General features: G+C 38.3%; 1 protein-coding gene across 1 annotated transcript; it reads left to right on the forward strand.

Annotated features, from left to right (window-relative positions):
- The first annotated feature begins 29905 nt into the window (after positions 1-29905).
- Positions 29906-76539, forward strand: LOC147625201 (uncharacterized). Its single transcript, XM_086817956.1, has 3 exons — positions 29906-30121; positions 30229-30531; positions 76450-76539. The coding sequence occupies exons 1-3, from the start codon at positions 29906-29908 to the stop codon at positions 76537-76539; spliced, it is 609 nt and encodes a 202-aa protein (XP_086674082.1).
- Positions 76540-144179: the final 67640 nt, after the last annotated feature.

The raw sequence follows: 144179 nt of genomic DNA on the forward strand, positions 1-144179 counted from the left end.
CCCCACAAACGTCTGCCAATGCAACCACAATGCCAGGCTGTGTAATTGACCATTACTATAAGGATTTCCCTTTGCAAACAATCAGTTTCTCATTCCATAGCCGAAGGCATGCCATCCCTCAACGTGTTGAGTGTTCAACATGGGAAGATATCCACTATCCCATTAAATGTCATGACACAGTTGTATGCCAAGCTAACATTAGGGAAAATTTGGACTCAAAAAGGGGCTTGTAATAATAGATCCCTTGGGATGGTGATGTGGACAAAGCAAGCCAATAAACCCACATATAATATTGGAGGGTAGGTGCGTCATTTTTGAGTTCTTTATTCCATTAACTGACATGTGGGGTGTTTTTTAATTCAAAACAATGCCTCTTAAGTATAGTTTTTTGTTCCCACTATGGTGCCTTATTTTATTGAAAAAAGTCACCACTCTCTTTCTTCATTACACTTTTGAATGGAACCACGCCAACTTTTCTTACTAAACTTGAACCAAACTTCATCCCTGATGCAACCCATCATCTTGCATTGTCTTCCTGACTCCACAACCACAACCACAACCACTCCAAATCCGAATTGTTTTGAGCGGGAAGTTTTTGATTTTCTCTTCTTCTCATTCACATTCCTTCTATTTTGGAAGCTCATAGCCTCCCACGTCTTTCTCACACCACAATCTTCCTCTCCATCTCATGAGTGACTACCTACCTCCAAGTTCGCACATTCAATGGAACATTGATTCATCATACATCAAGGTTTGAGGAGAGACTGAGGCAGCAAGTTTTGAAAAAGGATGGAAAAGAATTTGTTCTTCATGCGCCATACCTGCTTGTGCATGAATAACAATCCCATTTCTTACCTTTTTCAAGTGAGGGTTGTGCTTACAAGTATTGTGTACATTTTGGTGCATCGAGGATACCAACAAGTTTGTTTGATGGACAAGGAGGTATTATTTAGTGATGTTGTCTTTTGGTTTTAATGAAGCAATCTTCTTCACGAGAGATAAGTGTAATATCTTTGGTTTCTTTTGGTTAAAGTGTGAGTTCATGATGCTTTTTGGTATTGTTAAAGCACATAACAATGCAATGGAACTTGTGAAACAAAAGAAGAAAAAGGTGGACATCCACTTCCAAGTAGAAGCCGATTATGCTCCCTACTGTAAGAGAAATTGGTCTAGGCCAGCATGCAAAGCCCATATTATTGAGCTTCGAAATGAAGGAAATAAAAATATGGACCTATGGTTGGATGGTAGTATTTACCCACCAGATCCAACCTCCTCTCAATCTCCATCATTCTTTGGGTTGACAAGTTTCTTCAAGTTTTTGTGTGAGGGTGAGATGCAGGGCTGAACGGAGACGATCAATATATGTCTCCTAACATGGGAGGCAGAATCATGCTGAGTGGCTAAGACAAAGACAAAGACAGGGCAGAGTGTGGAAGAAAATTGATCATTGAAATACAGATTATAAAACAATGATGTAACTTCAAAAGATTTTAAAAGAACAAGAGCTTTCATCTATGTCCCATACAAATGTTTTCAATATATATACATTCCATAGTTTTTAATGGTAAGCAAGAAGAGAATCGAGAAATTTGAAGAAACTTCTTAACAACTGGAATAATCTAAATCTATTGTTATGGAGCAGAGACATCCCCCAGCCGAGCCCTTTTTGATGAGGTTTCTACAACATCTTCTTCTTCCTCTATGAATGGCACAACACGGACCATTGGCCTTGCTGTTCTAAGAAGATGCTTCTTCCCACAATCGCTCAACAGATTAGGATCTGTGATTCCACATGCCAAGCCATAAGCAGCATATGTTAAATAATATTTACATCTCAATGAATATACTTCTGGTCCCTCCCCAAAAAATCGAACAGCTGCTTTGCCGCTTCCAGAAGTATTGCCTTGTTTGCATTCAACCTTAAGTGATAGCCACCCAGATACCTAGATAGAGTCTTTATCGCCATCAGAGGAAAACTTGCATTGTCCTTGGAGAAGCTAGCATGAAATATTATAATTTGAGGAAATCTAGGCGATGTATATATGTTCCTAGTGTCGAATCATGGCCCAATCCCACCATACGCTTGCCTGAAGCACATTTGAGGAATGTGTCTTCATATATTTCCAACTGAAAAAATAAAGGAGCATTAGCCCAGAAATATCACCAAGCAATCTAGGACAAAGTTGATAAAGCCAAATCCGCAACAAAAGTACGAAAACACAACAAAAGAAAATAACCTCTTGGTTTTCATCTGCTTCAAGCAAGGCGTCTTGCCATAAATTAGTGCTCAAACTAGGAACGGTTTCCGCTGTCTTACTTGGCACATCCCTAAACTCTCCCATGCTGGTAATATTCAGTCTTTCCCTTGCTTCTTGTAGCTGTTCCTCTGTGGCATCTTTTCCTTCATATTTAAGGGCATCAGCATAGATCATCTTTAGTGTTGCTGCAGCAGATAGGAACTCGGTGTCTTTCACATGGCTATCCACTATAGTAAGTACTTATCTATCCCATCATCATCTACAAAATTGTCATCAAACTCCAGATTTTGGGCTATGAAGGCTATGCAATGGTCCTCCCTTAAGTTAAATACATGTTGTATACTCTGAATCTCCTACTTGTTGGTAGGATGGGAGCAATGGCATTGGAATGGGGGAGAACTCATCTGATTCAATCACAGGCTGGCCTACGTCAGTGTTTTGTTCTCTCAGTGCCTCAATATCAATCTGCACTGATCTTCCTCTCTTCTTCAACATTGAACTCCTCAATCACATGAGGAGTGTCCTCCTCTTCAGCAACATCCTCAACGGTGGGACTAGCCTGACGAGAAACCGTGTCTTCACTTTCATTTGTTGCATGCAGCTCTGTACATTCTTCATCTGTTGATTGCACGTTCATGTGCTAGAAGCATAAGAAGGCATAAGAGTATTCCATCAAGCGGCATTTTCTTTTGTGAAAAGGGCATGGCAAAGCTCTCTTCTTATCACATGGTACCTTGTGCCAATCCCTATTTAACCTCTGCTTCTTCTTCTGTGACACCTTGAGATTAAAATGAATGTAGTTTTTCCCATAAATCATCACTGTATCTTCATTTGTGAGCTCATCAAACTCTTGCTTTGCCTCTTCAAAGTATTCGGGATGGCTAGAAAGTGTATCCTCCAGAGAAAAATCGCAATTGAACATCAACGAAATCGAAGGGTGCAAATCATGACGTCCACATTTGTAGAGGAAGTCATACAACAGAGTTGCAGGTGTTTCTTTAATCTCTTCATCCACATCAAACTCGACTTGAACTTGCGCCAAGGCTAAATTCAAGGGTGTAGATAAGACATGGAAATTATTAGTTCAAGCAATGAATCAAGAGACAATCGGTCTTAACCACCAAATCTCTGTGTGGTGAATGGATTCAACATAACGCGAGAGGAGATGCCAGAGGAAGCCAGGTATTCCTCCTCGCGTTGTAGTGAATCTATTTTCCCTAGCGCAAATAAAATTGCAACTTTGTCAAGGACCTCTTCTCGCGTTATGGTGAATCGATTCACCATTATGCGAGGAGGCATATTGTGCTTCCTATGGGACATTCGCTCACATTATGGTGAATCGATTCACCGCTACATGAGGACTTTTGCATCCTTTGGCGCCTCCTCTCATGTTATGGTGAATTACAAATAAAGATACTTCTCATGTACCCATACTAAGAGAGGAGGTGCCAAACGAATTAAAATAGTCTTCCTCGCATTGTGGTGAGTCAATTCACCATAATGCGAGGAGTCATAGGTTTTCAATTCACCATAACGTTTCTATCATGACGAGCTTGAAGCAAAATTGATCTGGAGGATTCTGAATAGCTACTTCTAATTCCTTCCTAACATATTCGAGAGTCCAATTCTCTTCCACTTCCAATGTCAATGATGGGTGACCCTGTCGAATCATAACTATATCTATCAAGCAAGAGTGGCTGCCATTTCTTGTATCTTGGTCCTTTTTTTCCTTGTTATTTTTGATCCATCGCCACCTTCTATAAGTAAATGACATGCACAGATGTTGCCTGGCAATATAGTATCTGATTCCAAAATATCATTAGGATAATTTACCGAGTATAATCAAATAAGCTTTGTAACTGTTTCACAAAAAGACATTTGAATGTTATAACACTCACTGAAATGCAATGTCGGAGGTGTTCAATCGACATTCGATCAAATCCTCTCCCTTTGATGATTTCACTCTCCAACCTTTGTCAAACAAATGATTAAGCCAAGATTCATCTATATCTTTGCACATAAAAGTTGTTCTAGTTTTTCTCAATTGTTTACAATCAGAAAATAAATCAACAAAGCATGCAATTGGAACAAACAAACTTAAGTGGACATTTCTTGCACCAATGCTGCTAGGCTTCATAGCACATTTAATATCACTAAATTGGTCGTGTGTATGACTCTCTATCACTTCTGTATCAAGCAATGGCCACTCACAGGACTATCAAGTGCAGGCAAAGGAATACGTTCCAACTTTCCATGTCGACTCGATTGAGTGGGCAAGGTATAAAATGAGTCATAGAAATATGTTCTACTTCTTGCGAGATCACTTGGTGCTTTATATTGAAGTTCCCCCACCTCACCATGTACGACATTCAAGAATCCCGTCAAGCATTGTGTAGGCTCCCACTCCTGGAGATTGGATGGGTACAAATCTGTGCAAGGAAGAAAAATGCATATTAATCACCTTATTTGCAACATTGGAATACAAAACACAAGCTCTTACAATGTGGTCTGTGTCTTGGAAGTCCTTCCAATGGTGTGTGTCTTGGAAGTCCTTCCAATGGTCCCACGTTGATTTCTTTTTGCATGAATACATGGTGGATCAACACTTCTTTGACAGTTTTCCCTCCTAGTGCCATCTTGAAGTCAAGGATCCTTCCTTTCCAATGTTTGGCCAAGTCTTCAGATGCCTTTCCCTTCACTCGGTAGTGGCCACATTTTCCTGGCTGCATAGTGACCCAAGAGTACTTCCTGTATACTTGGGGAATCCATTCTTCGTTCTCATCTTTTATGTTATACAACACAACAGACAGATGAGATATTGCTCCTTGCTCGTTTTAGTCCACTTTCTTTGCCATGAGAGATTAATAGACGTATGAGAAAGAAGAAGTAGCAGAAAGTGGATGACTGAGCTAACCACTTTTGTGGATCAAGGAGGGAAGAAGAAATGAGGGACGGTGTGTCCTTTTGGGCGCCAAAGATGTTTCGAGTTTCAAAAGTGGAACCAAGTTGAGGGAATAACCAGGAGATTGGGTATCTATCTATTCCAAGCATTCAAAATCATTAGTTCTAGGGGTGGTGGAAAGAATTTTTTAGTGCTCCACATCTAACACAGGAATGTGGAAAACATTCTTTTATTATGTTAGGTGCTGACAAAAAAATGGTTTAAAATATTTTAAGACAAGGTGATGGTTTTTTTAATATTTCATGAAGATAAGAGTTTCTCCACATTTTAGGTGGGTTTGTACAGAGGTCCCACCACCGCTGAATATCATTGCTAGATTTCATGTCACTCAATCTATGTGTCTATTATTATATTATTATTGAAATAGCCCTCTTTTGAGTCCAAAATTTTCCTAATGAGAAGGCCACATACCAAAAGAAACAACGCTCTAAGAATGTTAGCCACAGAGATGATTGGGTTAGCATCCACATGGGATTAACAAAGACCACATCATCCTCCCCTACAGAGAGTAGTGATCGTATCGAGCTGCCACTCCACCTTGCAGCCCAGCAAAAACTCACCAAACAAGACAAATAGCTAGCCAAATATCCCAATGCCATCCTTGAGAAACAACACCTTCAAGAGGCCCAAGCACTGGTAGAGCAATACCCGACTCAACTTGAACCGCCACCTATTTTCATAACCTTTAATCCCATGCGTAAGTGCGCGCCATCCCCCATTGAACCTGAAATTCCACACCGGGTCAGGCAAGAGTCCCCGCAACCGCTCCAGCTAAGGAAGATCCATTCGCCAACATGATGTTTGACGAATGACAATTTTGCCCCTCATGCGCCTCCTCATCCTCCTATGGTTATTCCACAAATAGCCAAGCCCAAATCCCATGTTCACATCAAACAACTCCATGCAAACAATGACACAAAGTCTGACAGAGATTCACGAGGTCTGCACACCAAATTTGTTGAGGAATTTTATCCTCGTACTGCAACTACTTCTCGACCTCCACACCTATCAAATAAGGACCGAATTGAACTTCCATATACTATTGTTGGTCCACCCTATGGGTGATCAATGCCCCATCCCTCAAGAAGTCTCTACTCATCAATGCGACCTGGTCTTAAAGATCCCTGTCCCCTCCGCGTAACGAATTCTGGGGTGTTAGCAGCAGAAGTAGAACTTCTTGGGCAGGGTAGGGTCCCTTACTCGAGGCCTCGCCCACGGATATCCGAACAAGAGACTAATCCCTTGCTTCCTCCAAAACCGAATCCGAAAAAACTTTCCTCGCCCGGAAAGCACGGGCGATTCCTCTAGGATAAATTTACTCTAACGTAGTCATGAGCCTTAACTAACTGAACTGATCTGATCAAACCCGTAAGTCCCAAGTCAGATCAAGGAAAAGACTTGCACTTGGATCATAGAGACCAACACTTTTTTCCTCATTGAGAGGCACATCCATTGATTCTTTTCCATAGAACAATTTTTATCCAGGATTTACTTCATCTATCGTACAATAATAGAATTGAGTCTCATTTTAGGGACCCATCAGTCCAGCCTACTAACCCCATCCAGTCCCATGGGTTAGCCAACCGCCCAACCACTGTAGTGATGGGATTCATTTAAGAATTTGGTTAGGTTTTGTCCCGGGCACCAGGGAAAAGAGTTTCCAGGCCCCCTAGCTAGATATTCATGCAAACTTAAAACTAGTCACACCACTTACACACCCAACATGAAATTGCCTTTTTCACAGATTCAGCTGTCTTTAAAACAATCTTTTAATGAAACTATAGTATCATTGATCATAATTCTCAAAAATATTTGGTGGAATCCTAATTTCCAATTTTTCCTTCATCGTGTACCTATGGCATCATTGGCAACCAGAACGCTCACGACCTGTCCACTCAGGGGCCTTTTCGATAGTTCCTAGCTCATAGTACCTGGCAATATATTCACTTATAAAAATCAAAATGGAATCTCCGTTGAAGATCAGCAAGATCACCCAACAAATCCATATAAAAGAGCCATGGACTCATCCGTTGAGGACTAGCAAGGTCAACCAACCAGATCCATGCCCGAATTCAGAAAACACCTCTTACTCCTTGTTTCAATATCTTCCCCGACGCAAGTGTGGGTATCTTCGGTGACCCAAAGCCCGAGCACCGTATGGTCAGCACCCTCTAAGATCCTTCGTCGCAGGTCACCTAGCACTTCACTCATAGGCCGCTTCCTTGGTCCCTCATCCACCGTACCAAAAGCTCACCATTTAAATTGACCTCGACCGACCTTGCTACGTGAGATGTCCTCCGTTGACTCTCCATCAGCTGTTGCAACATTATTAGTTAGGTCTCCACGACCTCATTCACAAGATGGTCCTCAAAATGCTTCTCGGGCATTTTTGACATAAAACAATCATTTAAAAATAGGTCATAAATACAGATTCTATAACGAACTCTCGTCTTTCCACATTGCTCCACATCAATTCATATCCATTTCATATGTATTCCTATTCTCATCCAATCACATCATTTTTCATATGTATTCCTATTCTCATCTAATCACATCATTTTTCATCTCATCACATCTTTCCTCATTTATCCTCATCAGATCTCATCCACTCGTATCTACCCATATCCACTCACATCTACCCATATCCACATCTCATCACATCACATTCATTCACATCTCATCCATTCATATCTACCCCGAACCACATCACATCACATCACATCCATTCACATCTATCCCAATTTACATCACATCACATTCATCCATTTCACATCACATCTCATTCATTCACATCCCAATTCACATCACATCAAATCTCATCCATTCACATCCCATATCATTCATTCACATCCCGATTCACATGACATCACATCTCATTCATTCACATCCCAATTCACATCACATCTCATTCACTCACATCTATCCATTTCACATTCACATCACCTCCATCCATTCACATCCATCACATCACATTCATTCATATCCATCACATTCATTCTCATCACCATCCCATCACATACATTCTATCCACATTACATCACATCACATTTATCCACATCATATCTCATTCATACACATCTCATCTCATTCATCCACATCCACCCAATCGTTTACATGTACGACTACCCACATCTATCCATACATTCATATCTATCACTTCACATCCACATATATTCATGTCACATCACATCTCTTTATATCATATCACATTCTTTCACATACACATCCACATCCATTCCTTCACATACATCCACATCCATTCTTTCACATACACATTCACATCCATTCTTCACATACATCCACATCCATTCTTTCACATACACATCCACATCCATTTTTCACATACACATACACATTCACATCCATTCTTCATATACACATCCACATCCATTCTTTCACATACACATCCACATCCATTTTTCACATACACATACACATTCACATCCATTCTTCATATACACATCCACATCCATTCTCCCTCCAACATATACACATCCACATCCATTCTCACATATACACATCCACATCCATTCTCCCAACATTCTGGCATAAGACACTCCTTTAAGAAAACAAGGTTTCTATGCAAGTTTTTAGTTTGATTTTCTTTTGAATACAAGAGTATTTCTTGAATCAGTATCCCCAAAACTCCTTGATCGAAATTCTGAATTTCATACCTAAATTCCTCGAATTCTATAACCTTGATCCACATATCAATTCGAAGGGTCTCAAACTTAGTTTCAGATTTGGCGGGAGTTTTGAGTGTATTTTTCTAAACTGGTCACATCTTCTTTCCTCGAAACTGACAAAAGAGTTTGGTCTTGGTCATAGTCTGATTCAAGGTTCGAGTTGGATAAGATTTTTCGTGAACTATCTTTCTCAAAAAGGTTTGATAATTCAACTACTATTTTACTGAATTTCTTTCTTTAAATAATCACTTAAGTGATTTCTAAATTGGTTACGAATTCCAATGAGGAATAAATTAATCATTTATGTGAATATTTTGATCTCGATAGATTTCGTGAATTCTCTTTTTACAATCTGTGTGAATATAAAACGATAGAAATTTCTCTCTTGGAGTATTTAATTATTCGTTTATCAAATACTCATAGAATTTAAACATAGAATTTAAGAGAATTCTAATTTTGATATAAAAATTCTTTATGCATCTATTTATGCATAAAAATCAACTTCAATGGGGATAATACTTTTATTAAAAAATCCTTTTATGCATCTATTTATGCATAAAATCAAACTTAATAGGAATAACACTTTTAAAATAAAAAGAATTTCTTTATGTATCTATTTATGCATACAAATTAATTTTTATAAGAATAACACTTTTATAATTAAAAAAATTCCTTTATGCATCTTTCTATGCATAAAAATCAAATTTAATAAGAATAACACTTTTGTAATAAAAACATTTTCTTTATGCATCTTTCTATGCATAAAATCAATTTTAATAGTTAATATCAGTGATATCCATGCATATTCATAGGTGAATATGTACATGGAGTAATTAGAATATTTCTTTTAGATGCAAAAATGGTGGGAGTTACTCTTTTGGAATCACAAAAAAATAAACTTTCTTTTCCATAAAAATTCTAGAAAATTTTGCCATAACCTCCTTTGTATGGCTGACCATTTCTCATTTTTATCATTCTTTATTTAACTTAAATTAACCTAATCTAGTTTTATAGAACTCTAATCTATACAATTTTCTAAATTCAAGAGAGTAAACAATAAGAAGAGTTTGATTAATCCCTTAGTTATTCTTTCTAGGATTAAGAAAGGTTGGAATGTAAAGAAGAGAAGGTGGTGGCCTTTTCATCAAAGGCATAGCATTTGAATTTAATTCAATCAACTACAAAACATAAAAATCAAGAAAACCATAGATTTTTCATTAAAATTTACAAAACAAAGTAAGAAAAATTAGCTTATATGGAGCTTGTAAGCTCTCCTTTGGCTTGAGGGATTGAGGGTTCTACTCTTGTTTGAAGCAAGAGTGGCCACCAATTCACTTTGGAGAGAATTAGGCCAAAAACAATTGAATTACTAAAAAATTCAAATGTAGATGGCTCAGAGAGGAGTAGAGTAACAATGCATAAAAACAATTAAGCTTTTACAAATGGGGAGGCTTCTATTTATAGGAAAACGTGAGCCTCTAACCAAGCAAACTGATTCTAGAATTTTCCAAATCAGTTTGGTCAATTTTTGACCATTTTTGGGCCAGTTCAGCTTACTTTTTGGATCTAGTTTTGAAATAGGAGAGAGGAGAGACAAAAATCTTATTATTTTTGAGTTTAAAACTCCTCCCCACATGTGAAATAGGTGCCTCCTTGAAGATCCCCCTTCTTCTTACCAAGGTGTCAAAAATGTATCATTATACCCAAAATATCTCATTATTTTTGTAATATTCATAGTTTTTTACTAATAAACCTTTTACTCAGTCAACTCTTCATCTTATGTGAGAATTTACTCATTTTTGGATATTTTTCTTTTATAAATTGGATTTATCTCCTCCCCACACTTGGATTGATTCTATTGGCCCCCATAGGAACCTTAATTGGACCATAATCTAAAAATTTCTGAAAATCTAGACCCTTAGGCTAAGGTCCTTTATACCTATTTTCAATTAATTCCAATTGCGCATTGGAAAGTTCTTTTTTAATTTTTGTTTTAGGGGAAACCATTTTAGACACTAGGAGGATTTTTATATCAAAAAATATCTCAATTTTGAATTACATCCCTCTAGACATTTTCTCTCTCCAGGCTAAAAAGGGTAAAACAGGATCTTTCTTTTATTTCAGAGAGGGGAATAATTATAAGATTAGAAGGGGAGGTTCTTACACCTGTACACCTCAAAAGCTGGAGGGAGAAATCTTACATCCTATCCCACTTAAAAAACACGAGATGTCCTCATCTCACAAACTAGAGGACAACTCTTTCCCTTAAAATTCAACTGATTTTGGGGTTCCTTATAGTCTGATGAACCCAATAGAATCCTGGGATAAAGATTCCTTATGTAGAACTCATCATCAGATAACAATTCATTTAGATCATATCATTCATATCCTTAACACAATAATGGTCCATTAGACCGAACTTTCCATCTGAACATTCCTCCATGGGAATTTCAATTATACGAATTTTTAATTTGTCATCCCTTAACTTCATCCATTGGGTCAAGTGTTAACATTAGCAATCTGTGTGCACAATCCACTAATCTCATACTGATTTGCTGAAGTCATTATCCTCATTCTAGTTACGAACATCATCACAGGGACTCGTCCCATTCATCCTCATTGTGGTTTTGCTCAGCTTATCGGTTTTCAACCAAAATTCAGGAATCATCATTTTTCAATCAAAATCCAAACCAACTCATCAGTTCTCAACTAGAATTTTAAAATCATATCAGCCACATTTGAATTCATCATCTGGATAGCATTTTTGCTTATAATTTCAAGTCTTAGATTTACTCATATATATTGCCAGTAAAGACCTCCAGTTATACCCTCGGTATATACGGGTAGTCACGGTCCTTGGAATTATAAGGTAAATACCATCATGTCTAGGCCTCAAGAAGCAAGTCAGGGATTCCATGCAATTGCAGTACTTCCATCTGAAGACCAAATGACCTAGTTACGAATTTCAGTCTGAATATCAATTTGTATGAATTTCATCACACAATTCCAACCTTTTACTATTACTTCATAAATTTTTGACATTTTTGGCTTCTCGATTGATCCACTTTAGTAAAATTGCTCTGATACCAGCAACGATTCTGGGGTGCTAGTAGTAGCGGAAGCAGCACTTCTTGCGTGGGTAAAAGTGTTATTTTTAGCATAATTGAATTTCATGCATAGAGGTATGCATAAAAAGATGATTATTTTATTATAAAAGTGTTATTTTTAGCATAATTGAATTTCATGCATAGAGGTATGCATAAAAGATGATTATTTTATTATAAAAGTGTTATTTTTAGCATAATTGAATTTCATGCATAGAGGTATGCATAAAAGATGATTATTTTATTATAAAAGTGTTATTTTTAGCATAATTGAATTTCATGCATAGAGGTATGCATAAAAGATGCTTATTTTATTATAAAAGTGTTATTTTTAGCATAATTGAATTTCATGCATAGAGGTATGCATAAAAGATGATTATTTTATTATAAAAGTGTTACTTTTAGCATAATTGAATTTCATGCATAGAGGTATGCATAAAAGATGAATATTTTAATCTAAAAGTGTAATTCCTACTAAATTGAATTTATGCATAGGAAGATGCATAAAAGATTGATTTTTAATTCAAAAGTATCTTTCTCATCTAAATTGAATTTATAGGAAGATGCATAAAAGATTGAATTTTAATTCAAAGTGTCATTCTCATTTAAAATAAATTTAAGCATAGGAAGATGCATAAAAGATTGATTTTATTCAAAAATGTTAATCATCCTTAAACGGAATTTATGCATAGATAGATGCGTAAAGAAATCTTATATCAAATATAAGTATTCTCTTGTATTCTATAAATAGATATGGGAAATGATAAGATGTGATAAGATGCATATGAGATGAGTTAGGATGTGATAAGATGAGTTAAGATGTGATAAGATGTGTATGGGATGAGGTAAGAAGTGTATGTGATGGGATAAGATGTATATGGGTTGTGATAGGGCGGGAATGGATGTAATGTAAAAGAATAGATGTGAAGGCGTATGTGGATGCATGGATGTGAATGTGGATGTGTATGTATGGATGTATGCATATAGATGTGGATGTATGAATGTGGATGTGGATGTATGGATGTGAATGTGGATGTGGATGTGGATGTATGGATATGAATGTGGATGGGTATGTATGGATGTATGAATGTGGATGTGGATGCATGGATGTGAATGTGGATGTGTATGTATGAATGTGCATGTAGATGTGGATATATGAAAATGGATGAGTATGTATGGATGTATGCATGTTGCCTTAGGCGGTGCTCTTATGCAGGAAAGTCATGCAGTGGCCTATGAATCCAGAAAACTCAGAACACATGAGAGAAATTATACCGTCCATGACTTGGAGTTACTCTCAATAGTTTATGCTCTGAAGTTGTGGAGACATTATCTTTTGGGACAGAGGTTTGCCTTGATGACAGATCATCAAAGTCTGAAGTGGATCTTCACCCAAAAGGGATCTCAACATGCGTCAAAGGAGATGGACGCAGACCCTGCAAGAATTCGATTTTGAAATCAAGTATCGGCCAAGGAAAGAAAATGTGGTGGCAGATGCGCTCAACAGAAAAGCCTCCTTGCTTGCAATCACACAGTGGTGTCAAATCCATTAATCAATGAAGCAAAGGAGAAAATCATGCAGGTTGTGTTGAGTGTTGTGTGAAGAAGAAGAAGATTTTCAGCCTCTCACCTTGTGTGTTCTCTTTTAGGGTTTTGTGAGTGCGTGTGTGCTTGCAAGAGCTCAAGCTCTCTTCTCCCTTGCATCTTTTCATGGTATGAGAGCTTGGTTCATGTTAAGGGCTGAGCTGCAAGCAAGAGAAGCACAGGAAGCAGTACGAGGGTAAGAGCTTCATCTACTCTTCCCTATTTGTGTTGGCGACGACTACACCCTTGTCGGGAGCTCTACGGGAGGCACTAGCAAACGATCTCTGGTTGAGGAGCTTGTTTTGTGGGAGTAAATATATAGGGAAACTATAAAGTCCTTTGGACAAAAATTTTTGGGCCTAAAACGCGTTTCAGGCGTGTTAGGATCTCCGTTTTTCAGAAAGCAGGCAATTTTGAGCACTGCGGGTAAGTCATCGATTCTATGCAGAACCCTGTTTTAAGAACTGCAAGAAGACAGATTGGTTGTGCAGACATTGTGTGTGCTGCAAGGAGGTCAAAAAGTTGCCATTGGGTGTATGTATGCACATTGAGGCCACTAGTTGTGACATTTGAGTGTAGTACAGTACCGCTGTAAAAAATAGAGCAGTTTGTGCAGGACAACCAGAGTGTTGTTTCTGGTAAATTTGTGTGTCTGGCAAGATATCAAATGATGGAATAAACCAGATTGTTGCTTAGAAGCTTGACAAGAACAAATTCCATGCTTGGAGGTTCAGGTTGACAAATTACCTGATTGGGAAAGGGTTATTGGGACTACATAGAAGGTGAGCATGAAGAGGCACTAGAGATACCAGAGATCAATCCAACTGCTGCAGATGTGAAAGAGTTCAAGGATTGGAACCAAGGAGCCAAAAAAGTTATGTATTGGCTCTCTACCAGTATACAAGACACCATGATTGGGCACATACAGGATGCCAAGTCCCCCAAGGAGGCATGGGACACCTTGGTAAAACTCTATCAAACGAATGCCAAGGCACAAAAGATACAGTTGAAGAATGAACTTCATACTATGGAGAAAAAGAGTATGTCTGTGAATGACTATGCATTGAAGATCAAGGGTATTGTGGAATCCCTTGCATCTATTGGCGTTTCAGTAGTAGATGATGATGATAAGGTGAAAGTCTGTCTACGTGGTCTCGGGCCACAATACAAGGCGTTCAAGATGTCTATTCAGACTCGGAAAAACATTCCCAATTTCACAGATTTGGTGTCTATGTTGACTATAGAAGAGAAGAGCTTGGGTGAAGACCAACACTCTTCACAAAACAAAAATAGTTCAGAGCAACAGGCCTTCTACATGAGGTCGGGAAGAGGACGAGGTAAAGGAGGCCGTGGACGTGGTCAAGGAGGTGGCCAAACAGGTAATCAGAATTATAGCTAGCAGCAACAACAACAACAGTCCCAGAATTCACAACAACAACAACATGCAGGTGGAAGAGGCCAATTCAGAGGCAGGGGGAGTCAAAGAGGTCGTGGAAATTGGCAAAGGCAGTATAATGATACACATGGATGCTTTTATTGTGGTAATCCTGGACATGTGCAGGCAGATTGTTATAAGAAGAAGGCTGACATGCAAAATGGAAAATTGCAGCAAAACAACTATGCATCCTCGAGCAGAAACAATGAGAAGAATGAAAGGTTGTTTGTTATGTAGCATGTTGTCAATGCCTTGTCTGAAAATGTTAAAGCAGCACATAAAGATGATGTATGGTACATTGAGTCAGGTGCTTCGAACCACATGACAAGTCATGGGGAGTGGTTCAAGGAGATGAAAAACCTTGAAAGACCAGGTTTTGTGGAAATAGGGGATGACATTGCTCATCCAATTGCCCATGTTGGAGATGTGCCATTGTCTATGGAGGATGGCAAAGTGAAGTACCTTGCAGATATACTTCATGTTCCGAACATAACAAAGAATCTGGTTTCAGTTGGCTAGATAATTGAGCAGGGATTGCAGGTTGAAGACTTTAAAGACAAGTGCAGGTTGGTTGTTATGTTGAAGACTTTAAAGACAAGTGCAGGTTGGTTGCCAAAGGCAACAGAGTGGGCAGAATGTTTACATTGAATGTAAACATGCCTGAAGTGAGTATTGCGATGTTTGCAAATGGTTCAGGAATTGTTGCAAACACAGCCATTTGGCATAAAAATATTGGACATAAGAATGTGCAGAGAATGAAGTCTATGCAGACTAAAAGAATTGTGTGACAAGGCTGCCAAAGTTTAAAGTTGAAGGTATGCAGAAAATATGTGAAGCATGCCAATTTGGAAAGCAAACAAAGCATGTATTTCCACGTGACAAAAATGTGAGCAAAAAGGCACTAGATGTTGTGCATTCAGATGTATGGGGTCCTACGAAGACCATGTCTATGGGAGGCTGCAGGTATTATGTGACATTTATTGATGACCACACAAGGAAAGTGTGGGTATACTTCATGAAGGAGAAGAGTGAGGTGTTCACTCATTTTTAGAATTTCAGAGTTATGGTTGAAAAGCAAACACGGAAACATGTAAAGTGCCTAAGGTCTTATGGAGGGGGAGAGTACTTCTCCAATGAGTTCTCTGAATTTTTGCATTGAATTTTTGCAGAAGAATGGTATTCAGAGATAGTTTATATGCAGATACACTCCGTAGCAAAATGGAGTTGTTGAGCGAAAAAACAGGCACACTGCTGAGATTGTGTAAGCATTGATGGGAGAGAAGAATATGCCACATAGCTATTGGACTGAGGCTGTTTCTACAGTAGTTTACATCATGAACAAGACTCCAACTGCAGCCATACATGATGTAACTCTAGAGGAGAGGTTTACTGGCAGAAAACTTGATTTGTCTCATCTAAAAGTCTTTGGATACACTGCATATGTGCATGTGCCAAATGAGCTGAGAACCAAGCTGGATCCAAAAGCTAAAAAATGTGTGTTTATTGGGTATCCCCTTGAGCAAAAGGGATACAGGTGTTATAACCCTGCTACACGTGAGTTGAGGGTAAGAAGGGATGTTTTTGATGAGATGATCAGCTAGTATGCTGTTGAAAAAGAAGCTGTTGGGGCTGATGTGAGTGGAATGTGGTTGCACAGAATGCAAGTTAGCAATCACAGTCTTTGAGTGGACCAGGAGAGTCATCATCTAGTGGTCCAGTTGATAGACCATGGAGTGGCAGGCTACATCATAATATCAGTCCCGCAAATGTGATTAGTACATCACATAAAGGCAAAGAGAAAGTGGTTGAGCCCTTTAATATGCCTAACATTTTTGCATGGCATTCTCATGTTGATGGAGATTCTTAGCTAGAGAACACCTGGTGTAAAGAAGGCTATGGAAGCCATGAATGCAAAGCTGCAAAGATCTGGGAGAGTGAAGAAGCCTATGCAGAGGTTTACCTATAATGCTTATGTGGCACATCACTATGCATACATGGCAAAATTTTCACACCTTGGTAAGGAGAAGGGAGCTCTTCAAGGAGGCGCCTATTTCACATGTGTGGTGGAGTTTTAAACTCAAAAATATTGTGATATTTTTATCTCTCCTCTCTCCTAGATCAAACCAAATCAAAAGCAAGCAAAACTAGGTCCAAATCTTGTCCAAACTCAGCCAAACTAACCTGGAAAGTTCTAGAAACTAGTTGGGCTTGGTTAGAGGCCTCCTCACCTATAAATAGATCCTTAGCCCTTAGTAAAAAAATATGAGAACTATACCATGTCAACATTATACTGAAATAATGATATTTTCTATTATCCTCTAAAAATCCTCTACAAATTGAAGAGATTGGAGCTTCTCTCTCTCTTCAATCTTCCTTGGTGACTCCAACAACATACCAAACCAATTGACTGGTCGGGGGCCTCTAGTGTGATCAAAGAATTAAGTAATTTAATAGGAGGTAAAGTGTGGATTATTGTCTTCTTTTTCTTTAATCTCCAAATGTTTCTCTCTTCTCAACTCCTCTCAAGCTTGAGAAGCATTCAATTGAATGGATTTTTAATACAATTGAAGTTCTTTAATGAATTGTGGTGATAAAGCACATAACTTTCCATTTATGCTTAAATTAAATGTTTTTTTGAAGCATGTCTCTCTCTCCCCCAAAGAATGGTCATTCCTATGACCTATTCTATATTCAAAAGAATGTTCTCATAAAGCAATTTTCTAATCTAAAAGTAATTTCTATGCTTGTCAAATTAGAGGCCAAATAAGTGGCGTTTTAATGCTTTTATGCTATTTAATTTATGGAAAAATTAAGAATCAAGTCCATAATTGGATATTGATCCAATTAATGGTTATTCTAATCATAGGGATTATAAGATTCCTCCCCCACCCTCTCAAGATGTCCAGTATCTTCCCCTGTAATCAAATCTCTCTTCAAAAATATAAAAGATCTTGTTTCTACCAGTTTTGGCCTAGAGAGAGAAAATGTTCTAGAAAGAGAATATTCAGATTTTAAATATTTTTGGATAGAAAAATACCTCATCTTATTAAAATAAGTTCCTCTGAAATAGAAGTTCAAAAATATTTTCAGAAGATGCATTAGAAATTAAGTATAATCTGTTCAAGAGGCATTATCCTGGGGGTGAAGATTTTTTTCAAAATTTTAAATTAAGGTTCCTATGGACCAATAAGATTCATCCAAATGTAGGGAGGAGATAAATGAAGAAATAAAAGAAAAATTCCCCAAAAATGAGTAAATACTTGTGAAGATCCCGGTCTCCACCGTGCAACTGATTCAGGGTACTAGCAGCGAAAGTAGCACATCGTGCGCGGGGCAGGGGTCCCACACTCGAGGCCTCGCCCACGGATATCCAGACAAGAGACTAATCCATCGGTTTATCCAAAATCGAAACCGGAAAAACTTCCTTTACCCGGAAAGCACGGGCGATTCCACCAGGATAACTCTTAACTCTAACGTAGTCAAGATCATTACTGATCAAACTGATCCAACTACACCTCTAACGGTACTTGGTCAGATCAAGGAAGAAACTTGCACTTGGATCATTGGGATCAACGCTTTTTTTCCCATCAAGAGGCACAGCCATTAATTCCTATCCACCATAGAACAATTACTATCCGGGATTTACTTCATCTATCGTAATAATAGAAATTAAATCTCGATTTACAGATCCATCAGTCCAGCCTAACCCCATCCATTCCCATGGGTTAGCCAACCTCCCAACCACTGTAGTGATGGGATCCAATTAGGAATTTGGTTAGGTTTTGTCCCAGGTACCAGGGAAAAGAGTTCCTAGGCCCCCTAGAGCTGGAAGTTCATGCAAACATAAAACTAGTCACACCACTTACACACCCAATATGAAATTGCCTTTTTCTCAGCATCAACTAACTTTCAAACAATCCTTTAATGAAACCATTATGTCACTGATGACAATCCTCAAAGTCTCTGGTTGAATCCTTATTTCCCGTCATTCATTCATCGGTGTACTTATGGCATCATTGGCAACCAGAACGCTCACCACCTGTTCACTCATCAGGGGCCTTTTCCATAGTTCCTAGCTCATAGTAATCGGGAATATATTCATATAATAGAATGGAATCTCCGTGGAAGATCAGCAAGATCAACCCACAGATCCATATAAAAGAGCCATGGACTCATCCGTTTTGAGGACCAGCAAGGTCAATCAACCAGATCCATGCCCGGTTTCAGAAAACAACTCTTACTCCTTGTTCCAATATCTTCTACGACGCACGTGTGGGTATCTTCGGCGACCCAGAGCCCGAGCACCGTATGGTCAGCACCCTCTAGGATCCTTTGCAGGTGACCTAGCGCTTCACTCATAGGCCGCTTCCTTGGTCCCTCATCCACCGTACCGGAAGCTCACCATTTAAATCGAGGCTGGTCAAGACCTCGATCGACCTTGCTATGCGAGACGTCCTCCATTGACTCTCCGTCAGCAGTTGCAACTTTATCAATTCGGTCTTCATGACCTTAATCCTCAAGACGGTCAAAATGCTTCCCCAGCATTCTTGACATAAAACAGTCATTTACAAACAATCACAATTACAGTTTCTATAACGAACTCTCGTCTTTCCACATTATCCACTCTCGGACCACATTACTTATTCCACATTCCATTCAATGTGTACTCGTTCTCATCCATTCACTCATATAGACTACACATTATCTCACATACACCTTCATATTCATTATTCTACATACATATCCATCATTCGTACGTCCACATCATACATCCAATTTCACATTCATACATACGCATCTACATGCATACATCCACATCCACATTCATACATCCATACTTCCATTTCCACATCCACACATCCACATTCACATTCATACATCCACATTCACATGCATACATCCATTTTCACATCCTCATTCATACATCCACATTCACATACATACATCCACATCCATACATCCACATCCACCTCTTCATTCACATTCACATCCATACATCCACGTCTACATATATACATCCATTTTCACATCCTCATTCATACATCCACACTTCCATTTTCACATCCACACATCCATATTCACATTCATACATCCATATCTACATTCATACATCCATATTACATCCATTCATGCCCTAACACATCTTATCCCATCAGATACACTCTCTACCTCATTCCATACACATCTTAACACATCCTAACTCATCTTAACACATTCTATCACATCTCATACACCTCTTATCATATCCTATCACATCTCATACACATCTTATCACATCTTTTCACATCTTATCACTTCCCATACACATCTTATCACATCTTTTCACATCTTGACTCGTCTTATCACATCCTAACTCATCTCATATGCATATTATCACATCTTATCACATCTCATACACCTCTTATCACATCCTATCACATCTCATATCTATTTATAGAATACAAGAGAATTCTTATATTTGATATAAGATTTCTTTACACATTTATTTATGCATAAATTCTATTTAAGGAGATTAATAATTTCGAAGTAAAAATCAATCTTTTATGCATCTTCCTATGCATAAATTAATTTTAAATGAAATTGACACTTTTGAATTAAATTTCAATCTTTTATGCATTTTCCTATGCATAAATTCAATTTAGATGAGAATGACACTTTTGAATTAAAAATCAATCTTTTATGCATCTTCTTATGCATAAGTTCAATTTGGTAGGAATTACACTTTTAGAATAAAAGAATTTCTCTTATGCATCTAAGTTATGCATAAAATCCATTTATGATGAAAATCACACTTTTAGTATAAAAAGAATATCTTTTATGCATACCTCTATACATGAAATCCAATATGATAAAAGTAACACTTTTACAATAAAATAATCAACTTTTATGCATACCTCTATGCATGAAATTCAAATATGATAAAAGTCACACTTTTATAATAAAATAATCAACTTTTTTGCATACCTCTATGCATGAAATTCAAATATGATAAAAGTCACACTTTTATAATAAAATAATCAACTTTTATGCATACCTCTATGCATGAAATTCAAATATGATAAAAGTCACACTTTTATAATAAAATAATCAATTTTTATGCATACCTTTAAATATGATAAAAGTCACACTTTTATAATAAAATAATCAACTTTTATGCATACCTTTATGCATGAATTCAAATATGATAAAAGTCACACTTTTATAATAAAATAATCAACTTTTATGCATACCTCTATGCATGAAATTCAAATATAATAAAAGTCACACTTTTATAATAAAATAATCAACTTTTATGCATACCTTTATGCATGAAATTCAAATATAATAAAAGTCACACTTTTATAATAAAATAATCAACTTTTATGCATACCTCTATGCATGAAATTCAAATATGATAAAAGAAACACTTTTATATTAAAATAATAATCTTTTATGTATACCTCTATGCATGAAATCTAAATATGATAAAAGAAACACTTTTATATAAAATAATTATCTTTTATGCATACCTCTATGCATGAAATCCAAATATGATAAAAGAAACACTTTTATATTAAAATAATAATCTTTTATGCATACCTCTATGCATGAAATCCAAATATGATAAAAGAAACACTTTTATATTAAAATAATAATCTTTTATGCATACCTCTATGCATGAAATCCAAATATGATAAAAGAAACACTTTTATATTAAAATAATAATCTTTTATGCATACCTCTATGCATGAAATCCAAATATGATAAAAGTAACACTTTTATAATAAAATAATCATCAATTATGCATAACATAAAAATCAATTTCTCCATGATTACAATAAAATTCTTTCAAATAATCTAGATGATAATTCCTAGAATATAGTAGGAAGTTCTCTTTTCATGCTTTGAATGAAATTATTTTATGTGTAATTTTTATAAAAATTTTGCCATAGCTCCGCTACTATGACTGATAAATCTCAATTTATTTTGAATGATAAAGCTTATCATTAAGGAAATGATTAGAATGATCCCTAATTGGATCATTAACCCAATAATGGATTGAATCATCAATATTCATGAAATACATAAACTAAAAGCATAGAAAAAAGCCATTTGGCCTCAAGCATAGATTAATCTTGGATTAAGGAAAAGCTTTATGAAAAGCTTCATTTGGATTGAGAATGGGTCATGAGTATGACCATTTCTTGAGTGAGAGAGAGAAATTACATAAAACCATTTGAATTAAGCATGAATGAAAATTTATGTAATTCTTAACTATCATTAATCAATTAACTTCAATAGCATTCATCAAATTATATAACTCTTCACTACCATTCATCAATTAACTTCAATAGCATTCAAAAACCATTCCAATTAAGCTTCTCAAGCTTGATAGGGGTTGAGAAGAGAGAAGCATTGAGAAATTATAGAAAAGATCAAAATTCACCATTTACCTTACAAATTGCTTGATTCTTTGTTCATGGTAGAGGCCCCCAACCAATCAATTGGTTAAGTATGTTGATGGAGCCACCAATGGGGATTGAAGAAAGAGGGAAGCTCCAATAATTTGGAGAGAATTTTAGAGAATAGTAGAAATTAGCATTATTTCAACATAACTCTAGTATAGTAAAATTCTTCTATTTTTTTCAAAGGATTCATGTTCTATTTATAGGAGAGGGAAGTTCTAACCAAAGCTAACTGATTTCTAGAATTTTCTAGATTTTAGTTTGGTTGAATTTGGACTAGATTTGGACCTAGTTTGGTTCCTTTTTGATTCGGTTTGGTTCCATTTTGACTTGGTTTGGTTCAAGAGAGAGGAGAGATAAAAATATCACAATATTTTTGAGTTTAAAACTCATTCAAGCATGTGAAGTATGCACCTCCTTTAATGGACTCCCCTTCCTTACATATGTGTCAAAATGGAATCATTATATCCAAAATATCTCATATTTTTAATATTGCTCATAGTTTTTTACTAATAAACCTTGTACATTTTCAACTCTTCATCTTGTGTGAGCATTTACTCATTTTTAGATACCCAAAATATCTCGTATTTTTAATATTGCTCATAGTTTTTTAACTAATAAACCTTGTACATTTTCAACTCTTCATCTTATGTGAGCATTTACTCATTTTTGGATACCCAAAATATCTCATATTTTTTATATTTCTCATAGTTTCTTACTAAAGACAGAGACAAGATCTTTTATATTTCTAAAGAGGGGATTGATTACAGGGGAAGATGCTGGACATCTTGAGAGTCTGGGAAGGAATCTTACAATACTCACATAAGATGAAGAGTTGACTAAGGACAAGATTAAATTTAGTTAAAAAAGGGAGATATTTAGTAGTAATGATGTATTTTTGACACCTCTGCATGGGAAAATTTCCCTCATGAAGAGGGCGCCTATTTCACATGCTTGAATGAGTTTTAAACTCCCAAATAATGAGATATTTTCATCTCTCCTCTCTCCTGTTTCAACTAGATCCAAAAAGCGACCAAAAATGACCCAAAAATCTTCAAAAATTGACCAAACTGATCTGGAAAATTCTAGAATCAGTTGCCTTGGTTAGAGGCTCACTTTTTCCTATAAATAGAAGCCCTCCCCTTTGTTGAAACTTAATAGTGTTTTATGCACTGTTACTCTGCTCCTCCCAAGCCAAGAACTGTGAATTTATTAATAATTCACTAGTTTTTGACATTTCCCTCTTCCAAAGATTGGTGGCCACTCTTGTTACAAACAAGAGTTGAATCCTCAAACCATCAAGACAAAGGAAAGCTCCAAGAAATTATGTAAGTAGAGATTCTTGTATTTTTCTTTATTGATTTTATGTTTTTCTAATGTTTATGACTGCTTGAAGTGATAAATGGATGTAATGCCTTGATCGAAAGGCTTTTCCCTCTCTCTTCTTAGAATCAACCCTTCTTTATCCTAATTAAGTGAAAATTATTAGAATTAAACTTTTTATAATGTTTTCTCTTTGATAAGTGAATTTTGATTAGTATAGATTACTTTAAATCAATTAGAGTTAATTTTTAAGACAAAATTAAGTAGAAAAAATTAAAAAATGGTCATCCATACAAAGGAGGTTATGGTGAATTTTTGGAAAATAAGAATTATCTTTTATTATGCTAAAAGAGTAATTCCTATCAATTCTATACTCTAAAAGTGTCATTTTTATGCATAGAAGATGCATATTGATTATTATTAATCTTATGCATAAAGGAATAATTTTCTTTTATTATGAAAGTGTTACTTTCATCAAAATAGATTTTTATGCATAAAGGAATAATTTTCTTTTATTATGAAAGTGTTACTTTCATCAAAATAGATTTTTATGCATAAAGGAATAATTTTCTTTTATTATGAAAGTGTTACTTTCATCAAAATAGATTTTTAGGCATAAAAGATTATGTTTTTATTATAAAAGTGTTACTTTTATCATAATTGATTTTCATGCATAGAGGTATGCATAAAAGATTATTATTTTATTATAAAAGTGTTACTTTTATCATATTTGATTTTCATGCATAGAGGTATGCATAAAAGATTATTATTTTATTGTAAAAGTGTTACTTTTATAATATTTGATTTTCATGCATAGAGGTATGCATAAAAGATTATTATTTTATTGTAAAAGTGTTACTTTTATCATATTTGATTTTCATGCATAAAATATTATTATTTTATTATAAAAGTGTTACTTTTATCATATTTGATTTCATGCATAGAGGTATGCATAAAAGATTATTATTTTATTGTAAAAGTGTTACTTTTATCATATTTGATTTTCATGCATAAAGGTATGCATAAAAGATTATTATTTTATTATAAAAGTGTTACTTTTATCATATTTGATTTTCATGCATAGAAGTATGCATAAAAGATTATTATTATTTTAATAAAAGTGCTACTTTCATCATAAATGATTTTATGCATAAATTAGATGCATAAAAGAAATTCTTTTATATTAAAAGAGTGATTTTCATCATAAATGATTGTATGCATAATCATATGCATAAAATATTTTTTTTTATATTAAAAGAGTGATTTTCATCATAAATGATTTTATGCATAAATAGGATGCATAAGAAAAATTCTTTTATTCTAAAAATGTAATTCCTACTAAATTGGATTTATGCATGGAAAGATGCATAAAGAAATCTATTTTTAGTTCAAAAGAGTTATTTTCATCAATTTTGATTAAGATAGGAATGGATGTTATGTGAAGTGAATGAATCCGATGTGATGGGATAGAAAATGATGTATCTGGTCAAGAATGGATACACATATGATTTGGAATTGGATTAAGTAATATGGATTGATATGGAATAATGTGGAATGACGAGAGTTCAATATAGAAACTATATTTGTAAACTGTTTGCAAATGACTATTTTATGTCAAAGATGCTGGGGAAGCATTTTGACTGTCTTGAGTATGTGATCGTAGTAGAGACCTACGTGATAAAGTTGCAACAGCTGACAGAGAGTCAATGGAGGACGTCTCGCGTAGCAAGGTTGGCCGAGGTCTTGACCAGCCTCGGTTTGTTTTAAATGGTGAGCTTCCGGTACGGTGGATGAGGGACCAAGGAAGCGGCCTATGAGCGAAGCGCTAGGTGACCTGCGAAGGATCCTAGAGGGTGCTGACCATATGGTGCTCGGGCTCTGGGTCGCCGAAGATACCCACACGTGTGTTGTGGAAGATATTGGAATAAGGAGTAAGACACTACAAGGGATTGGGCTCATACCCGCGCTCCTAGCTGCTAAAAATGACTTGTGAAAAAAAGTAGCGGGCCCGTGTATCAGCACGTGTATCATCGCGGCTAGAGACATGCGTGTAAAAGCGCGTGTATAGGACTGCTCAGACGCTGGGCGTATACACGCGTTCTGTCAGTTCAGATGCATTTAGACGCGTTGATACAAGCGTCTATACACGCGTTTTGTTACTTTAGATGCGCTTATACACGCGTATTTCTCAGATTTGACGCATTTATATATACGTGTTTTACAGATTTTCCGCGTATATACACGCGACTTTAAGCAGTTCTGACGCGTTTATACACGCAAACAGAGAGCAAAAAAAAATATCCAGAGAGTGCTATTTGGTGCCTGAATGCTGTTCGAGCATTCCAGCACCCAATAACACTCTCTGGAATTTTTTTTTTGTGCATTAGACCATCCATGAAGAACATATCCATGAGGAAGATTAAGACAAGAACGACATGAATGCATACATTGTCAATACATGATTCAAGACAGACATGAATGTAATACTATTGATCCACGATTTAATATTACTATCAAAATTTCACACATATATACAAGAGAGTCCATATCTCGAAGTAGCCCATGGCTTCAGTTTACAAAAAAATATATACAACCACATCCTCAATATGGAATGTGATACTATAAGTCTGAGTACTACTCAGACCCAGATGATGACTCGGTGCTCCCTCCATGCTCAGATGAGCTCACATCGGTCAGAATGTCCGATGAGTAGTGCTCACGTCCACCCTCTGCAGTGGCGGCGGGTGGATCATCACCAGCTTGTGCCTGTTCAAGTAATATATAGTATATAAGTATATATATATGTAATTCAATAAACCAAAATCATTCGTTTAGAGTTTTCAAGTACCTGTCGACCGTATGGTCTCATGGCCATCTCAAACTGCGAGTCCATAATACGTCCCTTGGCTTTGAAGATGGCCCACGTGTCACGTCTGCTATGTCGGCGAGCATACGCAGCATCGTGGGTTGTGGGCTTCCTCCCCGTAACCTGTCGCTGTATCATAATCAACACAATTTGTAAGATTAAAACAATCATAGAATCAATGAATTAAGTAAACAATCAAATAAAGTGGCAAGATACTTACGAACTCTGCCTCCCATGACTCGATGCCGCCAGATCCGAAATGCGAAGATCCAATGGTCTCCATCTGGATCCGTCGTGCCTCCACATGCTGCCTGCTCTTCACGCCACCCTCTGCTCGTTTCTTTGCCTCCTTCCACTCGCGTTTGTGCGCAGTGGTGGCAGGTTTCTTGGCAGGATAGCCACCCGCAGCTACATTTAGCCCATCATCATACGCGAGTTTTTTAAGGTGAGATCTTTTATTACTTAAGATCTCCCTTATTCGCGTCCTTCCCCATACATCCGAGAATGTAGCATGTGGGGGATTGGGGTACCGACTATGTACAGCCTCTATCACCTCCCCAACTAATCGGCTATTTTGATCTTTAAATTTAATAAAACAATTTCTATACAAGTTTGATACTACCCCAGGCATGTACTCCATTACCTCCCTCCCCCTCGCATCCATCACTATCCCGCCCCTATCCGTCACATCATAGCAGATCACTCCCTCCACCTCTCTCATCTCCTCCTCTTCCGAACTGTCTCCTCTAACTCTTCTCTCTCTATCTCCTCCTCTTCTCTCTCATCTCTTCCTCTTCCGAACTGTCTCCTCTAACTCTTCTCCCTCTATCTCCTCTCTCACTGCGTGCCCTACTACCTCCCCCACCTCCCCCACCAAAGCACCCGCCGCATCCTCCACTCCCACTCTTCCTACTGCTGCGGGTGGAGTCACGACTGGGGGATTATCTACGTGACGGTGACTGTGAGCCCTGACGTGACGGTGGCTTTGAGGGAGCACGTGATGGTGGCTATGAGGGAGCACGTGATGGTGCCTAGGAGGGTGTGCGTGAGTGTGTTTGGGACGAGGTATGTCTCCTCGGTGGACGTGGAAGAGGAGAAGCTGCATGCCGTCTCGTCGGACTCGTAGGCATAGACGGCACTGGAGTGCCCTGGATACTCGCGGTAGGGGTATAGACACCAGGCATGGAAGGAGGGGGATGGGCATACATGTACTCTGTAAGCTCAACTGGACCAGGATGGCGCCCAAAATGATTTAGCATCTCCATCAGCCAATTGTTGTACGCAAATGGATCGGATGAAGAACTTGGAATATCCATAAAGAATCTGCAAAAATAATCCTCATGTACATCATGGGCTGTCTCTTGACCCACACAAATATCATCATTCAAGTCACCTATTAGCCTGCAAACCATAGAAACAAGAAACGCAGTCTCGTGTATACACCCGTCCAGAAACGCGTGTATATCCGCGTGAACACTCTGTGCAGATAGGATACACGCGTTTATACACGCGACCTGCGTAAAAAAATTTTTGAATTAAAGCGACCGACCTCCGACAATGTGTCCTTATAAAAGGCCCACTGTCGCCCCTGTCAAAATCAATCACCCAAAATCGTGTGCACAGAAGCAAAAGGACGGAGACAAACCCAAAAAGCAAAGAGAAAATAGCATAAACAAATCTGAGGAAGGAGACAAGGCAAAGGACAAACTGACTTACCTCTGAAAAAGTGAGTCTTCTTTCTTGGTCGGTTTCCTCCCGTGTGTGCTTCTTCTCTGCTCCCTCCTTGCACTTAGGTTTCGTTTCTGTTGAAAGAGGCGAAAACGAAAAAGAACAGATATGTTAGTTCAAAATCTTTATTTGGGGAAGGTGGGCTATTTTTAGTTTAAACAGATCGTCGCGTTTATAAACGTGTGTATGTTTGCGTGTATGATAATTTAGCTGCGTTTATACACGCGTTTTGTAGGAATTACCCGTATTAATACACGCAATTTTTAGAAAATAGCCGCGTTAATACACGCAATTTTTAGGAAATAGCCGCGTTAATACACGCGATTTTTATACTTTCATTAATAACATATTATGATTTTGTGTTTTCTCGTTTGTACATAGGATGTCATCAACCTCCTCAAGCAGTTCTGGGGAAGATGAGACAATGCATCATCGTAATCACGATGTGTGGTTGGGACAACGGATCAAATGTATATGTTATCGATGTCAAGGATGCATTGTACGAGCACATCGAATTACCTTGAATCACATCTCCATGTATGGAGAATGGAATCAAACAGGTTTAGAGGTGAGTAGATGTAAATTGATGGTATTCAAATGACTCATGGTATCCAAATTAAATTAATAGAGTTGTAATATATAAACTCTAATTGAAGCAGGATGCAGTACCACACCCTAACATGGTGCCCTACGCGTGACGAGAGCACGCAAAGCGTCGACGAGATGATGCTAGAGCTTCGGGATCTATTGTCAGAGATGAGTGGGAAAGGGATGACAATAGCCCTGCACCCCACGAAGTTGTGGAAGAGGAAGTGTTTGATGATATGGTGCGGAATCTTTTTAAGGATGATCCCAAAGGTATGGACGATGATGATATGGAACAAGAGCATCTTTACAAGGCTTCATCGACACCGGTTTTTGAAGGGTGCACATTCTCTATTTTACGTGCTTCACTTGAACTACTCAATATACAAACAGTTTATGGATGGAGCAATGCAAGTCTTGACGCATTATTGAAGTAAGCATTCTAACTTACAAATTTGAATTAGTGGTTTAAGGTTTAAGATTTAAGACTAATTATAATTGATGATATTGGATACAGGCTATTATCAAACATGCTTCCAAAGGGAAATAGACTACTCACCTCAAGAGACATAGCGAGGCGCTATGTGATCTCTTGGAGGATTGGATTATGATCCATGTTGATTGGCTGCATGAGGAAATGGAGAGAGCAGAGAGCGACGAGGGGCTGCATATCACGGTGGAAGAATGGGAGTATGCACGAGGATGCATGTTAAAGGTACATAGAACTAATGTTTTGCATTAGTTGTAAGTGATTTACTTTTAATATTTATTCACATTGCTTACACAAATATTGCTTCTATTTTGGTCTAGTGCACTATGTTCAATGCTATATGGTGTGAAGGCAACATTTTTGAACACAAAGAATTGATGAAAAGAGGAATACACAAGATTGCAGTGTCATTAGTAGCTTTGAGGGAGCTAATGGAAAAATGGATGATTATTGTGGCACAATCCAAGACATATTTAGGCTTGACTTTCGTCGCTTCTTTGTGTATGTTTTGGATGTCAAATGGCAAATGAACGTGGTGGAAAAAGGGCCTGATGCAACGATAAAACGCCATGCAAGTGGCTATGTAACTATTGACTCTACAAAGTTTTGGCAAACAAAGAAAGATAGGCTCGTATTGCCACAACAATGTGAGCAGGTATGCATTTTTTTACTAATGTGTTTCATGTACATATATATCTAAGCTCGCGTACCCCTTGACTTTTGATATGCTAATTAATTACTGTAGTATGTGTATTTGAGTAGGTTATCTATCTACCAATGGTGCATGACATTAAATGGTGGTACGTCATCCCTATTGCACCACGTTCCAAAGTGATGTATAATACATTCACTGATATGGAGCATATGGAGGATGTAACAAGCCGCAATGAAGATGATGTCAAACATGCCAATGAAGATGTTGTGATCGATGATCAAGAAATAAGAGATGATCATGATAATGAGGTTGAGCGTGCCATTTCTCATGATCATGAGAATGACCCTACCATTGAGGATGATGGTGATGTTGATGAGGATGATCAAGACATCGATACCATTATCAATGGAGTACAGAATATCGATAGTGGAATAAATTTAATCGTAGCCTTACAAATTGATCAAATGGATATTGATGTTGATCGTTTGGCAAGGATGGATCTTATTGAAGATTAGATCGAACCCTAACCAATTCGTCACTGTATCGTTCTAAATTGATGACATTTCTATTGTATGTGTTGTCTTTTAATTATCATCTCATATGCATGATTTATTTTTGAATATATTTCATTGTTGTAAATGCATGTAGTGGGATTGTGTAATGATATATACTGTAATGTACTATGAGATGGTTTAAAGAAAATAGTTTTTAATTTTGTAAAGGAATTCAGTTTTTCTTCAGTTTTTCTTTACCAAGCGTGTATTAATGCGTGTATGGCAACGTGTATTGATGCGTATATTATTGCGTGTATATAAACGCGCTTATACATGCGCTGATAAATGCAAATATACACGCGAATTTAAATGTCAAAATACATGCGTCCGATTCTATTCAAATACATGCACGACCATACACGCGCTCGTAGTTTATCACGTGTATGAAACGCGTGTATGGCTGCATTGTCTTGTAGTGAGAGTTGTTTTCTGAAACTAGGCATGGATCTGGTTGATTGACCTTGCTGGTCCTCAACGGATGAGTCCATGGCTCTTTTATATGGATCTGTTGGTTGATCTTGCTGATCTTCCACGGAGATTCCATTTTGTTATGTGAATATATTGCCTGTTACTATGAGCTAGGAACTATCGAAAAGGCCCCTGAGTGAATAGGTGTTGAGTGTTCTAGTTGCCAATGATGCCATAAGTACACCGATGAATGAATGATTAGAAATATGGATTCAACCAGAGATTTTGAGGATAGTGATCAATGACATAATGGTTTCATTAAAGGATTGTTTTAAAGTTAGCTGATGTTGAGAAAAAGGCAATTTCATATTGGGTGCGTAAGTGGTGTGACTAGTTTTATGTTTGCATGAACTTCTGGCTAGGGGGCCTGGGAACTCTTTTCCTTGGTACCCGGGACAAAACCTAACCAAATTCCTAATTGGATCCCATCACTATAGTGGTTGGGCGGTTGGCTAACCCATGGGAGGCTGGACTGATGGATCCGTAAATCGAGACTCAATTTCTGTTTAGTTCGATATAGATGAAGTAAATCCCGGACAAAAATTGTTCTATGGAAAAAGGATCAACGACTATGCCTCTCGATGAGGAAAAAAGCATTGGTCTCTATGATCCAAGTGCAATCTGTCCCTTGAATCTCACTATGGAACTTATGAGTTTGGTCAGATCAATTCAGTTAAGTAAGGATTTTGACTACATTAGGGAAAAGCTATCCTGGTGGAATCACCCGTGCTTTCTGGGCAGCAAGAGAAGTTTTTCCAAGTTCGGTTTGGAAGAATCGATGAATTAGTCACCTGTCCGGATATCCGTGGTGGGCGAGGCCCCGAGTGTGGGACCCTGTCCCACGCAAGATGTGCTACTTTCGCTGCTAGCACCCCGAATTCGTTGCGCGGTGGTGAGAGGGATCTTACAGGATTATTCTTACTAAACTTTATGCTTTCAAATTATTTCAGTAATAGTAGTGCAGCTATGGCAAAATTTCTGAAAAAAATAACACATAAATCATTTTCATTCATAATATGAAAAGAGGACTTCCTACCATATTCTAGGATTAATCATCCTAGATTAATTGAATGAGTCTCATTTTTTCTTGAAAAATTTGATTTTTATGGTTATGCATAAATAGTAATTAGCAAAAGAGAAATTTGTAGTATTTCATTTTTTTTTGTTAAAGAGGAATTCCTATGACATTTGGAATTCCATCATTGAGATGGGAAAAGAGAAATTCCTAGCATATTGGAATTATTGGATAATTCATTTAAAGTCAAAGATGAATTTTAGATAAATTTATTTTTATCTATGAGAAATATTTTTATGTAAAAAGAGGAGTTTCTATCACATTTGGAATTCCACCATTTAGATGGGAAAAGAGAAATTCCTAGCATATTTAATTAATGGGTATTTTATTGTAGATGAAATTACTTTATGAGAAATATTTGATGATAAAAGAGGAATACCCATGACATTGGAATGCAATTAATTAAATGCAAAAAGAGGAATTCCCATGGTGATAAGAGGTGTATGGGATGTGATAGAATGTGAATGGATGTGATAAGATGTGTAGGGGATGTGATAGGATGTGATAAGATGAAAATAGGATGTGATAAGATGTGTATGTGGAAGAATGGATGTCGATGTGTATGTGGAAGAATGGATGTGGATGTGTATGTGTGGAAGAATGGATGTCGATGTGTATGTGCAAGAATGGATGTGGTTCTGTATGTGGAAGAATGGATGTGGATGTGTATGTGAAAGGATGTGATATCGATGTGAGTGGAATGAATGAGATGTGATGTGATGTGAATCGGGATGTGAATGAATGAGATGTGATGTAAATTGAGATAGATGTGAAATGAATGAGATGTGATTGGATGTGAATATGGGTTGATGCGAGTGGATGAGATGTGATGAGAATAAATGAGTAAAGATGTGATGAGATGGAAAATGATGTGATTGGATGAGAATGGGTATACATATGAATTGGATATCAATTAAGTAATGTGGACAGATGTGGAACAATGTGAAAGACGAGAGTTCATTATGGGAACTATATTTATGACCTATTTTTAAATGACTGTTTTATGTCAAAAATGCTGGGGAAGCATTTTTGACCGTCTTGTGAATGAGGTCATGGTGACCTAACTGATAAAGTTACAATAGCAGAAGAAGAGTCAATGGTGGAGGACGTCTCGTGTAGCAAGGTTAGCCAAGGTCTTGACCAGCCTCAGTTTGATTTAAATGGTGAGCTTTCGGTACGGTGGATGAGGGACCAAGGAAGCGGCCTATGAGTGAAGCGCTAGGTCACCTACTACGAAGGATCCTAGAGGGTGTTGACCATACGGTGCTTGGGCTCTGGGTCACCAGGATGCCCACACGTGCGTCAGGGAAGATATTGGAATAAGGAGTAAGAGTTATTTTCTGAAACCGGGCATGGATCTGGTTGATTGACCTTGCTCGTCCTCAACGGATGAGTCCATGGCTCTTTTATATGGAGCTGATGGTTGATCTTGCTGATCTTCAACGGAGATTCCATCTTGATTTTCATAAGTGATTATATTATCAGGTACTATGAGCTAGGAACTATCAAAAAGGTCCCTGAGGGATAGGTGGTGAGCGTTCTGGTTGCCAATAGGTACATCGATGAAGAAATGATTGGAAATTAGGATTCAACTAGATATTTTGGAGGATTATGATCAATGACACTATGGTTTCATTAAATGATTGTTTTAAAGATAGCTGAATTTGTGAAAAAGGCAATTTCATATTGGATGTGTAAGTGGTGTGACTGGCGTTAAATTTGCATGAATATCCGACTAGGGGGCCTATGAACTCTTTTCTCTGGTACCCAGGATAAAACCTAACCAAATTCCTAATTGGATCCCATCACTACAGTGGTTGGGTGGTTGGCTAACCCATGGGACTGGATGGGGTTAGAGGCTGGATTGATGGATCTGTAAAATAGACTCAATTTTGTTATAGTACGATAGATGAAGTAAATCCCGGATAGTAATTATTCTATGCAAAAAGAATCAACAGCTGTGCCTCCCGATGGGGAAAAAAGCATTGGTTTCTATGATTCAAGTGCAAGTTTCTTCCTTGATCTGACCAAGTGACTCATAGGTTTGGTCGGATCAGTTTGGTCCGTAATGACCCTGACTACATCAGAGTACAAATATCCTGGTGGAATCGCCCGTGCTTTTTGGTAGGGGGAAGTTTTTTTGGGTTTGGTTTTTAAGAAACCAAGGGATTAGTCTCTTGACCGGATATCCATGGGCGAGGCCCCAAGTGAGGGATCCTACCCCGTGCAATAAGTGCTACTTCCGTTGCTAGCACCCCCGAATCCGTTGCACGGAGGGGGCCGGGATCTTTCAAACCTTCCCTTTGCCTTTCCGTGATGTACCAACAACTACATTTTCAGGATTGGTATTTTGACGCAGCTTGCCACTCCATGGTCTATCAACAAACCCAACACAAGATGACTCTCTTGGTCCACTCAATGACTGTGATTACTGACTTGCATTCTGTGCAATTACATTTCCAATTACATTAACCCTATTAACATCTTTCTCAGTAGCATAGCAGCTACTCATTTCAGTAAACACAACTACTCTCAACTCACGTGTAGTAGGGTTATAGCATCTATATCCCTTTTTCTCAAGGGAATATCCAATAAACACACATTTTTCTACCTTTGGGTCTAGATTTGTATGCAACTCAACTGGAAAATTCACATAGGCAATACATCCAAAAACTTTCAAGTGAGACAAATCAGGTTTCTTTTGCCACTGAATTTCTCCTCTGTTACATCATGTATGGCTACAGTAGGGGTCCTATTCATGATATAAATTGTTGTGGAAACAACTTCATCCCAATAGCTATGTGGTATATTCTTCTCTATCATCAATGCTTGTGCTATCTCTGCAATGTGCCTATTTTTTCACTCAAAAAATCCATTTTGATGCGGAGTGTATCTACATGTAAACTGTCTCTAAATGCCATTCTTCTGCAAGAAATCATAGAACTCATTGGATAAGTACTCTCCCCCTCCATCTAGCCTTAGGCACTTCACATGTTTTCATGGCTACTTTTCATCTAACCTTAGGCACTTCACATGTTTTCATGTCTACTTTTCAGCCCCATCACTCTGTAATTCTGAAAATGAGTGAAAAATTCACTCTTCTCCTTCATGAAATACGCCCGCACTTTCCTTGTGTGATCACCATCAATGAATGTTACATAATACTGTAGGCAGCCACCCTTAGACATAGTTTCTGAAGGACCCCATACATGTGAATGCACCAAATCTAGTACAATCCTGCTCACATTTGTGTCATGTGGAAACGCATGCTTTGTCTACTTTCCAAATTGACATGCTTCACATACTTTTTGCATACCATCAACCTTAAACTTAGGCAGCCCTTTCATTATTTCTTTAGTCTGCATAGACTTCACTCTTTGCACATTTACACTTTTGATTCTCTTTTGCCAAATGTCTGTATTTGTAATAACTCCTAAACCCTCTGCAAACATTGCAACTTTAACTTTATATGCATATTTACATCTAGTGTAAACATTCTTTGCACTCTATTATCTTTTGCAACCAACCTTTGTGTTTAAAGTCTTTGACATAACAACCATCAGGGTTAAACCGTACTTGAAAACCCTGCTCAATCATCTGGCCAATAGAAACTAGATTCTTTGTAATATTTAGAATGTGAAGTACATCTGCAAGATACTTTACCTTACCATTCTGCATAGACAATGGCACATTTCCAACATGCGCAATTGGATGAGTAGTATCATCCCCTATTTCAACAAAACCTGGCTTTTTTAGGATTTTCCTTATCCTTGAACCACTCACCATCATGATTGGTCATGTGGTTTAAAGCACCTAAATCCACATAATGTACATCATCATTGCATAATCATCATTGCATACGAATACATCATTTTCTAACAAAGCATTAACCACAGGTTACATAACAAACAACCTTTCATTGTCCTCATTACGTCGGCTAGAGGATGCATAATTATTTTACTGCACTTTTCCACTTCTCATGTCATTTTGCTTCTTATAGCAGTCTACGTGCGCATGCCCAGATTTGCCACAGTAAAAACAACCTCGTGTATCATTTTGCTACCTTTTCCAATTTCCATGACCTCTTTGACTCCCCCTGCCTCCTCTGAACTAGCCTCTTCCACTTGTGTATTGTTGTTGTGATTCATGGGATTGACCATAATTTTGATTATCTATTTGGCCACCACCTTGGCAACCATGGCCTCGGCCTCTAGCTCATCCTCTACCTGCACTTATGTAGAAGGCTTCTTTCTCTGAACTGCCTTTGTTTTATGAAGACTGGTCTTCATAAAAACAAAGACTTGTTTCTCTGAACTGCCTTTGTTTTATGAAGACTGGTCTTCACCCAAACTCTTTTCTTCAATGATTAGTATTGACACCAAATGTGTAAAGTTGGGAATGTTCTCTTGAGTCTCAATAGATGTCTTAAATGCCTTATATTGTGACCCGAGACCATGTAGACATACTTTCATCTTATCACTATCATCAACATAAACACCAATAGATGCAAGACATTCTAGAAGGCCCTTGACCATCAAGGCATAATCATTCACATACATGTTTTTCTTCTCCACAGTATGAAGCTCATTATTTAACTAAAGCTTTCTTGCCTTGGTGTTAGTTTCATAAAGCTTCACCAAGGTGTCCAAAAAAAGGACAATATAGTTTCCCTATAGCTCCGTTCCCATGAAGACAACTCCTCATCGGAGTTTGTTTGTCGATGCCTCTTGAAGAGCTCCCGACAAGGGTGTAGTAGCCAACACAAAGGGGGAAGAGTAGGTGAAGCTTACCCTCGCTTCATGTGTTTCTCTTGCTTGTTGCTCAGCTTCTTGGCATTAACCATGCTTTGATACCATGAAACAATGTAGGAAGGAAGAGAGCTTGAGCTCTTTCAAGAATACACACATTCACACAATCCTAGAAGAGAACACACAAGATGAGAGGCTGAAATTGTTCTTCTTCTCCTTCTCAACAAAAAGGGTACTACCTAAAGATAAAGGAAATATGACATAAGTACTAAAGCACTATGTACATGTGGTTCATAATGTGAGTGAGCTCGCAAAGATAAGTATGCCATAACTCAATGGTGGACTAGTAGCTCATGTAGTCTAGCTGTAGAATCACTGGCGCGAAGATCTATCATGTCATCATCATACCAAACACGCTAGTGATGTAGGTGGCAAAAAGGATCACCTAGGCATATCATAAGTGTTAGCTCATGTTGAGCTTGACATATCAATATCAACTATATGGAGAGAGGCCATATTTCTCCTCACCGCCCTTATTCTAAGAAGATGGGAGGTGATATCTACCCTTTGCTACCTAGGAGAGAAGATAAGTAGGATGCTAGGAGGGAGGATGAGATGGTGATACGTCATAGGATTCTGCCTCCATAGCTCATCCAAACACACCATCGTAGGGGAGACACTATAAACTAGCACAATAACACAAGTAAAACACAAATCAAGAGTACTAATCTACTCAGCTGATATCCTCCATCATTCAGCTAACATAGTCAGAAACCTCTAAACCCCTCAAACTGATTTAGCTGACTCCTCTAGCTATTTTCCCATGTCAGATCTAACCTCCAATATCTTTGATCTACCCTCCTACCTCTTCAACTGACCTTTTTTGACACCCAACTGATAAAAAATGCTCTAAGTTGACACTTAGCTAATGAGTTGTTAATTGTAAGATTCTTATTGTGTTGAATCCAATCACATATTTGTCTTCTAGCCTTCTACTAAAATATTCTATAGCCTTAGCAGCGAGCTTCAACACCCTTTCCTTAGAACCCCATAAAACTTGTCACATAACACCCCCCGTGCTGACTTCTCTGACCTATCTACTTCAGCTGGCTCAGTTTTAAATAAAATCTCACCACTCTAGTGTCCTCTAACACTTCCTACTGACTACAATCTAACCTATCTACTTCAGATAACTCAGTTTGGAATCAAATCTCACCACTCCAGTGTCCTCTCACACTTCCACACCCTCAAATACCTCAAATGCCACAAAGATTCAACACAACAGACTCAAAACTGACAACAACTGACTATCTTGACTCTAGAATACTTTTAGTCTTGAAACAGAATCTGATTGTCTGCTGACAATCCTCTTTAATCCAAAAGATCATATCTACCCTTCTACACCCTCACTTGACTACTTTTGATACTTAGTTGACCCTATCTAACACTTACAGATGTCAGTTGATGCTATCTAACTCAGACTTGATTGAACAAACTTTAGATCTTCACTCACACATGTTTTCTCTCAACAATTTCAAACAAAATAACGCATACTACAGCATAAAAAACTCATCAATCCAGACTCATAGTGGGAAGCCTTTTTCATATAGTTGAAATCGAGCGAGTCTCAACAACCCTGAGACATGAGGTTCAAACAAAAAAGAGAAAGCACCAAGAAATAGAGGGATCCTTCCTTAAATATATCACAGCAACAACTCTTCAAATCACGGATACAAACATCAAAAGAAACTGCAACCACCTTCTACAGGTCTCCACCTTCAAACACAAGAAGGAACAATCATTGGATTTATCCAAGGTCTAACAGAGCTGCACTCCTAGAGATCCTAGGTATCTAAACCTCCAACATGATCCTAACGATTTCCTTTGCACCCTTTCCTTTAGAGAGACCCATATTTCCTTATTTTATTCATGTGTCTTCTTCCCAAATAGAACTTGCTTTCAAGCTTCCACCGAGCTTCTTCACAAGCCTTGGATCTCTCTCAGCTTCTCTTGCTCCTATGCTCTCCCTTGGTTGTCCTCATCGACTACTCCCAATTCCTCTACACATGCAAAATCTCTTCCTTCACTTAACTAGGACTGACAATAGCTAGTTCTATTTTGGAAGGTGGCCATGCAAAATCCTCCTTGTTTCTAAGGTTTTAACCATACCGGATTGGCTTATTCTCATTCCTAAGGTGTGGGCAGGCATGTATCTTGGGCACTAGGGTCAGGACACAAAAAAACCTATCATTATTTGCCCAAATCCTCTTGGTTATAGCATTCATGCTAAACCACATCAACATCATTATGATGGCTCACCAAAATGGTTCTCAAGGAAGAATAGATCCAAGGTCTAAGAAGTATCTTCAGAATCAATTGTGGAACATCTCCATCAATATGCACGCTGATGTCCATCACCACCACTGAATCCTTTTGGATAGTCATGATCTTACACTAGTATGGCTTGAGCCTATAGCCATTCACTCTCTTGTGTTGAGATATGTAATCGTGGTGTCATGTGTATGCAGGAAAGCACCCTAAAGGTGCAAGATATTGTGGCAAGATAGGAATGCCATATGCAATATTGAATGGTGTGTGAGTGTTGACCAAAAGAAGTGGAAAAGGGAGTGCCACATGGATGATGACATGTAAAGTGGGATAAGGCTAGAAAGCCTATATCATTGTATGGTTCACTTGAGATATGCAATAGAATAGAGCTATTGTTGAGTGTGCAATCTCTCTCTCTCTTTCTTATGGAGTTCTTAGTGTGGTTTGATCCACCTTAATTATGTTGCTTAATCTATGTCCTTCACCATGATCAATCCCATTTTTGGATTGTTAACATGGTGTCAAATCTTGGTTCATGCTAAGGGTTGAGCTGCAAGTAAGAGAAGCATAGGAAGTGGTATGAGGGTAAGAGCTTCATCTACTCTTCCCCCTATTTGTGTTGGCGACTACACCCTTGTCTCGGGAGCTCTACGGGAGGCACCGGCAAACGATCTCTCATTGAGGAGCTTTCTTCGCGGGAGTAAAGCATCAGGGTAACTATAACGTCCTATCGGATAAAATTTTATGGGCCGAAAATGCGTTTCAAGCACGTTAGGACCTTCGTTTTTCAGAATGCAGACAATTTCCAGCACTACGGCGGGTAAGTCATCGATTCTATGAACTCTATTTTAAGAACTGCAGGAAGATAGATTGGTAGTGCAAACATTGTGTGTGCTTCAAGGAGGTCAAATAGTTTCTATTGGGTGTATGTATGCACATTGAGGTCACTAGTTGTGACATTTGAGTGTAGTACAATACCGCTGCAAAAAATACAGCAGTTTGTGTAGGACAAACCACAGTGCTATTTCTGGTAAATTTGTGTGTCTGGCAAGATGTCAAAGGATGGCATAAACCAGATTGTTGCTGAGAAGCTTGGTAAGAACAATGTCCATGATTGGAGGTTCATGTTGACAAATTTCCTGATAGGAAAGGGTTATTGGGACTACATAGAAGGTGAGTATGAAGAGGCACCGGAGATACCAGAGATCAATCCAACTGCTGCAGATGTGAAAGAGTTTAAGGATTGGAACCAAGGAGCCAGAAAAGTTATGTATTGTCTCTCTATCAGTATACAGGACACCACCATGATTGGGCACATACAGGATGCCAAGTCCCCCAAGGAGGTGTGGGACACCTTGGTAAAGCTCTATGAAACGAATACCAAGGCACGAAAGATACAGTTGAAGAATGAACTTCATACTGTGGAGAAAAAGAGTATGTATGTGAATGATTATGCATTGAAGATCAAGGGTATTGTGGAATCCCCCTTGCATCTATTAGCGTTTCAGTAGATAATGATAAGGTGGAAGTCTGTCTACGTGGTCTCTGGCCACAATACAAGGCATTTAAGATGTCTATTCAGACTCGGGAAAACATTCCCAATTTTACAAATTTGGTGTCTATGTTGATTAGAAGAGATTCAGAGCTTGGGTGAAGACAACACCATATTAGTGAATTTGGAAATTTTCCAATTCCCATTTTTGAATACTTAAAAAAGGTGACATGGATAACATGTTTGTAAGTTTCTCAAAACCCTATCATATGACCTATCATTGGAAAGCGCTTGAAAAATGGAATCTAAAGAGCTATAAAATGCTCATTTTGGATTAGTGGTGTTCAAGTTATGGTTAATCCAAACTTTTGACCACGTGTCCCAAACTTGTGGGAAATTCCCATATTCCCCAATATGGTGTTAGACCAACAATCTTCACAAAACAAAAATAGTTCAGAGCAATAGGCCAACATAAGCACTGGCGACCTTTATCTTCATGCAGCAAAGAGCGTAGCATGGTCATCACTTTAGTGTAATAGCGAGCAAGGAAAGAAACAAACTCACCATCACCAACCTAGAAAAGGTACAAGAGGGTGGTTACCAGAAGAGAGAGGCTTAACATTAAAGGAAGCTTGAGAAGAGATTGGCAGAGTGTATCGGTAGAGTGTATCGGTAGAGCACTATCTGAGGAAGAGTCAGCAACTCTAAAGCCATGCCAAACCTAGCACATATGTCCTCAAACATAAATTTGGCTACCTCTTTATTGGTAGTGATGGTTCTCACACACCTGGCTTCAGCCCATCTTATGAGATAATCCACTCCAATTAGTATGTAAGTCTTACCCCTAGCAATAGTGGGCAAAGGACCAATGGCATCAGTCCCCACTTTTCAAAATCTCCATAAGACACAATAATCTTCCTCAACTGATAATGCAAAACTTTTTTTCCTTGCTTAGACATGACTCACAACTCCTACACCAATGATATACATCCCTCCTTAAGCTAGTCTAAACATATCCAATATTCAAGATATTTCTGAGTGTTAGCTTTAGGGAAAAATGGCCCCCACACACACCTTCATGGCAAGAGGCCAAAATGGCAAAAAATGTCTTTTGCCCCCACACACATTAGACTTAGGAAATGTAATGGGATGGGTGGAGCAATATTATCGTTCATCTGACCTGGAGATTTGTCATTGCATTCTTGTCATTCAGCATGCTCCCTATGGATATGTTGAGCTTACATAGCAGAGAATAGGACTCAGGTGATACTCTATCTTCATTGGGGTAAGCACTCTAATAGAATTCATTTTCCATGGTTTATTTTATCTCATTCTCTTTGTTTAGTGTATACCCATGCATTATAGTACATCTTCATTGTTTGTGATTCGTTGTAGAGGGATGGAGCCTCCTCTTTTTGTGGCAAAAAGTGCCAGGATTTTTGAGACGATGTGTTTGTAGCCGTTGGAGTCCATTGCATACCATGAATCGCCATCTGCCACTAGAGCCTTGAGTTCAGATGGTACATATTATTGTGGGAGCATGGAGGAGCCATATAGTTATGGTATGCTATTTGCAATTGTTATGTCATCATGGTGGCATAGCTCTTACGTTGGGATGTGGCACTGCTCCTATCCCTAGGGCATGCCTACAGATATGATATACATGTGTGGTGATGGATATTGAAAACATGGTGCTCACCTCTTTTGTGCAACCTCTTCTTTATAGAAAGAGGCGATCCACAATAGAGGAGACTTGCAGTACCCATGTAGATGAGGACGGGGTGGATGTGCTTATAGGGGGAAAACCTCTACAACTAGTGAGCGCCTTCACCCTACCTTTCCTATTGAAATCATGTGATGGTAGAGATTTTTTTGGATAGTCTTTAGTTGACAGGTTTCATTCACTATTTTGGTTGTTTTGTGGTGGGTAGTGCATTTCACTATGGTGCTATGATGACTTTGTTCACATACATTATATTCTGACAATCATGCAATAGTGTTTTGTATGGTTTTTGTTATTTATGTCAACAATATATGCTTGGATTTTTATTGGTTTGAGGTTGCAAAGAAAAATGGTTTGCTATATGTATATACTAGAATGTGTGAGTAGTGAGGTGCCTTACTTATTGTGTTTTTGTTTTTAGTTTGTGTAAAGTACACTTATGCAAAAGATATTATTATAATGTGTGAGTAACAAGAAGTGCTTAACTTCTTGTTATGTTGTTTTTTGTGTGTGTAAAGTGCACTTTCAGACTACAGGGAGGCAATTGTGCTCAGTGCATGGTTAAGGATCCTCGATATGATCGGATTTGTCATGTGAACGTCGAGGGAAATGAAGCTTGTTTATAGATGATGAGTGTGACTCCTTGTAAATCAATTGTGCTTACATAGAGGGATTGATTTGTATTTGGATTTCAGTCGTGAAAAATAATTGTTTTGATGGCTTGCAACTTTCACAAGTTCTGAGCAAAAAGGCCATGATTTTTGGGAATTTTAATGTTCACTCACATCTTATATTTTGCCTTGATGTTAAGGATTATTGATTATTGAAAATACTAGCAAAGTTGCTACATTTGATTGCTTCATTTTATTGGCTTGTATGGAATGTTGGAATAAATAAGAGATTTTTCCATTCATTGTGTTGCTTTGGAAATAGCAGTGTCTATATAAAGTAAATTTGAATGGCTAGCAATGAAATTTTATAGGCTTTTTGTCTTGACAAGGAATCACTCATTCCTTGTCTTGCTTGTTCCTAGTTGCTCGTAATTTGGTGTACCTTCTTTAACACTAGTTTGGTAATAGGATAGAAATGTGTTCATGGACATTTATGTCCTTATTGACCGACTTTATGGAATTACTTAGAACACATGAATAGTGAAAATTAGAGGTTTCCTTTTTTCATATCATCAAAAGTACATAATGATGAAAAATTGAGATGTTTTGGGATCACATTACCTTTAGGCTTTTCAATTCCATAAGAATTCTTAGGTCAAGTCACAAATGCAAAATCTTTTTGGGCTATATTTTTTTATTTATCATTGCTTTCCAAAGTTTTTAGATGTGCATTGCTTCACAAACATACCTATGGTGTAATATACAATCCATCTTAGGCTCAAAATTCAATTACAGCTTCAAAAAAGTTAGGTTTTTATCAAATTTCTAAAATATTAAGCTGTGATAAATTGTTTTACTTTTGAGGATTTTTAGAGCTAATTAACAAATCGTAAAGTAGGACCAAAATCTTACACACATGTTCTATACAATGTTATGCTTTGTTGGTGCATTTTGTGAGAACCAAGCACATATCCTTTTAGGCACTTTGTTTCAGGCAAAAATTTATAAATTTTGAGCCATATTCATTACTAGAGAATAAGAGACTACTTCACAGATGCTAAAACATCTCATAAGGCTTTAAGGGGAATATATTATCATTTTACATAATAATAAATACTATTTTCATCAATTTCTCACTAGATGATCCAAATATAAGTAAGGCTTCATGTATATTATTTTACTATCAATGCATTTTTGAAAGTTGAGTCCATCACCTTGTTTTCTAACTAAAATAAAATGTTTAGATTTGAATTCTTGACCGACTACTTTAGTAGAGATATTCATTTCTTAGTATAACTAAAGTAAATCACCATATAAGCTCACATTATTGTCTTATTTTGGGTGTCAAAGACTCCATAACTAAAAAGAGATTCTAAAAAGGAAATTTGATTGAGTTAATAATTAATGCAATATTTTTTTATCATGAAAAATCTATCTCTCATCTCTTAAATACTATATACGGTTTAGGATAAATTTATAATGAGTCTAGATCATTTTTTTTGCATGTAGGAACCTATTTTGTAAATTCATAACCTGTTTGGATTATAATGTTGGATATACCTCTATTTATGGTGATTTATTAATTATATTTAAGGTTAATTTTATCATTATAATAATTTTCTGAGGTTTCCAAATTCATGAAGGCATGCCTTAGAAGATAAATGCTAAAATACTTCTCCCATTCATAAGATATGAAATTTTTAGCAAATCCTTGAAAAGATATATTTATGTTTTGTTGAGCTACTAAACTAGTGTTAAGCACTTTCAATCTCATTTCAAACCCTAAAACTATAATTTCTTTTGGAGGTACATGTTTTGCTGAGCTACCAAACTAGTGTTAAGCACTTTCAATCTCATTTCAAACCCTAAAACTATAATTTCTTTTGGAGGTACATGTTACAAGTGAAAATCAAATCATAATTATAAGGATTATCCCAACAGAGTGACAAGTGCCTTAATGGGGTGAGTAGAAACACTAGTTACTATTTTGATAGGCGCCTTAACTTATTGAATGTAAAAGAAGGACTTATTTATTAAGTCCCCCTTAATGCCATCATAAGACTCTAAGACAAGACAAGGGGACTATCTTAAGAGGACATCCAAGGATACCAATAAGCATAAAGCTTAAGCAGCCTCCACTTCAAAGCATGTAGCAAAAGAGCCTAAGGCATAAGCCCCAAAGGTTGCATAAAAAATGAACCAAAACTAGAGATCCAAAAGATGAATACCTTGAAGAGCATGAAAAAAAAGTAATGCACCATCAATTTTCAAGATAACTATGTTGTGGTGGTTTGGATAACATCTCCAAATCTACTTCCCTAGAGACAATGATTGATCTCCCTCTCAAACCTGCTCTTCTAAAAGAAAAGAATCACATTAATTATGAAAACCTTTTGGAAGAAATGTAAGGATTATCCCAATCCTATGGTGGAGAAATAGATCACAAAATAAGCCCACAAGCTTGTGAGAGCAAGGAAGGTATAGGCTAAGTTAAAGACTATTCTTGATCGTGACAAGTACAAACCATTGGCCCTACTTGAGGGAATATCCCATACCCTGTTTTAGAGCCAATCATAGAACTTATTAGGGAACCTTTGAGCATGCCAAAGGCCTTGGATAAATAAAAAACCATTTAGGAGGTCACAAAAAGGGCCAATCCTTGAGCCTCTCTCTATGGAACCAATCCAACTAGACTCCATGTTGCTAGATGTTGCAAAGAAGGACTCATTAGGAGGTGAAAGGCTAGCCTTCCATGGGTCATCATAGTCACTGTAATATTTTCATTGAGGTGATTGGAGATGACTTCATTTCATCCCCTTTAGAGGCACCAACTTTTAAGGAAGGATAAATGTACCTCCCTTACACATTGGTAGGTGCAATCCCATCTTAGAGTTAGTATAAAAAAATCGAGTGCAAATATTACCTCTGGGACATACTAGGCCTCATAGCCTAGTTTCCTTTTGGAAGTAATACAAGTTCTAATAAGTTCTCTTTTATAAGGGAGTCCTTAACTCCAAGGTTATTGGGAGGCCTAGGCAATCCCACCACTCATATGGACAAGCCTTGTGGTCAAGCCTATCATGGGAGGAACACAACTAACCCTTGGGTTTCCACCACATATTCATAGTGATGGATTTCTTGAGAAGGTACACCATGATCCTTGGAAAGCCTTACATGACAGAAGTAAGGTCCGTTCTAGTCAAAATTGCATACAAAAAGGTAACCAATCCTTGAAAAAAAACTTAAAAATAGGGAAGACTCATGCCTAATCTAGAACTAGCATTTGAGAGGGTTTAATGAAATACAATACCGCCTGCATCTTTCTACCACCTTCTGTAAACATTCAAGGTGTGCTTTCCACGTGGAATTAACATAGAGGTGATCCATAAAGACCTCAAGGGATTCTCAAATATATTCCTTGTAGGCCATGCACATCAGACGCTCGAAGGTACTGAGGGCATTAGTGAGCCCAAAAGGCATGACATGATATGCAAAGGCCATTTTGTGTTGATCCTTGTGGGTTGTTCAATACCTGATTGTAGTAGCCAGAGAATCCATCCAAGAAACTATAGGTTTCCTTTCCTATGACTCATTTGAGCACGTGCTCTGTGGAGGGCAAGGGATAGTGATCCCATATAGTGGTGGCATTGAGGTTGACGCACATACATACCTTCCCATTCTTTTTGGTTACTATCACTATGGGTGATACCCCTTCTGTGTGTGCTCGATTTCATAGATGAGTCCGACGTCAATAAGTCAATCAATTTCTTCTTGGACCATCTAGGAGTACTTTGGATTCATAGGGTAAGCTCTTTGTTTGACGAGTCTCACTCCATCAACCATAGGAATGGTGTGTTTGACTACTTTGGGAGGTACACATTTCATATCCATGTACTTCCAAGTGAAGCAATCCTATAATTCACTGATCAGAGCGATGAGTTTGGTCTCTTCCTCTGTCGAGAGGTCATCCCCAATGTAAATTGGCCTCGGGTCTTCGCTCAGGCCTACCAAGTTAATTTTCTTCACCTTGGCTAAGGTCCCTAGTTCTCCGTTGTTGTGAGACCTTTGGGCCAAGCCATATTTGTACAAATCTATCGGCCATCTAAAAGGTTTTGAAATGCTTTGGGACTTGTTTGGTCTCCTCGGCTTTAGCACTTTCTTCTTCAACCAATTTCTTGGCTTCATTCTCCATTGTGTTGTATTGTAAAAGGTTACTTTGCACTTGTCAAGTTACTTAGAAATAGATTAGAAGTATTTTGGCATGTGTTAGAAGCCCGCTTCACACTCGGTTAGCCAATTAGGATATACTAAAAGTAATTTGGCAAGTTTTGGAAGCTTAATTCACTTATGATAGATTATAAGTAATTTGGCATGCATTAGAAGCTTGCTTCACACTTGTTAAGTTAATTTATATAAATTAATAAATTAATAAATTGACATGTGTTGATGCTCACTTCCACAAATTTAATTAAGTGAATATCGCTATAAGAATGTTTAATGTTGGGTGGTGGGATATGATCTTTATGCTTCGTAATCACCTTTTCATGATTTAAAGTAAGAGGGATTGTAAGATTCCTCCCTCCAGTGTTTGGGGTGTAAAGGTGTAAGAACCTCCCCTTCTGTTCTTGTAATTATTCCCCTTTCTGAAATAGAAGAGAGATCTTGTTTTACCCTGTTTTGGCCTAGAGAGAGAATATCTAGAGAGAGGTATTTTAAAATTGAGATATCTTTGGATACGAAAATCCTCCTAATCTCTAAAATGGATTCTCTGGAAATAGAAGTTCAAAATGAACTTTGCAATGTGCATTAGTAATTAATTGAAAATGGTATAAGGGACCTAAGCCTAAGGGTCCAGATTTTCAAAAAAATTTGGATTATGGTCCAATTAAGGTTCCAATTGGCCAATTGAATTAATCCAAGTGTTGGGATGAGATAAATCCAAAAAATAAAAGAAATTATCCAAAAATGAGTAAATGGTCACATAAGATGAAGAGTTGACTGAGTACAAGGCTTATTAGTTAAAAATTAAGAGATATTAGTAAACAAATGAGATATTTTGGAGAAATGATGCATTTTTGACCCCTTGGTAATAAGGAGAGGGGGACTCTTGAGGTAGGAACCTTTTTCACATGTAAGGTTGGGTTTTTTAATTCAAGAAAATGTGATATTTTTATCTCTCCTCTCTCCTGGATCAAACTAGATCAAAGAGGGAGTTAAACTGGTCCAAATCTTGTCCAAATTGAGTCAAACTGAACCTAGAAAACTCTAGAATCCAGTTGTACTTGGTTAGTGGCATCCCTCACCTATAAATAGACCATCATTCCTTTGTATTTTTCATATTAAAGCTATACCATGCTAGTATTATCTTAAAATAATCATATTTCTATTATCCCTTAAATTTTCCTCTCTCTTGGGAGCTTGAAGGCTTCTTTCTCTCTCCAACAACTCTTGAAGTTGCTCTTCTCCTCTTGGTGGACCAATTGATTGGTTGGGTGCTTCACTGCTAATAAAGAATCAATCCAAACTTGGAGGTAAAATTGATTTATATTGTTTTTTCAAATTATCTCAATGACTTTCTTCTTCTCAAACCCTCTCAAGCTCGAGAAGCTTTCAAAATGCTTGTTTTTATTCAAATCAAGCTTTCCCTAAATTTCTTAATGTTTGATTAGAATTAAGTTAATCTTTATGCTTATTTGTAATGCTTTCTTTAAGTAAATCTCTCTCTCTCTAAAAGAGTAGCCATCTTTATGGCTAAATCTCTTGGAAAAGGATGCTTCTCAATAATAGTCTCTTAGTTCAAATCTAAACTCTAGGCTCGATGAGCTAGAGGATAAGAATTTATATTTTCATGATTTTGGATTAGTGAAAATAATGGTTAATCCTTTTTAGATTATTTATGAGTAAGTAAAGATTACTTTGATTCATTCTAAATGAGAAAAGGATTATCCTAGTAAATTGGGAAAAGGGGAATGTCTAAATTAACTTAATCTAGTGGAATAATTAAAATTATGTTTATAATTATGGTTAGAATTATGATTTATTTGAATACATAGTTTGATTTTAAGCATAAAAGAAGAACTACTATCATATTTTCATTACAAGCTTTTATTCTTTTAGAAAAAATTGAGAATTATCAGTAATAGCACCGAAGCTTCTAAAAGAGGATTTCCTACCATATTCTAGGATTAGACACCTTATGCAAAAAGAATGATTTTCATCATATTCATGGAAAATAAATTTTTAATATTTATGCATAGTTATTTGATTATGAGAAAAGAGTAATTTTTGATAAATTTATTTTTATGCAAAAAGAGGAATTCCCATGATATTTGAGTTCCAAACAAGTAAATGTTAAGAGAGGAATTTTTGAGCATAATTTAAATTATGAGTATTTATCAAAAGTGGAATTTGGAGTATTAACATTTTTATTGAGAAATATGGGTAGAATTGATTTTTGTAAATCCCATGAATCTTTTAATTAAAAGAAGAATATTGAATATATCTTGTTTGAGAAAGAATGTGAAAATATCTATCAAGAAAACTTGGATAATTCTTATTCAAAAAAGGAAACCAAGAATCCTTTGGGAGGATCGAGGATCCAATAAGTAAATGTAAGTTTAGAATAAGTTCTCACATTAATGAAGCTTAAGGAATGAAAATACAATACGTAAATGCTCTTTTTGAGTTTTTATTACTCAATTTTGATAAGATTTATTTTCTCTTTTTAAACCTTGAACAACACTCTGATACTTAGATTTAATGCGATCAAGAAAAAGTATCTTTAACTAGGTCAAGCAATTGGCAAAAACTTAGAAAAGTCCTATCAGTATCAAAAGTAGAGAAACTGTACTAAAAGTGGATGTGATAAGATGTGATGTGGATCTGAATAGATGTAGATAGATGTGATGAGATGTGAATGGATGTGATGAGATGTGATGAGATGTGAGTGGATGCAATAAAAGTGATGAGATGTGATGAGATGTGAGTGGATGCAATGAGATGTGAATGAATGTGATGAGATGTGATGTGATAGATGTGAATGTGAATGAATGTGATGAGATGTGATGTGATAGATGTGAATGTGAATGAATGGATGGATGTGGATGAATGTGATGAGATGGATGTGGATGAACGTGATGAGATGTGAATGGATGGATGGATGTGGATGAACGTGATGAGATGTGAATGGATGTGATGTGATATGGATAGATGTGGATGTGATGTAATGTGGATGGAATGAATGTGATGTGATGTGGATAGGTGTGAATGTGATGTTGTGAAGTGGATGGAATGAATGTGATGTGATGTGGATGGATGTGAACGAGATGTGATAAGATGAGGATGAATGTGACAAGATGTGAATGAATGTGATGTGATATAAATGGATGTGAATGGGAGTGACAAGATGTGATGTAAATGGATGTGAATGGGAGTGATGAGATGTGAATGGAGTGATGACATGTGAATGGATGTGATGAGATGTGAGTGGATGTGATGAGATGTGAATGGATGTGATGAGATGTGAATGGGTGTGATGAGATGTGAATGGATGTGAGTGGATGCGATGAGATGTGAATGGATGTGAATGTGATGTGATGATATTTGAATGGATGTGGTGAGATGTGAATGTGATGTGATGAGATGTGAATGGATGAGATGTGAAGTAGATCTGGTTAGATATGAATTGATGAGATATGATGTGGATAGATGAGATGTTATGTGATGTGGATCTGGGTAGATGTGAATGGATGTGAAGCAATGTAAATAGATGTGAACGTGATGTGATGATATTTGGATGTGATGTGGATCTGAATGAATGTAGATGGATGTGATGTGATATGAATGGATGAGATCTGATGTGGATATGTTGTGACATGGATAGATGTGATGTGGACCTGGATAGATGTGAATGGATGAGATGTGATGTGGATGGATGTGACTTGATGTGATGAGGATAGATGTGATGAGATGTAACATGATGTGATTGGATGAGAGTGGATGAAGGACGATGGGAATACATATTCATGGATGTGGAATAAGCAATGTGAATTGATGTAGAAGAATGTGGACTAACGAGAAATTATGTGGAACAATGTGGAAAGATGAGAGTTCGTTAGAAACTGTATTTATGAGACCTGTTTTTAAATGACTGTTTTATGTGAAGAATGCTAGGGAAGCATTTTGACCATCTTGTGAATGAGGTCGTGGGAGACCTAAGTGATAAAGTTGTAACAGCTGATGGAGAGTCAATGGAGCACGTCTCGCATAGCAAGGTCGGCCGAGGTCTTGACTAGCCTCGGTTCGATTTAAATGGTGAGCTTCTAGTATGGTGGATGAGGGACCAAGCAAGCGGCCTATGAGTGAAGCACTAGGTGATCTGCGAGACGAAGGAGCCTAGAGGGTGCTCACCATACGGTGCTCAGGCTCTGGGTCGCCAAAGATACCCATGCATGCACCGGGGAGGAAAATGGAACAAGGAGTTAGAGTTGTTTTCTAAACATGCAATTTCATATTGGGTGTATATGTGGTGTGACTATCTTGAAGTTTGCTTGAAGCACTGGCTAGGGGGCCTGGGAACTGTTTTCCCTGGTATCTGAGGCAAAAAAAACCAAATTTCTAAATGGATCCTATCACTAGAGTGGTTGGGCGGTTGGCTAACCCATGGGATTGGATGGGGTTAGGCTGGACTTTTGGATCCCTAAAATGAGACTCAATTCTGTTATGATACAATAGTTGAAGTAAAATCCAGGATAACCCTTCTTTTATGGAAAAGAATCAATGGTTGTGCCTCTTGATGAGGAAAAAAGCGTTGGTCTCTATGATCCAAGTGCAAGTCTCTTCCTTGATCTGACCATGTGACTTACAAGTTCGTCGGTCGTATCGGTTTGGTTAGTTAAGGCTCTTGAATACGTTAGAATAGATTTTTCCTAGTGGAATCGCTATGTCTCCTGGGCGAGGGAAGTTTTTCCGGATTCGGTTTTGGAAGAACTGAGGGATTAGTCTCTTATCTCTGGATATCCGTGGGAAAGGCCCGAGTGGGAGACTCTGCCCTCTGCAGAAGAAGTGCTACTTCCTGCTAGCACCCTTGAATTCATTGCGCTAAGGGGGCAGGGATCTTTCAACTGGTATTAGAGCGAATTGGCTAAAGTGGAACAACTGAGAAGCCATAAATGTCAAAAATTTATGAAGTACGAGTAAAAGATTGTAATTGTGTGATGAAATTCATACAAATTGATATTCAGAATGAAGATTCATAAATTGGAAATTGGGTCTTTAGATGGAAGTACCGCAATTGTGTGGAATCCCTGACTTGCTTGAGGCCTAGAGATGATGGTATTTACCTTATAGTTCCAAGAACTGTGATTAGCCGTATTTACCGTGGGTATAACTAAAGCTCTTTACTGGGTAATATATACGAGTAAATCTAAGACCTTGAAATTATAAGCAAAAATGCTATCCATATGATGAATTTGAATGCTGGTTGATATGATTTTAGAATTCTGGTTGAGAATTCATGAGTTCATTTGGATTTTGATTGAAAGATAATGATTTCTAAATTCTGGTTGAAAGAAGATAAGTTGAACAAAGCCACAATGAGGATGAATGGGATGAATCCTAGTGATTAGTAATTGGAAGACAATTATGACTTCAGTAAATCACTATGAGATTACTGGATTGTGCTGACAGATTGCTGTTGTTTGACCTTTGACCCAGTGGATCTAATTAAGGAATGGCAAATTGAGAACCTGCATAACTAAAATTCCCGTGGAGGAATGTTCAGATAAAATTTCCGGTCTAATGGACCATTATTGTGTTAAGAATATGAATGAATTATTCTCTGGTAATAATGAGTTCTGTATGTTCTTATTCTAGAAGGGATATTTATCCCATGATTCCATGGGGGGGCTGACCAATCTATAAAGAACCCCAGAATCAATTGGATCTAAAGTCGGATTTAAATTATATATAAAGTGGTCTTTTCACCTTAGCGTCTTGGTTAATCTAGGAAAAAGGGACTTAACAAGAATTTCTATATCGATAGGATCATGGATCGATGTTGTCGTGGTAGGAATGTTAACCCCAGCTCGATGAGGAAGAGATCGACCCGAATGTTTGTAGAACTCTTCATAGATCGCAACCTGCACCTGTGGACAAGTGGATCGAAGTAATGGAAGAATACTTGGATGTCACCGGGTACAACAAGAAAAGTAAAATGGCTCTTGCAAGGCTGAAGATAGTAGAAACAGCCAGAGTGGTATGGAGAAACCACTGTGAGACAAACGGTTTGGATCGGATCACCCAGACATGGAATGATCTCAAGATTTACGTAAGGAAGAGTTTTTGTCCTCCTCCTGGCTTTTCGGAAACCAAGATGAACGAATTCTTAGAGTTAACCCCCCAAGCGAGCAGAACTATTAAAGTGTATCACCAAGCATTTGCTCTCCTCCTCAAGTACTCGCCACCGCTGGATGAAGAACAACTGATGGTCAAGTTCATTTGGGGAATGAACGAACCCTTGAATACCCTGGTTAAGAATGCCAAGCCAGTTTCTACGGCTGAAGCCATATGTATGGCGAAGGATTTTGCCAAGGCCTTTGTTGTCAAGGTTCCGCATCGAATCCACTCCCACCATCTTTCAAAAGATTTATAGCTCCAGAAGGTGGTTCTAACTTTCCACCACCTAAGAGACAACAAGGTCAATCTCAAGATATGGGAAGTTCCATAAATGAAGAAAGGTCCTTTTCCTAGAACTCAATCCCCTAGAATTCAACTTCAGAAGTTCCACCCTTGAACAAAAAAGGTAAATGCTATAATTGTCAAGGATTTGGACATCGCAGTATGGATTGCCCAACTCCTTTTGGATTAAGGTTTTCGGAGCAGGGAAGTCAGGGACCAAGATTCCAGACTCTAGCTCCTTCCTTCCAGAGTAATCAGGTTTCATTCCGTCAAAATCAAGGAAATCCCAGAGTTAGACCCTCTATCCAACCCTCAGCTTCAATGCAAAGTAGTGCAAGACCTCCACCTCAGAATAGGGGACGTCAAAGAGATGTTCCTAGATCGGCCGTCCACTTCCAAAACAGTAACGTTGGAAGTGATTGAAGAAGAAGAAGAAGATGAAAGAGATTATCCTCCAACTGCTGTGAGATGAGGACATCTCGCGTATTTTAAGTGGGGTAAGTGGGGTAGGATGTAAGATTCCTCCCTCCAGCTTTTGAGGTATAAAGGTGTAAGAACTCCCCTTCTGTTCTTGTAATTATTCCCCTCTGTGAAATAGAAGAAAGATCTTGTTTTATCCTGTTTTGGCCTAAAGAGAGGTAATTTAAAATTGAGATATCTTTGGATACAAAATCCCTCCTAATCTCTAAAATGGATTCCCCTGAATCAGAAGTTCAAAAATGAACTTTTCAATGTGCATTAGGAACTAATTGAAAATAGTATAAGGGACCTTAACCTAAGGGTCTAGATTTTCAAAAAAAATTGGATTATGGTCCAATAAAGGTTCCAATGGGACAATTGGATTAATCCAAGTGTTGGGATGAGATAAATCCAAAAAATAAAAGAAATTATCCAAAAATGAGTAAATGCTCACATAAGATGAAGAGTTGACTGAGTACAAGGTTTATTAGTTAAAAATTAAGAGATATTATAAAAAATGAGATATTTTGGAGAATTGATGCATTTTTGACACCTTGGTAAGGAGAGGGGGACTCTTGAGGTAGGCACCTTTTTCACATGTGTGGTTGGGTTTTTTAATTCAAAAAAATGTGATATTTTTATCTCTCCTCTCTCCTGGATCAAACTAGACCATAAAGGGAGCCAAATTGGTCCAAATCTTGTCCAAATTGAGTCAAACTGAACCTGGAAAATTCTAGAGCCTAGTTGGACTTGGTTAGTGTTCTCCCTCACCTATAAATAGACCCTCATTCCTTTGTATTTTTCATATTGGAGCTATACCATGCCAGTATTATCTTGAAATAATCATATTTCTATTATGCCTTAAATTTTCCTCTCTCTTGGGAGCTTGAAGCTTCTCTCTCTCTCCAACAACTCTTGAAGTTGCTCTTCTCCTCTTGGTGGACCAATTGATTGGTTGGGGGATTCACTGCTAATAAAGAATCAATCCAAACTTGTATAGGTAAAATTGATTTATATGGTTTTCTCAAATTATCTCAATGACTTTCTTCTTCTCAACCCCTCTCAAGCTCGAGAAGCTTTCAAAATGCTAGTTTTATTCAAATCAAGCTTTCCCTAAGTTTCTTAATGTTTGATGAGCATTAAGTTAATCTTTATGCTTACTTGTAATGCTTTCTTTAAGTAAATCTCTCTCTCTAAAAGAGTAGCCATCTTTATGGCTAAATCTCTTGGAAAAGGACGCTTCTCAATGATAGTCTCTTAATTCAAATCTAAACTCTAGGCTTGATGAGCTAGAGGATAAGAATTTATATTTTCATGATTTTGGATTAGTGAAAATAATGGTTAATCTTTTTTAGATTATTTATGAGTAAGTAAAGATTACTTTTTTAGATTGTTTATGAGTAAGTAAAGATTACTTTAGATTGTTTATGAGTAAGTAAAGATTACTTTACTTCATTCTAAATGAGAAAAGGATTATCCTAGTAAATTGGGAAAAGGGGAATGTCTAAATTAACTTAATCTAGTGGAATAATCATAATTATGTTTATAGTTATGGTTAAAATTATGATTTGAATACATAGTTTGATTTTAAGCATAAAAGAAGAACTACTATCATATTTTCTTTACAAGCTTTTATTCTTTTAGGAAAAATTGAGAATTATCAGTAATAGCAGCAAAGCCATGGCAAAATCTTATTTTTATGCATAATGCTAAAAGAGGACTTCCTACCATATTCTAGGATTAGACACCTTATGCAAAAAGAATGATTTTTATCATATTCATGGAAAATATATTTTTAGTATTTGTGCATAATTATTTGATTATGAGAAAAGAGTAATTTTTTATAAATTTATTTTTATGCAAAAAGAGGAATTCCCATGATATTCAAGATGCAAACAAGTAAATGTTCAAAGAGGAATTTTTGGGCATAATTCAAATTATGAGTATTTATCAAAAGTGAAATTTTGAGTATTATCATTTTTATTGATAAATATGGATAGAATTGATTTTTGTAAATCCCATGAATCTTTTATTTAAAAGAAGAATATTGAATATATCTTATTTGAGAAATTTGAGAAAGAATGTCAAAATATCTATCGAGAAAACTTGGATAATTCGTATTCAGAAAAGGAAACCTGGAATCCCTGGGAGGATCAAGGATCCAATAAGAAAACAAAATTTTAGAATTAGTTCTCATTAATAAAGCTTAAGGAATGAAAACAAAATACGTAAATGCTCTTTCTGAGTTTTTTACTATTAAATTCTGATAGGGTTTATTTTCTCTTTTTAAACCTTGAACAACACTCTGATACTTAGATTTAATGGGATCAAGAAAAAGTACCTTTAACTAGGTTAAGCAATTGGCAGAAGCTTATAAAAGTCATATCAGTATACCAAAAGTAGAGAAACTGTACTAAAAGTGGATGTGATAAGATGTGATGTGGATCTAAATAGATGTAGATGGATGTGCTGAGATGTGAATGGATGTGATGAGATGTGAATGGATGCACGATGAGATGTGAATGAATGTGATGAGATGTGATGTGATAGGTGTGAATGTGAATGAATGGATGGATGTGGATGAATGTGATGAGATGTAAATGGATGTGATGTGATGTGATATGGATGGATGTGGATGTGATGGAATGAATGTGATGTGATGTGGATAGATGTGAATGTGATGTGAAGTGGATGGAATGAATGTGATGTGATGTGGATGGATGTGAGCGAGATGTGATAAGATGAGGATGGATGTGATGAGATGTGAATGAATGTGATGTGATGTAAATGGATGTGAATGGGAGTGATGAGATGTGAATGAATGTGATGTGATGTAAATGGATGTGAATGGGAGTGATGAGATGTGAATAGAGTGATGAGATGTGAGTGGATGTGATGAGATGTGAATGGGTGTGATGAGATGTGAGTAGATGGGATGAGATGTGAATGGATGTGAATTATGTGAATGGATGTGAATAGATGTGAGTGTGATGTGATGATATCTGAATGGATGTGGTGAGATGTGATGATATCTGAATGGATGTGGTGAGATGTGATGTGAATTATGTGAATGGATGTGATGTGATGATATCTGAATGGATGTGGTGAGATGTGAATGTGATATGATGAGATGTAAATGGATGAGATGTAAATGGATGAGATGTGATGTGGATCTATTTAGATATGAATGAATGAGATATGATGGGGATAGATGAGATGTGATGTGATGTGGATCTGGGTAGATGTGAAGTAATGTAAATAGATATAAATGTGATGTGATGTGGATCTGAATGAATGTAGATGGATGTGATGTGATATGAATGAATGAGATGTGATGTGGATATGTTGTGACGTGGATAGATGTGATGTGGACTTGGATAGATGTGAATGGATGAGATGTGATGTGGATAAATGTGACGTGATGTGATAAGGATAGATGTGATGAGATGTAATATGATTTGATTAGATGAAGGACGATGTGAATACATATGACTGGATGTGGAATAAGCAATGTGAATTGATGTAGAAGAATGTGGGAATAACGAGAAATGGTGTGGAACAATGTGGAAAGATGAGAGTTCGTTAGAAACTATATTTATGAAACCTATTTTTAAATGACTATTTTATGTCAAGAATGTTGGGGAAGCATTCTGACCATCTTGTGAATGAGGTCGTGGAGACCTAAGTGATAAAGTTGCAACAGCTGACGGAGTGTCAATGGAGGATGTCTCGTGTAGCAAGGTCTCGGCCGAGGTCTTGACCAACCTCGGTTCGATTTAAATGGTGAGCTTCCGGTATAGTGGATGAAGAACCAAGCGCGGTTGGTAGCTAAGGGTTATGCACAAACCCAGGGCTTGGACTATGCTGAAACATTTATTCCAGTTGCAAAGATGGGAACAGTGAGAGCAGTCATTGCTATGGCTACAGCAAATGGTTGGGGAATGCATCAAATGGATGTGAAAAATGCATTTCTAAATGGTGATTTACAAGAGGAAGTTTATATGGCATAGCCAAAAGGATATGTACACCCGAGGTACCCCACTCATATATGCAGATTAAAGAAAGCATTATATGGTTTGAAGCAAGCACCTTGTACTTGGAGTGATAAGATAAGCTGATATCTTATCTCCCTTGGATTTCAGGTTTCTTTAGCAGATTCTTCACTCTATGTGAAGAAAACAGATCATGGGATTATCTTGCTTGTCATCTATGTAGATGACTTGATTGTCACAGGAGATCATGCTATTGAGTGGGCAATTTGATATGAAAGACTTGGGTGAATTGAGATATTTTCTCAGGATTGAAGTGATCAAAGACCATACAGGTACATGGTTAGTGCAATGCCAATATGCATTGGATATGTTGGAAAAATATGGGATGACATGGTGTAAGCCAATGAGTACACCTTTGGAGGAGAATAATGTGAAGCTACGGGCTGATTTTGGTGAAGAGTTTGATGATCCGTCTATGTATAGAAAGATGGTTGGCAGTATTATTTACATGACTATCACACGACCAGATCTCAGTTATGCTATGGGGCTAGTAAGCGAATTTATGCAAAGCCCCAGAAAACCTCATTTGGATGTAGTGAGATGTATTATGCGCTATGTAAAGACCACTGCACATTATGGTCTTCTTTATGAGCATGGTAAAGGCTTGGATGTACATGGCTACACAGACGCAGATTGGGTAGGTAGCTCGTATGACAGGAGGTCTACTAGTGGCTATGCCTTTACATTTGGAAGTGTAGTGGTGAGTTGGAGCAACAAGAAGCAACCTACTGTTGCTTTATCTAGTACAAAAGCTGAATACAGGGGTGCAGCCATTGCTACATGTGAAGGAGTATGGTTAACACTAGTTTGGTACCAAAACAGGACACTTGAGTGTCCTTTTTTGGGGGTTGCGAAAAAAAATCAAACTCCTAATGTAGGCTTTAAAAACCAAAATGCTTCATTGGGCATGTAGAACATAACCCTATGCTTATGTAAAAAATGCTAAACATATAAAATTCCTTTTTATTTGGAAGTACATAAGCAACAAAGTAGCATATGTCTTGAAAATGAACATTTTCAGGATTTTTCAGGATTTTTTCAAATATGCAAGCATCATTCTCTCAAAAAAAAAATCCAATGATATCAATAGCATTTTTCCCAAGATATTTTGATAGCATACATCAGTCCAAGGAGGTAGAAGTTCACCAAAAAAATCATTTTCCTTTCCTAGAATTCTTTCCAAAAAAGTTGTATAAAATCAGCAAAAGTAACGCGTATTATCAAAACTCAATCACGCCACTAAAAAAAATTATAGTCCTATCAATGAGAATGTTGATTATTGGTTTTCATGCTTGAGATGAGATAAATAAGCCATAATTTGATGTGTATGACACTAACTTAGCCTCCACTTAAGTAGGTTCTTATCGCCTAGTTCTAAAAAAACTGTAAAAAATAAAAATACAAAATTTGATCATCTTTTTTCAAAAACTAATCATAACTATGCTTGCACAAGTAGTCTACACCTATAGTTACAACAAATAATGCACTTACACAGCTTTCCCCTTTGATGAAAATCAAAATTAGGCTCATAATTAGACATTTTACGTATTAAAAACAGGTTGCGCAAAAGGCCATGTATGAGAAGAGGCCCAAAAAGTGGCTCTAAAGTTTTGGAAAATTCAAAACAAAGTAGTATTTACCCTATATAACATGGGTGCACCTCAAGTTTTACATTATTAGCTTGCATATGGAAGGAGAAAAATTCATGCTCCACCTGTATAAAAAACATCATTTCAATATTAGCGAGTCAAAAATTTATCCAATAATTATCGTTTGATGATTCCAAGATTTAGTTTACATCATGGGCTTTCCATCAAGCCAAGTTTCATGATCAAACTATGTCCCTTCTAAAAGTTATGTACAAATTACTACTATTTTGAAAACAGCAAAAATCATGCGTTTTATCAGCATGCGTCTAAGAAAATTAAAATATTGCCTTGCAAAAGCTAAGAAAAGTGCAATTTAAAAAATATCAAATTTTTTTTTTTGGGTCTTGAGGAACATCTGTGGATGTTAAGCATTTCAAAACTCTTAATAGATTGCCCACAAAAATTCAAGAAAAATGCTAACTTTCAGGACACTTTAGTGTCCTCAGGACACTTTAGTGTCCAATTACAGAACTAGTGTTAAAGAGTCTCTTGGCTGATTTGGGTGAGCCTATTGATGGAAAGGTTGTCATTCATTGTGACAACATGAGCAACATACAGTTGGCCAAGAATCCAGTTTTTCATGCGCGGACCAAACATATAGAGGTCCACTATCATTTTTTTAGAGAGAAAGTGTTGGATGGTATAGTGGATTTGCAGTATGTGAAGACTGAAGAGCAGGTGGCTGACATCTTTACAAAGACACTTAGCAGGGAGAAGTTTGAGTACTTCCGTACTATGTTGGGAGTACATGGGATGAGCTTGAGGGGGAGTGTTGAGAGCTTTGATAGCCCAAGCTCATCTACATATTCATCTATGGTAGTACATCATGAGCTTGAGAGGGGCTATTGAGATTCAAGCTCGATGTCCACTTCTGCGAGTTGCACTATGTGCTGGCATGTTAGGTAGTAACATGTGTGAGACATAAATGACCGCGTCCAGCTGGTCATAGTGTGTGGACATTAGCTAGGGTTAGCAGTGTGTGGAGACAACACAAGTAGTGTGTTGTAGATTATGGATTATGGCTTTATACATTGTGTGAGAAGGGAGATGGCTTCCCTCTATGGTTAGGGTTTGATAATATATTAGGGTTTTCTCCTATTTGTGTGTCTCCTCTCCCTCTACCTGTTTTTCATCAACTTCAAGAGTCACACCACTTACACACCCAATATGAAATCGCCTGTTTCACAGATTGAGTATCTTTAAAACAATCTTTTAATGAAACCATAGTATCACTGATCATAATCCTCCAAAATATCTAGCTTGAATTCTAATTTCCAATCATTCCTTCATCGGTGTACCTATGGAATCATTGGCAACCAGAACGCTCACCACCTATTCACTCAGGGGCCTTTTCAGTAGTTCTCCTAGCTTATAGTACCCAAAAATATAATCATATAAGAAAAATCTAGATGGACTCTTTGTTGAAGATCAGCAAGATCCACGAACAGATCCATATAAAAGAGCCATGGACTCATCCGATTAAGGACCAGCAAGGCCAATCAACCAGATCCATGCCCAAGTTCAGAAAAAAACTCTAACTCCTTGTTATATTTTCTTTCGCGACGCACGCGTGGGTATCTTCAACGACCTACAGCCCAAGTATCGTATGGTCAGCACCCTCTACGCTCCATCGCAGGTCACCTAACGCTTCACTCATACGCCGCTTCCTTATAAACCCATTTGCAACCAATGACATTTTTGCCTTGTGGTAAGGCAACCAAATCCCATGTTTCATTATGAGCTAGTGCGTCCATCTCAACATCCATTGCCTTCTCCTATACATGCTTCCCAATAACTTCTGTATAGCATGTAGGTTTCACATGCTTCAACAAAGAGGTCATATATGCGTAATGCATAGCAAAGTCACAATATATCAACTTGTAAACTGGATACCTGGCCATTTGGGATCTCCGCAATGCATGCGGATCACTCTGAACACGTCACTCTAGCATGTGGAGGCACATATCTATCCTGCCTTGCAACCTGGTGTGCGTAAAACTGGTATGCCAAGTTCCTCATCCAAACTTTCTGAACTTGACGACTCATAACCTGTAATGCCAATTCCTTCAACCTTCTTTTTCCCTTTATCCACAACACTACTCCCAGTGCTCACACCCTCATGTCTCAAGTGTCCTGACCATGGACGTATATTGCTACTCTCAGACTCTGCTGGCCTAGACATAGAAATAGAACTTGCTTGAACCATACGGGAAGATATTCTTCTCTTGGAAGAGGTTGGATGGGACACAATCAGTGCAACATCGACTGGGATGGAAGGACGGCTACCCTACAACTGGCCTTAGGACAATTAATAGTGTTAATCACGCATGAAGAATGCATTCCCATTGCTCCCTCATGCCAATATGATACTCCTACCCTAACCACCATTATTTTGCTCTCGAATCCACACCGATACATACTGCTCAAAAAGAGGCTTCTCCCCACTCTGGACACACCACTGCCTAGCATATCTTCTCAATTACCCCACTTGGCTAGCAGCCCAATCTGAAATCTCTAAAGCCACCACCATTGCTACCCCCCCACAAAACTAACAACACTAACCATCCTAAGAACACTAACAAACGCACACAAGGCAAGCACTCTCGACAGTGGGTACCTAAAAGGCTTCTCACAGTGCAAGGATATTATGAAGGTACTTCCACTCTGTGGATCCCCAGACGATCCACTTCCCATATTCATATATCAACAACACAAGCTTCTCGTCCCCTTGCAGGGAATCAACTTGACAACCCCAAGCCCACAATATAGAAGACAATTGGCGGCCCAAACGTTCCCCAAGGGGCCAAACCATCCTTGCTCACACCCTAAGCCTTGCCCACCAACAAATTACCGGTGGATCCTAAAACCTCTGCTTCAAGTGCAACATTACTATCTACTACGAGGGAAATCGCCAAATTTGGGTCCCCAAATCACCAAGGTACAAACTTCCCACTCTTGTCATTCTGCAATTACCAACCCTTGAATGGAAGCCTAAAGTGGTAGCCACCACTAGTATTGCATAGCAGAAAGGGATGCAAAAATATGATGATGACCCCTTTCCCTCCAATAGACACCCACGGTCCTTAACAATTATATATCCTCAACCGTTGGTTACTCCCCAACCCATCATTTTCAGGCTACCTCTCAGAGTACTCCCATGCAGCCCTTAACATCTCCATTCTCAGCTACTACCTCATTACAATGTGAACTCTCAAGGGAGATACCACCCTCGCCATCACCTAATTGGAACTGTCTCCTCCATTTGGCAAATTGGCACCTCTCAGAGTACTTCCATGCAGCCCTTAACATCTCCATTCTCAGCTACTACCTCATTACAATGTGAACTCTCGAGGGAGATACCACCCTCGCCATCACCTAATTGGAACTGTCTCCTCCATTTGGCAAATTGGCATAGAGTTAGTACAAAACCCGCAATGGGGTGCTGGCTACATAGCCCAGGGGTACAAAACCTGTTTGTAGGGTGCCCAAAAAAAGTAAAATTGCCACGGTCGTACCATTCTACTTCAACTCCACGATCGTACCATTCTACACCTCAACTTTTCCACAGCCGTGCCATTCTCATTCAACTTTTCCATAGTGTACCAACTCCACGATCGTACCATTCTACACCTCACTTTGCCACAGTCGTACCAACCTCAACCACAACTTTGCCATGGCTGTACCATTATCATTCAACATTTCCATGGTCATACCAACCTCAACCTCCATTTCTATGGCCCTACCATTCTCATTAAACTTTTCCACGGCCATACCAACAAAGCCATAGCCATTCCAACCTCTACCTCAACTTACACAGCCGTACCAGCCTCTACCTCCAACGCTACGCCCGTACTACCAATTCAGAAGCATATGCCAGTACCCTAGAGTTGCCATGTGTCAGGCAAAATTCTGTAAAGGTGTTTTGAGTCCATGTACATATAGGATGCATGGTATGCAATAAAACTTTGCCCTGAATGCCCTGGCAAATGTATAGACTGAATGGCTTGCAGTGAGTTAGTACATGCATTTTTCTTTAGAGCAGGTGCTTGAGACTTGAAGTTTTTATTGTATGAGCTTTTTAATTGCCAAGAGGTTGTCTTGGATGTGGACAAACAAGAGGTGGAAGAGCATGAGGATGTCAATGATTGGGGCTTTGATGCACCTCTAGTGGAGATAGATGTACATATGCTGGTTTACGTGGAGAGAGCCCAATCTAGACTGTAAATACTAAAATCTAATTTGTTCTTTGTGCTTGAGTTTGGATGTACTGAGCATATTTTTGGAATGTCTCATCGCAAGGGGTTTGGGCATAATAGGCATGGTGGCCCCAAAGCTTGGCGCCCCTTTCGGTATTTATTTATTCAAATTCAATGGAAAGATTTAGATGATTACAACATGGCCATCCTCCCCTAGTCGCCGCCTCCCAGTGCCCGACGTCTCCCAATCGCCCAGAGTCGGTGCGCCTGCATTTTCTCTCCTTCGCTACCAGCTTCAAGCTTCCTTCTCTGCCGCTAGCCCACAGCCCTCATAGGCGACCATCTTCTCAACAACCCGACTGCCAACCCAAGCAAGCGTCGTTGCAACAGCTTCTCTCTCCGTTAGCTCTGCACGCACACAAAGGAAACACACTCGCGCTGCTTTTGTTGGCTCCGCTCTCGCTGGTCCTAGAAGTCTCCTTTGTCTCCTGGCGGGAACTTTACACACCCAACCCAAAACAGCTCGCCACCTTCTGGCTCCTTCTTTTCACGAGGCGAGAGAGTTGGCAGCAAGGCAAGCAGCCAGCGGGCTCTCTTTTTGCTGCCACTTGGTGGTTTATATATATATATATATATATATATATATATATATATATATATATATATATATATATATTTGAAGGTGGTTCCCATGCCACACTGTAGTGCCTATCTAGACCTCTATTAAAATCTTTTGTAACCTCGGAATCCATACATATACGACGTCTCATCACCATGCCTATTATGCCCAAACCCCTTGCGATGTGGAGACATTCCAAAAATCTGCTCAGTACATCCAAACTCAAGCACAAAGAACAAATTATATTTAGCTAGCATCCCTTGTAGATTGTAGTATTTACAGTCTAGATTGGGCTCTCTCCACGTAAACCAGCATATGTACATCTATCTCCACCAGAGGCTCATCAAAGCCCCAATCATTGACATCCTCATGTTCTTCCACCTCTTGTTTGTGCACATCCAAGACACCCTCTTGGCAATTAGAAAGCTCATACAATAAAAACTTCAAGTCTCAAGCACCTGCTCCAAAGAAAAATGCATGTACTAACTCACTGCAAGCCATTCAGTCTGTACATTTGCCAGGGCATTCAGGGCAAATTTTTATTGCATACCATGCATCCTATATGTACACGGACTCAAAACACCTTTACAAAATTTTACCTAACATACTTTGCCCAACCCCCAGCCTGCTGAATCATTCATGATCAGTAGTACAAAATTTTGCCTGACATACTTTGCCCAACCCCCAGCCTGCTAAATCATTCATGATCAGTAGTAAAAAGCATTTCAAGACCTAAATCCATATCCAAAGACTGCCCTTCATTGGAAATCACATCTTCTAACACTACATCCTATACAATCACCATCAAACGTGCATAATACTTCTTCAGCCTATATCCATTTACCCTGGAAGCATGCAAAGTTCCATCTAAATCTGCCAATTGATAGGTACCATTTGCAAATCCTTGCATCACCAAGAAAGGTCCCTCCCACTTAACTTGAAACTTCTTATGAAAGGAATTGTCCAACCTGCTATTATAACGTAATACCAAGTCATCCTTCATAATTCCTTTGCTTTTAATTTTCTTGTTGATCTTCTCCAATGTCCTTGTCTGCATATCCTCATAATGCTTCAAAGCATTATCCCTATTCAGCTGTGCTTCTTGTAAATATAACAACCGCTCTTTAAGGGCATCTTTAGGCTCTTCCAAAAGCTTTTCCAACATTTTAATAGCCGGTATCTCCACCTCAATAGGCAATAAAGCTTCTTTCCCATAAACAAGATGAAACGGAGTGAAACCAGTACCAGTTTTAATCGCTATCATGTATGCCCACAAGGCAACAGGCAATTCCAGATCCCAATTCTTGCCTTGTCGCTCCGTCACCTTAGATAAAATCTTAATCAATTCACCATTGAAACGCTCATTCAAGCCATTACACTGTGGATAGTAAGGTGTGGTAAAACTGTGATCTTCATCTTTGTACACAAATAGTCCATAAGCTCTGCCTTGAAGCTTGGACCCTGATCAGAAAGCAATTCCAATGGCACACCAAACTTACAACAAATATCCTGATATACAAACTTCGCCACTTCCTTAGCAGTAATTTGTTTCACTACCTTTGCTTCCGCCCATCTAGAAAGGTAATCAACTGCAGTCAAAATGTAGCACTTCCCTCGGCTCTGGTAATAGGCAATGGTCCCACAGCATCAATACCCCATTTTTCAAAAACATCATAAGCAAGAATTGTCTTCCTTATTTCAGGCCTTAATATCCGTCTACTATGAGCTTGGCATTGTTTGCATGACCTGCACCAATGATTAACATCCTTATGTACGCTTGGCCATACATAACCTTCCTGCAATACTTTATGCAAAGTAATCTTCGAGAGGCAAAATGTCCACCGCATGCTCCTTCATGGTTTTCCTTAAGAATTTTGTAGATTTCTTCCTTCCAAGGTACCCGTCGCATTATTAAGTCAATTCCCCTCAAATACAAAGCATCACCAACCATCACATACCTTGCAGCTTTCCTGATGAAACCATATTTTTTTGATTTTTCAATACCACTAGGAATCATCCCTGTTAACAAAAACTTCTCAACATCCTGTAAATTCTCCCTGCCACAATAAAATGGTGCATGAGCTTTAAGAACAAAAACTTCACCAATCATTCCCTGGGCTGCTTCATGAGCCTCCTCATTATGACCTCGATCCACATGCTTATTTAAGACTCCAAGCTTCAAATTCCTTCAACAAGCTTTTAATCTTGAAACACATTTCTTTGAGTAAAACATTCTTTGACTTCCAAACTCCCAACACCTATTTTACAACAAGCAATGCATCACCTCGAATGCGAATCCTATGTATACCATGCTTCAAACATATTTGCAATCCCACTTCCAAAGTCAGATACTCCGCTTCATTGTTGCTATGTGCATCCACCTTAACACCCTTCTTAAAAACAAGGCAACCCTGTGGATCATAAAGCACCAAACCTCCTGAAGCTGCATCATGGCTTTTCCTATAGGAACCATCAAAATATAATATGTGTGCATTCACCAACTCAACCGCATCCTCAACTAGCTTCTTGATGGTCTCCTCCTTTATAAGAAGAGGACTCTCCTTATATGTCAATAAATCAGCTAAGGTAGCCCTGGTACTCTCTTCCACCAAGAATGAGAAAGTAAACTCCTGCAACTCAATCACCCACTTCATCATAACCTTAGATAAATTTGTGCCATTTATCAACTGAGGTAAAAAAGTGTAACTCGTCAAAAACACAAAGGGTGAGGCAACAAGTAGTGGCGGAACCGCCTACATGCATACATCACACTAACCATAACAAGTTCCACCTCTGATAATAACCTTTCTCTAGCAAGTTTTACTCTGCTAGCACAGTAGACTGGTTGCATATAATGTGATTCTTTCCCCTTCTGTAACAACATAGCTCCAATTGCATCCCAGTTAGGCGCCTGCATTGTAGGAATAGCACCCAACACCTCTTTCACTTTTTGAAAAACTACCTCACACTCCTCCGACCAATGTAAAGGATCATGCCTTGCTGCCTGTTGCAAAGGATATAACAACTGTGAAGATAGAGAGATAAATCGAGCCATATACTTCACCTTTTCCACAAAAGTAGTCAATTGCTTTGTATTCTTGGGTGTAGGAAGAAGAAGAAGAAACTTGACTTTATCAGGATCTGGATCAATACCATTCTCTGAAATAACATGGCCCAAGAGCTTCACCCTCGGTTGAGCCAAAAAACACTTTTTTGGATTTAATTGACCACCACACTCATCATAACGCTGAAAAACTGTAGCCATCCTATCACAATGCTCTTGCCTGGAGCTGTATATACAAAAATCATCAATTGACAAACTTGCCCAAAAAAGGAGATAATACCCAATTTACCCTTTTCTGATAGTAGGCTGGCCCATTCGTCAATCCAAAAGGAAGGACTTTGTAGCAGAAACACAGTCGTCTTGCGCTGATCTTCTTCTGCAATCTTTAACTGAAAATAGCATGAATACCCATCACAAACACTGTACCTTTCATATCCAGCCACGGTATCCAAGATCTCATCCAAAAAAGGTAGGCCCGGGGTAAGGATCCTTTTTTGTAATAGTATTCAAGGGCCTGAAATCCACACATATATGCCACCTACCATCTTTCTTTGGACTCACCACTATAGGACTTACCCACTTAGCTGTGTCCACTTGTGTAATGAAACCTGCACTCAACAACTTATCAACTTCCTCTCTCAGGGCCTGCATTTGTTCTCGTCCCATCCTGCGTAGCTTCTGCCTAACTATTTTTACATCTTTTTTCAATTCAATCCTCAAATCTGGGCCTTTAAATCCTCGAATCTCCTTATAAGAGGTGATGAACAATTCTGGAACAAGACATTCTCAGAGAATACTTGGATGATTTTGTTCTTGTTTTCTTTGATGATATTTTGATTTACTCAAAGAATGCAGCTGACCATGAAGCTCATGTCAGAAGAGTTCTTGAGATCCTAAGGAAGCACCAACTCTTTGCAAAAAAGAGCAAATGCACTTTCTTTGCCGACCATGTTGAATACTTGGGCTTTCTGGTATCCAAAGATGCAATTTCTCTAGACTCCGCTAAAGTCCAAGCAGTCATAGATTGGCCTGAACCAAAGACAGTGAAAGAAGTCAGAGGATTCTTGGGATTGACTGGTTGGTATAGAAATTTTATACCAAAGTATGCTCTCATAGCTTCCCCCTTGACTAATCTTCTCAAGAAGAATATTTCGTTTCAATGGTCTGCCAGGTGCTAGAGTGCTTTTAATAAGCTGAAGACCGCCTTGGTAACCAATCCCATTCTAAAGCTGCCAGATTTCTCTCTACCCTTTGAGGTAGTAGTTGATGCCATTGGTTTTGCCCTGGGAGGTGCACTCATGCAGGAAGGTCATGCAGTGGCCTATGGATTCCAAAAACTCAGAACGCATGAGAGGAATTATGCTGTCCACGACCTGGAACTACTTTCATTCAGTAGTATATGCCCTGAAGTTGTGGAGACATTACCTACTAGGTCAAAGATTCACTTTGATGATAGATCATCAGAGCTTAAAGTGGATCTTCACTCAGAAGGATCTCAACATGCGCCAAAGACGATGGATGGAGACCCTCCAGGAATTTGATTTTGAAATCAAGTACCGCCTAGGCAAAGAAAATGTGGTAGCAAATCCACTCAGCAGAAAAGCCAAAATATCTCTTCTTATTAAAATAAATTCCCCTGAAATAGAAGTTCAAAAATATTTTCAGAAGGTGCATTAGAAATCAATTATAATCTGTTCAAAAGGCCTTATCCTAGGGGTCCAGATTTTTAAAAAATTTTAAATTAAGGTTTGAGGGGCCAATTAGATTCATCCAAATGTGTGGAGAAGATAAATAGAAGAAATAAAGAAAATCCTCCCAAAAATGAGTAAATACTCACATAAGATGAAGAGTGGACTAAGGACCAAAGAAAATACTAAAAAAATAAATTTTCGACACCTTGGAGTGGGGATTCCCCCTCATGAAGGAGGCGCCTATTTCACATGTGTGGTGGAGTTTTAAATTCCCAAAAATTGAGATATTTCATCTCTCCTCTCTTCTAACTCAAGTCTAGTTCCAAAAAGTAAGCTAAATTGACCCAAAAAAGGTAAAAATTGACCAAGCTGATCTGGAAAATTCTAGAATCAGTTTGCTTGGTTAGAAGCTCACTTTTTCCTATAAATAGAAGCCTCCCCCTTTGTTGAAGCTTAATAGTGTTTTATGCACTGTTACTCTACTCGTCTCCACCAGAGCCAAAAACTGTGAATTTATTAATAATTCATTAGTTTTTGACCATTCCCTCTTCTAAAGAATTGGTGGGGGGCCACTCTTGTTGCAAACAAGAGTAGATCCCTCAAACCATCAAGCCAAAGGAAAGCTCTCGAAAATTCATGTAAGTTAGAAATCCTTCTTTTTCTTTATTCTTTTAATGGTTTTTTAATTTTTGTTATCTTTAAAATGATAAATTGATGCTATGCCTTGTTGGAAAGGCTTTCCCCCTCTCTTCATTCCTAAATTCAACCATTCTTTATCCTAGTTAAGCAATCAAATTGTTAGAATTAAACTTTTCATATTGTTTCTCTTTTAAAAGTGGAATTTGATTAGTTTAGAATGCTTTAAACCATTTGGGGATAATTTTTAAGTAATTTAAGGTTAGGAAAATTTGAAAAATGGTCAGCCATACAAAGGAGGATATGGTAAAATTTTCTTAAATTTTGTGAAATAAGTTTTATCTTTTATCATTCAAAAAGAGTAATCCTTATCGTTTGTGTATTCTAAAAGGGTTATTTTTATTCTAGGCATAGAAAAATGCATAGTAGAAATATTTTTATTATAAAAGTGTTATTTCCATTAAAATTAAATTCTATGCATAGAAAGATGCATATTGATTTTTTTTAAATAAAAGAGTGATTTTCATTAGATTTAAACTCTATGCATCGAAAGATGTATATTGATTATTTTTTTATTATTATTATAAAAGAGTGATTTTCATTAGATTTAAATTCTATGCATAGAAAGATGCATATTGATTATTTTTTTATTATAAAAGTGTTACTTTCATCAATATTGATTTTTATGCATAAATAGATGCATAAAAGATTTTTTTTATTATAAAAGTGTTACTTTCATCAATATTGATTTTTATGCATAAATAGATGCATAAAAGTATTTTTTTTAATTATAAAAGTGTTACTCTCATCAATATTGATTTTTTATGCATAAATAGATGCATAAAAGAATTTATTTTATTATAAAAGTGTTACTTCCATCAATATTGATTTTTATGCATAAATAGGTGCATAAAAGATTTTTTAATAAAAGTGCTACTTTTATCAATATTGATTTTTATGCATAAAATGATGCATAAAAGAATTTTTTTAATTATAAAAGTGTTACTTTCATCAATATTGATTTTTATGCATAAAATGATGCATAAAAGAATTTTTTTTATTATAAAAGTGTTAACTTCATCAATATTGATTTTTCTACATAAAATGATGCATAAAAGTGTTTTTTTTAAATTGCAAAAGTGTTGCTTTTACCAATATTGATTTTTATGCATAAAAGATTTTTTTTTACTATAAAAGTGTTACTTTCATCAAAATTGATTTTTTAATGCATAAATAGATGCATAAAAGGATTTTTCTTTTATATAAAAGTGTTATTTCAATAGAAGTTGGATTTTATGCATAAATAGATGCATACATAATAGAAGTTGGATTTTAGGCATAAATAGATGCATACAGAATTTTTATATCAAAATAAGAGTTCTCTTTAATCCTATGTTTAAATCCCATGAATATTGTAAAATGAATAAGTAAATACTCAGCGAAGGAAAATTATACCGTTTCATATTCTCTAGGATGGTAATGAGAAAATTCAGAAAAACTATCGAAGTCAAAATTTTAGATAAATGATTAATTTATTCCTCATAGGAATTTGTTGACTAGTTTTGAATTCAGTTAAGCAAAATACTCAATGAATGAAATTTAGTAAAGTAGTAATTGAAATATTAACCTTCGAGAAAGATAGTTCAGGTGGAACTATTCTTAAATACGACTATGACCAAGACGTAACTCCTTTGTCAGTTTCAAGAAAAGATGATGTGACCAGTTCAGTAATCTACACTCAAATCACCCACCGAATCTGAAACTAAGTTGAGACCTTTGATTTTGATCTGAGGATCAAGAATTTAGAATTCGAGGAATTCTGCTTGGGAATCCAGACCTGTGATCTAGAAGTCTTGGGATATGGAATTAAGATATACTCATTGTATTCAAAAGAAAATCAAAACGAAAAAACTTGCATAGAAACCCTATTTTCTTAAAGGATTGTCTTACGCCAGAATGCTGGAGGGAGCATTTGGTATATGTGTTTTCTAAGGGAATTTCGGTTGCAACAACTAGCGGGGAGTGTTCAAAGAGGACGATTCACACGACAAAAACTTGCCCAGGTCTTGACGAGCCTGGGTATGGTGTAAAATGGTGTGCTTCCAGTACGATGGGTGAGGGCCGACGAAGCAGTCCCTGATGAGTGAAGTGCGAGGACACCTAAGGAGGATCCTAGAGGATTCTGACCAGGCGATGCATGGGCTCGCGGTGCTTAGGACACCCATGTGTATGTCGTGGAAGATATATATATGTATGATGACGAGAAAATTATTGTAATCTTTTACTGGATCTGGTTGCTGACCTACTGGTCTCAACGGAGAGTCCAGACTGATACTGTTTTGTGAGAAACAAGGATTGAATGGAAATTTTGAGTTATGACATCTGTAATCAATAATTGTTTGTCAATGGATTGTTTTATAAATTTAAGTTTAAAGAAGAGTGTGTGCGTATCTGTATTCTAAAGCAAAAGTTAAGAAAGGCATTCAATTATGGATGGGTGAGTACTTGTTTGGTTTTACCAATTCCAGTGGTTGGGCAGTGGCTAACCCATGGGCCGGATGGGGCAGGCTGGAATCAGTAGAGTTTTAATAATAAAATTGATCAATAGTAATACGCTTAGAACTCGAATAGTTAAATAATAACCTGAAGACTTCTCAAATGAATAGATCAACGGCTGTGCCTGATTCAACTAGGAAAAAAGCATTGATTCCTTCAAGTCAAGTCTGTAATAGTTTCCCTTCTATCTGGTTTATTCAGATGAAGGTTAGTTTAGTATCTTAACCTCGTTAGAAAAATTTGTTAAGAAATTCAAAATGGTGGAATCGTCCCCATTTTCGGACATGGGAAATTTTCCCGGTTTCGGTTTTTGGAATGACCACCAACTTAGTCTTGTGCCCGGACATTCGAGGGCAAGGCCCCAAGTGGGAAACCCTAGCCAACGCAAGAGGGAGCTGCTTTTGCTACCAGCAATCTGGAATCCGGTGCGCAGAGGGGGCAGTGGGATCCCACACCAGAAAACATTTCTTTATTTATATAAAAGTTGCAATATGTACATAGAGTAGATCAGCTCCAGAAATCAAAATCTCCTCGGGAGATGCATAAGATGGCGGTACTGGGCCATAGCCATGCCCTGATACAAATGTTCACTTACTGCTAAGGGAGCTATTATCTTCTCCTTAGGAATAAAGCGACTAAGGAGTCTATAGATTTGGCATGAAAGTTTGAAATTCCGAGGCATTTAATAATATAGAATGACACCATGTACCACTTTCAGCTTGATTAGAATCATGGCCAATGAGAGGTTCTACCTCAGCATTGCACGCCGGTCTCGCAAGAGGCGTGGACATACTGCCCTCCAAACCACTTACGCCGTCGTCTCTCCCATTGGGTCAGGAAAATATAAATCCTCGAAATGGCGTACGAGTCTAACTTGGCATGTTCGAGTTGTAGGGGAAGAGATGAAATGCTCGAAGGTGAACGCAGTCATGTCTTGTGTGACTTGGTGAGGTCGGGAATGCTAGATAAGTATGGAACTTCCATCTAAAAAAAAATTCTTTGATTAAAATGCTTTATTAATGAGACTTGCAGAATGAAAATACATTATGAAAAATGCTTTTTCTGAGTTTTTTTTCAATTTCTGATAAGAATTCATTTATCCTTATTAGTTTTCAACAAAGCTCTCATACTAGCTATGAGGTCCCTGCCCCCCCTCCGGCGGTGCCCTGCCGGGCGGCGGAAGCAATGCCGGCCTCCTGCGCGGGGCGGGGATCCACACTCGGGGCCTCGCCGGTGAATGTCCAGGGGATGAGAGGCTAGACTGGGCGGTCCCTTCGAGACCGGGCCCGGAAGACTCCCCTCGCCCAAAAGGCACGGGCGATTCCTCCATGGGAAAATCTTCTAATAACGGGGAATTACTTTGATGAGTCAAAGTCTTAACTAGTTAACTAGTTAAACTGATCTGACCAAACCTGAAGTCACATGGTCAGATCAAGAAGTGACTGCACTTGGTCCATGGAATCATCGCTTTTTTCCTCATTTACGAGGCACGGCCGTTTATCCCCTCCCATAGAAGAAAGTCTTCTGAGGATTTAAACTAATTAACGTAACTAATCGTATCTAGTTGTTTCTCACGATCTTCGACCACTGTATTGGTGGGATTCCTTTATAAAGATTTGGTTGTGTTTTTGCCCGGGTACCAAACGAGGAAAAGAGTTCCCATGCCCCCTAGCCAGCGATTCATGCAAAAATTAAAGTAGGCATACCACGTACACACCCAATATGAAATTACCATTTATAATAGATTTGATTGGCTTTAAAACAATCCTTCAATAGAAATCATAATATTTCTGATCATCATTTTTTAAAATTTCGAGTCCATTGTATTACAATAATATCTTCTAGACTCTCCATTAAAGACCAGTTGGCCAACCAACGAGATCTAGTATCAAAATTTGGTTCCCAAAAATCTTTCCTTTTAGTCCATCCGAAATCTTCCTTGACATACGCATGGGTGTCCTAGCAACCACGAGCCCGTGCATCGCCTGGTCAAAACCCTCTAGGATCCTCCTTAGGTATCCTAGCACTTCACTCAGGGACCGCTTCGTCCGTCCTCGCCCATCGTACCGGAAGCGCACCATTTTAACCGTACCGAGGCTGGTCAAGACCTTGGCAGGCTTTGCCACGAGCGACATCCCTTAACGACTCCTCGCCAGCTGTTCCAATGAACCTCCTCTTAGAAAAACATAAGCCAGATGCTTCCTCCAACATTCTGGTGTAAAACAGTCCTTTGAATAAAAAATAGAGGTTCCAATGCAAGTAAAATTCCAATTTGACATTGGTTCTTTTTACCCTATCGTAAGTAGCTTGACAAGTGTGTAAAGCAAGCTTCCAACACATGTTAAATTACTTCTAGTATATTCTAACTAGAAGCAAGCTTCCAACACATGTTAAATTACTTCTAGTATATTCTAACTAGGGAAAAATCTTAGTTTTTTTTAACAATTTCTTTGAACTTCTTTTATAATATTTATCTTTCATGTTAACTTTACCTTAACTTTATATAAAAAAACTCTAAATTAATAAAAATTCTAAAATATAATAACTATTTTTTTCCAAGGCTCATAAATTTAATCATAATCTTACAAGTTTATAAATTAAAATTATCCAAACATGTTATTCAGATGTTATATTTGCATATAAATAAATACTCGTATAATGTGTAATGTAACATAGATCCACTTGTCATCAAAATAAAAAACTAGTGAATGGATCCTTAATTAGAAGAGAGGAGAGAGAAAATGGATTCAAAGTCTTGCACAAATATCGAATGTTCTATTCACATATAAATGAATACTTGTATAACATATAATGCAAAACTAAGAACCACTTGTCAAAATAAAAAATTAGTGAAAGGAGACTTAATGAGAAAGGAGGAGAGAGAAAATGGATTTAAAAATGAGAAAGGAGGAGAGAGAAAATGGATTTTAAAATGAGAAAGGAGGAGAGAGAAAATGGATTTAAAATCTTAGGCAAAAATGGTTGTTCAAAGACACTCATTATTCTCAAAGAATGGGTACTTTCTATATATGGAGGCTACTTCACTTCAAACTACTCCTTCCCAAGAGATCATATATAGAAATGGACAAACATTAACCATGTCTTCCCTTTTTCCAAGAAAGCTCCAAAAGTTATCTTTCATATTTTCTAGAAATGTGTGATCAACTCTCTTTGGAAAGGTATCAAAAAATTGATGTCTTTAATTAGAAACAAGCATTATTGGTGGGTGATACCACTAGGAAAATAGATCTTGTATTAATTGAGGTCTGGCAATGGACTATTGGCAACATGTGGGAAGCTCAAAACAATTTGGTCTTTGCAATGCACTGAATAAGAGCAGATTGTGAAAGGCGACTCAAGGTAATTTTTAAGAGGTTACTGAATATTGATGCTTTAGCTGAAGTTATTGGGAACCTATTAGTGAGAGTTGCTTATTAAGACAACTCAATGTAATTTTTAAGAGGGTACTAAATATTAATGCTTTAGCCTGAAGCTATTGGGGACCTAATAGCCACCAATAAGCAGTCCAAAGTATGCACATAGACATAGGCAGCCTTATGTGATAGATAGTATCTTTATCGAGAAAAGGTCAGAAAAGAAAAAGAGAGAGAGGGAGAGAGAGAGAGAGAGAGAGAGAGAGAGAGAGAAGAAAAGCGAGTGTTAGAGCTGGAGTTTACAAGTGCTTGCCGCTCTAAATCTGGCTTTGAACGGTTCTGCTCTGCACATTGAGCTCGACTACCTTGTGGGGGACATGCCCACATACAGAGAGTTGTATAATGAGGAACGGTCAGTAATAGCAGTACAAGGTGTCAGGGAGTGATTAAAGGCATTTGGGTAGTGCAGGCGCTTAGAAAAACCTTAACGTTTTGTCGTGCAACTGTCCGGGTGGCAGCCTTTGCCCCACACTCATGTTGGTGGGTGAAATGGTACAAACAGCAACAACAGGCTGGAGCTCTGGCAAGCTGATTTCAGTCATCATGTCCGCCGCGCGATCGATCCCGTGGCCCAAATATCGCATATAATTCTGAGTGCCCACGTCCTTCCTTGGGTGCCGCTCATGCCACATTATGCTATACGCCCTGTGGGTAGGTGAGGCTTTCGACCAACTCCAGCTTTTCTGCATGTCCGGATTGATTCCCTCTGCTTCCGAAAGAGCACCCTTTGTTGCAGGTTTTTTTTTCTCAAGGGTGGGTTCTTGCGTACATAATTGTAGTCTTCCCTCTGATCAATTGCATCAACACTTAATACACCATAGCTCTGAATTGAGCTTCTGAAAGTTGATGAAGTCCTCATGACCTCCTCTCCGTCTTTATAAATGAGGGTCCAGCTCTCATGAACCACAGCAACTGCTTCTTTCATTCAGCTATCATCTTTCCTCAGCCTCTATTCTTTTAAGCTTCTCTCTCTCTCTCTCTCTCTCTCTCTCTCTCGCTCTCTCTCTCTCTCTCTCTCTCCCTGCTGTGTACTACCTTCTCTCTCGCTCTCTCTCTCTCCCCCCCCCTTCGTCTCTCTCCCGGACCTGCGCCTATGCATTTCTACTCTGAGAAGTTTCTATAGATTAGATTGTTCCAAAAAATTAGTCACAAAGTTTACTGGCATTCTGTCCACCTTCACCTCTCTGTGGCAATCCCGGAAGACGAAGATGACCAAGATGGAGGAGGTGGGCGGAATGCCAAACAAGCTATGTGGGAAGTTTTTTGGTGCGGTCTAGCCTATTCCATGCTAGAATTCAAAGGTGAAAACATACAGCCCGTCTTGGGACGTAAAGCATACTTTGTTTGAGTAGATAAGCTCTGCTCTGTGTAATTTATACGCTTTGCTTTGTCGGTGTAATTATTATCACTTTGGGAGATGTAGGATTATAGTGGTTTTTTCCATGTCAAATCTTGGCCTTGTACATGTATAGGATAATAATTCTTCATACATCAACCTTACTAAGCCATACTTTATTTAACCTATCTCTACTCTAAGGATTTGCAAAATTTTAAAGATGCATGCTGAAGTTCAATGATTAAAGTAAGTAATAACTATCTCCATTTCACCTCTTTGTTTGAATAAATGTTTGATCATTTGAGCTTTTGATCAAGCTAATAGCTTACAAGAAACTCGAGCAACTCATTTTGCAAAGTTAATTTTTTATGTATCTTGTTTTTTAGATGAAATTTATTACCATTCTTTGACTTATTAATGCAACAAGAAACAATACTACCACATACAATACTAAAATATATCATACATCTTTCTTTCAGTTATTATCAACCTAAAAGACCACATTTTGCATGTTTTTGCATCAAAAAACAACAAACCCTAAGTAAGCCTTTTAAAGATTCTAGTGGGCATCTTGTATAAGTTGTGAATGAGAACCTACTTGCAAGCCTTAAAAACATTTGAAGTAGATAGAAATCCATAACTTTTAATTAATTGATTATGATGAGTCGTGTGCTTGCCCTACAGACCACATTCAGTACAAAAAGAGGGTTGTCTAATGGTATTGTCAAGAAGTCTAGGAGCTTTTGATAAGAACCTCACCACTTTTTGTTTGAGGAGTCTTTTTCAATCCCAAAAGTTCCAAGAAGAGATTACAAGTTCCATGTGTCTCAAAATCTTCATGAAACCAACGAAATTTATGTTTTAGATCTCTATGTCTCTTAGAGTTGGATGGGATGGTTTATTTAGTATAGATTTGGGGTCCATCATACACATTATTTGTTAAGAGATGTAGACTTGATATGCTGCTTTTGAAGGGCTAAACAATTACTTATATCTTCCATATTGTTGCCTCGCTCCTATATATAAAATTTGAATGATGAATGCCATACTAAAAAGGTAAAAAATGATGAAATAACAATTATTAGAACTCATTTAAATACATGGTTTCATTCCATAGTGAAGAAATTATGTTAAAATCTTGAGGAGATTTAAGTGTAGAAGTTTAACCTTAATTCAATTATTGATCCTATCTTACTCGCTTTGCATGAGAAATATGTATTTACAGTACATATGATAAAATATTTCTAAGATCTAGTCATGTTCTTGAATTTTGTTATTTGTTTATAAACTTATGCCATTCCCAATCTAACCACATCAATAGAATGGAATTTACTCATTGAAATATGTATTTGAATTTACTAGCTTTCCTACACTTGAATACCAAGCTCAAGCATATAAAAAAGGAACTAGTCATAAAGGACCACTATTTAAGAAAATATACACTAGGGTTAACGTTGCAATTTTATGTAGTATTTAAATTACAAATTTATGTAAGAACCAATGATACTTAAAAGAGGACATGAAATGAAGTTCCAATTGGTATTATGAATCTTTTTCTATTTAGGCTAAATAATATAAGATATTAGAAGAGTTTAAGACAATGGTTATTCTTTTGTAATAAAGAGTTTTAAAAAACACCCATATATGAATTATATATTTCTAACGACAATATGGAATACTTTTGTTATCCTCAAAGGGTTTTCAAACTTTTAGAATACATAGAAAAAAGATTTTATACACAATGTCAAGGGAAACTTTGGAGTAAATACTTTCTATGTCGCCTTGTCCTCTTAAGTTTAAAAAGTTACTTGCATCATTTTTGGAGATTCATACTAGACATATTAATACGATTGGACCATTATATTGGCACAAAGGCATTGTATTTAAACACCAACTTTGTTGAAAATAAATGAAGTCTACATTGCACCAAGTCACACACAAAACTCCTAAAGAAAAACCCAAATGCAAGGGTAAAACTAAGGAAAATCCCTTAATTTACCTTACACTATAACTATTAGAAATTAAGAAGAAGTGTATAGTCAAAAAGAGAATGTAATGAGTATTCTATAATGTCAACCTTGATTATCTTATAGATCTAAAGTCAAGCATGAAAATGGGTGATCTGACTCACGTATATAAAGATAACATTCTACAACTTGAGAATGAAATAAGTGTTTGTTATACTTCATAACTCACAAATAACATGAAATCTATGAAATACTACAAGAAAAAGGGCAGCCAAAATCCACCCTTTGAAAACAAAAATTGATAGCCATCATATGTGACTATCCATAAAAGGAAATCCATCTTCCTCAAAAGTGGTGGCTAGAACCAAGCCACCCTTACTTGTAGCATTATGATAAAAAAGGGAGCTCAAACTAGGAAGCTCTTTCTTTAAACCTTATGTAAAAGAAAGTGTAGTTCTGCTTAGCCACTCTATGTCTTCATAAAAATACTAGCCATGTTGTGGACATCCTTTCCCCCCCCCCTTGATTTCAAGCGAGTTCTTGGAAAAACAAAAACTTGCACCATGTAAAATGAAGATAATCCTAAGGTGGGTAGATTTTTTGCAAGGAAAGAGATATATTTATTATTATTATGGATTATAAATATCATGCTAGTTCTCATAGTTCTAAGTTCCATTATATAAGTCTATAATTTTTTCCATACGTTTTATTCAAGTTTATTTGTGAGTTCTTCAAGTATAGGTTTGAATAATGTACAATGTTTTTTTTAAATGAAAGTCTTCCGACCAAAATATTTTCATTCAAAAACATTAATTTACTTACGTTATTCAAGCCTATAATTTTAAGAATTCATAAATAAAGGTTTAGATAATATATACAATTCAAACTTATATTCGCTATCTCTTAGACCATAGGTTTGAATAATGTATAAAAATTATTTTTTGAAAAATAACCTTCGATTGAAAGACTTTTGATTGAGAAGCTTTCTATCCACAGATGGGGTAGCTAGACTTTACTCTTGAATATCCTTATTAAGGCCTGAACATGGCAAAACATAAGTCAAACTAGATGTGGGAGAGATTATGTAACGTGGTTACTCTTCATTTGTATTATCATATAGGAAAAAGCTCATGAGACATTAATAATGGATGTGGACACACGGCTAAGGGTCAAGGCCACAAGGGTGGACACAATAAGGTAGTGTATAATAAGGGCTCAAGTATAAAAGTTAATTACTATGAGCCTAATGAGGCATCAATCACTTTACTAATCAAGATTAAGCGTCTTCTTGCTTCATGCAAGCTTCCATGGTTTCCTTCTCCCATATGACATTGTACATGTGGTACTCAATGTGTTAATGTGAGTGCATCCATGCCTCTAGCAGTGGGGTGTTAGAGCTTGGCTTTGATGGATTTCTTGTGAGTTTTGGTGTAGGGAAACCCTATTTCTTTCACCAAAACGTGCAAAACCTAATTGGTTATATATATGTCTCATGTGGTACTCAATATGTTAATGTGAGTGCATCCATGTCTCTAGCAGTGGAGTGTTTCTATGCTTTGCTTTGGCGTAGGCCTGGGCATTAAGGGAAGGTTGAGGTCTATAGGGGCCCTTTAAGATGCCATGTGATCGTGTGATGCCATGTATACAAAAATGTTGGGTGATTAAATGTGGTCAAAAGATTCTTTAGAAGATACCTTTTTGTACTTTTTATTTCCAAAAAGTGAGGGGGAAAGTTTTTGAAATTTCGGATGTCCATAACTTCTACATATGAGCTCAAAATTTGTCAGAGATTATAGATCCAGAATCTACTCGTCGAGCTCTTTCCATAGATATGTCACATGATATAGTTTTGCTCGCTCGATTTCAAATTCAATTTTGGTGGGAAACTTTGAAATTAAACTTCTAGCTAGTTTGAAGAACAAGAAGGTATCTAGAGTCAAAGAAACTTAACGTTTTAACAAAAAGTCATTAAAATCATAATATGGCAGCTTAAAGGGCCCCTATAGACCTCAACCTTCCCCTAATGGATATGCATAACCATGGCTAGGTATGGACTTGGACTTGGCTATGCATAAGCATACAAAGTGTTGACTCTATCTCTAAACTATTTGTTATTATTATTTTATCCTTGTAGATAAAGCGCCCCAAGATGGGGAGGTGGGTATGAACTAGAGGTACAAATGAAGCCATAGCCATGCCAAGCAAAGATTTTTTTCTATTCTTTTCTTTGGAATAGGCTTGGCTATCCACCATAGCCATGGCCAAGTATGGGCTTGGGTATGCATATGCATAGCCATGTCTAGGTATGGGCTTGGCTATGCATAGGCATGCCATGGCAGTTTCAAAGGGCAATTTACATGGCATTCCTATGCATATCATAGCATTTATATGGCCATGGCTATGTATAGCCAAGCCTATGTTTATGCATAGACATAGCCATAGATTTTCTTTGGCATAGGCTTGGCTATGCATAGCCATGGACATGTGTAGGCTTGGCTATGCATAGGCATACAAAGTGCCATAGCTTTACTTTGGGAGGATCAGATCTTATTTCCTTTCTTTGCCATGTTCTACTTTTTAAGTTGATTTAGCTTTGTTTTTTGTCTCTTTTGTATGTATTTATAGGAGGGAAAATTCTCTATACTCACTCCTTTTCTTTGAGGTATGGATGGCTCTTTTTCTTTGAGGTATGGATCGTATCTCTAAAGTATTTATTATTATATTCTTATTCTTACATACAAAGTGCCCCAAGATGGGGAGGTGGGTATGAAATGTAGATAACAATGAAGCCATAACCAAGCTCAGCCCCCCAAGACTTTTATCTATGCTTTGTTTTGGTATAGGATTGGCTATGCATAGGCATGCCATGGAGGTTGCAAGGGAAACTGCCATGGAATGTCTATGCATAGCGAATTCCAGACATGGAGATGGCTATGTATAGCCAATCCTATGCTTATGCATAGCCATAGACATAGTTTTTCTTTCAATTAGGGCCAAAAATGAAAAAAAAGGGCCCTTTAAGGTTTTGATTAAAACACTAATTAGCCGAGGTTTTGATTAAAACACTAATTAGCCGAGGTTTTAGTAGAATGAGACCTCCAAATTTGGCCGTTTAGAGGTACTTTTGGAGCACTTAAGAGACGGGACACAATAAATGCTAACATTCCTTAAATTATTGTAGAGGTACTTTTTAGTCATTATTCTTAGTGTTATTTGAACTTTTGAAATGTCTATTGTACAAATATTCCCACCAAAACATGTCCATTTTTCCTCTCATCATCATTTGAGTGCTCTCTCTCTCTCTCTCTCTCTCTCTCTCTCTCTCTCTCTCTCTCTCTCTCTCTCTTTTCTTCTCTTCTATTCTTTTTGTTATACCCTTGCATAGTGGATTATACTGTAATGTCTATCGCTAACTCTTTACTCAATGAAGAGAACGCGATACAAACTTACTATTAACATAGATCAGGTCTACTCATCTTGGAGAAGTATTCATCACACCGAGCATTGTTGGACAAAGATGAGGCAAACAGACTATAAATAGAGGGAAGAAAACACATTGATTTGTGGGTGAATGGAAGTATTTATCCCAATGATCCTTCAACTAGTAGACCTCCTCCATTTGTAAATGTTCATGACTTGATTCACTTTGTAGGAGATGGTTTTGATGGTCTGCTTGGTTACTGTATGAAGTTATATTTTGCATCTTCTATGTGCTCAGTCCAAATGCATCAACTGAAAGAAACTTTATTAACATCTCAGAAAACTATTTTAGAGCTTTATGATAAGATTCGAGAGCTAGAAGTTGTAAACCACTCTTTGAAAGAGAAACTAGTGAACTTGAAAGAAACCCCAGGAGGATTCAGAGAGAGGAAGAGAACTTTAAAGAATATAAGTGAGTTGTCTGAAAGTAGTGGGGCTAAAAAAGAGGAGACTCCACCTTGCAAAGAAATGTGTCTCTCACATTTCAGGTATTAATATCCATCGAAATGAGGAGAGAATCAAGCTTCTCATGGAAACCATGAACAAGGCAGACCTGGTCAGAATTCTTCAATCTCCAAAGAATACAAATTTGATAGATCTTACTCTCAAAGAAATGGTAAGAGACTTAAGGACCATTGTGAAACCAGATGAAATAGTAGAGACTTGTGACATTGTGGGTATTAGTCCCAAAGGTTACCAACCTCTTTCTGGATTATGGTTCCAAAATCTTAGATGCAAGAGAATAAGAGCTTTTGGTTTGCCAAGATCCCTTTCAGTTTCTACTGCTAGGACTGCTATGAATCAAGAAATACATGCTTTGTTTCCTTTCCAAATTGGCATGCTTCACATATTTTATGCATACCTTCAACTTTAAACTTTGGCAGCCCTGTTACAATTCCTTTAGTCTGCATAGACTTCATTCTCTGCACATTCACATGCCCAATTCTTTTATACCAAATGTCTCTGTCTGTAACAATTCCTGAACCATTTGCAAACATCGTAGCACTCACTTCAGGCATGTTTACATTCAATGTGTTGCCTCTTGTAACCAACCTGCACTTGTCTTTAAAGTCTTCAACATAACAACCACCATCAGGGTTTAAGCGAACCTGCAAACCATGCTCAATCATCTGGCCAACTGAAACCACGTACTTTGTTATGTTCGGAACATGAAGTACATGTACAAGGTACTTCACTTTGCCATCCTACATATAGACAATGGCACATCTGCAACAACATGGGCAATTGGATGAGCAGTGTCATCCCCTGTTTCCATAAAACTTGGTCTTTCAAGTTTTTTCATCTCCTTGAACCACTACCCATGACTTGCCATGTGGTTCAAAGCACCTGAATCAACGTACCATATATCATCTTTATGTGCTACTTCAACATTTTCAGACATGGCATTAACGACATGCTACATAACAAACAACTTTTCATTATCCTCATTGTTTTCTGCTCGAGGATGCATAGTTGTTTTACTGCAATTTCCCATTTTGCATGTCAGCCTGCTTCTATAACAATCTGCCTGCACATGTCCAGGCTTACCACCACAATAAAAGCATCCACGTGTGTATCATTATACTGCCTTTGCCAATTTCCATGACCTCTTTGACTCCCCCTGCCTCTAAAATGGCCTCTTCCACCTGCGTGTTGTTATTGTTGTGAATTCTAGGATTGTTGTTGTTGTTGCTGCTGGCCATAATTTTGATTACCTGTTCAGCCACCTCCTTGGTTGCGTCCACGGCCTCCTCTACCTTGTCCTCTTCCTGAACTTGTGTAGAAGACCTATTGCTCTGAACTGTTTTTGTTTTGTGTGAAGACTGTTGGTCTTCACCCAAGCTCTTCTCTTCTATAATCAACATAGACACCAAATCTATGAAATTGGAAATGTTTTCCCGAGTCTGAATAGACGTCTTGAACACCTTGTATTGTGGCCCGAGACCACATAGACAGACTTCAACCTTATCATCATCATCTACTAAAACACCAATAGATGTAAGGGATTCCACAATACCCTTGATCTTCAATTCATAGTCATTCACAGACATACCCCATAGTCATTCCCGAGTCTGAATAGACGTCTTGAACACCTTGTATTGTGGCCCGAGACCACATAGACAGACTTCAACCTTATCATCATCATCTACTAAAACACCAACAGATGTAAGGGATTCCACAATACCCTTGATCTTCAATTCATAGTCATTCACAGACATTCCACAATACCCTTGATCTTCAATTCATAGTCATTCACAGACATACTCTTTTTCTCCATAGTATGAAGTTCATTCTTCAACTGTATCTTTCGTGCCTTGGTATTCGTTTCATAGAGTTTTACCAAGGTGTCCCACGCCTCCTTGGGGGACTTGGCATCCTGTATGTGCCCAATCATGGTGTTCTGTATACTGATAAAGAGCCAATACATAACTTTTCTGGCTCCTTGGTTCCAATCCTTGAACTCTTTCACATCTGCAGCAGTTGGATTGATCTCCGGTATCTCCGGTGCCTCTTCATGCTCACCTTCTATGTAGTCCTAGTAACCCTTTCCCATCAAGAAATTTATCAACCTAAACCTCCAAGCATGGAAGTTGTTCTTGTCAAGCTTCTCAGCAACAATCTGGTTTATGCCATCATTTGACATCTTGCCAGACACACAAATTTACCAGAAATAGCACTCTGTTTTATCCTGCACAAACTGCTGTATTTTCTACAACAGTACTGTACTACACTCAAATGTCACAACCAGTGGCCTCAATGTGCATACATACACCCAACGATGGAAATTGTTTGATCTCCTTGCAGCATACACAATGTCTACACAACCAATCTGTCTTCATGTAGTTCTTAAAACAAAGTTCTGCATAGAATCGATGACTTACCCGCAGTGCTCGAAATCGCTTGCTTTTCAAAAAACGGAGGTCCTAACGCACCCAAAACGCGTTTTCGGCCTGAAAAATTCTCTCGCGAGAAGAAAGCTCCTCAATCAAAGATCGTTTGCTGGTGCCTCTCCCATAGAGCTCTCGACAAGGGTGTAGTCGCCAACACAAATAGGGAAGAGTAGATGAAGCTCTTACGCTCGTACCACTTCCTGTGCTTCTCTTGTTTGCAGCTCAACCCTTAGCATGAACCAGGCTCTAATACCATGAAAAGATGCACGGGAGAAGAGAGATTGAGCTCTTGCAACAAGCACACACACACTCACAAAACCCTAAAAGAGAACACACAAGGTGAGAGGCTAAAAATCTTCTTCTTCTTCACACAACACTCAACACACCATATAGAAAGATAAGAGTACACCCAATATGAAAAGGTACTCAACCAACTAGATAATACTAGGGTTCTCTATAGTGTGAACCCAACTAAATGAGCTGGCACTATAACTATGCCAGTCTCTAGAATGGCTGTCACCACACCGCCTATCATCCCACTGGCTGCATATCACCCATTATCTCACCAACCATGCCAGTGGCGTGTGGGGCCTATCTCCTAAGCGGGTCATCAGTGTCCACCGCCTCACTAGATGAGCTCGATACCTCAACAGAACATTCCTGCAGGCATTGTATAATTGCTTTACGAGAGGAAGAGACCTTGGACGAGCTAGAACTTCCAACACATCTTACTCAAAAAATATCTAGGATTTTGGTTAGATTGGAACTTTCCATTAAAATCACCACAGCTCAAGAACAACTGTATATCCAACACGAGAACACAATCTCATGACCCTTGAGATACTTTGAATATACAATGTATATTGAAACTAACCCCCTTACTTGCATGTTTTTTGTGGTTGTGTGTTGGAAGCATATTTGATATTGGGGCATAAATGGACTATTGCTACCCAAGCACCACTATGCTTTGGTAGTGATAGAGCCATCATGATGGTCAACGAAAAAAGGTTGACAACACCATACTACAAGGAAGAAGATCTAGCTTTAATGGATTTCTATGATGCTGAACGCAAAAGGTTACAAGCCTCTTCCACAGAAGCCCCTCTACAAAATCACCTACCATATTTGCATCAACAAACCAACTCCGCTAGAGCATCTACTCCTTCAGCCCCATCCTCACCAACAAAGTTTGATTCCAAAACCTTGCAAAATCAACAACTATTCCTGAAGAAGTTCCCACAACGCAACCATCTATCTCTAACAAGGATCTCAAGGAAAAGCTCGGAGCCTATGCCTCTTCATCAACAAACCTCACCAAAGGAGACAACTGCATGCTTGAAAGCCTCATCATCAACAGCCACTCCATAAGAGACTCTAGCCTCATCATCATCATCAAAAATACCCATGAGTCTCAAACCTACACCCTCGATGCCAACCAATGTGAAGGAGGTCCCCAAACCCTCTGCATCAACCAAAAAGAAAACTCCACCAAGACAACTAAAATCAAGGTATCTTAATGATATCAAGATGTGGGTGGAGAAGCATCTACTTGTAACTCAAGGCTACTACAAAGGTGCCATTCACATTTGGGTCCCTCGACAGACACCAAAGCCTCTTTCTTAATGCAGCACTCAAAGGCCAAGGAAAAACAAAAGTATTCCACAACACCATCCACAAAAACCTATGCGAGTTCCTCAAAGAAATTGATCAAGTCAACAAGTGTGGGTGTTGAGAGATGTAATCGCAATGTTGTGTGTATATGGGAAAGCACCCTAGAGGTGCAAGATATTGTGGCAAGATAAGAATGCCACATATGATATTGTATGGTGTGTGAGTGTTGACCAAAAGAAGTGGAAAAGGGAGTGCCACATGGATGATGACATGTAAAGTGGGATAAGCCTAGAAAGCCTATATCATTGTATGGTTCATGTGAATGCAAGAGTGCAATAGAACTTGTGTAGAGTGTGCAATCTCTCTCTCTCTCTCTCTCTCTCTCTCTCTCTCTCTTATGGAGTTTTTAGTGTGGTTTAATCCACCTTAATTATGTTGCTTAATCTATGTACTTCACCATGATCAATCCCATTTTAGGATTGTTAATATGGTATCAAAGCTTGGGTGGGCTCTTGTTCATGGTAAATACTTATGTATAGATTTCTTGGTTGTGTTTATTTGATTAAGCATTATTTTTAGTTATTTTGAAAAAACATTCTGCACACTCATATCATCATTTGGATTTACATTTGTGAGATCCCGCTGCCCCCTCTGCGCACCGGTGGATTCCCAGATGGTAAAAGCGGAAGTAAATCTCTCTTGCAAGAAGGCAAGGTTTCTCACTCGGGGCCTCGCCCTCGAATGTCCGGGCACGAGACTAGGCTAGTGGTCACTCCGAAAACTGAAATCGGGAAAATTTCCCATGCCCAGAAAGCGGGAATGATTCCACCATTTTTTGTTTTATTTAACAAATTTTTCTAAATGAGGTCAAGGTGTTAAACTAACCTTCATCTGATAAAACCAGATAGAAGGGAAACTATCATTGATATAATTTGATCATTTTAGTAAAATCAACGCTTTTTTCCTAATCAAGATTAGGCACAGCCGTTGATCCACTCATTTGAGAATTTTATCAGAGAATTGACTAGCTACTCGAATCCTAGCGTAATCCTAAGATTTTTCAGTTTGATTATTAAAACTCCACTGATTCCACCCTAACCCCATCCGGCCCATGGGTTTTTAGCCACCACCCTACCACTGGAATCGGTGGAACCAACAAGTACTCACCCACCCATAATTGAATTGCCTTTCTTAACTTTAGCTTTAGAAAGCTTTAGAAAACAGATATGCACACACTCCTCTTTAAAACTTAATCTATAAAACAATACATTGACAATTTACTGTTACACATGTCATACTTCAAAATTTCCATTGAGTCTTTGTTTATCACAAAACAGTATCATTCTGGACTCTCCGTTGAGACTAGCGAGTCAACAACGGGATCCAGTGATAGATTACAATAAACATAGGTCCATCATATAATATCTTCCTCGACATACGCATGGATGTCCTCGGCACCGCGAGCTGGTGCATCTCCTGGTCAGAACCCTCCAGGATCCTCCTTAGGTGTCCTGGCACTTCACTCAGGGACCGCTTCGTCGGCCCTCGTCCATCGTACCGGAAGCTCACCATTTTAACCGTACCAAGGCTGGTCAAGACCTGGGCAGGCTTTGCCGCATGAGCCCGCGTGAGCATTTTGACGTAAGACAGTCTTTTAAGAAAACAGGGTTCCTATGCAAGTTTTCAGTTTTGATTTTCTTTTTTAATACAATGAGTATATCTTAATTCCGTATCCAAGATATCTAGATCACAGGACTGGATTCTCAAGCAGAATTCCTCGAATTCTAAATTCTTAACCTTAGATCAAAATCAAAGGTCTCAACTTAGTTTCAGATTCGGTGGGTGATTTGAGAATAAATTCAGGAACTAGTTGCATCATCATTTCTTCAAACTAACGAAGGAATTACATCTTGGTCAAAGTCTGATTCAGGTTTTTGAGTCTGGAACGGTTCTTCTTGAACTATCTTTATCGAATGGTAATATTTGAATTATTGCTTTACTAAATTTAAAACTAATCATTTACCAATATTCATGGGAATTAGTCATAGGATTAAGAGAATTCTTATCTTGATATAAAAATTTCTTTTATGCATCCTTTTATGCATACAAATCAATAATGATAAAAGTAACACTTTTATAATTAAAAAATTTTCTTTTATACACAAAAATCTATTTTTGATGAAAGTAACACTTCCTTTATGCATAAAAATCTATTTTGATGAAAGTAACACTTTCATAATAAAAATTATTCTTTCATGTGTACTTTTATGCATAAAATCAATAATGATAAAAGTAACACTTTTATCATAATAAAATATTCTTTTATGCACAAAAATCTATTTTGATGAAAGTAACACTTTCATAATAAAAAATTATTCCTTTATGCATCAAAATCTATTTTGATGAAAGTAACACTTTCATAATAAAAAATTTATTCCTTTATGCATAAATATCTATTTTGATGAAAGTAACACTTTCATAATAAAAGAAAATTGTTCCTTTATGCATAAAAATCTATTTTGATGAAAGTAACGCTTTCATAATAAAAGAAAATTATTCCTTTATGCATAAAAATCTATTTTGATGAAAGTAACACTTTCATAATAATTTTTTTTTTCCTTTATGCATAAATATCTATTTTGATGAAAGTAATACTTTCATAATAAAAGAAAATTATTCCTTTATGCATAAAAATCTATTTTGATGAAAGTAACACTTTCATAATAACAAATTTATTCCTTTATGCATAAATATCTATTTTGATGAAAGTAACACTTTCATAATAAAGGAAAATTATTCCTTTATGCATAAAAATCTATTTTGATGAAAGTAACACTTTCATAATAAAAAATTTATTCCTTTATGCATAAAAATCTATTTTGATGAAAGTAACACTTTCATAATAAAAGAAAATTATTCCTTTATGCATTAAAAAAATAATAATCAATATGAATCTTCTATGCATGAAAATGACACTTTTAGAGTGTAAATTTGATAGGAATTACTCTTTTAGCATAATAAAAGGTAATACTTATTTCCAAAAATTCACAAGAACCTCCTTTGTATGGCTGACCATTTTTCAAATTTTTCAACTTAATTTGTTTAAAAATTATTTCTTAATTGATTTAAAATAATCTAGACTAATTAAAATTCACTTATAAAAGAGAAAACATTATAAAAAATTTTGATTCCAATAATTATCACTTTAACTAGGATAAAGAAGGGTTGATTCTAAGAAGAGAGAGTGGAAAAGCCTTTCGATCAAGGCATAACTTCCATTTATCACTTCAAACAATCATTAACATTAGAAAAACATAAAATCAATAAAGAAAATTACAAGAACCTCTACTTACATAGTTTCTTGGAGCTTTTCTTCGGCTTGAAGGTTTGAGGGTTCAACTCTTGTTTGTAACAAGAGTGGCCACCAATCTTTGGAAAAGGAAAATGTCAAAAACTAGTGAATTATTAATGAATTCACAATTCTTGGCTTGGGAGGAGTAGAGTAACAGTGCATAAACACTATTGAGTTTTCAACAAAGGGGAGGGCTTCTATTTATAGGAAAAATTGAGTTCCTAACCAAACAAACTAATTCTAGAATTTTCCAACTCAGTTTGGTCAATTGCACCTTCTGAAAATCTTTTTGAACTTCTGTTTTAGGGGAACTTATTTCAATAAGATGAGATATTTTTCTATCCAAAAATATTCAAAATCAAAATATTCTCTCTCTAAAATATTTTCTCTCTCTAGGCTAAAACAGTTAGAAACAAGATCTTTTATATTTCTGAAGAGGGATTTGATTACAGAAGATGTTAGACATCTCTAGAGGTTGGGGAGGAATCTTACATTATTGAGTTTTCAACAAAGGGGAGGGCTTCTATTTATAGGAAAAATTGAGTTCCTTACCAAACAAATTGATTCTAGAATTTTCTAACTCAGTTTGGTCACTTTTTGACCATTTTTAGGTTAGTTAAGCTAACTTTTTGGAACTAGACTTGAATTAGGAGAGAGGAGAGATAAAATATCTCAATTTTTGAAGATTCAAAAGTCAATTGCACATGTGAAGTAGGCGCCTCATTGATGAGGGAAATTTTCCCATGCAAAGGTGTCAAAAATGCATCATTACTTCCAAATATCTCTCTTTTTTAACTATTAACCTTGTCCTTATTCAACTATTCATCTTATGTGAGTATTTACTCATTTTTGGGGGATTTTTCTTTTATTCTTCTATTTATCTCCTTCCTACATTTGGATGAATCTTATTGGTCCATAGGAACCTTAATTTAAAATTTTGAAAAAAATCTTTACCCCTAGGATAATGCCTCTTGAACAGATTATACTTAATTTCTAATGCACCTTCTGAAAAATTTTTTGAACTTCTGTTTCAAGGGAACTTATTTTATTAAGATGAGATATTTTTCTATCCAAAAATATTCAAAATCTAAATATTCTCTTTCTAGAATCTTTTCTCTCTCTAGGCTAAAACAGTTAGAAACAAGATCTTTTATATTTCTAAAGAGGGATTTGATTACAGGGGAAGATGTTGGACATCTTGAGAGGCTGGGGAGGAATCTTACATTCTCTCCCACTTGAAAAACACAAGATGTCCTCATCTCGCAAACTGGGGATAATCTCGCAACAGATCAGCTTCTTTCTCCCAGGTGGCATCTTCAAAAGGATAGAACTTCCATTGACCAATAATTCTCTCAAAATTCTGTTCCTAAGAATCTTTTCTCGAACATCAAGGATTTCTTCAGGTACGAGTTCCATCTGCCCTTGGGTTGTTGAAGAAGTTAAGATTTCATCATCAAGCACATGATTCGGGCTTGGTATATACTTTTTAAGAAGGCCGACATGAAATACATTATGTACTTTGAGATGAGGAGGTAGAAGAAGCTCGTAGGCTAAGTCACCTACTTTCTTTGTAATCAGATATAGCCCACAATATCTGGGGGGATAACTTCTTGTACTTCCCAAGAGATAAAGAACTTCTTTTGGGGCGTACTCCAATGAAGACCATATCTGCTTCTTCGAATTCTCTGTCTGTCCTCTTCTTATCTGCATACTGCTTCTGTCTATCCTGGGCAGCTTTTATATCTTTACGAATTGTCTGCATCTGCTGCTCCATGTCGTCAAGCATCTGTCTGGACATCTCAACCCTAATCAATGGGTCGGACCAAGTTAATGGAGTTAAGCAATCTTGTCCATACAAAGCTTTGAAAGGGCTCATCCCAATACTTCTGTGATAAGAAGCATTGTAGGCGAATTCGACTAGGTGTAGATAGCTTAGCCACTTCTTGAGTTCCGTGCCACAGCATGACCGAAGCATATCTTTGATTACTTGGTTTACCCTTTCTGTTTGACCATCGGTCTCAGGGTGGTAAGCTGTGCTGAGATCCAAGAAAGTTTCCACTGCTTCAAAAAATACAGTCCAGAACCTTGAAGTAAACTTGGGATCTCGATCACTTACTATTCTCTTGGGTAGGCCATGCAATCTCAAGATTTCTTTGAGGAACACTCTGGCCACATCCAGTGCAGTGTAGGTTTCTTTTACTGGGATCAGATAGGCACCTTTGGTTAGTCTGTCAACTACCATAAAAATGGAGTTGTAACCTGATTGTACTTAAGGTAATCTAGTAATAAAGTCCATATTGATACATTCCCACTTCATCTGGGGGATGTCTAATGGATGTAACCCAGGCATTTTTACTCTTTCAGCTTTGACTTTCTGATAGGTCAGACATTGACGTACATGATTAAGCACATCCCTTTTTAGACCAGGCTAAAAGAAGCTTTTCTTCACAGACATGTAGGTTTTGATGAAACCTGGATGTCCTGCTATAAGGCTGTCATCATGGGCTTCATTCAAAATTTATCCTTTGGCTCTCTCATCATTGGGGATGCATAGCCTGCGATTATAATACATAATTCCATCATCCAGGCCCTTCAACTTGGTTCAACTCTTGTGGAGTTTTGCTTTCTTGCATAAGTAGGGTAGCAATAGGGCCAAAGAATCTATCCTGCATGATCTTCTCTCCTGCATGATCTTCTCTCTTGCTTCAATAATCAAAGGATTTGATACTACAGTAATTGCAAGCAAGGAGGCTTTCCTGCATGATCTTCTCTCTTGCTTTAATAATCAAAGGATTTAATACTACAGTAATTGCAAGCAAGGAGGCTTTCCTCTGCCGAGGGCATCTGCTACCACATTTTCTTTGCCTGGGCGATACTTGATTTCAAAATCAAATTCCTGCAGGGTTTGCATCCACCTTCTTTAGTGCATGTTGAGATCCTTCTGAGTGAAGATCCACTTTAAGCTCTGATGATCAGTCATCAAAGTGAATCTTTGACCTAGTAGGTAATGTCTCCACAATTTTAGAGCATATACTACTAAAAAGTTCCAAGTCATGGAAGCATAATTTCTTTCATGCGTTCTGAGTTTTTAGGATTCATAGGCCACCGCATGACCTTCCTGCATGAGTGAACCTCCCAGGGCAAAACCACTGGCATCAGTTACTACCTCAAAGGGTAGAGAGAAATCTGGCAGCTTCAGGACGGGATTGGTTACCAAGGCAGTCTTTAGCTTATCAAAAGCACTCTGGCACCTGGTAGACCATTGAAACGGAATATTCTTCTTGAGAAGATTAGTCAAGGGGGAAGCTATGAGAGCATACTTTGGTATAAAAATTCTATACCAACCAATCAATCCCAAGAATCCTCTGACTTCTTTCACTGTCTTTGGTCCAGTCTATGACTGCTTGGACTTTTGCGGAATCTGGAGAAATTCCATCTTTTGATACCAGAAAGCCCAAGTATTCAACATGGTCGGCAGAGAAAGTGCATTTGCTCTTTTTGGCAGAGTTGGTGCTTCCTTAGAATCTCAAGAACTTTTCTTACATGAGCTTCATGGTCAGCTGCATTCTTTGAGTAAATCAGAATATCATCAAAGAAAACAAGAACAAAATCATCCAAGTATTCGCTGAGAATGTCTTGCATTAAGCGATTGAATGTAGCTGGGACATTTGTCAATCCAAACGGCATGACAGTGAATTCATAATGCCCATACCGAGTATTGATTGCTGTCTTCGGGATATCTTGCTCATTAATCCTGATCTGATAATACCCTGATTTAAGATCTATCTTTGTGAAGATCTGGGCTCCACTTAGCTAGTCCAGCAGCTCATCAATTCTGGGGATAAGATAATTATTCTTAACTATCAGTCGATTTAGACCTCTGTAGTCTACACAGAGTCTTAGCGTTCCATCTTTCTTTTTTTGAAAGAGAACTGGCGCACCCCAAGGTGAAACACTGGGTCTTACAAACCCTTGTTCCAACAGTTGTCTAAGTTGTTCCTTCAGTTCAATGGCTTCAAGAACTGGCATTTTGTACGTGCGCAGGGCTACTGGCTGAGCTCCTGGGGTCAATTCTATTACATGATCTACTTCCCGTATTGGAGGCATCTCTCTTAGCTCTGCTGGGAATAAATCATCATATTCACTTAACCAAGCATGTTCTTTAGCTTTTAACTTTGAGTCTACTAGATTCATTTTGACAAGATAAATGCGCTGCTTTTTTCTAAGTCCTTTTAGTAACTTAGAAGCCTTTACTAACTGCAGACTTGGGGATCCTGAAATTCCGGTTCCTTGAACTTTGTTTCCGTGAAGGTCACAAAAGGAAATGGTTCCATTATGACAGTGAATGTCAGCTTGATTTTTGTGGAGCCAATCCATTCCAAGGATCCCATCAAAAACTCCCAAAGGTATAACTCTGAACTGACAGTCAGTTAAATTCTCATCTAGATGGAACTGAATACGATCTGTCTCAAGGTGAGTGAAAAGAATCTTCCCACTTGCCAATTCAACTTGCATAGATTTCCCTGATTTCTGATCTAAGACTAGCTTACGCAAGCATCCAGGGGAAATGAAAGAATGAGTACTACCTGAATCAATCAAAAGCTTAAAAGGCTTACCCTGATACTCACCTCGAGTATTAAGAATTGACAATTTGGCCCTTGATTTTCAATTGCTGCATAAATCTGGCCTCTTTCTTCTTTCACTACCTATGCTATTGTGACTGCTCTGGCTGCTACAGTCTGAGGCGGAGCTCTTTCTCTTTGGTTGCCCTAGTTCTGGGAAGGAGTTCTGAGGCTACTCTGGACAGAGGCAGATGGCTGAGCTGGAGTTCTCCTAGGATTTCCTTGATTCTGGTGTGGGGGACCTTGATTGGACTGATAAGAAGGAGTCTATCTCGGAATTCTGGGACCCTCGCTTCCTTGACCCACAGAAGGAGATGGGCAGTTCTTGAGCTGGTGCCCAAGACCTTGACATCCGAAGCATCTGTTCTCGCTTCGAAGGTCTTCTCTTTGCATTTTGGAGAGAGCCGGAGTTCCAGAGAATGTACTTTGGGGGAAAGGTCTCCCTTCATTTCTAAAGTTTCCCATCTCCACATTCTGATTAGGACCTTGGAGTCTCTTTGGAGGCGGAAAGTTAGGAGAACTTCCCGGTGTCTGAAATCTCTTGAAGGATGAGGGAGCTGGCTTTGGCGAAACTTTTACGATGAAGGCTTTGGCAAAGTCCTTCGCCATTCTGACAGCTTCAGCCATGGACACTGGCTTGGCATTTTTTACCAATGTGTCCAAGGGTTCGTTCATTCCCCGAATGAACCTTGCCATGAGTTTCTCTTCATCTAGAGGTGGTGAATATTTGAGTAGAAGAGCGACGGCCTGGTGATATTCCTCGATGGTTTTGCTCCCCTGCTTTAGCTCTAAGAATTCGTTCATTTTGGTTTCCAAAAATCCAGGGGGACAAAATCTCTTTCTCAAATACGTTTTTAGGTCGGTCCAGGACTGAGTATTTCTGTCCAGACGGTTGGTGTCACAGTGGTTCCTCCATGCTACCCGGGCTATTTCCACTATTTTCAGCCTGGCAAGAGCCATTTTGCTCCGCTTGTTGTAGCTTGTGACATCAAAATATTCTTCCATGGCTTCCACTCATTTCTCCACAGCCTCGCCTAGGTTCTCCCCTTCTCCTTTGAAGGGTCCTGGCTGAGTCCTATGAAGAGCCTTGCGAACATCAGGGTCAAGCTCATCATCTTTAGAGAGAGGGTCTTGCTGACGGCCATGTTTTCCTCGTCTCATGATTCTGCCAAAAATTATATATTATTAAATTTTTATTTTCATATCATCCACAAGATCCTAAGACTTAAGAGGTTCGGAAAATAATTTCTTAAACAAGACAATGATCTTATTGGAGATCTATGACATATGTCCGATAACAGATTTTTCTTTCTCAGATCGCTCAAAAACAATCACTTATACAACAGGGAATTTTTCTCCAGAAAACATTTCTTTATTTATATATAAGTTGCAATATGTACATAGAGCAGCTCGGCTTTAGAATTCAAAATCTCCTCGGGAGACGCATATGACAACGATACTGGGCCATAGCCATGCCCTGATACAAACGTCCACTTACTGACAAGAGAGCTCGGGGGGGTCACTCGTATAAATATGTAAGTATCACGTGGGTTCAACAGAAGGACATTTTAAATATTTAAAACTTACAGAAATATATTTACAGAGGGGATTTATTTATTGTATTTTAAAAAAAATTACAGATTTGAATAGGAAAGGATACATTATATTCACTAAAAAATTCACAGATAAGGGACTTTTTAAATCTAGGCCTTGAACGCACGTGATATAGAGGATTTACATATAGTGACCCCCCGAGCAAGGGAGCTATTATCTTCCACTTAGGAATGAAGCAACTAAAGAATCTGTAGATTGGACATGAAAGTCTGAAATTTCGAGGCGTCGAATGATATAGAATGACACCACGCACCATTTTTAGCTTTAACAGAACCATTGCCAATGAGAGGTTCTGTCTTATCATTGCACGTCGGTCACAAGAGGCGTGGACATACTGCCCTCCTGCAAACCACTTATGCTGTCGTCTCTCCGCTCGGTCAGGAAAATATAATTCCTCGAAATGGCTTGCGAGTCTTGCTGCTCGGCCTGCTCGAGTTGAAGCGGAAGAGATAAGATGCTCGAAGGCAAACGCAGTCATATCTTGTGGGTGAGGTCGGGAATACCGGATAAGTACAGAACTTCCATCTATAATTTCCAATTCGATTTATAAGTTTCATTTTTTTTGGAAGTTTATTTAACATAATATTAACAAGCGAAAAGCACCGGATTCCCAGATGGTAAAAGCGGAAGTAAATCTCTCTTGCGCGGGGCAGGTGCCCCCTCTGCGTGCACCGGATTCCTAGATGGTAAAAGCGGAAGTAAATCTCTCTTGCACGGGGCAGGGTTTCAGACTCAGGACCTCACACTCGAATGTCCGGGTACCAGACCAGGCTAGTGGTCACTCCGAAAACGAAAATCGGGAAAATTTTCCATGCCCAAAAAGCGGGGACGATTCCACCATTTTTTATTTTATTTAACGATTTTTTCTAAACGAGGTCAAGGTGTTAAACTAACCTTCATCTAATAAAACTAGATAGAAGCAAAACTATCACTGATATAATTTGATCATTTTAGTAAAATCAACGCTTTTTTCCTGATCAAGATCAGGCCGCACAGCCGTTGATCCACTCATTTGAGAATTTTATCAGAGAATTGACTAGCTACTCGAATCCTAGCGTAATCCTAAGATCTTTCAGTTTGATTATTAAAACTCCACTGATTCCAGCCTAACCCCATCCGGCCCATGGGTTAGCCACCACCCTACCACTGGAATCGGTGGAACCAACAAGTACTCACCCACCCATAATTGAATTGCCTTTCTTAACTTTAGCTTTAGAAAACAAATACGCACACACTCCTCTTTAAAACTTAATCTATAAAACAATACATTGACAATTTACTGGTTACACATGTTATACTTCAAAATTTCCATTGAGTCTTTGTTTGTCACAAAACAGTATCATTCTGGACTCTCCGTTGAGACCAGCGAGTCAACAACGGCATCCAGTGATAGATTACAATAAACATAGGTCCATCATATAATATCTTCCTCGACATACGCATGGATATCCTCGGGGCGCCGCGAGCCCATGCATCTCCTGGTTAGAACAGAACCCTTCAAGATCCTCCTTAGGTGTCCTGGCACTTCACTCAAGGACCGCTTCGTCGCCCCTCGTCCATCGTACTGGAAGCTCACCATTTTAACCGTACCGAGAATGGTCAAGACATGGGTAGGCTTTGCCGCGTGAGCTGTCCCTTGAACACTCCCCGCCCCAGCTGTTGCAACTGAACTTCCCTTAGATAAACATATATACCAAATGCTCCCTCCAGCATTCTGGCGTAAGACAGTCTTTTAAGAAAACAGGGTTTCTATGCAAGTTTTCAGTTTTGATTTTCTTTTTGAATACAATGAGTATATCTTAATTCCGTATCCAAGATTTCTAGATCACAGGACTGGATTCTCAAGCAGAATTCCTCGAATTCTGAATTCTTAACCTTAGATCAAAATCAAAGGTCTCAACTTAGTTTCAGATTCGGTGGGTGATTTGAGTATAAATTCAGGAACTAGTCGCATCATCATTTCTTGAAACTAACAAAGGAATTACATCTTGGTCAAAGTCTAATTCAGGTTTTTGAGTCTGGAACGGTTCTTCTTGAACTATCTTTATCAAATGGTAATATCTGGAACGGTTTTTCTTGAACTATCTTTATCAAATGGTAATATTTCAATTACTGCTTTACTAAATTTAAAACTAATCATTTACCAATATTCATGGGAATTAGTCATAAGATTAAGAGAATTCTTATCTTGATATAAAAATTTCTTTTATGCATCCTTTTATGCATACAAATCAATAATGATAAAAGTAACACTCTTATAATAAAAAAAATTCTTTTATGCACAAAAATCTATTTTAGATGAAATTAACACTTTCATAAAAAAAATATTATTCCTTTATGCATAAAAATCTATTTTGATGAAAGTAACACTTTCATAATAAAAATTATTCTTTCATGCATACTTTTATGCATAAAATCAATAATGATAAAAGTAACACTTTTATAATAATAAAATATTCTTTTATGCACAAAAATCTATTTTGATGAAAGTAACACTTTCATAATAAAAAATTATTCCTTTATGCATAAAAATTTATTTTGATGAAAGTAACACTTTCATAATAAAAGAAAATTATTCCTTTATGCATAAATATCTATTTTGATGAAAGTAACACTTTCATAATAAAAGAAAATTATTCCTTTATGCATAAAAATCTATTTTGATGAAAGTAACACTTTCATAATAAAAAATTTATTCTTTTATGCATAAAAATCTATTTTGATGAAAGTAACACTTTCATAATAAAAGAAAATTATTCCTTTATGCATAAAAGTCTATTTTGATGAAAGTAACACTTTCATAATAAACAATTTATTCCTTTATGCATAAATATCTATTTTGATGAAAGTAACACTTTCATAATAAAAGAAAATTATTCCTTTATGCATAAAAATCTATTTTGATGAAAGTAACACTTTCACAATAAAAGAAAATTATTCCTTTATGCATAAAAATCTATTTTGATGAAAGTAACACTTTCATAATAAAAAATTTATTCCTTTATGCATAAAAATATATTTTGATGAAAGTAACACTTTCATAATAAAGGAAAATTATTCCTTTATGCATAAAAATCTATTTTGATGAAACTAACACTTTCATAATAAAAAATTTATTCCTTTATGCATAAAAATCTATTTTGATGAAAGTAACACTTTCATAATAAAAGAAAATTATTCCTTTATGCATAAAAATCTATTTTGATGAGAGTAACACTTTCATAATAAGAAAATTTATTCATTTTTGCATAAATATCTTTTTTGATGAAAGTAACACTTTCATAATAAAAGAAAATTATTCCTTTATGCATAAAAATCTATTTTGATGAAAGTAACACTTTCATAATAAAAAAATTTATTCCTTTATGCATAAATATCTTTTTTGATGAAAGTAACACTTTCATAATAAAAGAAAATTATTCCTTTATGCATAAGAAAATAATAATAATCAATATGAATCTTCTATGCATAAAAATGACACTTTTAGTGTAAGAAAGCATTATGGGCCTAAGGCCATGGACAACTAGTAAGTAGGTGTGAACTCTTGGGTGGAGTATAAATACCAATGTAAATGGGATTATGGCTGATTCATGATAATGTTATCTGTTCCAAGAATCAATGGTGAGCTTCTCCCGTGAGATGCTAAGTGGTGACTCCTTCATGAAGCCACTCCCTTGGTGAGGTGGTATCAGAGCATGGCTTTTGATCCATGATTTTTAATTTTTCTTTTCTTCTTCTCATTTTGTGAAATTTTTGCTTCATTTGATTCATGGGGGAAGGGGATATGGCTAAGGTAGAGTTTGTGGTTCAAATCTGAGCACATGGACCTAATTTTTTTGAATGAGTGGACCAAATTGGGGAAAATTCACTAATCTTGATTAGCAGTTGTTAATCAAAAACGTTTTTCTGTTTGGGAGCTTTCTTGCAAACCTTAGCCATGGAATCTCAACATGAGCAAAGGGCATTGAGTCTCCAAGTCAATTGGGAGTGAAAGCAACTTTTCAAGCACACCAAAGAGCACCAGAAGAGGGGCGGCTAACTGCAGCAGCCCGCCTCAGAAAACGCCATTTTTCAAGCACACAAAGAGCTTGGCTTACTAAGCCAAGCTCCCCATTGAAGCTTGGGTATGTTCTCTCATGTATGTAGCAATGTTTTATGAAGTGTTTCACCTATTTTCCATGAGCGATGGGGCTCCCAATGTGGCTAAAAATCACTACCAAAGCTGCCCACGTTTTTCACCAAAGTGACCCTAATCTTCATCTCCTTTAACAAATTCAAGCATTAAGGCTTCCCGGGTGACATTGGTGAGTTGCTCCATCACTTTCTTACAATTTTGAAGCATTCTTTTAAGCTATGGAGTGAATTAGGATTTTATTACACATAAAACCTTAATTTTCAGAAATTGGACTTTAATCATGGCCATTCATGCTCTTCTTTATGCATTATGACTGCTTGAATGCTACACATAGCCATTCAATGCTATGTCTTGCATATTGGCATAAGTGAGCATAGCTTTTGGCACATTTGGGGGATTGAATACATACTTCACATGATTTGGATGTTGTTGATGTATGTGGAAATGTATTGACATTGCCATGAGTGGATGTGATGGAGGAAGCACTATGAACCATGTATTATGATATGAATGAGCATGAGTCATGCTATAAATCAATTGTAAGTCAACTCTACTCATTCATTTGAGCTTGTAACCACATTCCACTCACGATTGTACCCCACTTTATTCCTAGAATCTAGAATGAAGTAAGGGTACCTTGGCATTTGGAGGAGAGGCCAAGGGGAGAATGTCTTGAATCTTCCTTGCCGTTAGTGCCGGGTAACGCGGTAAGGAAGAGGATTAGGTACTTGGTGGTAAAGAAATGGCCTCAACCTTCACCTTGGATGTAAACTTGGTGAAGGGGTGAGAAGTGCTTGGCCGGGAGATCGGCAAGCATCGACGCGCTTCATCGACCACTTCATTCGACTTGAGCAAACAAGCAAATCCTCTACATCGACTTCTTATGCAAAAGGGCAAAATTGATGCCATAAGGTCACATGCTCAGATGGAAAAATGATTGAGGATTGATTTGATTACAGTGGTCAAATGCATAAGGATTTTAATACTTGATTGAGATGCTTTGATTTGATTGAGATTTGGTGCAAAAAGAGGGGAGACTATGGCAAAATTTTTGCAAAATTTGCCTACTTGCAGCCAGGACAAATCCTTGAATTTCTAGGGTTTTTCAAAAGCTTTTCAAATCTATCCTGAAAGCCCTTCAATCTACCCGAAAACCTCTTTCAAACAAGCTAAAGATCACTCAAATCGGAGTAGTATTGGGCGGTCAAAGTCAAGAGTTGACTTTCAGCTAGAACAGTTGACTAGTCAAAGGCTGTTGACTTTTTCAAATCTATTTTTAGGGATCCTTACTCGTCTCGTTAAGAGCTTCGCATCGATATAAAGATCACCCAAATCGGATAAGAATTGAGCGGTTAACATCAAGAGTTGACTTTCAACCGGTACAGTTGATTGGTCAAAGGCTATTGACTTTTTCACATCTGTTTTTGGGGATTCTTATTCGTCTCGTTGAGAGCTTCGCGTCGATATAAAGATCACTCAAATCGGATACCGTTTGAATAGAGAAAAAAAATCAAGTAAGTGGTCTTTGCAAGGAGGGATCAATTACGCGCATGGAAATGACTAGAGGAGGTCAAAACAAGGGAGCCCGGAATGAAAATGATCAAAGACAACCGGAAGCAATGATGGCAACGAGTTCATCAACGAGGAATGAAGAAAGTTCAACCATAAAAGCACCATCTCCAAATGAATCTTAGCTAGTGGAAATGCCTCAATCTTTGGAAACTACTCCGCTAACAGTGGGCATGATGTTAATGGCTATGGAGAGTATGTTTCAAAGGATTGAAAATAACCAAACAAATCGGCAACAACAATTTGGTGAACACCTCATGGAACGGTTTGACAAGCGACACCACTACCTGGATGACGTGATGCAAAGAGGGTTAAAAGACTTGGAGAAAGCCATTAGTGAATTGGCTCCTCTCAAGCTCAACCAAGAAGCCGATATGAATGCAATGGATGGTGTACATTATGATGCCAAACATGATGGAAAGCCTTCTATGTCAGAAGAGAACAAAGTAAGACAAATTATGCCACCTCAAATGATGCCACATTCTTCTTACATGGACAAGGGCAAGAGACCTATGGGTGATGCTTCTTATGAGAGATCAAATGCCAGTATTCCAAGAACTTCATCCTTTATGCAAGATGCAAGAAGAGGGTATGAACAGAAGGGATTTAAAGATGCAGGTGATTGGCAATTGGAAGATGAGCAAATGCATAGACACTTGGGTGAAGGAAGAGGATTTGATGATCCAAGAGCACGGCAAAGGGGTTCAAGAATGCATGGTGATTTTGACAATGCTGTGAAGGACAAAATCATATTTAATAAGTTCAAAGGAGAATCAAATTCTATCGAAGACTTTGAAGAGTGGGCAAACAAGATGGATCTCTACTTCGAAATCAGCCCAAGGAGCGAGATTGCCAAAGTCTACTTCGCCTCACTTCATCTTGAAGGTTTTGCTCACACTTGGTGTGGAGGAGGAAGCAATCTCATGGTTATGTCATCACTACTTGGGAAGAATTCAAGAATGACATGGCAGAAGAGTTTACTTCTCGCATGCAAAGGGACAATCACATTGTGGAATGGGACAAGCTAGAGCAAATCACTACCGTGAAGGAATATTCTCACAAGTTTCTAAAGCTTCTATTATACTTGGACGACTTTGATGAGCATTATCTTGTTGTCAAGTATATAAGGGGCTTGAAAGCTCCTATTGGTGGTGATGTCAAGTCTCATGAACCCGCCACTTTGAAGAAGGCAATGATGCTTGCAGAAATCCATGAAGAGAAGTACTTGACAAAGTGGGCTAGCAAAGGGAATATCAAAGGGGAAGTGATCACAAGGACTGAAATGGGTTCTCATGCAAACACAAGACCTAATCTTCCAAGATTTCCTACCGTGTATGGTAGAGGGTCTAGTAGACTTCCATTTAAACCACCATTTATGTCCAACAAAGCTACATACAATGAGTCCAAGCCAGCAAATGGGGGTTCAAAAAGCAAGGTTATCAAGGAGGACCGTTTGCATGAAATGAGGCTCAAAGGTCTATGTTTCAAACATTGTGGAGAAAAATGGAACAAGGATCACTTCAAAGTATGCAAATCCAAGGATATTTCCATAAGCTACATTATCACTGAGGACAATGCTAATCGTGAGGAGGAGGAATTCCTTGAATGCAATGATGCCTTAGGATGGGGAGATCCTCATGAGGGTGGAGGTTCTCATGATGATGGTTTTGATGAAGAAAATCCCGAGTTTCCTTTTGATCCAGGTGGGAAACTAAAGTTTGCTCATGACAAAATGGATGATGGGATGCCTTTATGCGTGTGGAATGAAAACAATAGTGCACATACTACCTTGTGTACAATCTCTCATGATGCTTATGCGGGAAGTAAGGGTGCCAACACATTGAGATTGAAGATCAAGGTGAATGGAAGAACAGCATATGCACTCATTGATACTGGAAGCATGCATAGTTTTGTCAATAAAAGGTCTTTAAACACTCTCAAAATGCAACCAACTTCTTTACCAAACAAGCACATGGTGCAAGTGGCCAATGGTGATTCAATGGGTTACAATATGAAGTGTCAAAGTACAGAATTGGAGTTGTCCAAGAACTACTCTTGCAAAGTTGATCTTTTGGTGATTGAGTTGGGACCAATTGACATAGTACTTGGATGTGATTGGCTGTCCACTTTGAACTCTTTTACCATGAACTTACAGAAAAGTTTCATGAGTTTTGTGCATCATGGAGGGGTTATTACATTGAATGGAATGCAAGGGTCCAAGCTCTTCATGATCAATGCTACTCAAATGAAGAAAGAGTTCAAGAAAGAGGGCTATGTTTATGTACTACAGCTTTGCAAAGAGGAAGATAATAGCAAAAAGGATTGCATCGAAAATGTGGACATGGTTAAGCTACTCAAGGATTATGAAGATGTGTTTACCATGCCAAAATCAATGCCGCCAAAGAGGAGTGTTGATCACGCTATTGATTTGGAACCAAATGCCAAACCAATCAGCAAGCCTCCCTATCGTTTGTCAAAGGTTGGAAAGGAAGAGGTGGCAAAGCAAGTCAAAGAACTCATTGACATGGGATGGGTTGAACCAAGTCAATCTCCTTTTGCTTCTCCGGTGCTACTTGTGAAGAAAAAGGATGGTACTTTCCACATGTGCATTGATTACCGTTATTTGAATAAGATCACCATCAAAAATCGATGTCCAATACCAAGGGTGGATGATCTTTTGGATGAGTTGAAGGGTGCCACATGCTTTTCAAAGATTGATTTGCGTTCCGGATACCATCAAATAAGGATGAAAAGTGGTGATGAGTTCAAAACAGCATTTCGTACGGAAAGGGGTCTTTACCAATTCATGGTTATGCCGTTTGGATTATGCAATGCACCGGCAACTTTTCAAGCATTGATGAACAAAGTGCTTCAACCTTTCCTCTACAAGTTTGTATTGGTCTTTTTCGACGACATACTTATCTATAGCAAAGATGAGGAAGTGCATTTGAAGCACGTGAAAGAGGTTTTGGAGGTCTTGAGGCAAAACAAGTTGTATGTTAAGGAGACAAAATGTACCTTCATGGCACATGAGGTGGAATATTTGGGTCACATTGTGAGCAAGGATGGCATTTGTGTGGATCCAAAGAAAGTGGAATGTATTAGGAATTGGCCGGTTCCTTCAAACACTACTCAATTGAGGGGATTTTTGGGGTTATCTTCATTCTATAGGCGCTTTATTGCCCACTATGCAGAAATTGCAGCCCCAATGACGGACAAATTGAAGAAGGAAACCTTCTTTTGAGATGCCATTGCCAACAAAAGCTTTGAAGATATGAAGAAGATGCTCACATCAGCACCTATTTTGGTATGTCCACACTTCACCAAACCTTTCACAATAAGGGCGGATGCAAGTGGAAGAGGGATTGGTGCGGTACTTTACCAAGACCATGGAGTCATTGCTTATGAAAGTAGAAAGCTGAATGACAAAGAAAGAGAACTCCATGTGTATGAGCAAGAGATGATTGCTATACTCCATGCTATCAAGAAATGGCACCATTACTTATATGGGAGTCATTTTTATGTGAGAAGTGATCATAGGGTGCTGAAGTATTTCCTCACACAACCCAATTTGTCTCCTAAGCAAAGAAGGTGGGTAGCAACACTACAAAACTATGATTTTGAAATCACATACACAAAGGGCAAAGAAAATGTGGTTGCCGATTCCTTGTCTCGTATGTGGGCCTGCTCATTGTCTGCTATTTCTGAGGTGCATAAAGATTGGATCATGGAGATCCAAGAAGAGTACTTGTTTGATGAAGAAACCTCACAAATAGTGCAAAAATTACAGCAAGGTGTATGTGAAGAGTTACCCCATTATGAGCTGAAAAATGGTCTCCTCTACTACAAAGGAAAAGTCTACTTGGTTCCTACTTCATCATTTATCAAGAAGATCATGGAAGAGATGCATTGTACTCCTATGGCTGGTCATTTGGGTGTCTACAAAACCTTTGATGCAATAAGGAAAAGTTTCTTTTGGAAGGGGATGTGGAAGAGCATTCATGCTTATGTAAGTTGGTGCCGGTCATGTCAATTAAACAAGGATCCTACACATAAACCGGGAGGTTTGCTTCAGCCATTGCCCATGACTCCCGAAGGCAAATGGAGTCATATACCAATGGATTTCATTACTAACCTTCCGCGCACAAAGAAAGGGTGGGACAGCTTGTATGTTGTGGTGGATAGATTGACCAAAGTGGCCCATTTCATTCCTTCCAAGGTCACATATTCAGCCCAAAATGTTGCCAAGCAATTTGTTGATGGGGTTTTCAAGTTGCATGGTATGCCGTCACAAATTGTGAGTGATCGTGATGTCAAATTCATGAGCACTTTTTGGAGAACATTGTTTGAATATATGGGAACCAAGCTTACTCCAAGCACCGCCTATCATCCCGAAACCGATGGTCAAACAGAAAGAGTAAACAAATGGGTGGAAACATATCTACGCCACTATTGTCATGATACTCAAAGCACATGGGATGATTGGTTACCTTTGGCTGGTTTGCTTACAACTCAACATATCATGTGAGCATTGGCATGTCAACCTTTGAGGCTTTATATGGTTACAAGGTCAATTTGCCTATGTTGGTGGGTACATATGAGACTTCTAACCATAATGCCAAGGAGGAAGCTGAAAGGATGCAAGCTTTGTTGCAACAATGCAAAAGTAATTTGAAGGTTGCACAAGAGAACACTTTCATAATAAAAAATTTATTCATTTATGCATAAATATCTATCTTGATGAAAGTAACACTTTCATAATAAAAGAAAATTATTCCTTTATGCATAAAAATCTATTTTGATGAAAGTAACACTTTCATAATAAAAAATTTATTCCTTTATGCATAAATATCTATTTTGATGAAAGTAACACTTTCATAATAAAAGAAAATTATTCCTTTATGCATAAAAATCTATTTTGATGAAAGTAACACTTTCATAATAAACAATTTATTCCTTTATGCATAAATATATATTTTGATGAAAGTAACACTTTCATAATAAAAGAAAATTATTCCTTTATGCATAAAAATCTATTTTGATGAAAGTAACACTTTCATAATAAAAGAAAATTATTCCTTTATGCATAAAAATCTATTTTGATGAAAGTAACACTTTCATAATAAAAAATTTATTCCTTTATGCATAAAAATCTATTTTGATGAAAGTAACACTTTCATAATAAAAGAAAATATTTCCTTTATGCATAAAAATCTACTTTGATGAAAGTAACACTTTCATAATAAAAAATTTATTCCTCTATGCATAAATTTCTATTTTGATGAAAGTAACACTTTCATAATAAAAGAAAATTATTCCTTTATGCATAAAAATCTATTTTGATGAAAGTAACACTTTCATAATAAAAAAAGTTATTCCTTTATGCATAAATATCTTTTTCGATGAAAGTAACACTTTCATAATAAAAGAAAATTATTTCTTTATGCATAAAATAATAATAATAATCAATATGAATCTTCTATGCATGAAAATGACACTTTTAGAGTGTAGATTTGATAGGAATTGCTCTTTTAGCATAATAAAAGGTAATACTTATTTCCAAAAAAAGTTCGCCAGAACCTCCTTTGTATGGCTGACCATTTTTCAAATTTTCCTACTTAATTTATCTTAAAAATTAACTCTTAATTGATTTAAAATAATCTAGACTAATCAAAATTCACTTATAAAAGAGAAAACATTATAAAGAAATTTAATTCCTATAATTATCACTTTAACTAGGATAAAGAAGGGTTGATTCTAAGAAGAGAGAGGGGAAAAGCCTTTCGATCAAGGCATAACTTCCATTTATCACTTCAAACAATCATAAACATTAGAAAAACATAAAATCAATAAAGAAAATTACAAGAACCTCTACTTACATAGTTTCTTGGAGCTTCTCTTTGGCTTGAAGGTTTGAGGGTTCAACTCTTGTTTGTAACAAGAGTGGCCCCACCAATCTTTGGAAGAGGAAAATGTCAAAAACTAGTTAATTATTAATGAATTCACAGTTCTTGGCTTGGGAGGAGTAGAGTAACAGTGCATAAACACTATCGAGTTTTCAAAAAAGGGAAGGGCTTCTATTTTTAGGAAAAATTGAGTTCCTAACCAAAAAAACTAATTCTAGAATTTTCCAACTCAGTTTGGTCACTTTTTAACCATTTTTAGGTCAGTTAAGCTAACTTTTTGGAACTAGACTTGAATTAGGAGAGAGGAGAGATGAAATATCTCAATTTTTTAAGATTTAAAAGTCAATTGCACATGTGAAGTAGGCGCATCATTCATGAGGGGAATTCCCCCATGCAAAGGTGTCAAAAATGCATCATTACTTCCAAATATCTCTCTTTTTTAACTATTAACCTTGTCCTTATTCAACTCTTCATCTTATGTGAGTATTTACTCATTTTTGGGGGATTTTCCTTTTATTCTTCTATTTATCTCCTTTTCCTACATTTGGATGAATCTTATTGGTCCATAGGAACCTTAATTTAAAATTTTGAAAAAAATCTTTACCCCTAGGATAATGCCTCTTGAACAAATTATACTTAATTTCTAATGCACCTTCTGAAAATCTTTTTGAACTTCTGTTTCAGGGGAACTTATTTTAATAAGATGAGATATTTTTCTATCCAAAAATATTCAAAATTTGAATATTCTCTCTAGGCTAAAATAGTTAGAAACAAGATCTTTTATATTTCTGAAGAGGGATTTGATTACAGGGGAAGATGTTGGACATCTTGAGAGGCTGGGGAGGAATCTTACAACATTTGTGAGGATTTGAGAGAGATTTGGAGCTGTCATTCTCAAGTTTGAGAGGAGATTTGCACAACAAGGAGGTTGTATAGAAGCTTCCCAAGAGAGTTGCAAATGAGAGTTTTGCAACATGGAGAGCCTGCTCATTATTAAAGAAGCCAAAAATGGATATTTCAGAAAGTATGAAGACTATGGAGTCTTTGGTGTCATCAAGGAAGCTGCCAAGAAAAGATTTGTGAAGGTATTTTGGATTTTACCTCAATAATTTTTTGGTTTGAGCATGGAAGAATGCTCAATGTAAAGAAGGGGTGATGATTTATGGGATGAGAGAATCCCATGGCTCTTGAAAGTTAGCAAAGAGCATGTGTGGAGTGAAAGGCTTGTCCAAGCAAGGGACAAGTATTGTGGGCAAGGAAAGGAGCCCATGAATGTGCACATCAAATGGAGTGAAAGGCTTGTCCAAGCAAGGGACAAGTATTGTGGGCAAGGAAAGGAGCCCATGAATGTGCACATCAAATGGAGGGATGTGTTGATTTGCTCATGAAAGATGAGTTGGTTGTGGATGCTATTGGAGTATTCATTTTTCTATTTTATGCACTTGTGGTTTCATTTGAGAGACCATGTGAAAAGCACCCTTGAAAGTTTAGCATGCAAAGAGAGGAGAGCGTACAAGGTTATGGAGTTCATTTGGGAGCTCAATGTAGTCATGAGATAATGGCTATGTAAACCTCAAGAGTATCTGCCCCATGAATCCACGGAACTCAAGTTTATCAAAGCTGTTTTTTGCTAAACCACTGTATTCAAAATTTTCCAAAATTCTATTTGTGTATGCCAATCCTCAACTCTAAATTTGCATGTAGCTATGGTGAGCAGTTCATGGATGAATGGATCGTATACATGGGCAGACATTGTGGGCCATCCAAACACCCTATGAACATGGTTGAAATGGACCCACATATGTTGCAAACTTGTATTCAGCTAAACGGGGTCTAGTTTCAAATGCTTAGAGATTAGGAAAAGGGGCTTCAATGTAATTAGGAGTCCTGTAAGATCAAAATAATAACAGACTATAGATAATTTTAGCTCAAAAATTCTCTCATTAGAGACCTGGCATAGTTTTTGTTCTGGACTAGAGTCATAGACTGTAATATTCTTGCTCATTGTATCCTACACGGTTCCACCAAACAGAAGGAGAAAAATGATACACAACAGACCAACGAAAGCTCAACTCTATGAATTTTCAACCACCCAATTCCTTGATTTTTTAACTAGTTTGAGTCACTCCTTGTATTACGGATGAGTCCATGGCTCTTTTATATGGATCCGTTGGTTGATCTTGCAGATCTTCAACGGAGACTCCATTTTGATATGTGAATATATTATCGGATACTATGACGTAGAAACTATCGAAAAGGCCCCTGAGTGGACAGGTGGTGAGCGTTCTTGTTCCAATGATGCCATAGGTACACCGATGAATGAATGATTGGAAATAAGGATTTTACCAGAGATTTTGACGATTATGATCAGTGACACCATGGTTTCATTAAATGATTGTTTTTAAAGATAGCTGATTCTGTGAAAAAGGTAATTTCATATTGGGTGTGTAAGTGGTGTGACTAGTTTAAGTTTGCATGAATATCCGGCTAGGGGCCTGGGAACTCTTTTCCCTGGTACCCAAGACAAAACCTAACCAAATTCCTAATTGGATTTGCTACTAGCACCCCTGAATTCGTTGCACGATGGGTTCAAGGATCGTATAGCTAGTATCAGAGCAAATTTGGCTAATGTGGATCAACCAAGAAGCCAAAAATGTCAAAAATTTATGAAGAAGCAGTAAAAGGTTATAATTGTGTGATAAAGTTCATACAAATTGTTATTCACACTGAAATTCATAAATTGATAATTGGGTCTTCAGATGGAAGTACTGCAATTATATGGAATCCCTGATGAGGCCTAGATATGATGGTATTTACCCTATAGTTCCAAAACCGTGAGTACCTGTATATACCGAGGGTATAACTGCAGCTCTTTAGTGGCAGTATACGAGTAAATCTAAGATCTTGAAATTATAAACTAAAATGCTATCGAGATGATGAATTCGAATGTGGGTATAACTGCAGCTCTTTACTGGCAATATACGAGTAAATCTAAGATCTTGAAATTATAAGCTAAAATGCTATCGAGATGATGAATTCGAATGTGGTTGATATGATTTTAAAATTTTGATTAAGAACTGATGAATTGAATTGGATTCTGATTGAAAAATGATGATTCCTGAATTTTTGGTTGAATAGCGATAAACTGAGCAAAAACCCTAATGAGGATGAATGGGACGAGTCCCTATATTGATGTTCGTAATTGGAATGATGATAATGACTTGAGATTAGTGGATTGTGCTGACAAATTGCTATTGTTAACTCTTGACCCAGTGGATCAAGTTAAGGGATTTCAAATTAAAAATCTAAAAAATTAGAATCCCCCATGGAGTACTGTTTAGATGGAAATTTTGGTCTAATAGACCATTATTGTGTTAAAAATATGAATGATATGTTCTGAATGAAATGTTATCTGATAATGTGAGTATCTTTATCCCCCGATTCTGTGGGGAACCGACCTATCTAAAGAACCCCAGAATCAGATGAATCAAAAATCAAATTTGAATCATAAATAAAGGGACTTAACAAGATGTTTCATATTGATAGGAACATGGATCGAGGTTGTCATGGTTGGTAGAAATGATAACCCCCAACTCGATGAGGAAGAGCTCGACTTGGATGTTCGTAAAGCTCTTCATAGTTCGCAGCCTGGACCTTTCAAAGGTGAAGGGAAAAACTTGGGCGAGGCTGTGGAGAAGTGGATCGACGCAATGGACGAGTACTTTGATGTCACCGAGTACAATGAGAAGAGCAAAATGGCTCTTGCAAGACTCAAGATAGTAGAAACAACCAGAGTGGCATGGAGAAACCACTGCGAGACAAACCATCTAGATCGAAATACCCAGACATGGAGAAACCACTGCGAGACAAACCATCTGGATCGGAATACCAAGACATGGAATGATCTCAAAATTTACCTAAGGACGAGGTTCTATCCTCCCACCTTTTTGGAAACAAAGATGAACAAATTCTTAGAGCTAACCCATGGAGCAGAACTATTGAAGTATATCACTAAGCGTTCGCTCTCCTCCTCAAATACTCGCCAATCGCTGAATGAAGAACAGTTGATGGCAAGGTTCATTCGGGGACTAAACGAACCTGTTACATGCTCGTAACGCCGCTATACGTGCGTTACCACAGGAGGGGACGGCGGCCTCTGGCTCACCACCCAACCATAGAGGAAGAATGAGGATTGCCCCTCATCCCCTAGGCTATATAGTGTGTGGCCTGCCGTCCACACTAGCCTGGCCACCCATGACTCCGCATGGGCATCCTCTCCCACTGAACCCCGGACATGGCCATCCGGTTTGCCGTCGGTCACCCCACAGGCATTACAGCCTACGTGACATTACCCCCCCTTAAGAAGAGTTTTCGTCCTCGAAAACAAACTGGGGAAACCTTTTGGAAATTGCACTACGGCGTTCCCAGGTTGCCACCTCCTCATCCCTATCTGTCCATTTAACAAGTACCTCTTGATACACTTTATGTCGGGTTTGTCTATCAGGATACTGTAGAATCTTTTCAGGTTCATGTGGTATCTTTGGTGGCTCTATCAAGTCCACCAAAATCTCTGGAGAAACTGCGTTCTCTAACTCGTGAACTGATTTCTTCAGTTTACTGACATGGAAGACAGGATGGACTTGAGAACTCTCCGGTAACTCAAGTTTATATGCTACGTCCCCAATCTTCTTAAGGATTTTAAAAGGACCACAATATCTCGGAGAAAGTTTATCACACTTTCCCGTTTTCATGGTTTCTGACTACGCAGGAACCTTGAGGACTACAAAATCACCTTCTGCAAAGGTCACCTTTCTTCATCCTTTATCCGCATAAGTTTACGCCGCTATACGGGCGTTACCACAGGAGGGGACGGCCTCTGGCTCACCACCCAGCCATAGAGGAAGAATGAGGATTGCCCCTCATCCCCCAGGCTATATAGTGTGTGGCCTGCCGTCCACACTAGCCTAGCCGCCAATGACTCCGCATGGGCATCCTCTCCCACTGAACCCCGGACGTGGCCATCCGGTCTAACAGCCTACGTGACAGAACCTTTGAATACTTTGGTAAAGAATGCTAAGCCAATTTCCATGGCCGAAGCAGTGTGGATGGCGAAGGATTTCTCCAAGGCCTTTGATGTCAAGGTCCCACCAAAGAGAGCACCATCACCTTTTAAAAGGTTTTTAGTTCTAGAAGGTGATTCCAACCTTTCCCACCACCTAAGAGATATCAGGTCAAGCCTAGGATATGGGAAGTTCCAGAATGGAAGAAATGTCCTTTTCTCGAAACTCAATCCCCTGGAATTCAACTACAGAAGTTCCACCCTTGAAAAAGGGAGTGAAATGCTATAACTATCAAGGATCTCGACATTGCATTATGGATTGTCCAACTCCTTTTGGATCAAGGTTTTCAGGGCAAGGAAATCAGGGATCAAGACTCCAGACTCTAGCTCCTTCCTTCCAGAGTAATTAGGTTTCTATGAGCCAAAATCAGGGAAATCCCAGAGGTAGACCCTCTAACCAACCCGCAAATTCAATCTAGAGTAATGCAAGACCTTTTCCCCAGAATAGGGGAAGTCAAAGTGAGTTGTTCCCAAATCGGCCGTCCACTTCCAAGGCAGTAACATTGAAAGTGATTGAACAAGAAGAAGAAGATGAGAGAGATCATACTCCACCTGCGAGATGAGGACATCTCGCATTTCTTAAGTGGGGTAGGATGTAAGATTCCTCCCCTAGCCCCTCAAGATGTCAAATTTCTCCCCCTGTAATCAATCCCCTTTTCAGAATAATAACAGATCTTGTTTCTATCTGTTTTGGCCTAGAGAGAGAAATTATTCTAGAGAGAGGTGATTCAGTTTCTAGATATCTTTGGATGGAAAAATATCCCTTCTTATTAAAATTATTTTTCCTGAAACAAAAATTTAAAAATAACTTTCCAGTGTGCAATTGGAATTAATTAAAAATAGGTAAAAAGGACCTTAGCCTAAGGGTCCAGATTTTTTGAAAAGTTTGGATTAAGGTTCCTATGGATCAATAAGATTAATCCAAATGTAGGGAGGAGGAGATAAATTGAAGAATAAAAGAAAAATCCCCCAAAAATGAGTAAATACTCACATAAGATGAAGAGTTGACTAAGGACAAGGTTATTAGTTAAAAAAGAAGAGATATTTAGAGGAAATGATGCATTTTTGACACCTCAGTAGTGTGGGGAATTCCCCTCATGAAGGAGATGCCTATTTCACATGTGTGGATGAGTTTTAAACTCACAAATAATGATATATTTTCATCTCTCCTCTCTCCTCTTTCAACTAGAACCAAAAAGTAAGCTAAACTGACCTAAAAATGGTCAAAAAGTGACCAAATTAAACTGATCTGGAAAATTCTAGAATTAGTTTGCTTGGTTAGAGGCTCACTTTTTCCTATAAATAAGAGCCTCCCCCTTTGTAAAGGCTAATAGTGTTTTGTGCACTATTACTCTACTCCTCCTAAAGCCAAAAACATTGAATTCATAATCCACTTGTTTTTGACTATTCCCTCTACAAAGAATTGGTGGCCACTCTTGATCCAAGCAAGAGTAGAACCCTCAATCCCTCAAGCCAAAGGATAGCTCACAAAACTCCATGTAAGTTAGAAATTTTATTTTTTTCTAATTCGATTATATGGTTTTATGATTTCTTGCTTCTTTTAAATTGAAATTGGATGTTATGCCTTGATGGAAAGGCTTCCCCCTTCTCTTCATTGAATTCAGCCCTTCTTTATCCAAGATGTGTAATCAAATAAATAGAGTTAAACTTTCCGTATTGTTTTCTATTTAAAAAAAAGGGAATTGATTAAATTAGAATGCTAAATTCATCTTGGGGTAAATTCTAAGTAGAATTAGAGTGTAAAAATTGAAAAATGATCAGCCATACAAATGAGGTTATGGTAAAAATTTCTTAAATTTTGTGGAAATAAATATTATCTTTATGTTATTCAAAAAGAGTAATTCTCTCTGTTTGTGTATTCTAAAAGTGTTATTTTCATTCTATGCATAGAAAGATGCATATTGGAAATATTTTTATTGTAAAAGCGTTATTTTCATTAGAATTAATTTCTATGCATAGAAAGATGCATAAGGAATTTATTTTTATTTCAAAAATTTTATTCTCGTTAATTTTGATTTTATGCATAGAAAGATGCATAAAGGAATTTATTTTAATTCAAAAGAGTTATCCTCATTAATTTTGATTTTATGCATAGAAAGATGCATAAAGGAATTTATTTTTATTTCAAAAGAGTTATCCTCATTAATTTTGATTTTATGCATAGAAAGATGCATAAAGGAATTTATTTTTATTTCAAAAGAGTTATCCTCATTAATTTTGATTTTATGCATAGAAAGATGCATAAAGAAATTTATTTCTATTTTGAAAGTGTTATTTTTCTTAAAATTGAATTTATCCATAAATAGATGTATAAAAGGATTTTTATAAAAGTGTTATTCCCACTGAAGTTGATTTTTTATAAAAGAATGAATGGATGGATAGATGTGATGTGAATCAGATAAATATGAATGGATGGATAGATGTGATGTGAATAGAAGGAATGAGGTGTCATGTGAACCAGGATGTAAATGAATGATATGGGATGGATGTGGATGTATGTGAAAGAATAGATGTGGATGTATGTATGTGAAAGGATGGATGTAGATGTAGGTGAAAGGATAGATGTGGATGTGTATGTGATAAGTATGGATGTGGATGTATGTGGAAGAATACATGTGCATGTGAATGTGATGAATATGAACGAGAATAGAGGCGATGAGATGTGATGTAAATTGGATAAATATGAATGATAAGGGATGCGAATGAATGATAAGAGATGTGAATGAATGTGATAGTCTGTGAATCGGGATGTGAATGAAGGATATGGGATGTGAATGGATGTAATGTCATGTGAATCAGGATGTGAATGAATGATAAGGGATGTGAATGAATGTGATAGCCTGTGAATTGAGATGTGAATGAATGATAAGGGATGCGAATGAATGTGATAGCCTGTGAATTGGGATGTGAATGAATGATATGGGATGTGAATGAATGTGATGACATGTGAGTCAAGATGTGAATGATTGATAAGGGATGTGAATGAATGTGATGACATGTGAGTCAAGATGTGAATGATTGATATGGGATGTGAATGAATGTGATGACATGTGAGTCAAGATGTGAATGATTGATAAGGGATGTGAATGAATGTGATAGCCTGTGAATCGAAATGTGAATGAAGGATATGGGATGTGAATGGATGTGATGTCATGTGAATCGGGATGATGTGAATGAATGATATGGGATGTGAATGGATGTGATGGGATGTGAATCGGGATAGATGTGAATGAATGTGATGTGGTCTGAATGAGATGTGATGTGGTCTGAATGAGATGTGTTGTGAATGAATGTGATGTGGTCTGAATGAGATGTGATGTGAGTGAATATGATGTGGTCTGAATAAGATGTGATGTGAGTTAATGTGACGTAACCTGAATGAGATGTAATGTGAGTGAATGTGATGTGGTCTGAAGAATGATATGTGATGTGAGTGAATGTGATGTGGTCTGAATGGATGAGATGTGAATGAATGTGATGTGATAAGATGTGGATATGGGTAAATGCGAGTGGATGAGATTTGATGAGGATATTTGAGGAAAGAAGTGATGACATGAAAAATGGTGATTGGATGAGAAAGGTAATTTATATGAAATGAACGTGGATTAAGTAATGTTGATTAATGTGGACGAGAGTTCGTTATAGAAATTGTATTTATTGTTGAGATTCAAGCTCGATGTCAGTGTGAGCCAGCTATGCTATGTGCTGGCAGATTAGGTAGGAACATGTGTGAGACATAAATGACCGCGTGTCCAGCTGGTCATAGTGTGTGGACATTAGCTAGGGTTAGATGAGTGTGGACACAACTCGTAGTGTGTTGTGTGGATTATGGATTAGTGCATTATGCTTTGTGTGAGAGTGGAGATGGCTTCCCTCTATGGTTAGGGTTTGCAATATACATTAGGGTTTGCTCTTATGTGTGTGTCTCCTCCCCCTCTACCGTTCTTTCAACTTGGTATCAGAGCCTTGTGCTGTTTATTAGGGTTTATGAGTGAGTGAGTGAAGAGGGAAAAGAAGCTATGAAGAGAAGCTGTGAAGCTTGCCATTGGAGCTGTGAAGCTTGGAGCATAGCAAATACTATCAGCAGATGTGAGAGCTTGGCCTACCGGGTAAGGTCTTCTAAACATCCTTGAGCGGATTGCAGGTGATATAGGCAAAAACAAAGCAAATCAAAGCAAAGAAAAATTCTGGTTTTTGGAAGCTTTCCATTAAAGCTTGAAAGCATTGATGTATGGTGGAAATACATGTAAATCTGGCAAAGCAAACATGTATCTGACAATGAGAGATGTATTGGCAACTTCTATGCAAGCCCTACTGTGACTTTGGAGCATTTTGGAAGCATTTGGATGTATGAAAAACTCTGGTTTTTGAGCTCTCACAAAACAAAGAAAAAGGAGTCAAAAATTGAAGCGTTTGGAGTGTGTTTTTGGTAAAAATTCAACCATTGGTGGATTGCACACATACCTAGGAGTGTTGGGGACTCAAACCTATCATCAAATAGTACTTCAAACACTCCCAATCCCCTCATATGCAGGCGGCGCAGCCAGCGCAGTGAAAACAGAGCAGATTTTGATCTTTTTGGCTACGAGGAGGTCGATTATTACTTAGTTGCTTGATACATTTCACAATTGCTTTAGCAATTGGTTGCTTTACACTTTGGAGAAGAGGGCTATGTGATTGGATTGATGAATTATGCCTAATTGAGCTAGGAATGAGCTGATTAAACAGGCTGTCCCTGGTTTTGCAGAGAAACAGGGTCATTTTAATCAAGCAATTAATCTTTGGTCTTATACAATTGGACAAATTCCTCTTACACGGAGTTGATGGACACTATTGCTAAGCTAATGAATGCCTGGTTGCTCAATTTGGTCAAATATTGAAGAAATTAGAGCCATTTTCCTACAGGTTTTTTTGGTTTTTCTGGTTTTTTTCCAAAACAGAGAAAGGGGTTTTCAAAAATTGATATGTACACATGTCTCATGGTGTTGATACTCTACATTGAGGTTGTTTAGGTGTCAATGCAAGTTGCCCATACTTGATTGCACCACTACATTGTGATTTGGAGCCTTGGAAAGCGCATCAAAACAGGGTATCTCGGACTGCGTGAGACAGTTCATCTTGGATGCATACAGGTTGATTTTCTACATCAAATTTGGAGTTTGTTGGCTACCTTGGAGTATCTGGAACATTCATTGGAGTGTGGTTGTGAGCTGAGGAAGGCTCATTTACAGATTTGAAGTGTGCGGAAGGTGTATGCATTGAGCAAACATGTCGGATAATCTAGTTCAGATTATTGGTGAAAAGCTGGATAGGAAGAACTTTCAGTCATGGAAGTACAGGATCAAGAGTTTCTTGAAAGGAAAAGGATTTTGGAATCTCATTACAGGTGCTGAGCCAGAGCCTGAGCTACCTTGACAACCTACACAGGAGCAGCTTATTGCTCATAAGCAATGGTCAGAGAGAGCATTTAAAGTGCTGCATTATCTGTCTATATGTATTTCTGATGCTATGCTCATACACATACAGGATGCTGAGAATCCCAAAGATGCATGGGATACTTTGGTCAAGATGTTTGATACAGATACGAGTGCTCGCAAGTCTCAGTTTGCGACAGTAGATACACAATGTGAAAAGGAATAAAAGGAGCATACATGATTATGTGCAAGAAATCAAGAAGTTTGCAGATGCATTGGCCACAATAAATGCCCCCATGCCTGATGATGATTTGGTGGATATTACCTTGCGTGGTCTTGGCAAGGAATACAAATCTTTTGATACATCTATCTCAGTGAGGAGTACAGGTTTACCAGACTTCGATGAGTTGGTTTCACTCTTATTGGTTGAGGAAATCAAGCTCAGTGATTCATTTCTAGATGCATCTACTAGCCATGATGATGGCAGAAATCAGGCTTTCTACTCGCAGAGAGGCTTTAGAGGCAGGGGGAGATTTGCATCACATGGACGTGGTGGTAATGGTCGTGGATGGCAGGACAGGTCACCACAACAGAATTTTCAACCTTCATATGGTGCTCGAGGTGGTCGTGGATATGCACCTCAAAGAGGCAGAGGTAACCCCCGGTGGTAGAGGACGTTGGCAAGGCCAACAAAATTCTATGCAAGATGTGGAATGCCATTACTGTGGAAAATTTGGACATATGGCGAGAGATTGTTTCCGCAAACAGAATGATTTGAGAGGGGGAAGAGCACAACGTGGTGGTCATTATGGTGGAAATTATGCACAACATGGTGGAAACTATGCATCAAGCAGTCAACGTGGTGGTCATTATGGTGGAAATTATGCACAACATGGTGGAAACTATGCATCAAGCAGTAATGATGGCACTGCAAATCATTTGTTTGCCATGAAGCATGTTGTGGGTTCTATGACGACAAATGCTGAGAATGATGACACATGGTATATGGACTCAGGAGCATCAAACCAGATGACATGTCATGGTGAATGGTTTGAGCATATGAAGCCTATGGATGTAAAAGGCTATGTGGAAATAGATGATGATACCCAGCATGTCATTACACATGTTAGAAGTGTACCATTGGTCATGCATAATGGTCAAACAAAGTCTATGTCTGATGTGTTATACGTGCCTTCTATCACAAAGAGCTTGGCCTCAGTTGGTCAAATGGTGGAACAGGGATTACAGGTTCGTTTCAACGAGCATGGATACTTCGTTGAAGATTTCAAACATGGATGTAGAGTCATTGCTAAAGGCAAGAAAGAAGGCAGATTGTTTAAGCTGGATGCTGGAATTCCTGAGCTAAAATCAGCCATGTTCTCCAAAAGTAAAAATGTGGTACAGGACATTGATATGTGGCATAAGAGGATTGGACATGTCAATATACAGAGATTAAAGAATATGCAAACAAGAGGCGTCGTCAATGGATTGCCTAGGTTCAAATATGATGGACATATGCATGTTTGTGAAGCCTGTCAGTTTGGAAAGCAGGCAAGGTTGAGGTTTCCAAGAGAAGGAAATATGAGTAACAGGCCACTTGAGATAGTACACAGTGATGTATGGGGTCCTACACAAAACCCATCTATCAAAGGCAGTTTATACTATGTGACATTCATAGATGATTTCAGCAGGATGACATGGATATACTTTCTCAGAGAGAAGAGTGAAGTGTTGGAAAAGTTCATGGATTTCAAAGCTTTTGCAGAAAAGCAATATGGCTGTTGGATTAAATGTTTGAGGACAGATGGAGGTGGTGAATACACCTCAAAGGCTTTTGAGCATTTCTTGAGGAAGCATGGAATAAGAAGACAGTTGACTTGCAGGTATACACCTCAGCAGAATGGTGTGGCTGAGAGAAAGAATAGAGTCATATGTGAAGTGGCAAGGACAATGCTCAATGAAAAGAGCATGCCAGATTACTATTAGGCAGAAGCATGTGCTACTGCAATGTATATACTGAACAAAACACCTACAGCAGCCATTCATGGAAGCACGCCAAAGATGCGGCTTACAGGTTACAGGCCAGACATTGGACACCTCAAAGTTTTTGGATGCATAGCTTATGTACATGTGTCTGATGAAAGAAGAAGGAAGTTGGATCCTAAGGCAGAGAAATGTGTATTTGTTGGATATGCACAGGATCAAAAGGCATACAAATGTTATAATCCACAAACTAGACAAGTGGTCATCTCACGAGATGTGGTGTTTGATGAGCTTGCTAGTTGGTACAAAGCAAAAGATGAGGGAGTCATTGAGTCACTTGAGGCTGATGTGCCTGTGAACTTGCCACAAGCAAGTTCTAGTTCTACTACTATGTCTGGGGGGCCAGCAGCAGAAGCTGAGAGTAGCAGTGTACGTCCATGGTCAGGACGTTTGAGGCATGAGAGTGTGAGCATTGGGAGTAGTGCTATGGACAAAGGAAAGAAGAAGGTCGAAGGAATTGGAATCACAGGTTATGAGTCATCTAGTTCAGAGAGTTTGGATGAGGAGCTTGGCATATCTGTTTTATGCACACCTGGTGCTAGGCAGGACAGATATGTGCCACCACATGCTAGAGTTACAGGTGTACAGAGTGACCCGCATGCATTGCGGAGATCCCAGAGCGTCAGATATCCTGTTGAGAGGTTGACATATAGAGATTTTGCTATGCACTATGCATATATGACATCTATGGTGAAGCATGTGGAACCTACATGCTATACAGAGGCTATTGGAGAGCATGTATGGGAGAAAGCAATGGATGTTGAGATGGACGCATTGGTTCATAATAATGATACATGGGACTTGGTTGCACTACTAAAGGACAAAAATGTTATTGGATGTAAATGGGTTTACAAAGTGAAGTGCAAATCTGATGGTTCTATTGAGAGACATAAAGCAAGATTGGTAGCAAAGGGTTATGCACAAACCCAAGGTTTGGACTATGATTAAACCTTTAGTCCAGTGGCTAAGATGGGCACTGTGAGAGCAGTCATTGCTATGGCTGCAGCTAATGGCTGGGAAATGCATCAGATGGATGTCAGAAATGCATTTTTGAATGGAGATCTACAAGAGGAAGTGTACATGGCACAGCCAGAAGGGTATGTACACCCAAGATATCCCACTCACGTATGCAGATTGAAAAAGGCATTGTATGGTCTGAAGCAAGCACCTCGTGCTTGGAGTGATAAGATGAGCAGATATCTTATCTCACTTGGTTTTCAGATTTCTACAGCAGATTCTTCACTCTATGTGAAGAAGACAGAGCATGGGATTGTTTTACTAGTCATCTATGTGGATGACTTGATTATCACAGGTGATCATGGTGCAGATGTGATGCATGTCAAGAAAGCTTTGAGTGGTCAATTTGACATGAAAGATCTTGGTGAGTTGATATACTTACTTGGAATTGAAGTGGTCAAAGATCATGCAGGTACATGGTTTTAGTACAGCGCCAATATGCATTGGATATGTTGGCAAAGTATGGCATGACAGGGTGTAAGCCTATGAGTACACCTTTGGAACAAAATGTGAAGTTGCGGGCTGATTATGGCGAGGAATTGGATGATCCTTCTATGTACAGGAAGATGGTTTGTACTCTCATATACATGACTATCACACGCCCGGATTGGAGTTATGCTGTGGGGCTAGTAAGCCAGTTTATGCAGAGCCCCAGGAAACCACATTTGGATGCAGTGAGACGCATCATGAGATATGTGAAGACCACTGCACATTATGGTCTATTTTATGAGAGTGGTAAAAGCTTGGACATACATGGCTACACAGATGCTGATTGGGCAGGTAGCGCATATGACAGGAGGTCTACTAGTGGATATGCTTTTACACTTGGAAGTGCCGTGGTGAGTTGGAGTAGCAAGAAGCAACCTACAGTTGCTTTATCCAGTACAAAGGCTGAGTACAGGGGTGCAGCCATTGCTACTTGTGAGGCTATATGGTTAAAGAGTCTCTTGACAGATTTATGTGAGCCTATTGATGGCAAAGTTGTCATTCATTGTGACAACATGAGCAGTATACAGTTGGCAAAGAATCCAGTGTTTCATGCGAGGACCAAACGCATAGAGGTCCATTATCACTTTGTCAGAGAAAAGGTGCTGGATGGTACAGTTGATCTTCAGTATGTGAAGACTGATGAGCAGGTGGCTGATATCTTCACAAAGCCCCTTAGCAGGGAGAAGTTTGAGTACTTCCGGACTATGTTGGGAGTACATGGGATGAGCTTGAGGGGGAGTGTTGAGAGTCTTGATATCCCAAGCTCATCTACATCTTCATCAGCAGTACATCATGAGCTTGAGAGGGGCTGTTGAGATTCAAGCTCGATGTCAGTGTGAGCCAGCTATGCTATGTGCTGGCAGATTAGGTAGGAACATGTGAGACATAAATGATCGCGTGTCAGCTGGTCATTAGCTAGGGTTAGATGAGTGTCGACACAACTCATAGTGTGTTGTGTGGATTATGGATTAGTGCATTATGCTTTGAGTGAGAGTGGAGATGGCTTCCCTCTATGGTTAGGGTTTGCAATGTTGAGATATCGAGCTCGTCTAGTGAGGCGGTGGACACTGATGACCCACCTGGGAGATAGGCCCCACACTTACACCACTGGCATGGTTGGTGAGATCTTGGGTGATATGCGGCCAGTGGGATGACAGGCTGTGTGACAGCCATTCTAGAGACTAGCATAGTTATAGCGCCAGCTCATTTAGTCGGGTTCACCGGGTTCACACTATAGAGAACCCGTGTATGTATTGGTTGAGTACCTTTCATATTATGTGTACTCTTATTCTTGTATATGGGTGTTGAGTGTTGAGTAGAGAAGAAGAAGATTTCAGCCTCTCACCTTGTGTGTTCTCTATTAGGGTTTTGTGAGTGTGTGTGTGTGCTTGCAAGAGCTCAAGCTCTCTTCCCCCCTGCATCTTTTCATGGTATCAGAGCAGGCTAGTTCGTGCTAAGGGCTAAGCAGCAAGAGAACCACAGGAAGCGGTACGAGGGTAAGAGCTTCAACTACTCTTCCCTATTTGTGTTGGTGACTACACCCTTGTCGGGAGCACTACGGGAGGCACCGGCAACCATCTCTGATTGAGGAGCTTTCTTCGCGGGAGTAAAGCTATAGGGCAACTATATTGTCCTATCAGACAAAATATTCTAGGCCAAAAACGCGTTTCGGGCGCATCTGGACCTCCGTTTTTCAGAAAGCAGGCGATTTCGAGCACTGCGGGTAAGTCATCGATTCTCTGCAGAACTCTGTTTTAAGAACTGCAGGAAGACAGATTGACTGTGTAGACACTGTGGGTGCTGCAAAGAGGTCTACAGTTGCCATTGGGTGTATGTATGCACATTGATGAAGTCACTGGTTGTGACATTTGAGAGTACTACAGTACCGTTGTGTAGAAAATACAGCAATTTGTGCAGAAAAACCAGAGTGCAGTTTCTGGTAAAATTGTGTGTTTGGCAAGATGTCAAATGATGGGATAACTCAGATTGTGGCTGAGAAGCTTGATAAGAATAACTTCCATGCTTGGACGTTCAGGTTGACGAATTTCCTGATGGGAAAGGGCTATTGGGACTACATAGAAGGTGAGCATGAAGAGGCACCGGAGATACCGGATATCAATCCGACTGCTGTCTGCAGATGTGAAAGAGTTTAAAGACTGGAACCAAGGAGCCAGGAAGGTTATGTATTGGCTATCCATTAGTATACAGGACACCATGATTGGGCACATTCAGGATGCCAAGTCCCCCAAGGAGGCGTGGGACACCTTGGTAAAGCTCTATGAAACAAATACCAAGGCACGTAAGATACAGTTGAAGAATGAACTTCATACTGTGGAGAAAAAGAGCATGTCTGTGAATGACTGCGTTGAAGATAAAGGGTATTGTGGAATCCCTTGCATCTATTGGTGTGTCAGTAGATGATGATGACAGGTTGGAAGTCTGTCTACATGGACTCGGGCCACAATACAAGGCGTTCAAGACGTCTATTCAGACTCGGGAAAACATTCCCAACTTTACAGATTTGGTGTCTATGCTGATTATCGAAGAGAAGAACTTGGGTGAAGACCAACAGTATTCACAAAGTAAAAACAGTTCAGAGCAACAGGCCTTCTACATGAGTTCAGGAAGAGGACGAGGTAGAGGAGGCCATGGACACGGTCAAGGAGGTGGCCGAACAGGTAATCAGAATTATGGTCAGCAGCAGCAGCAGCAACAACAATCCCAGAATCAACAACAACAACAACACGCAGGTGGAAGAGGCAAATTCAGAGGCAGGGGGAGTCAAAGAGGCCGTGGAAATTGGCAAAGGCAATATAATGATGCACGTGAATGCTATTATTGTGGTAAGCCTGGACATGTGCAGGCAGAATGTTATAAGAAGCAGGCTGACATGCAAAATGGAAAAGTGCAGCAAAACAATTATGCATCCTCAAGCAGAAATAATGAGGATAATGAAAGGTTGTTTGTTATGCAGCATGTCGTGAATGCCATGTCTGAAAATGTTGATGCAGCACAAAAAGATAATGTATGGTATGTGGATTCAGGCGCTTCGAACCACATGACGAGTCATGGGGAGTGGTTCAAGGAGATAAAAAACCCGGAAAGACCAGGTTTTGTGGAAACAGGGGATGACACTGCTCATCCGATTGCCCACATTGGAGATGTGCCATTGTCTATGCAGGATGGCAAAGTGAAGTACCTTGCAGATGTACTTATGTACCGAACATAACAAAGAATCTGGTTTCAGTTGGCCAGATGATTGAGCAGGGTTTGTAGGTTCGGTTTAACCCTGATGGGTGTTATGTTGAAGATTTCAAAGACAAGTACAGGTTGGTTGCAAAAGGCAACAGAGTGGGCAGAATGTTTACGTTGAATGTAGACATGCCTGAAATGAGTGCTGCGATGTTTGCAAATGGTTCAGGAATTGTTGTAGACACAGACATTTGGCATAAAAGGATTGGACATGTAAATGTGCAGAGATTGAAGTCTATGCAGACAAAAGGAATCGTGACAGGGCTGCCAAAATTTAAAGTGGAAGGTATGCAGAAAATATGTGAAGCATGCCAATTTGGGAAGCAAACAAAACATGTGTTTCCACGTAACAGATATGTGAGCAGAAATGCACTAGATGTTGTGCATTCAGATGTATGGGATCCTACGAGGACCATATCTATGGGAGGCTGCAGGTATTATGTGACTTTCATTGATGACCACACGAGGAAAGTGTGGGTATATTTCATGAAGGAGAAGAGTGAGGTGTTCACTCACTTTCAGAATTTCAGAGTTTTGGTTGAAAAGCAAACAGGGAAATATGTAAAGTGCCTAAGGTCAGATGGAGGGGGAGAGTATTCTCCAATGAGTTCTCTGAATTTTTGAAGAAGAATGGTATTCGGAGACAGTTTACATGCAGATACACTCCGCAGCAAAACGGAGTTGCTGAGTGGAAAAACAGGCACATTGCTGAGATTGCGTGAGCATTGATGGAAGAGAAAAATATGCCGCATTGCTATTGGCTTGAGGCTGTTTCTACAGCAGTATACATCCTGAACAGGACTCCAACTGCAGCCATACATGATGTAACTCTAGAGGAGAGGTTTACTGGCAGAAAACCAGATTTGTCTCATCTGAAAGTCTTTGGATGCATTGCATATGTGCATGTGCCAGATGAGCTGAGAACTAAGCTGGATCCGAAAGCTGAAAAATGTGTGTTTATTGGATATTCCCTTGAGCAAAAGGGATACAGGTGTTATAACCCTGCTACACATGAGTTGAGGGTAAGCAGGGATGTTGTTTTTGATGAGATGAGCAGCTGGTATGCTGCTGAAAAGAAGCTATTGGGGCTGATGTGAGTGGAAGTGTGGTTGCACAGAATGTAGGTCAGCAATCACAGTCTTTGAGTGGACCAGGAGAGTCCTCATCTAGTGGGTCTATTGATAGACCATGGAGTGGCAGGCTGCGTCATAATACCAGCCCTGCAAATGTGATTACTACATCACGTAAAGGAAAAGAGAAAGTGGTTGAGCCCCTTGGTATGCCTGACATTTCTACAGGGCATTCTCATGTTGATGGAGAGTCTAGTGGTTCAGATATGAGCCTTGATGAGGAGCTTGGGATCCCAGCTATGAGAACACCTGGTGTAAAGAAGGCTATGGAAGCCATGAATGAAAAGCTGCGAAGATCTGGGAGAGTGAAGAACCTTGTGCAGAGGTTTACTTATGATGGTTATGTGGCACATCACTATGCATATATGGCAAAGGTTGTGCAGGTTGTTGAGCCCACATGCATTCATGAGGCTGTTGGAAATGTGTGTTGGGAGAAAGCTATGGATGAGGAGATGGATGCACTATATGGAAATGAAACTTGGGATTTAGTGCAATTGCCTGAAGGCAAGAAAGCCATTGGATGCAAGTGGGTGTACAAAGTTAAACATAACAGTGATGGAAGCATAAACAGGTACAAGGCTAGATTGGTAGCCAAAGGATATGCACAGACATATGGGATTGATTATGAGGAAACTTTCAGCCCAGTTGCCAAGATGGCAACGGTGAGAGTTGTGATAGCAGTGGCTGCGTCAAAGCAATGGTCTTTACATCAGATGGATGTAAAGAATGCATTCTTTCATGGGGATTTGCAAGAAGAGGTGTATATGTTGTAGCCACCTGGTTATGAGGATGTGGGTCACCCCGAACATGTTTGCAGGTTGAAGAAAGCCTTGTATGGCTTAAAACAAGCACCAAGAGCATGGTCTGACAAGATTTCTGAATATCTTGTCACTATTGGCTTTCATATAGCCAATGCAGATTTCTCGCTGTATGTGAGACATGGTGATAGAGGGGTTGTGCTTGTTGTCATCTATGTAGATGACTTGATCTCATTACGGGGGACCATGATGCAGAGATCTTTGATGTAAAGATCTTGCTAAGACAGAAGTTTGAGATGAAGGATCTGGGGGAGCTCAGATATTTCTTGGGCATTGAGGTGATTAGGTCACCACATGGTATTGGATTACTGCAGAGACAGTATGGCTTGGACATGTTGTCCAAGTATGGTATGACAGGCTGTAAGCCTATTTCTGTGCCATTGGATCAGAATGGCAAGTTGAGTGCAGATTCAGAAGAGATCTTGGAGGATCCTACTATGTACAGGAGCATAGTAGGAAGTTTGATCTACATGACGATCACCAGACCAGATTTGAGCTATGCTGTTGGGTTGGTGAGTCAGTTTATGCAGGTTCCACGGAAACCGCATTTGGATGCAGTGAGATGCATACTGAGGTATGTGAAGTCTACTCTGCATTGTGGACTATTCTATGAGACTGGGACAGAGATATGTGTACATGGGTACACAGATGCTGATTGGGCTGGTAGTATCTCAGATAGAAGATCTACTAGTGGCTTCATGTTTTCTTTGGGAGTGCTGCTGTGACTTGGAGCAGCAAGAAGCAGCCTACGGTTGCTCTATCGAGTACAGAGGCCGAGTACAGAGGAGCTGCTATGGCAGCATGTGAGGTAGCTTGGTTGAGAAAGCTACTTGCAGATTTGGGTCTATCAGTGGATAGACAAGTTGTCATTTTCTGTGACAACATTAGTAGTATACAGTTGGCCAAGAACCCAGTCTTTCATGCTCGTACGAAGCACATAGAGGTCCACTACCACTCCATCTGAGAGAAGGTATTGGCAGGAGATCTTGACCTTGTTTATGTCAGCACAGAGGATCAGGTAGCTGACATCTTCACCAAAGCATTGGGTACAGAGAAGCTCCGTAGATTCAGGGCTTCGCTTGGTGTACATGAGATGGAGTTGAGCTCGAGGGGGAGTGTTGAGATATCGAGCTCGTCTAGTGAGGCGGTGGACACTGATGACCCGCCTGGGGGATAGGCCCCACACTTACACCACTGGCATGGTTGGTGAGATCTTGGGTGATATGCGGCCAGTGGGATGACAGGCTGTGTGACAGCCATTCTAGAGACTGGCATAGTTATAGCGCGAGCTCATTTAGTCGGGTTCACACTATAGAGAACCCGTGTATGTATTGGTTGAGTACCTTTCATATTATGTGTACTCTTATTCTTGTATATGGGTGTTGAGTGTTGAGTAGAGAAGAAGAAGATTTCAGCCTCTCACCTTGTGTGTTCTCTATTAGGGTTTTGTGAGTGTGTGTGTGTGCTTGCAAGAGCTCAAGCTCTCTTCCCCCCTGCATCTTTTCATGCAATATACATTAGGGTTTGCTCATGTGTGTGTGTCTCCTCCCCCTCTACCGTTCTTTCAACATTTATGACCTGTTTTTAAATGACTGTTTTATGTGAAGAATGTTGGGGAAGCATTTTGATCATCTTGTGAATGAGGTCGTGCTGATAAAGTTGGAAGAGCTAACGGAGAGTCAACGGAGGACGTCTCACATAGCAAGATCACTGGGTTGGGGTCTTGACCAGCCTCAGTTCGATTTAAGTGGTGAGCTTCTGGTACAGTGGATGAGGGACCAACAAGGAAGCAGCCTATGAGTGAAGCGCTAGGTGACCTGTGAAGGATCCTAGAGGGTGCTGACCATACCGTGCTTGGGCTCTGGGTCACCAAAGATACCCACAAGTATGTCGAGGAAGATATGGAATAAGGAGTAAGAGTTGTTTTCTGAATTCGGGTATGGATCTGGTTGATTGACTTTGCTGGTCCTCAACGGATGAGTCCATGGCACTTTTATATGGATTCGTTGGTTGATTTTGTTGATCTTCAATAGAGATTCCATTTTGATATTTGAATATATTGTCAGTTACTAGGAACTATCAAAAAGGCCCCTGAGAGTGGACAGGTGGTGATGAGCGTTTTGGTTGTCAATGATGCCATAGGTACACCGATGAAAGAATGATTGGAAATAAGGATTTAACCAGAGATTTTGAGGATTATGATCAGTGATACCATGGTTTCATTAAAGATAGCTGATTCTGTGAAAAAGGCAATTTCATATTGGGTGTGTAAGTGGTGTGACTAGTTTAAGTTTGCATGAATATCTCGCTAGGGGGCTTGGGAACTCTTTTCCCTGGTACCCAAGACAAAACCTAACCAAATTCCTAATTGGATCCCATCACTACAGTGGTTGGGTGGTTGGCTAACCTATGGGACTGGATGGGGTTAGGCTGGACTAATGGATCCCTAAATTGAGACTCAATTCTATTATGGTACGATAGATGAAGTAAATCCCAGACAAAAATTGTTCTATGGAAAAGAATCAACGGCTGTGCCTCTCAATGAGGAAAAAAGCGTTGGTCTCTATGATCCAAGTGTAATCTTTTCCTTGATCTAACTATGGGACTTATGGGTTTGGTCAGATCAGTTCTGTTAGATAAGGCTTTTGACTATGTTAGAGAAAAGTTATCCTGGAGGAATCGCCCGTGCTTTCCGGGCAAGGGAAGTTTTTTCGAGTTCTGTTTTGGAAGAACCGATGGATTAGTCTCTTGTCCGGATATCCGTGGGCGAGGTCCCGAGTGTGGGACCCTACCCCACACAAGAAGTGCTACTTCCACTGCTAGCACCCCTGAATTCGTTGTGCGGTGGGGTCAAGGATCCTACACTTGTGGAGGTGTTTGGCCCAATTAACGGCCACACCTTGATGGACAAGGTGTCATGCACATGGCACATTACATTGTTGTGGTGCACATAAGGCTGGTCTAGTTGGGGAAGTTGGAGCGTGTCTTGAACCAGGTCGAGACTAAGCTGGATAGTATGTGGAGAGCCTTTCAAGTCAAGCACTTACCTTGTAGCTTGGCTAGCATTGCATGTCTCGATAAAGTAAAGTTAAGGTCGGGTCCCTAGGGTTGCATGGTTGGCAACCCGCTAAGCCAAATTTGCTCCAGGAGGTTGATGACGGCTAGGTGAACGATGTCGCGGTGTAGTAGAGTAACTTGTGCTCTACTTTATGGGTATTCTTCATCAGGTTGTAGATGGCATTGGCATGACCATCGACTTGGCGTGTGAGTGACCACCTTAATATAGGAGTCGGAGTACTCGGCGATCGGCCATGTGCGAAGTGGGCTTGCAAGTTGGCAGGAAGTTGTAAAAATTACAGAGAAAAAATTGCAATAGTTCAGCTAGGTGGCAAGAAGAAAAGTGAGAAAAATGAATGGTTGTGGGCTCTTTTATAGATTTTCAGAAATGGTACCGCCATGGATTGACAGAGGAATGGGTGGCTTTACGGGGAACATGGTGGATTGACAAGTAAATGACCATGGTGGATTGTCAAAAGTGAGGGGCCATGGCTAGAGGTGAGTGAATGGCCATAGCTACACTGAGAGAATGGGCATAGCCTGACAGATGAATGACTGTCACATTGCATGAGTAAATGGACATGGCTTTGCATGAGTGAATGATCGTTTGCATTTCCTTGGAGGTTTTGTTTTAGACACCCTCTGAACAGGTTTTGTATCATAGACTATGTGGCAAGTATCCCATTATGGGTTTTGTACTCACCACTTGCTCAATTGGCAATGGGAAGAAGTTGGGTCCAATTAGGTTTGGGAAAGGTTGATAGCTCTTCTTGAAGCCGTCGCCTCATGTGAGGGATCTGGTTCACTGTGAGGGGTTGGGGAGGTAAGAAGTCTAGTAGAGGTGTAATCGGGGAGTCATAGGATAAGGGAAGGTGGGGTGCCCGAGGTTGAGGGGATATCACTGGGGGAGATAGTGGGTAGGGGGTTGTGGCCTTGGCTTCTTGGTTCTTTCCTTTTCCCTTATCTTGCACAGTGCTAATTTAGTAAGCTTTGGCCTCTATTGGAAGTGTTGTGGTGCAGTGAGCTTGGGGGTAGTGACGTTGCATGTCGGCAATCATGGTAGCTAGATTTGTTGATTGCCTTCATAGAAATTTTGGGCTTTGAGAAGATTTTTAGGTACCCACGTGTAAGTAGTTGAGGTGTGAGGACAAGGTGGGTTGTGTCGACCATTTTGCTTTGGTGGGGACCTTCACTAGATGCTCTCCTTGACCTTGCAAGTTCCTTGGCGGAGGTCAACGTGAGGTTTTGGAAGTGTGTCGATGTGTTGGAACCTTTGGGGTTGCCGAGGTTTGAGGAGAAAGGTTGGATCTTCAGGGGATTCATAGGGTGGTAGCACTCCCATAATAACCTTGGGCACCCATCAACGACTATTCATGGAACCTTTGGGGTTGCCGAGGTTTGAGGGGAAAGGTTGGATCTTTGGGGGATTCATAGGGTGGTAGCACCCCCATAATAACCTTGGGCAACAAGGATCTTCTTGGGCACCCACCAGCGACTATTCATGGTTCGGGTGGAATAGGAGCAAGGTGGTTAGTGGTGTAAGTGGGCTAGCAGGTCTTGTTGGCAAGGTTTGATGTACGGTGGGGCTTGTTGTTTGTAAGATTCTCCCCCCCAACCCCTTTTTTTGATGTCTAGTATCTTCCCCTGTAATCAATCCCTCTTCAGAAATATAAAGACCTTGTTTCTAACTGTTTTAACTTAGAGAGAGAAAATATTCTAGAGAGAGAATATTCAGATTATGAATATTTTTGGATAGAAAAATAACTCATCTTATTAAAATAAGTTCCCCTGAAACAGAAATTTATAAAGAATTTTCCAATGTGCAATTGGAATTAATTGGAAATAGGTATAAAGAACCTTAGTCTAAGGGTCTAGATTTTCAGAAATCTTTAGACTATGGTCCAATTAAGGTTCCTATGGGCCAATAGCATCAATACATGTGTAGGGAGGAGATAAATCCAATTTGTAAAAAAGAAGATATCCAAAAATGAGTAAATGCTCACATAAGGTGAAGAGTTGAAAATGTACAAGGTTTATTAGTAAAAAACTATGAGCAATATTAAAAATATGAGATATTTTGGGTATCCAAAAATGAGTAAATGCTCACATAAGATGAAGAGTTGAAAATGTACAAGGTTTATTAGTTAAAAAAAACACATATGTAAGGAAGGGGAGTTCTTTAAAAGAGGTGCATATTTCACATAAGATGAAGAGTTGAAAATGTACAAGGTTTATTAGTATAAAAAAAAAAACTATGACACATATGTAAGGAAGAGGAGTTCTTTAAAGGAGGTGCATATTTCACATAAGATAAAGAGTTGAAAATGTACAAGGTTTATTAGTAAAAAACTATGAGCAATATTAAAAATATGAGATATTTTGGGTATCCAAAAATGAGTAAATGCTCACATAAGATGAAGAGTTGAAAATGTACAAGGTTTATTAGTAAAAAAACACATATGTAAGGAAGGGGAGTTCTTTAAAGGAGGTGCATATTTCACATAAGATGAAGAGTTGAAAATGTACAAGGTTTATTAGTAAAAAAAAACTATGACACATATGTAAGGAAGGAGAGTTCTTTAAAGGAGGTGCATATTTCACATGCTTGAATGAGTTTTAAACTCATAAAAATTGAGATATTTCATCTCTCCTCTCTCCTCATTCAAGTCTAGTTCCAAAAAGTTAGCTTAACTGACCTAAAAATGGTCAAAAAGTGACCAAACTGACTTGGAAAATTCTAGAATCAGTTGTTTGGTTAGGAGCTCAAATTTTCCTATAAATAGAAGCCTCCCCTTGTTGAAAAAAATATAGTGTCTTATGCATTGTTACTCTACTCCACCTAAGCCAAGAACTATGAATTCTTTATGTAGATATAGTGTCTTATGCATTGTTACTCTTCTCCACCTAAGCCAAGAACTGTGAATTCTTTAATAATTCACTAGTTTTTGATACTTCTCTCTTTCTTCAATTCCCATTGGTGGCTCCATCAACATACTAAACCAATTGATTGGTTGGGGGCCTCTACCGTGAATAAAGAATCAAGCAAATTATAAGGTAAGTATATTGAATCTTGATCTTTTCTATAATTTCTCAATGATTCTCTCTTCTCAACCCCTCTCAAGCTTGAGAAGCTTAATTGGTATGGTTTTTGAAATGCTATTGAAGTTAATTAAGTAATGATAGTAAAGAATTACATAAAATTCAATTTATATTTAATTCTAATGGTTTTTCTCTCTCTCTCACTTAAGAAATGGTCATACTCATGACCCTTTTCAATCCAAATGAAACTTTTCATAAGGCTTTTCCTTAATCCAAGATTAAGCTATGCTTGAGGCCAAATTAATGGCTTTTTTCTATGCTTTTAGTTTATGTATATTGATGATTCAATCCATTATGGATTGATGATCCAATTAGAGACCATTCTAATTATTTTCTTAATGATCCAATTAGAGACCATTATGGATTGATGATCCAATTAGAGACCATTCTAATTATTTCTTTAATAATGAGCCTTATCCCTTAGAAAAAATTGAGATTTATCAGTCATAGTAGCGGAGCTATGGCAAAATTTTTATAGAAATTACGCATAAAATAATTTCATTCAAAGCATAAAAAGAGGACTTCCTACCATATTCTAGGAACTATCATCCTAGATTAATTAAAAGAATATTATTATGCATGGAGATATGGATGTTTGCATGTAGATGTAGAGGTGTGGATGTGAGTGTGATTGTGGAGGTGGATATATGCATGGAGATGTGAATGTATGCATGTAGAAATAGATGTGTAGATGAGGATGTAAATGGAGATGTGGATGTATACATGTAGATGTAGATGTATAGATGTAGATGTGGATGTGGAGATGGATGGATGCATGTAGATGTAGATGTATAGATGTAGTTGGGAATAGAGATATGGATGTATGCATGTAGATGTAGATGTATAGATGTAGATGTGAATAGAGATGTGGATGTATACATGTAGATGTAGATGTATAGATGTAGATGTGGATGTGGAGGTGGATGGATGCATGTAGATGTAGATGTATAGATGTAGATGTGGATGTGGAGGTGGATGTATGCATGTAAATGTAGATGTGGATGTAGATGTGGAGGTGGATGTATGCATGTAGATGTAGATGTATAGATGTGGATGTGAATGTGGAGGTGGATGTATGCATATAGATGTAGATGTATGGAGGTGAATGTGAATGTGGATGTGGATGTATGCATAGAGATGTAGATGTATGCATGTAGATGTGAATGTACGCATATAGATGTGGATGTATGGATGTGAATATACGATATGTGAATGTACGCATATAGATGTGGATGTATGGATGTGAATATACGATATGTGATGTGAGGGAATCTGAAGTGATGAGATGGAAATGATGTGATGGGATGAGTATACATATAAAGGGAATATGGAATAAGAATGTAGATTGATGAGGGATAATGTAGAAAAATGAAAGTTAAAATAGAAATTGTATTGTAAACTGTTTGTAAATGCTGTTTGTAAATGATTGTTTTATGTCAAGAATGCTGGGGGGAGCATTTTGACCGTCTTGTGATTAAGGTCATGATGGTAAAGTTGCAACTGCTGACGGGGAGTCAATGAAGGACGTCTCGCGTAGCAAGGTCGGCCGAGGTCTTGACCAGCCTCGGTGCGATTAAAATGGTGAGCTTCTGGTACGGTGGATGAGGGGCCAAGGAAGCGGCCTATGCGTGAAGCGCTAGGTCACCTGCGAAGGATCCTAGAGGGTGCTGACCATACGGTGCTCGGGCTCTGGGTCGCCTAGGATACCCACGCGTGCGTCGAGGAAGATATTGGAACAGAGTTGGAGTTGTTTTCTGAAATCGGGCATGGATCTGGTTGATTGATCTTGCTGGTCTTCAATGGATGAGTCCATGGCTCTTTATATGGATCTGTTGGTTGATCTTGCTGATCTTCAACGAGAGTCCATCTTGATAAGTGATTATATTGCCGAGTATTAAGGGCTAGGAACTATCGAAACGGCCCCTGAGCGTTCTAGTTGCCAAAGATGCCATAGATACTCTGATGAAGGAATGATGGGAAATTAAGAATCAATTGGATAAATTGGAAGATTGTGATCAGTGATACTATGGTTTTATTAAAGGATTGTTTTAAACTGGTTGAATCTGTGAAAAAGGCAATTTCATATTGGGTGTGTGAGTGGTGTGACTAGTTTTATTTTACATGAACATCCGGCTAGGGGGCCTTGGAACTCTTTTCCTTGGTACCCGGGATAAAACCTAACCAAATTCTTAATTGGATCCCATCACTACAGTGGTTGGGCGGTTGGCTAACCCATGGGACTGGATGGGGTTAGGCTGGACTGATGGATCCATAAATCGAGACTCAAACTTTTGTTTTTATGATAGATAAAATAAATCCCGGACAGTAACTGTTCTATGGATAGGAATCAACGGCTGTGCCTCTTGAATGGGGAAAAAAGCGTTGATCCCAATGATCCAAGTGCAAGTTTCTTCCTTGATCTGACCAAGTATCTTATAGATGCAATTGGATCAGCTCGATCAGAAATGATCTTGACTACGTTAGAGTAAAAAGTTATCCTGGTGGAATCGCCCGTGCTTTCCGGTAAAGGAAGTTTTTTCGGGTTCGGTTTTGGAACAACCGACGGATTAGTCTCTTATCCGGATATCCGTGGGTGAGGCCCCGAGTGTGGGATCCCTGTCTCGCGCGAGAAGTGCTACTTCCGCTGCTAGTACCCGAATCCATTGCTCGGTGGGAACAGGGATCTTACATTGTTGATGAGGCTTTGTTGGATGGGGTTTCTTTGTAAGGGAGAGGTCTCTTCTTGGGTGGCACGATTCAATCTTTGTTAGAGTAAGCAGGGGAGTTATCGTAACTTTTGGGTAAAACTTGTCAGAGTGGTTGTTCCTAACCACAAATGGGTAGGTTTCACTTCCCAGTCCTCTTTCTCAAGGTCCAATATACCTAAGTCATGTTTACTATGATTTGTTGGCCTCTAGTTGTGCTATTATTTTTCATCACATTCTGATTTTGTTTCTCTTAATTTTTTTAGAAGAATTGTCTTTAAGGTGTTTTGCATGAGCGGTCCATAATAGCGTTGCAATTTGCTACCATTAAAATAACATGTCATCTTGACACCATCGAGAGTTTCAATGTGCATTGTGCCTTGTGGGCTTATCTCGATCACTAGGGAGGGTCCTAGGCCATTGTGTTTGAGTTTCTTCTTGTTATTTTTATGCTATAGAGAAGGACCATATCCCCCTTGTTTATGTCTTTGTCCTTCATTTGGTCATCAAATCATTGCTTGCGCCTTAGTTTTTTGACAATCATTTCATACACAACTCTTAGAAATTTTGTGGGTGTTTGGGTGATGGCCTCTATACACCATTAGCAAGCACACAAGAAGAGAACGTAAGAGAAACAAAACTTGGAGACACCAGGATTCTGGCTCCAAGAGCACCAATCAACTTTACGCCTATCCTCTATCCTCAAGCAGCTGACTCCTTCGAACACCTCAATACCCTCCCAATTGACCAATTGTCTCCTCCAACTATCCTCCCCAATTAACACACAGACCTTTAGCATCTCTGATCATCCACCAAAATGCCTCACCTAGTTGACCAAAAGACCTCCCAGCTCACTCTTAATTGACCAAAAGCTGATTGTAAACTGATCTAGATACCAGTTTCTATTGATCCCAATCAATAATATGTCCTCCTAACCGCTCTGATAGTCTCATCTTCAAAAATATCCTCCAAGATCAGCCTAACACCAAACATTGAACCTCGAGATCTTATTGGACACCTTTTCGATGTCATGCTGATTGCTTTGCTAACACAGCTAGCCTTCTGCTAACTCCAACCTAATTCCAAAATCTTCCTCCAGTCCCTAGTTAGGAAAACGTCCTCTAGGCTCTCCAACGTTCCTCTCATGTCTTTTAACCTCAAGATCTAGCCCTCAGGACCCCTCTAAACTTGTCAGCTACTCTCTACTGACACCTTGCTGAGACCCAAAACTGATCAAGCTACTGACTGTGCTGATTCATCCTCCTAATTATGACAAGAATGACTGAGATGAATCACGAAACTTCTCCATAGTGTTCTCAAGCATAGTCAAGCCCTTAATCTCCACAAATATAGGCAGGATCAACTTAACACACTTTGCTAACCAAACTAGCACAACTGATTCCTGATAGCTAACTCAACAGGATCATTTTTCCTCCTCCATATGTTCATAGACACCTCTAAACTCTCAGGAAGTTCTATTTACATAAGGATCAAACACTTTTGGCACTCAACTAGTTGCAGCTGATTCATAGGTGACACGTGAACCTCCAAATAGTCTCAATCCTAACAATCATACTTGTTGAGTGCTGACTGCCCTCTAACTGTCAGGTCCAACCCCAAATAGATTCCTCTAGACTTAGGTAGACTAGTTCTGACCCTTTGCAACCACAACTGACAAGACTAGATATTCAATTGACCATTAGTTGACCCTTTGTTAATCCAATTCTTGGATTAACAAGAGCTACCACCATTATCTTACATCAACAAGTCACAGTAGATACACCAAAGGGTCATACATTCAAGATATGAAGCAATAGTGTCCAAAGCTACAACTTGGATGAGCGCCTGTAATGGTGTGAGTGACGAAGTATTTATGGCGATTCCCACTTCAAGAGCGTGTGGTAGCAAATTAGGATGAAGTCCTAAGTTATGTACTTCATGGATATAATATGAGAGTAGGGCCATTGTAATAGCATTAGGCCTCTTATGATCCTAAAGTGTTCGGTCACCATAGTTTAAGTGTGTGAACACTTATGGCCATGTATATAAGTGAATTCTTCTCATAATACAACATACTCTCCCATTGTGCAATTGAGTCTTGCTCTTGTTAATCCTCTTGCTAATCTCTCTCCCTAATGCATGCTAGTGAGTGTGTGTGAGTGAACTGAGGTGAGAGGAGGGACGAGGACCCATAGTGCAACGTGCGACGATGTGACAACGCTCGCACGGGAAGCATGGTGGAATTACTCCTTAAGGAGTTGTAGAGCTTGGAGACCTCAAGAGTTACGATCTCTGCCATTGGAAAGATCCTCACAACAGTTGTGGTTCACCAGGTAATCTCTTTTTGGATGTGTTTCAAGGAGGGTTAGGGTGAGCCATAACATTTTTGGTGTCATTGCTCGGGAGCCACCATCCCTTGTCTTTTTCCATTGTTTTGCCTCTAATCTACGCGCATAACCCATTGCACATTATCTTGATTAATGGTTTCCCATAAAAAAGATATGGATTTGTGTGAGGTTTGGTGTAGAATATCTCTTTTTTGTTTTTGAAAAGAATGTTTTTTGCTTAATTTTTAGATTAATTTGTTGTTTTTTTAAGTTTTCATGTTCTTACGACTTGCACATAGTATGTATTAGGCTGAGTTTGCATCCATTGCATCAAACAATACAATAGAATGCAATTTTTAGTGAATGTTAGCTCTCTTTAGTGTTAAACATTGAACTAAGATCATTAATTATAGTTTAATTGTGTGTTTGTTGTTGAAATTGTTTGGATTAGAGTGTTAGCAAGCATTAGGAAGTAGCTTAATCTTTCAAAAATTTTCTTAAAAGCATAAAAAAACCCTTGAATTTGACTAATTTCTCTTAATGGACTAGTTTTTATAATTAAGGGTGATTAATCTTGTTCAAGAGGCCAAAAATTTAGAAAATGTGTTAATTGGGGTCTAAATGGATCATATGATTAGTCGAAATTAGTGTTCATGAGTGTTTGGAGAGCATCTAGATGCATCAAAACACCTAATCACATCAATTTTTTCATCAATTGGAGAAATTTGACTCTCTTTGTTTAATTTTGCCTTAAAAGAGGAGACCATAATTAAGAGTCTAATAAATCCCCTATGTTAAGATTAATTTACACAATTGTTGATACACAAAGATTCCTTGCTCTTCCCAATGATGTTCAATTACAGTGTGAATTAATTTGGGATTAGTGGTTAATTAGAGTCCTTGATTAGTGTAAAAGAGGGAAAGATTAGTAAAAGGATTAATCTTAGATTAATCTTTAATCACTTTTTTACATAACTCATTAAGGCTAATGAGCATTCAATGAGTAAATGCTCATGAGTTGTCAAAATTGTCCATTTTGGGAGTCATTTATGAAGGGTGTAAGGGGTGTCATTAAAAGGTTGACTTTTTTGATTCCCACTTACTTTTTTGGAAAAATGCCCATACCCCTTTCAATTTAAATTCAAAAATATTCTCCCCCCAAAAAGAGATTCGTATTTCCCACTAGTTTCTCCCCCAAAAAAAGGGGCCGTGAAAAGTTAGCCCCGTGAAAAGCTAGGCCGTGGAAAAGCGGCTAGAAAAGTCTAGCTGTAAAAAAATCCGATGTGAAAAGTTTGGCCGCCGTGAAAGTTTCGATCGTGAAGAAAATTTCGACCGTGAAAATTCAGGTCATGAAAAATTCAGGTCGTGAAAAATTCCGTGAAATTTTAGGCAGTGGAAAGTTCAGGCCGTGAGTTTCAGTCGTGGAAAGTTCAGACAGAAAAAAAAAATCAAATTTGATATTCCGTTAAGTCCACTTTCAGGGCATGAAAATTTAACGTTTCACGACGTGAAAACTTAAGGTTTCATGACATTAAAAAATAAATAAATCAATCAAATTTAATACTCCATGAAGTTTGAATTCATGGCGTGAAAACTAAGGTTTCATGGTGTTTTTAAAAAAAATATAAAAAAACAAATTTAATATTTCGTGGAGTCTCAACATGAAAAGAGGTCCGTTGGCCAAAAAAGAATAAAAGGACTTTGGAAAACACCTCTGTTTGGAGGCCCATATCTTCAAAAAATTGTATATTTGATGAAGGCGTTCTAGGGCTCATCGAAAAGCTGACATCGAGCTCTTCGACTTTGGACTTGGTCGTCCTAAGTCAAAATCAACCATTTTGGCCTCCGACCAGCAACCTCAAAATTTGACCCAAAAATCAAGGCAAAAATAGTCCAAAAACCACAAAAAACATAAAAAATAGCGTGAAAACGACGAGAGCCATATTCAAGCTACTTTTTGAGGGTCTAAACGACAAAATCATGAACAACTTACGGGGGAAACAAAGTTGTAGTACTCCAAAAATACTACAACTCCCAGAATTTTTTAAAATTCCTGTTTGGAACACCCTAAAAAACGTGCTGCGAAATAGGGAAAAAATTCTCATAAAAGTTTTTCGTCCTGAGACAGTGATGGAAAATAGGTTTTAGGACCTCCTCTTCCATCTGGGAAGTTCCTAGCATACGCTTTTTTTGAAAAAAAATATCTTAGGTCGTTTACGTGCGTATAGCACCTAAGCTACGAACGGACACCCATTTGATCCAACAAAGAGTACGCCAAGCCTCTTGAGGCTGTAACGGGCTGTGGGAAAGTATAAAAAGAAAACAAAATGTGTTGCTCTCATTATGGAGCGTTTAGGCACTCTGACGTGGCTTTGTAGAGCGATTGCCAAGGATCACACAAGGATTGAACCCAATGGCTGACATCTTCAAGCCATTGAGATCTATGCTACAAATTCAACTCCCCATACCATTGACCATGCCTATAACAAGTGTGTCGTCAAGTTTTACACCCCCTATCACTTCTTCGATCCCACCGAGCTTTGGTCCCTTACCTAACATTACCGCAAATCCTATAAGTACCAATCCTTTCCTGGATGCCCACACGTTGGACATACAGACTAGTCTAGAAAGGGGGGTGGCCCAAGGACTCACTAAGTCTCTTCCAACAAGAGCACTCACATACAACCTCAGTGACATACAAAAATACAGCCGTACAAATTTTTAAAATTATGGACAAATATGACGGAACAATAGACCTTGCTCAATTCATTCAATGTTTTAACAAAGATGTGAAGCCTTTGAAAATCCCAACTGCCCCACTAAGGTACATGCGTTGAACTTATGCGTAGAGGGAAAAGCTAGTTGATGGTTCATCACATTGATGCCGGTTATCAAGGCCAACTTCAAAACTATGAAATCAGCCTTTATACATGGCTTTTCCAGACAAGGTGATCAGTGGAGTACAGTAACATAACTCTACTCAATAGAGCGTCAACCAAATGAATCCATTAGAGATTTTATCCTTAGGATAAAACTCTTGGACACACGTTAGGAGTCATGGGAAAAATTAAACGATGTTCAATTGAACAGATGTTCTATGATGGGCTTGAAGAATAACACCTTACACAACTTGATCATTGTATTCAATCCGGAAACATTCGATCAATGTTGCAAAAGAAGAAGTACATTTCTAAGATGACAACATGCTAGAAGATGATCATGCTACGAGATGTTCCTCATCTAAACCAAGTGAAGCAATGGCACATTAGGAAAATTCTGGACTCAAAAGAGGGCTATTTCAACAATAATATAATAATAGACACATAGATTGAGTGACATGTAATCTACGAACGAGATTCACCGGTGGTGGGACCTCTGTACAAACCCACCCAAAACGTGGAGAAACTCTTATCTTCATGAAATATTAAAAAAAACCATCACCTTGTCTTAAAATATTTAAAACCGTTTTTTTGTCAGAAACTAACACAATAAAAGAATGTTTTCCACATTCCTGTGTTAGACGTGGAGCACTAAAAAATTCTTTCCACCACCCCTAGAACTAATGAAGCTTGAATGCTTGGAATAGATAGATACACATTCTCCTGGTTATTCCCTCAACTTGGTTCCACTTTTGAATCTCGAAACATCTTTGTCGCCCAAAAGAACACACCGTCCCTCATTTCTTCTTCCCTCCTTGATCCACAAAAGCGGTTAGCTCAGTCATCCACTTTCTGCTACTTCTTCTTTCTCATACGTCTGTTAATCTATCATGGCACCCGAAAGTGGACTGAAATGAGCAAGGAGCAGTATCTCATCTGTTGTGTTGTATAACATAAAAGACGAGAACAAAGAATGGATTCCCCAAGTATACAGGAAGTACTCTTGGGTCACTATGCAGCCAGGAAAACAAGGCCACTACCGAGTGAAGGGAAAGGCATCTGAAGACTTGGCCAAACATTGGAAAGGAAGGATCCTTGACTTTAAGATGGCACCAGGAGGTAAAACTGTCAAAGAAGTGTTGATCCAGCATGTATTCATGCAAAAAGAGATCAATGTGGGACCATTGGAAGGACTTCCAAGACACAGACCACATTGTAAGTGCTTGTGTTTTGTATTTCAATGTTGCAAATAAGGTGATTGATATACATTTTTCTGCCTTGCACAGATTTGTACCCATCCAATCTTCAGGAGTGGGAGCCTGCACAATGCTTGACAAGATTCTTGAATGTCGTACATGGTGAGGTGGGGGAACTTCAATATGAAGGTCGTACACCAAGTGATCTCGCAAGAAGTAGAACATATTTCTATGACTCATTTTATACCTTGCCCACTCAATCGAGTCGACATGGAAAGTTGGAACGTATTCCGTTTTGCCAGCACTTGATAGTCCTGAGTGGCCATTGCTTGACACAGAAGTGATAGAGTCATACAGGACCAAAATGTTTAATGATATTAAATGTGCTATGAAGCCTAGCATTGGTGCAAGAAATGTCCACTTAAGTTTGTTTATTCCAATTGCATGCTTTGTTCATTTATTTTCTGATTGTAAACAATTGAGAAAAACTAGAACAACTTTTGTGTGCAAAGATGTAGATGAAGCCTGGCTTGATCATTTGTTTGACAAAGGTTGGAGAGTGAAATCATCAAAGGGAGATGATTTGATCGAATGTCGATTGAACACCTCCGACATTGCATTTCGGTGAGTGTTATGACATTATAATGTATTTTTGTGAAACAATTACAACGCTTATTTGATTATACTCGAAAAATTATCCTAATAATATTTTGGAATCAGATACTATATTGCCAGGCAACATCTGTGCATGTCATTTACTTATAGAAGGTGGCGATGGATCAACAACAACTGGGAAAGCATGGACCAAGATACAAGAGATGGCAGCCACTCTTGCTTGATAGATATAGTTATGATTCGACAGGGTCACCCATCTTTGACATTGGAAGTGGAAGAGAATTGGACCCTCGAATATGTTAGGAAGGAATTAGAAGTAGCTATTCAGAATCCTCCAGATCAATTTTGCTTCAAGCTCGATG

Source organism: Cibotium barometz, chromosome 24, assembly GCF_041138505.1.
Source record: "Cibotium barometz isolate CiBa-2024 chromosome 24, ASM4113850v1, whole genome shotgun sequence".
Taxonomy (NCBI): Eukaryota; Viridiplantae; Streptophyta; class Polypodiopsida; order Cyatheales; family Cibotiaceae; genus Cibotium; species Cibotium barometz.

What these genes read in the sequence shown, in the direction of transcription:
- LOC147625201 (XM_086817956.1), top strand. Translation starts at nt 29,906, where the DNA reads ATGGATGATTATTGTGGCACAATCCAAGACATATTTAGGCTTGACTTT. An exon ending in TGCCACAACAATGTGAGCAG is followed by an intron (nt 30,122 to 30,228) that starts GTATGCATTTTT and finishes GTATTTGAGTAG; the next exon opens with GTTATCTATCTACCAATGGT. An exon ending in TCGATACCATTATCAATGGA is followed by an intron (nt 30,532 to 76,449) that starts GTACAGAATATC and finishes CTGCACATTGAG; the next exon opens with CTCGACTACCTTGTGGGGGA.